Here is a 112393-nt window from a genome sequence, read left to right as displayed (position 1 = left end):
TTATTCTTTTTATTAACTACATTAACTAACGATACAGAGGGAAAGAAAGGGGACGGGGAAGGAAAGAAAAAAAACAGCAACATATAACAACACTACACTACACATAATGCTTTCCCTTCATACTGCCATTATTAAAAAAAATTACAGCTTTGTATGATATTGATGGAGTGGTTGACCTTGCTAAATACAAATTACAATTCAAATTAAGTCTTCCTCCCCCTCCTGGGCCCCGGACGCAATTCTCTCTGAGCGACTGCAGCCGCAGTGCTCGTTTCCTCCCCCCCCCCCCTTCAGACTTCGCCTTTTCTTCTTGCTTGGTGTCTTGCTGAAATTCCGGATTTTTGTCCTCAAAATCCCTTAGTTGATCTTCTGATGTTATCTTGTAAGCTTGATCTTTGAAAAGATGCAACTTTATTGTACCATAAGCATTCGAGAGCCACAGCTCTCTTCATCTGACGATGCATCTGACGAAGAGAGCTGTGGTTCTTGAAAGCTTATGCTACAATAAAGTTGGTTAATCTTAAAGATGCTACTAGACTCTAGTATTTTGCTACTACAGACTAACACGGCTAACTCCTCTGGGTCATCAGACTGTAGGTGGTGAAGAACCACATTTGCAGTGCTCTTCCATGCGCACGCTTCCTGAAAAACAGAATATAAGGGGGAAGTCTAGTGTAGCTGTAGACATGCTGTGTTTGTTTTCCTGGGATGGGATTATTACTATAGGGGAATTCTGAACAATGTAACCTTTACCAGCTGCAAACAGATGGGTGTGGAAGAGTCCATTCCGCCAACGGATTCTGCTGCTTGTGTAGCCTATGTACACTTCAGAATGTGTGAACAGGCTCCATAGAAAAGCATGGTGTTCCAGAAGAGAATGCGCGCTCTGGTCTCTCTGTGACGGCTCCCGCACACACACACTCAATATTTGAGTTTGTGTTCATGAATAGGGTACTAGGAACTGCAAATAAGAAACACTTCAGCTTTGTGTCAACCCCCTACAGCTGACCCTTACCCTTGGAGAAGTCAGATATGCAGCCTGGAGGTACACACATCTGATAGGTCTAAGTGAGCATGTATCTGAAGAAGAAACCTTGGACTGAGCAATCACCTGCCCTCTCTCTAAAGCATAACTCACCTGTGGAGCTTGAACTTTCAGAAAACCCAAAGCACTATTGTGTTTTACTACATACAACTATTGACATCACAACCACAATAAGTAAGAAGTGAAGGACTCGCACTGTCTCATCTCAGGTTGCACTACGTGATCGGGTGGAGCGCAAGTGAACAGAGAGGAATACATGCGAGTCTGTTCACTTGCCATTCAAGTGTAATTCGTCACTTCTAGCCTGGCCCAGAGACAGAGAGAGAGCGATATCAGGGCTATGTACTGGAGCTATGATATGCATGGATTTTTATTGTATTTTAATATGTTTTTAAATTGTATTTTGTATTTTAATATGTTGATATCCACCCTGAGCCCACTTGCGGGGAGGGCGGAATAGAAATTTGAAATAAATAAATGTGGATGGCTACTTTCAGGGACTTCCTTCCTTCCTCCTCCTCTGTGGCTTGCTGTCTTTCCTCTTTCCTCTTCTCCATCTTGCAGCCATGGAGGCAGGGCAAGCTTCCTGCATCCACTGGCATCCTAGTTTGGATTAGACTCTTTTCTCTTTCATAGCCTAACTGGAGTACCTAAAATAAAAGGATTCTTATTTTCCTTACTAAAGTAAATCAGGCTTCGTGCAAGTTTATCATCTTAACAGCACACATTCACACACTTGCAATACAACCCTAAGAACACTTTCCTGGGAGTAAACGCCATCAAATAGACTTGAGTAGGGTTCTGAGTAGACCTGTTTAGGATGGCGCTGTTAACTACACTGACAGTCTCTCTCTCTACACAAGACATCTTTCATGGGGATGCTCAAGACTTTCTGTGTAGTCTTATATTCAAGTGTACTCTGTCTCCCTAGCGGTGCATGTATATCCACTTGTGTAAGATGTCTTCTGTAGGGATTGTAAGATACTCTGCTAACACACTAGTGTGGCCATCTTCAAGTGACCAAAAGAGAGAACAAGACCCCTCAAAAATTAGGAGCAGGACATTTGAATATGCTAACTTACATAGATGCAAATGTACACATAACTACTGTAACAGAAATATGACTCACCACACAGTGCCAGCTTTTCCCACTATCCAGGTACTAACTGTTGAGTGGGAACTTTTCAAGACCCCCCCCCCCTCCACTCTTCCTTCAGATGGCTCACCATCCTTTTTACTGCACCCCCAACAGCTTGGCAAGCCTGAGCAGCCAACTGCACATAGCTGTGGCAACTGCACATAGCTGTGGCAACCTTAGGGTTGCTCCGGAATCCGGCCTCCACAACCAGCTAATTTTACTGGACAAAAGCAGAACCTGGACATTTCCCAGGACTAGGGTTCCCAGGTCCAGGTTGGGAAATACCTGGAGATTTGGGGGATGGGAAGGAAGAGGCCTCAGTGAGGTATAAGGCCATAGAGCCAACCCTCCAAAGCAGCCGTTTTCTCCAGGGGAACTTATCTCTGTCACCTGGAGATCAGTAGTAATTCCAGGAGATCTCCAGCCACCACCTGGAGGCTGGCAACCCTACTCAGGAAAAAACAAAAAAAATCCATCACGCTGCTTCCTGGTTATGGATTTCTTTCTGTTTAGCATACTATATTACTATATGTTCAGGATAAGCATTCACTGCTTATTAATTTTTGGTGCTAACATGGTTTATAAAATTACAAACTATTTAACGAAATGACACATAAAAAAAGGAAGCCAGGGATGGATGGAAATTTGTCAGAGCCCAGTGGATCCAACCGTAAGACACAGAGAAGCCACTGCCTCATGTGGCGCCATTAAAAGACAGCAGTTTGCCAGTTAATTAGTGGCTTATTATTTCCTTTTTTATCACAGGGAAGGGATTTGTGATACCACGGAGAACTTAGCTTTTCTACCCCCGGCACCACAATCTCTTTGGGCAATCCAGGCCTGAGCCAGCATTTCTGGAATCTGTTTGGGGGACCAGGCACACGCAGTCAGCCTGCCTCAGACCTTTTTGACGTGAAGTGAAAGGTCAAAATGACCCCAAATATGTTGTCATTTTAAAAAATAACGCACCGCAATTGAGGCTTAAAGCAGGAAACTTCTGCCATGAGGTATATCACCTTTATGAATACACAACTCTGAGAATGTGTAGTGTGTGTGTCTCTCACCATTCAAAATTCAAGGGGCTCTTCCTTGGTGGCCCTGCCTTCTGAAGTAAGCAGGTAATGACTGGGGCTGGAGCTTTTGCAACAGTTGAGCTACTTTTGTTGCCTGTATATTTATGTTTGTTTCCCTGAATTGTTGCGTTTTCATTCTAGCCTGAGTGTGAAATGGGTCGTTTTCACATATCTTACCGGCTGCACAAAACTCCCAGAACAACAGCGTCTTCCTGGTGCACCACGTACCAAAGACATGACGGGAAATCGTGCCAGGAAGACGCCGTCGTTCTGGGAGTTTTGCGCAATTTTGCGCAACCGGTAAGACGTGTGAAAATGGCCATAGTCTGTGTGTGTGTGCAGGGCCGGATCGACGGGGGGGGCAGGGGGGTAGTCTGCCCCCGGCGCCACCAGGGAGGGGGCGCCAGGAGCAGGGGCCGGCTGCCAGAGGGCGCAGGCAGCAACACGGGCAGCCTTGCAGTCCCCTGCGCTGCCTTTCGCCTGCCCCGCAGGACAGGGGGCGGCTGGCTTGCCGTGCACCCCCTGTCCTGCAGGGCAGGCAAAAGGCAGCGCGGGGGGCTGTGGGGCCGCCCGCGTTGCCTTTTGCCTGCCCCGCAGGGCAGGGGGTGCGTGGCAAGCTGGCTGCCCCATCCTGCAGGGCTGGCGAATGGCACGGGTGGCCTCACAGCCCCCTGCGTTGCTTTTGCCTGCCCTGTAGGGCAGGGGGTGCATGGTAACCCAGTCGACCCCTGCCCTGCGCAGCAGGCAAAAGCAGCATGGAGAGCTGCAAGGCCGCAGGATTCGGTTTCGTTTTCCTGGCCATGTCGGACGCTCCTCTCTGCAGGTCCGAGAGGAAGCGGCCGAGCAGCCTGACCGGGTGGTTGACCTGCAAGGGTTAACCCCCAGGACTCCCAGGTAGGGGGTCAGGGTCCGGAGTGCTGCGGGAAGAGCCCCCTGAAGTCGATGCAGGGGGTAAATTGCCCGTCTGCTCCTATGGAGGCCGGCAGACTTGCGCAGCACATCGCGTGCTGCCGGGTCATGGAGAACAGCAACAAGCAGATTTAAGGTGAAAACCTGTAAGTAAGCGGATCCCTTCTGTTACTCTAAGCGTATGCGAAGGATTGGTGGGAGTTGAAGCTTAAGAAGGCTCGGATATCTTCCCCTTCATTGAGTTTTGGAACTTAGTTGGCGGACTCCCCCCCCCCAAGATGGCGACGAAAAAGCAGAGCCCTGCTGTGGGCAAGTCGGTTTCGACTGCGTTGCAGGGGAAGGGAGAGACTCTTGAAGAGGTGGTTAAACGGTCGGTCGTTGAAGCTATGAAGCCCTTTGTTGATAAGCTAAATGAAATCGGACAAAGGGTTGGCTCAGTTGAAAATGAAGTGAAAACCATTAAAGATGTAGCGCTCAAGGCAGAGAAATCTGCTCGTGAAAATGCAACACTCATGAGAGCTACAAATAAAGAAGTAAAGCTTTTGGAGAATCAATTGATAGGACTACAAGTGGATCATGCTCAGACGGTATTGCGTTTACAGAACGTGAAGGAGGAGGAAAGTGAAAATTGAAAGGACTTGGTGTCGGAACTTTTGGCGTCATTCGCAAAGGCAACTAAAGAAGAGTTAAAAAGCAATATTCTGGAAGTCCGTCGGACATCTTCAAAATATGCAACGAAGTGTCAGCTGCCTCGCGAGATTATTATTGATTTTTCATCTAAGAAGACTCGGGACGCCATTTTATACAACTCGACCAACGTGGACTTGGACTTTCTTGGCAACAAGGTTAAGATATTGAAGGACGTTCCATTTTTAGCTTGGAAAAGAAGATTCAAATACAAAAGGTTTGCAGCTCTTCTGAGAAAGCGTGATATAAAATACAAATGGTTATTTCCAGAAGGCATCTAGTTTAGATATAAAGACCAAGCCTACAAGATAATATCGGAAGTACAGCTGAGGGATTTTGTGCTTAATCATCAAGAGTTCGAGCAAGAAGAAGATCCAGAATCTGAATGGGGGAGTGGGGAGGAGGGAGTGAGCATAGCTATTGTAGCTGTTCAAAGAGAACTGAGACCGAGACGCGGGGGGGGGGGGGGAAGAAGACCTGATCCTGACTGTAGTTTGTATTTTATAAGATCTACCAATCTAATAGCATATTAGAAAGTTTAACTTTAAATAATTGTATTCTGAAGGGAATTCAATACTTGCAGTTGTAGTCTGTGTTCTGATGTTGTTTTTTCCCTCTCCCCTTGTTTCCTTTGTCCTTTTGCTGTTTGTAGTTTTGATGTTAGTAATTAGTAATTAGAATTTTTTAAAAAAAAAATTTAAAAAGAGAGAGCTGCGAGGCCGCCCGCGCCATTCGCCTGCAAGGAGGCGAATGGCGTGGCGGCTTCCCAGCCCCGCACGCTGCCTCTGCTCCACCCCGTGTGATGACATCACCAAAGTGACGTCATCACGCAGTGCGGGAGTACGCGCGCTCTGCGCGCGCACAAAGCACCCCAGCAAAGGTTGCCTTGGGCGTGGGCAACCCTAGATCCGGCGCTGTGTGTGTGCGGTCTTTCTTTTTAAGATGTGAATTGTGCTTTGTGCTTGTTTAATGTTTTTTATGTTAACATTTTTATACTGTTTTGAAAACAAGGAAAAATAGAACGTAAATATTTTAAAATAAATAATGGTACAGCTCTGCTGTGGGAGAGTGATTAACAAATATAACGCTTATTCTGAAAAAATCAACGATTCTCCAGTAAGGTGTGCATAATAACATGGATCAACATGTATAAACCACAATCGCAAAGTATATTAAAAGTCCCCAGGTTCAAAACTCATTTTTGAGAGTTTCCTCAGACTTGATGGTATGTTATTAACAGGGCTTTTTTTCAGCAGGAACACGGGAACGGAGTTCCGGAACCTCTTGAAAATGGTCACATGGCTGGTGGCCCCACCCCCTGATCTCTGTCTGGAGATCAGGGGGCGGGGCCACCAGCCATGTGACCATTTTCTCCGAGGGCAACCCACTGAGTTCCACCGCCCCTTTTCCCAGAAAAAAGCCCTGTTTATTAGTGTCCTTCTCATTTGTTCACAAATTAAGAAACCAGTTGCTTGTACAATGATCCTAATTCTGATGTCAAAATACACAAAGCAGCTGTATCTTCTTCAATACTTATCAAATCTTGAGGGAGGGGGAAAAGAATATCCTAGCTACCCAAAAATGCTTACCCTCTAACTCATAACTCCGGCCCTGGGGGAGAAAACTTCATTTCTGTTATCTGACATAGATACTTATATGTCCTACAGAGTTTCTTTATTTGCCCTTGCTGCAAAGAACATACGCTCCAAGATGGCAAAGCAAAGGGAGGTTACTTCGACAATTGTTCTCATTATTATTCCTATTATAGTGAGTTTGTAGCTCTATTTTAAAGCTGGTTCCCTGTGTATTTGCTGATTCTTAGTTTGTACACAATTTGTATCCCTCAGTGTTGATGGTAATGTATATTTGTAACAGCCAAAGGCTATATACAATAAACTGAACTTGAACGTAACTCCGGCCCTTTTTGGAATAAGTTACCAAAGTTTATGAAAAGTTTATGAAAGCTTATGAAAAAGCATAACCTTCAAGCAGTATTCAGACCCACCAGAAAAATACAACAGATGCTACAATCAGCAAAAGACAGTAGAGACCCCCTCACCTCTGCAGGAGTATACCGCATACCCTGCAGCTGTGGAAAAGTTTACATCGGGACCACAAAGCGTAGCATCCAGACAAGAATAAAAGAACATGAAAGGCACTGCAGACTTGGCCATCCTGAAAAATCAGCAGTGGCTGAACATAGCCTAACTCAAACAGGACACAGTATCCTATTGCAGGACACTAAAATACTTGACAACACTTCCAACTACTTTGTCAGACTGCACAGGGAAGCCATTGAAATTCACAAGCATAAGCAAAACTTCAACAGGAAAGAAGAAACCTTAAGAGTGAATAGAGCACGGTTTCCAGTTCTGAAAAACACCAGGCTAACAAAACACTCTATACCCGACAATAGCCCTACAGAGAAGATTAGCACATCAAGCACCAATCCATGTGCAAAAAGAACCTCCTCAGGATACAGTGAAGCCTCCCTCCATTAGCATTCCACACCCTGGGAAACTCTTACAGGATGACTCAGCTCAACCCCACCCCTCCTGAGTAGATATAAATGACCTGCCAACATCTTTTCCACACTGTGACACTGAGAGATCTCTGTCTTTTGGTGCTACACCTCCACAGCTGCTGGCGAAACGTCAGGAACTACAATGCCAAGACCACAGCTATACAGCCCGGAAAACCCACAACAACCATAGTTACCAAAGTTGTTGAAAAAGTTATTGAAGCTCCATTCATTGTGTACTGCATTCATTTTAGAGCCTTTCCCTTGCTGATTTTCTTATACAGTTTGACTAGAGCACCCACTTATTCTTCTTCTTCTGGCTGCTTGGCAGACATTGGCTTGGAGTCTAACTTCCCTTTCCGTTTATGCTACTTCCTTCACTTGCAGAAGATGGAGAGGCTCCAGAAAATGGGGAGGCTGATTTGCCCCTACTGCTGCAGCCTTCCATGAACCCCCAAACTGTGCCTCAAGGACCATTGAGACCCTGGAATACCATGGAGGTAAAAGTTGAGGGCTGCAACGAGAAGAGGTGCGGGAGAATAATGAAAACAATAGATCCAGAGGAGTTAGCTGTGTGCATCTGACGAAGAGAACTGTGATTCTCAAAAGCTTATGCTACAGTAAAGTTGGTTAGTCTTAAAGGTGCTACTGGACTCTTTTCAATAAAAACAATGCCTTCCATTTTATCTGCAAGTGGAAGTAACCTGTGCAAACAGAAAGATTAGGATCCAAGCCTAAAATTCCTGCAGTAGTTGAAAGGTTCAGTAAGACAGGTCCAAGTGTTATTAATTCATATGATGCTTCCAGACATACAAACTTATTTATCTATGTTCTTACTTTTGCCGTTATTCATACTTTTTCCTCCAAAAACTCCTTGGTGGTTGTTTTCTGAAATACATGTGAACCTATTAACGTCAGAGTAGTGTCCAATCAATATCAGAGAATTCATACAGGATTGTTTGACTTCTGTCTGCAAACAGTTGAGATGACTCAGAGGTTACTTTGAACTAACTTTGTATTCTCTGACCTCTTTTCAAAACATTCAGGTCAGATGTGATCCTTTCTGTCAATTTTTAATAAAGTTCCACATCTGCATACTTGCATAAGGGTGCATATAACACCGACATCTGATTGCATCTGATTTTGGTAATGTTTATTATTTTATTTTATTATTTATTTATGTCATTTATAGTCTGCCTTTCTCACTGAGACTCAAGGAGGATTACACAGTGTAAAATTAGTACAGTCAATATCAGGAACATTTCCATAAACAATACCATAGGGTAAATAGATACAAGTTCACAGAGACATTAGTAGGAATCCAATACAACATAGTGGTGAAGTCTATGGTTCCTAACTCATTAGCAGATTATCTGAGATCCCCTCCCCTACAATACAACCCTCCTATCTGAATAAAAAGCCTTTCTGAATAATTTGGTTTTGCATCCTTTGTGAAAAGCCAGGAGAGTGGGGGCTGTCCTGACCACCTTAGGCAGGTCATTCCACAGGGTGGGGGCCACCACAGAGAAAGCCCGTGTATGGGCTGCTGTCAATTTTGCCCATGTGCAGGGTGGCACCTGCAGGAGACCCTGTTTGGAAGACCAGAGCTGCCATGGAGGAGCATGAGGAGGGAGGAAGTCCCATAGGTATGCTGGACCAAGGCTGTGAAGACTTGACAGAACGTCAATAATAAACCTACAGTGGATCGGTCTAAGGACCAACAATATTACAAACGTACCACTCAGCACCAACAGTTTACACAATTTATACAAGATTACAGTGCCAAGTGCTCAAGAATGTAATCAATGCAAACAAGGCAGACGTCCAGCAGACGAGAAAGTCTAAAGTCTAAATAATTAATCCTTCTTGCTCCTCCCGGTGCAGTCTCCGTCCGAAGTACTGGAGACCTCTTCGCTGACGGGAGAATGTAGTGAAGCTGCTGGACTTGCCACGAGAAGTCGCCGCCCGACGCTCAACAGGGCATCTTAACTCCTGTTTCGGGTCTTTGTAAACAGACAGCAAACATTCCTAATGAAAAAATCAGATGTACAATGCAATCGAAATACAGTCAAAAGGTTACATACCACAGCAAATACAAGTCATAATTACAAAAGCAAGAGAGACTTACAAAACCGCAATACACTTCGCTCCTCTCAGTCCCAGTGGAAATCAGAAACAGGTGTGTGAATGAAAACGACCACTCATTTAAATGCAAATTGGCAGAGGATACTCTCAAGATTTAAAGAGGAACTGTCAAGTAGACATACAAACTGTGACAGCTAGTACGATAACGAGGCTGCAAGCTCTAACAGGTAGTAAAAGAAAAAAACTCATTTGAATGCAAATGTAAGCCAGATGGTGCATTAAGCATTTCTTCGATCTCGTCTGCATTGCAGCTAGCATCTATATCAGAACGTATCTGTGCTATTTTATCAGCAAAAAACTTAGCAAAGGCCTCACAGGCCCTGGGACTGGGACTGTAAAGGTTCCGATTGAGGAGTTTGAATTAGGTGAGGAGTTAGGTGTCTGGATATCTTAAACAATTGGGATGGTTGTGAACCAGCTGATGCGATGATTGCCAAGAATCCCCCCCCTCTTCATTTCCACTTCATAGGACCTCCAGTGGGCTCTGTAGCATGCTTTATCAGTTTCTTCAGCTCAGCCAGCTCCATGGTAAACCTTGGGGTTGGCTTCTGTTCCAGGGGCTGGAGGGGTTGACAAGGAACAATGATGACTATAGCTTCAAGGAGCTTTGCGTTCCACGTTCCTACAGCAAATTCCATGGAGCATGTGTCTGGAATTCTGAAATCCCCCAAGGCATTTTGGAATCTAGAAGGGTCCATGAGCCATTGTGGGCAAATCATTTTAACCGGACTCCATTTTGTGTGGTGTTGGAGCCATATTTACTTTTGCCTTCAGCAGATGATGGTCTGACCATGGTTCAGGCCGAATCTCCAGTGTTGAAACAAGACTTTTCCCTCAAAGGCTCAGTGCAAAATGTTAAGTCCAAGCTGTGGCCTCTTTCTTCCTGCAATATTCCAGCAATGCATGTAACCAGGGCTTTTTTTCTGGGAAAAGAGGTGGTGGAACTCAGTGGGTTGCCCTCAGAGAAAATGGTCACATGGGTGGTGGCCCCGCCCCCTGATCTCCAGACAGAGGGGAGTTGAGATTGCCCTCCGCACCGCTGAGCGGCGCGGAGGGCAATCTCAACTCCCCTCTGTCTGGAGATCAGGGGGCGGGGCCACCACCCATGTGACCATTTTCGAGAGGTGCCGGAACTCCGTTCCACCGTGTTCCAGCTGAAAAAAAGCCCTGCATGTAACCTTGTTCCTAACAGATCTAGAACTGTATACTATTAATGCAGCCGGGGAGGCAGAAATGGCCCCATTGTTGGCAGGTGGAAGGCTAGAGAGGTTAGATAAACAGCGAGTGTTGTTGCTTGATACTGGTTGCCTTTGGTAAATCCTGCCCCCGTATCTACCAGCACCCACCTGCACTCAAATAGTAAATTCACCAGACATTTTGCACCTCATAAGCACGACAGTTAAAGCAAACCACTGAAGAGCTGCGGAAGGTGAAGGTGAACTATCGTTGGGTAAACCTGAGCAAGCTACAAGTTTCCTTCGAGGGCAAAAAACTGTATGCCACAGATCAGGACTCAGGATCGCTTTTATTACAGCAGATGGGAATAGCCTTGCCAATGGAGACTGAAATTACCTCACAAAAGAGATGCAGAGGAGTTAGCCGTGTTAGTCTGTGGTAGCAAAATCAAAAAGAGTCCAGTAGCACCTTTAAGACTAACCAATTTTATTGTAGCATAAGCTTTCGAGAATCAAGTTCTCTTCGTCAGATGCAGGATACATGATACAGAGACTGGTCAAATATAGAAGAGGAGGGAGGAGAAGGGGAGGAGAGAGAAGAGGCAATGGGGGGGGGGTGCAACCAAAACATTCCTTTGCTAGTATATGTAAACATCTCCTTTTGGTGTGTGGATCAGTTGGCTTCAAAGGAGTTTCCCTGTTAGTTTGTAGCAGCCAAACAGCTAGACCATCCAATTCCAATGCAGTATGAGCCTTCGATAACCATAGCTCTCCCTGCCAGATGCATCTGACAAAGAGATCTGTGGTCCCCAAAAGCCCACGCTTTCGGGGACCGAGAATTCAGCCTTTAACACCACAGAAAGGCAGCAAAATTCCCATCCGTGAAAGTTAGCAGTGAAGAATTCTCTAACCTTATTCTTTCAGGAGTGTGATTCTCTCAATGTTTACATTTTGAAATTTAAATATCATAATTGTGGGGTTTTGGGGAGGGGCTGGGAGATTTTAGTTGGACAAATAGCCTTCAGAGGAGACTGTCCTTCAGTTGTATTAATACAGTAACCCTGTCGAGGATATTGTCTCCAGGGTTATAAAGTACAGTTTAGTGTTTTGATTATAAAGGGTTTTTTTCCTAGATATACATATCAGTTCTTTTTAAATCAATTGATAGCAAAGGAAATTAATTTCTATAGGTAAATTAGCTAGGAAATATTTCATTGGTTTAAGGGGCCATAAGGAGCTTATCTGCAATATTTAACTTGTTATAATTAAGAATATAAAAGTATAAAACATTGGAATTTAATAGAATGAATCAATAAAAAGGAAAGAGGAAAGGGAAAGAGGAATAAAAGGGTAATAAGTTTTATACACACACACACACACAGGGGTCATTTTGTAGAAAAAGAGCGGGAGGAACTCAGCATATGCCACGCCCCTTGACATCACCGGAAGAGTGTCATTGGCATAACTGATTTGCATATGCCACACCCCCTGACATCACCTATTCTTGCTGTTTTGGACCCAATCCTGGCCATTCAGGACTGAAATTGGGCCCAAAATGGCAAAAAGGGGCTGAAAATGGCTGAAAAAGGGGCCTAAAATGGTCAGGATAGGACCTCTGATGAGCAGGAGACTGATCCACTACCAGTCAGAGGCCCGATCCAGGCCGTTTCTGCCCCAATCCAGGCAAAAACAGGCCCCAAATGGCTGAGAGACAGGTGGGCGGGGCCACCTGATGTGACCTGTGTGTGTGTGTGTGTGTGTGCGTGTGCGTGTGTGTGTGTGCGTGCGCGCGCGCGCGCGTAAAGTCAAAATTCTTAAATAGTCAGCAAGGTTAAAAAAAAAGTGGAACTTTGATCATTATATTGTACTATAGTGTGTTTGCTCCTTTGTATACTATTGTTGGATAGTGATATTCCTTTCTAGACAAGGGTAGATATTGGGAGGGGAATCAAGAATAATTATATAAGGTGTTTCTTCATTACAAAGCTTCTTAAGAAGGGGGTGGGATTGGGGTGGGACTGGGGAACCATTATATAATGAATTGGTTTATTTAATTATCATTGTTGATAATATACATAGTGGCGGCCATTACTTAGACAAATTGTAGGGCTACATCCATGGTATATTTAAACAGGTAGTATCCAATAGGTGTTGTATCCATCAGTACATAGTTGGAGGAGCTCTTCATTTCTCTTGTGTCCTCCACTGTGTGCAAATGATGTATGCCCCCCCCCAGCTGCATGCCCCAGGCTAAGAGCCACGAGCCCTTGTACTCTCGCCCTTTGGTTGTGCGTCCCTGCCCAGTGCCCCAGTTAAATAGCTAGCCTATACCTGTGAAGAGAAGAGAAAGCGGGGTGGAGGTGGGGCCTGCACCCAAACGGCCCGCAGCTGCAGATCATAGGGGTTTACTGCAGGCATCCATCCAGGCCTCGGAAAGGTCTCCTCACAAGCAAGCATCCACCTGGCCGTTCAGCAAGCTCTCCTCACAAGGATAAGGAAAACGCAGTGTCCCTGTTCAACCACATTATGGCATTGTTCTGACAGCAATCCCTATAAGATTGGAGTACCTAATAACTGACAGACAAAGTGTGGGCAGATGTCAATGTGAACCTACTAAATTTGCAGATACCTGTCAGGATGTTAATTCTGTAGCCAGAGTAACGCCATATTAACTTGTGTTATAATCAGTAGTTGTCTAGTTTTCCTCCCTCCAGGCCGAGGTGTCGTCTAGGCCGCTCATATCCATGGGAGCGAAGAGCCTTATCTATCCAGTTCAGCCAACGACCTTGATGTCCTCGTCTTCTCATGCCTTCGCAGACAGGACTAGGGGGAAGGCTGGGAATGGGTGTTTGAAGTGTTGTAACTTTAGTTTTACGTGCCATTCTCAACAAAGCTTTCGTTCAGCCAAGGGCCTCTACAGCCTTTGGATTATGGACACCTGTATCCTGAGCATAGTCTTTCAACAAACCTTTTGGAACCAAGAAACCTTGTGCTTCTTGCAAGAGGGGGGGAGACGAACTCTAGATAACTGGGATTCCATAGTCTGACATTTTGTTGAGAATCTTGTTACTCCCCCGACCCCTCACCCAGGAAGGATGGATACCGGAGCTACTCCGCTAGACCCGTCTGACCCTGGAACAGAGGGTGTGGGGCCATTAAAGCTGCCTGATGGTGGGACCGCGCAGGTGAGAGCGAGCCGGGAAGGAGCACGACCCTAAGTCAGCGTGGGACGAGGCTTCCTCCCTGTGACATCTGTGCCTACGCCTGGGCAGTGGGGTCCGCGACCCTGGGATAGCCGAGAGAGACGTTGTGGAACGATGTTTTCTCGCTCTATGATTGACTCGAGTTTAGCCCCAGTGTCGGAAAGCCTGGGGACCACTGAAGGTCCGGTTTGGGAAACTGGCTAGACGTCATCCACGTTTTCTGCAGGAGCTGCCAGAATAAGCACCCTTCCCCAGTATCACTGGAATGAGGCCGCAGGTTGCTTAGTGGAGTGTTCCCCGCTGGGCGAGGGGGGTAGTTTCCAGGATTGGACTGCGCCCCGGATGGAGTTAATGAGCTGGGACTATGCCGATGTGGGTTCAGTTGGAACTTGGGATAGTGACGCGGGGGGCCCGGCAGGTGAGGAGCATTGGAGCGCCCTGCAAGACCAGTCCCAGGTGCTGCAATACGAAATGCTCGCTGTGACCAGGATCGTCAAAGGCTGGGTCGCGAGTGCTTTGGAGATGCCTGGTCCGTCCGCATCAGAGACCTCTGTGGCCCCAGGCCCTCAGGTAGCAGGCTTTCCAGAGGAGGAGGTGCAGTGCGTCGGCCGCGCTCAGAGAGCCTGAGAGGAAGGGTTGTTGCTGATGGCTGGAGGGAATGCTGAGGAAGACCTGAACGGCCAAGAAGAGGAAGACCGCTACTGACCTTTGGAAGCACAAATGGAAGCAATGCGAGAGGATCTGGCACAGGCCACCTATCTCATAGGTTTGATGGTCCAGGGGTTGATGGGAGATGCTGCAGGGGCAACTGGCCTTCAGGGTCCTGATGGTGCAACCGGACCGGCACAACCTGCAAGGCTGGCCCCAATGGCCCCCGCCCCGGCAGCCCCTCGCCTGCTCCTAGCCCTACCAGCTCCGCCAGCCCATCCCGCCTCCTGCGCAGCCTGCCCTGAGAGCGCCAATTCCACTGCCACCTCCACCGGCCCTAGCCACTCCCGCCGCACCAGGAGGTCCAGCGCCAGCAGCTCCAGCCGGACCAGTAGCCCCCGTGATTCCGCCTGGAGGCCCAGTGGTGCCGGCGGAGGAAGGTTCGATAGCACCAGAGGCTCCAGCGGGACCGTCACGGAATGAATCCTAAACTTCTAGATCAGGCGCTAATGCAAGATGATCCACCAATGCTCCTGGGCTGTATTCAACTGGCTTGTGAAGTGGAGAACTGCACCCAAGTAGTTCGCCTGGTAGAGCAGCAGCAAGCCACTGGATCTTGTCAGGTCCCTCCAACCCCGGGAAGAGGACGGGGTGCTCCCGTCGCAAGAGGAGCTAGGGAGACGCGATGGAGACAGGGGCTATGTCTACAATGCGGGGGTAGTGGACATTTTGCCGTGCAGTGCCCTCGTCAGGTGCAGAACCCCCAGCTTCCACCGACCCGACCCATCCCTGCACCATGGACTGGAAGAGGTCGAGGACAACCCAAAAGAGGACGTCCCGATACTGGATTAGAGGCTGAGGAGGTGTTAATGGAGTTTGAAGTCCCAACCCAGGACAGCGAAACCAGCATCGGGCAGCCAGGAAACGAGGGGGATCTGTTGTGAGGAGGCCCCAGCGGCAGATCAAGGAGACAACCACCCCGGAGGAGGTGAGAGAAAGAGGGGCCATATTATTAATCCCCGTAAAATTAGTTAATCCAAAGAGGGGGACACATGTGCGAGCACAAGCCTTGATAGACTCTGGGTGCTCACGAGACATTATTGCTCCGGCACTTGCAAATGAGTTAGGGTTGGAAACCCATGCCCTAGAGCCCCCTATAATTTTCGAGCAAATGGACGGCTGTAACATGAACCCAGCCATACTGGAAACAGAGTTAGTACCTACCGGGATGGGCAAGCACTGGGAGAACCGCCCCTATGTGGTCAGTCAAGTAGCCAAGTACCCTCTCATCCTTGGCAGTAGATGGCTGTGGGATCACAACCGCTACATCAACTGGGAAAAGGGGATGATAGTCTTTGACCGAGAATATTGCCAAAAGCATCATTGGAGGTCTCAGTGGGGCGAAGAAGCCCTGGCGAATTTGGAGGTTGCTCTCCTTACGACGGAGGAGCTCAATCTAATTCCACCGGAGTACCGAGATATGGTCCGAGCATTTAGTGAGGAGGAGGTGGATGGATTACCTCCCCATCGCAACACAGACTGTGCCATAGAACTGGTTCCTGCTGTTCCATTCCCTGCTGGTCTTCCAAGCGGCTGACTCTGGAGAGGCTTGGAATATCCCCACTCCTGTCGTCTTCCCTGAGGTCTTCATCCTCTGAGGACTCAGAGCCCACGACACCTGCTCAGTGTGGTGGTGCAGGGTAAGATCTTTTCAAAATTAGATCTCAAAGATGCTTATTTTCATGTCAGAATAAGGGAAGGGGATGAATGGAAAACCACGTTCAACACCCCCTTAGGCCAATATGAATATCTCATAATTCCTTTTGGCTTAAAAGGGGCCCCTGCGGTTTACATGACGATGATCAATGAAGTTTTGCATGCATTTCTCTACAAAGGAGTAATTGTTTACCTTGATGACGTGTTAATTTATTCAGAAAATAAAGAATTTCATGTAAAATTGGTCAGGAAAGTGTTGGCAACCCTTATGCGCCACAAACTGCCAATTAAATTATCTAAATTTGAATTCCATAAGGAAGAATTGGACTATCTGGGCTATCGTGTCTTGGGGCAAGGGCTAAAAATGGATCCCGCTAAGATTAAAGCAGTACAAGATTGGCAGGCGCCCTCAACGCGGAAGCAGTTGCAGTCCTTCCTGGGCTTTGCAAATTTCTACAGGCCGTTCATTGAGGGTTTCGCCCAGATTGCTCTCCCTCTAACTGACCTGCTGAAAACAAAAGGGAAGGGAGATCAAGCCACTAAGCCAAAGGCAAAGCTAAGGTGGGGGCCAGAGTGTCAGCTAGCCTTTGAAAAATTGAAGGACCAATTCACTACAGAGCCGGTCCTACAGCACCCTGATGAGAATCGAGCCTTTATAGTGCAAGTGGATGCCAGTGATTCAGCCATTGCGGGGGTCCTCATGCAAAAGGGGGAAGATAATAAAATACGGCCATGCGCTTATTTATCCAGAAAGTTTACAGAAGCAGAAAGGAATTGGAATGTGTGGGAGAAGGATTTGCAGTAAAAATAGCTCTCACCACTTGGCACCACTGGCTGGAGGGATCCCGCCACCCCTTCCAGGAGTGGACTGATCATAAAAACCTGGAAGCGCTTCGCACTCCCTGGCGCCTTAATGCTAAACAACTTTGGTGGGCCGAATTCTTTTCAAAGTTTGATTTCACTTTAAACTTTCTACCTGGTAAATCCAATTTCCTGGCGGATGCTCTTTTGTGCATGCCCCAACATCAGAGCAAGAGGGAGGAGACTATCAACACTGTATTCTCCCCTAGCCAATTGGGAGGTGTGGTGACTACGCGTAGCCAGGCAACCAAAGAACAAATGAGAAAGCAGGAAAGCCTCGAGGGGTGGAGAGGAAAAGTGAAAAGCAAAGTGGAAAAGGAGGGGGAGGAAGCGCCCACAGAAAAAATGACACAAACGGAAAGCAGAGAGTGGTTTAAAGGAGAAAAACTTTACATCTCGTCTAGCTTAAGAAAAGAAGTCTTACAACAATGCCACGATGCCAAAACTGCAGGCCATTTCATTTACTTAAAAACCCTGCACCTAGTGCAAAGGAAATTCTGGTGGCCCAGTATTAGAAAAGATGTCTCCCAATATGTAGCTTCCTGCCCGACTTGCATAATGGCAAAACCCAGAAAAGGCAAACCCCCAGGACTTCTGCAACCACTGGAAACCCACCTCCCGGCCCTGGGAAGTCATTTCTATGGATTTTATCACAGACCTACCCCCCTCTAAAGGTTGCACATGCATATTGGTGGTGGTAGATCTGTTCTCCAAACAAGCTCACTTTATTCCTTGTACAACAGTGCCTACCGCAAAAAAGCTCACCAGCTTGTTCATGAAACACATTGTAAGGCTGCATTCTTTTTCTTCCAAGGTAATATTGGATTGAGGAGTACAGTTTGTTGCCAACTTCTGGCGGGAGCTTTTACAAGTAGCTGGAATTGAACAAGGATTAAGCTCCAACCATCATCCTGAGAGCGACGGACAATCAGAAAGAATTAATCAAATTTTAGAACAATTCCTCCGCTGTTATATTAATTTTCAACAGGACAATTGGACTCAATTTCCTCATTTTGCCAAGTACGCGTATAACAACTTGATCCACAGCTCCACGGGAGAAAGTCCGTTCAAAATTCTTCATGGATATGAGGGTTTAGCCTTCCCCTTTGAAACTAGCCCAGAATCAAAGAGATCGGAAGATCTAGGAGAGTGGTGGACCTCCCTCACGGAGCAGTGGACTGTAATACAAAAGACTTTAACTAAAGCTAAAGCGGACTACAAAAAATATGCCGACCGCCATCGTGTGGAGCAATGGGAATTGCACCCAGGAGACAAAGTATACGAGTCCACCAAGAACTTCAGAATAGAGCAAGCAAGTAAAAAATTGGGACTGAAGTATCTAGGGCTCTTCCCAATAAAGAAAGTTATCAATAAAGTGACTGTGGAATTGGAATTGCCAAAGAATCTCCGTCAAGTCCACCCTACTGTCCACATTAGTCTCCTTAAAAAGGCACCTCTCCCAGATGACTGGCATCCTGAGAAACCGGTGCCCCACCCGATTCTCATGGAAGGCCAAATACATTATGAAATAGAGGAGATTTTGGACTCAAAACAAAAACATAACAAGGTTTTTTACCAGATCAGGTGGAAGGACTTTGAGGAGGGGTTCAGAGAGTGGGTGGAGGCCTCCCATGTAAAAGCCCCAAAACTGGTTGCTAAGTTTCATAAAAAGTACCCTGAGAAGGTAGGGGCTGGAGGATGAAGGGGGGATCTTAAGGGGGGCAGAATGTCAGGATGTTAATTCTCTAGCCAGAGTAACGCCATATTAACTTGTGTTATAATCAGTAGTTGTCTAGTTTTCCTCCCTCCAGGCCGAGGTGTCGTACAGGCCGCTCATATCCATGGGAGCAAAGAGCCTTATCTATCCAGTCCAGCCAACGACCTTGATGTCCTCGTCTTCTCATGCCTTCGCAGACAGGACTAGGGGGGAGGCTGGGAATGGGTGTTTGAAGTGTTGTAACTTTCCTCTTACATGCCATTCTCAACAAAGCTTTCGTTCACCCAAGGGCCTCACCAGCCTTTGGATTATGGACGCCTGTATCCTGAGCATAGTCTTTCAATAAACCTTTTGGAACCAAGAAACCTTGTGCTTCTTGCAAGAGGGGGGAGACGAACTCTAGATAACTGGGATTCCGTAGTCTGAGAATACCAAATAGTATCAGCGTTAAATAGTACAAACAGAGTCTGGGGGTACAAGTCAGACATGCAAGAAGAATGGAATAGCTGGGAAGACCCAAAACAAAGTACATGAAAAGGAAACAAGTGACAGACAGACCACACAAGAGGAAATGGAGGGAGAGAAATCACTGACTAAGTGGTATTTCGCACTCCAGATTCCTGCTCAAACACCAGTCCTGTCCTTTAAACTTATCCGTCCTGGGATGTTTCATGGTGTCTCACTATAGGAGACACAGCTTCTGCTACCCAATCTGAGGACTTTACAGTTAGTAAAAAGACAGAGGAATTGTGATGCATCTTCCATCAAGTAGGAACACACAAACTGTCAAAGGAGCAAACAAGGGTCTTTTATTTCCTCCTACTATGTCCTTAAACATCAAATATGAACAAAGTTTACAAACATCTAATTTTACTAAAAGTGAGACACATGGTCTAAAAATAAGATAGAGCTCAACCAACTACACCTTCTACTCTGATAGACACAAATCCTGGTCACGAATAGACATGTGCTGGGCGTTAACGTCATTAGTGGCAGACATGAAAGAAATAGATATCCTATCACAAGTGATTGGAGATCATAACCCTCTGACAATGAAGATAAAAGAGGAAAGAAGACAATTCAGATGGAGACTGAACATAGGTCTATTAAAAGATAAAAAAATTTAAAGAGATGGTCTCCAAAGAAATGGACTGGTACACAACCTGAACAAAGAAACTACTGTGGAAATTGTGTGGGATGCAAGTAAAGCTTTTTTTAGAGGACTGGCAATCAGATATGCGGCAAAGAAGAAGAATAGGGAAAGAAATAAAGACTATCAGAAATTGGAAAGGAATTTAAAAGAAGAAGAAAGCAACTTAAAAGACAGCCCTGAAAATAGCACAGCAAAACTGAGGATAAAGATGCTCCAACACAAGTGCAATCTGATGCCAACAGAAGAGATTGTGAAAAAAATTAAATATGCAAAACTGAACTATTTTGAAAATGCAAACAAACCTACAAGATGGTTAGCTTATAAATTAAGAAGAGAAAACCTTAAAAGACAAATAATGTCTCTGAGGGATGAAAAAGGGGAGGAGAAAATGCTTCAGAAGGAAATAAAGAAGGTGGTGGAACTTTTCTATAAGAAGCTTTATGGGAAACTAGCTGTCCAGCCAGAGCAACAAGAAACCTATTTGAAGAAACTGGGCCTGAAGAAATTCAGTGAAGAACAGAGAAAGATTTTAAATGACCCAATTGCTATGAATGAAAGATCACAGGCATTTAAAAAACAAAATAAGGAAAATCTCCAGGACCAGACGATATTCCAGCCGAATTTTATCAGTGTTTTGAAGAGACTTTAATGTTTCTATTTAAGAGTTTGAAGGAAAAAATATGGGACACAGTATCTTTACCAGAATCTTGGAAAGAAGCCATGATCTCCTTAATACCAAAGGAAGGAACTGACCTGAAAGAAGTCAAAAACTACAGACCAATTTCATTGTTGAATGTGGACCATAAAATTTTTGCATCCACTCTTTCATGGAGATTAAGGAAAATAATGCACCATACGATCCATCAAGATCAAGCTGGCTTCTTAACAGGAAGACAAACTAGCATAATATAAGAAAAATATTAAATATCCTGGAATATTATGAGGCCCATCCAGAAAAGCAGCTAGCTTTAATGTTCCTAGATGTGGAAAAAGCTTTTGACAGTCTTAATTGGCAGTTCATGTTCAAACAACTTGGAGAGATGCAATGCGGGGAAAACTTCCTTAAAATAGTTCAAAAAATTTATGATAAATGAAAAACCAAAATTTTAGTTAATGGCCAATTAACAGATCTAGTAGAAATTGAAAAAGGAACTAGACAAGGCTGCCCATTATCCCCTCTTCTGTTTATACTAACGTTGGAAACACTCATGGATAGGATCTGAAAACTAGAAGAAATCAGCGGAGCCAAGATCAAGAAGCAAGAATATAAAGTGCAAGCATTTGCTGATGACCTAGTCTTTATCCTAGAAGACCCTTTAACTTCAATTCAGAAGCTCCTGCAGGAAATCAAGGAATATGGCGCCCTGGCGGGGTTGAAAATAAATATTCAAAAGACAAAGCTGATTACAAAAAATATCCAGAAGCAGCAGATGGGAGAATTAATCCAAAAATCAGAACTGGCAATTGAAAAGAAGATAAAATACCTAGGAATTTGGATGGCTAACAGATGCAGCTTTCTGTATGAAGATAACTATATGGTACTCCTAAAAGCAATTTAAAAAGACTTGGAAAGATGGAAGGATCTGCAGATATTGCTGGGAAGAATTGAAGTGCTAAAAATGAATGTCCTTCCAAGAATTCTATTTTTGTTTCAAAACATACCAATAGGGGTACCTAAAACATTCTTTAAAGAGCTTAACCAGGCTGTGCAATCCTTTATTTGGCAGAACAAAAGACCACAAATTAAACTGAAAGCATTGCAGGATACAAAGGAAAAAGCTGGTTTTGCCCTACCAGATTGGCTTCTATATTATAAGGCTTGTGCATTGACCTGGTTGAGAGACTGGATTACTTTGGAAAACGAAAGGCTTTTAAATTTGGAAGGACATGTTCTACTGATGGGCTGGCATGAATTTCTCTGGTATAAAAATGGGAATACCATAAATATTTTAAAAACTATTGAATAAGGAAGGCATTAGTTTCGGTCTGGGAAAAAGTAAGATATACCTTCTATGAGAAAATTCCTCTATGGGTGTCCCCAATAGAAGCATTTACACCCTAGATATGGAAACGTGGGGTTTGTGGTAGTCTTACCCAGATAAAGTTCTATTTAATACTGCTTTTGCTATAACAACATTTTACTTGTTAATTTAATGTAAGTTAATAACTCATAATATGGTTACAACGAGCTGTTTTAAATATCTGTCAAAGTTTGTTAATGTTATGTTTTCTGAGTTATATGTTGTAAACTAATTCATAATTAATAAAAAAGAAGAAGCATTTACACAACTTACATTGAAAAAGGAGGGGAAGGCCCCTACTTACAAGGAATTATTGAAACTAGGCAGTTTGTTAAAAAATTCAGAAGAAAGGGCAGACCTAGATATTGAACTCGGATGGTGGGGTCAGGCACAATTGGGATCTAGATATAAAAAAGATAAAGTAATGGGTTTCTATGAAAAAGATGAGAATATTGACGTGATAATGTGTGGTACTAATGTTAAAATGATAAAGAAAATATATGGTGTGCTTCTAAACATAAAACTACAGGGGGAAGAAGTTAAAGATACTATGATAAAATGGGCAGAGAATGTGGGGCATACAATTGAGTTAGAGCAATGGTCGCAAATGTGGAAGGGCAACTTAAGAATGACAAAATCGGCTTCTTTGAAAGAAAATGTATACAAAATGTTTTACAGGTGGCACTTAACTCCCATTAGGATTGCTAAAATGTCTTCAAATATGTCAAATAAATGTTGGAAATGTGAAAGTATGCCGGGTTCATATTTCCATATGTGGTGGACATGTAAAAAAGCAGTGGAGTTCTGGAAGATGGTCCACAGAATGATTCAACAGACACTTAAGATTTGCTCACCCTTGAAACCAGAACACTAAACCACATATTGGTTCCAGTTAATAAAAACCAAAAACACCTGATTTGCAATATAATTACAACAGCGAGGATTTTATACGTGGGACTCTGGAAAATGGCAGTTACCCCAACACAAGAAAACCTGATTGAAAAAATACTTGAGACAGCTGAAATGGACAAACTTTCGAGTTTATTGAAAGATGTTGATATTATAACACATAATGACATTTGGGAGCCATTGTATACCTGGATACAGAAGAGGATTGAAGAAACTTAGCTTATAGTCAAGATGAAGACCTTTATGGACAATCACTAAAAATAAATGGAAAAATAGAAAATAATAGCTGAGCCGCAGAACATAAAGAGGTATCTGTAATAAGAATTATGAGTTTGAAACATATTAGACTGAATGGTGCAATGTGTTAAATTTACAAATATATGATTTTTTCTTCCCTCTCCCTTCTATTCTGTATCCCTTATCTGTTATCAAAAAAATAAAAAGTAAAAAGTAAAAAAAAAAATAATAGAAAATAAGATAGAGCCAGCTAGATGACCAGACCAGAGTAGTTGGTGGGGGTAAGGGTAGGATCAAGCTCTTCCTGCTGATTGTAATGTCTGATAGTAGCTTTTACCGCAGGCTTTAGCCCTATAGAAATACCCAGCCCAGCAACACTACTGACTCCGCCTGTCAAAGATGCCAGTAAATCAAAGCCCAGGTCCATAGCACCTTCCAGAGCACGTTCCTTTGCCAGGTCTGAGCAGTTCTGAGTTGCGTAGTAGAGGCTGGTACCCAAGTTGTAATAGGTACTGGCCACAGGTATCCATTCCAAAACTGCATGTACGCGTTGTTCTCTCTCACTAAAACAGTGCTCCGGGGCAGAACGCAGGTTTCTTGCAACCTTGTGACACTGATGTAGCCAGGAACGGGCACCATAATGTGGGAGGAAGTAGCTGCCTTCTCGATCTACCACTTGGAAGAAACCAGTACCGTTGGAGGCCACACCGGCACAAGAGTTTCCCTGCTGGTGACAAGCTGTGGCAGCTGCCAGAAATCCTCTGTAGACACTGTTTACCCGGCCATGCAAGACGGACCCTTGAATGGGAGTCAGTCCCTTACAGCGCCGAGCTTGTGTACGCGCTAGCTGTTCCAGGTTAAACTGCAAGGCAGCACTGCTCCTGCTCTGACCAGAGGAATTAGCTGTTCCCAGAGACCTCGCCATCACAATCAGGAGGGCGTCAGTATCTGCATTTCCCAGCTCCCTGTAGAGATGCAGCACCAAGGTCTCTGCATGCTGAGCACAGCCTGCACCTTGCAAAGCAAGCGCCAGTGCGGCCTGAATGAAGGTCTGGGCCAGCAGAGGCTTGTTAGCAAAATTTTCGAGGGCACCAGGCATCAAGTCGTCACAGGAAACACCACTTTGAGGCAAGCGGGACTGGAAGGGCTTGGAGAGAATGGAACTAAGCAAAGTACTACCGGGAGCATGGGTGGAGACAGAGGGGGGACGGTTGGTTTTGGAAGTGCTCCCCATTGGGGTAGCCAGGGACAGTGAGTGCCCATCCAATCCACGAGGCAGCAGAAGACCCACGAGAAGAAAGGCAATTAGTGGCCCGTGCATGGTAGGAAGCTTCCTTGGCCCTGTTGAAAGAGAGATGTTAACAGAACAAGCTCTGGATCAGGTTTTTTGAGACAGCTGTAGTCTTTTCAACATGGAGCCCAGTTTACCTTCGAAAGCAGTTGGACCAACACCAAAGTAAAACAATCAAATAGTCCACTGAGAATTAAGGATAGGTCTGCCAGCTGTTATTCACAGTGAAGGCTAAGTAGAATCTACCTAGCACACTACCTACCCAGTGACATGGAGAGATCTCCTTCTTTCGGTGCTACACCTCTGAAGATGCCAGTCACAGCTGCTGGTGAAACGTCAGGAACTACAATGCCAAGACCACGGCCATACAGCCCGGAAAATCCACAACAACCATCGTTCTCCGGCCATGAAAGCCTTCGACAATATACCTAGCACGTGTTCCTCTTGCCTTTCCTCCAAGGAGTTCTGGGTAACGTGTGGTTCTGGCTGCCTTCAGTTCATTCCCTCAACACCCCCATAGGTGAGGCTGAGTGTCTGTGACTGGTTCAAGGAGGTGGCACTGGGAACCAGTCAGGTCCAGCCACTACCCCAAACTGGCTATCTGCTCCTCTTTGGCTTATATATACTTTCTCCCTCTCAGCCTGCATCCACATGGAGGTTTTTCTGCAAACCACAGTTCCAAACTACAGTTTTTATTTTATTTTTAGCACCCACACAATGCCATTCACTAACAAGAATGAGTGTTGTATAGTGGTTAGAGCATTCAACTAGGATCAGGGAGACCTCGGTCCAAATCTACACACCGCAATGGCAGCTTTTGGGGTGACCTTGTGACCTCTCTCTCAGCCAGGCTTGTTGAGAGAGTAAAATGGAAGAGAGGAAAATTATGTAAGTAGGTTTGGATCCCCATTAGGGGGGAAAGGCAGAATATAAACAAAGTAAACAAGCACAAATAACCGTCTGCTTTCCAGCCTTTCTCTGGTCCTCAGTACATTCTCTCTCAAACCTAGACATTTCCAGAAAAAAAGCTGTCCAAGTACGTTAGCAAGCCATTTTCCTTGCCTCCATCCTCAGAGCCCCAATTCCCTCAACCTGGCACGACTTGGAGAGCTTTTTCAGGTTTTGAGTTTTTTTGCCGCTGTGCTATAGCACAATTACATTACAATGCTCAATTGCCATTATCCTAATCACTTGCTTTTTGTAATGAAAGTTGAGAATTTAGAGAAGTTTCCTACCCTTTTCATTGCAGATCTCCAAAAGGAAAAGGTCTACAGACCTTTGTATTTTATAATTTTCTGCAAAGCATTTATTCCCTGACAAAGGAATATTATCATTATGTTTGAAAATTAGTGTGGTAGTTGAACTGTTGAATGTTTATTGTGTTATTTTAATATGAAATGTTAAGTGTATAAAGAATGGGGGGGAAACTAAAATAAAAAGTATTTAAAAAAATTGAAAGTGGGAATCCAAAGGAACGAGGAGACTGTGAGAAGAGATCATGACAACATTGTGTTACAGCAGAACATCCATTACCGAATGCCCTCCCCAAGGCCTGCAGTGACACAGGGGCGGCAGTAAGGGGGAATGGCAACAGACTGAGGGAAGCGCACAGGAACCTTGTGTGTGAGTACTCTGTTGCATCTGTGGCAGCAATGGCAGGGAAATGGAGAATCCTTGCCACGGGGATGCCACGTCAATGAGGTCTCTTAAACTACAGGAGCAGGTCTCTATTGAGAAACTGGAGTTAAATTCAAGCAAAAGGCAGGTTACATAAAACCAGGGCTTTTTTTCAGCTGGAACGCGGGGGAACGGAGTTCCGCAACCTCTTGAAAATGGTCACATGGCTGGTGGCCCCGCCCCCTGATCTCCAGACAGAGGGGAGTTGAGATTGCCCTCCGCGCCGCCAAGCAGTGCGGAGGGCAATCTCAACTCCCCTCTGTCTGGAGATCAGGGGGCGGGGCCACCAGCCATGTGACCATCTTCTCCGAGGGCAACCCACTGAGTTCCACCACCACTTTTTCCAGAAAAAAAGCCCTGCATAAAACATCTATTCAACATTGCTGGTAGGGTTGCCAACTCCAGTTTGGGAAATTCGTGCAGATTAGGGGCACTGTCTGTGGAGGGCAGAGTTGGGGAAGCGATACCATAGTGTTAGCCCTCCAAAACTGCCATTTGCTCTAGGGGGATTAATCTTTATAATCTGGGAAACAGTTGTAATTCTAAGATAACTCCAGGCCCCACTTTGAAGTTGGAAAACTTTACCGTTGGTGGTAATGGAAGAAGGAAGGAAGTTGGTTGGAACTAGCAGTGCCAGAGTTCAGAGGAGCTGCACATGGCCGAATCCACACTTCCTTTTTGTTTCCGCGCCTTTTTCGAAAGCGGTGCACTGTTCATGCAGATACTCACATGCTTTCCCATTCCATGTGTTCCCTGCCATCACCGCGCCACAGTTGCGCCTTCCTTCCAAACCACGTGATAGTAGCGGAAGTCCGTTATCTCCCCATTTTTTTTTTTTTTGCACAGTGCAGAAAGGTTGGTATACCAGTAAACCAACTGTAGTGAGCAGTGGTTTGCGTGGGAAAAGAAACGGTCACTGGAGCATGCACATGTCACACGGGGACCGTTTCCCTACTGTGTCCCACCATTTTTAAGAGTGCAAGGAGCCAAGCCGAGCAATCCTGTATTTCCCACAACGATCATCTCCAGTAAATGGCAGGTGCGGAAAACAAATATATTCCTGAAAGCTTAGGACGCAAATTTGCCTGCCATACCAACCAGCCAATTGTTAGAAAGTGGTCTGTGACGAGCAAAAAATGAGCCAATCAAAGATGAGAGGGAGGGTACACTGCCATTTCTTAAAAGTTAGAATATCGGTATACTGGAAAATTGACTTTTTTTAAAAAAAAAAGGGGAAGTGACGTGCGCCTTCAATTCTGACGGCGGAGGATGGAACTGCCCACTGTAACGCTTTACTCAGTGGCGTGTGGAGAAATGATTGCGCCATGAAGACGCACTGGAAGGGTGAATGTGATGATGCACAGCATGGTAGAGGAATGAACCTGATTGCCACGAGTGCGCAAGATAAGTGGATGGTGAGTGAGTGTGGATTTGGCCCAAGTGAGAGACCTGTGCGTCAAGGAAAAATGGAATTAACTCACCCGGTGTATTCCACAAAGGGATGGGCTTCTGTGGTTTCCCTGTTATTTCTATGACCGCATATATAGGGTGTAGCAGCAACAGGGTTTCTGCATGGCAGCTTTCCCCACATTTCCCCTGGTCCCCCAGTACTAGCTATCCCCACAGCACTGGTGGCTTTTCAGGGTTTTTAAAATCAACAATTGAATAGCATTATAGCATTATAACGCTATAACATTATATACGTCTATCAGCTTCCCTGAATTTCTGGCTTTCATTTTTAAAAGTTAAGTTTCCAGCCCCTTTTGTTTTGGAGATAAGGGGAAAGCATCTCTCTGTAACATAGGGGCTAGGTTTTTTTAAAACAAAAGCTAGGAATTCGGAGAACCTGACCGATTGTTATAACGTTGTAATGCTAAGTGAGACTCAATTGCTGGTTCAAAGCAACCAACACAAAAGCCCTCTGGTGGCAAATGGGAACGGCTGCCATGGGAGACTGTGGCAGGGAAAAGTGCGCAGATGTGGGCAGGACTGGGAAGATCTGCTACACTGGCTTTGCTGCGATGTTTCCCAAAACACTGTAGGGAAGCCTTTGGGGAGAAAATTGCAGGACAGAAAGGGAAAGACTGGGAAGTGCACAGAAGAAGGAAAAAGTAACCACTTCCACATAGCACAAAAGCTGAGGCAGACAAGCTGTGTGCAAATGACCCATACGATTTCCTAAAGGCATGTTTGCACCACCTCCCCACAACACAAAGAAGGCTGCTGCAATTCAGACAGGCGGCTTTTTTGTGCTTCACTTGATTGATTGAGGGGGAAAGCAAGATCCGGGCCCAACAGCACCTTAAAGACCAACTAGATTTCCAAGGTAGGAGCTTTTATGATTCCAGTTCCTTTTCCACTCCTTCCTATTTGATGAAGGGAGCATTGACTCTCGGAAGCTCATACCTTGGAAATCTAGTCGGCCTTTAAGGCGCTATGAGCCCCAGATCTTGCTCTTTGATTACAGACCAGCACGGCTACCCACTTGAAACTATCTTGAGGGGAAAGAGGCATGCACGAGCCAGCGGCACAAACAGAAAGGAGAAAGACCAGGGCTCTCCATACCTTAAAGGCAAATTATGGGCACACACAGCCCTCATCACTGCAGGGAGGGGATTTAACCCTTCATCCTCTGCTTGGTTTTACTAATCAAAACCAGCCCCCCCCCTTATTGTTACTAGGGAAGAGAGGGTTAAAGGGGGAGACAGGTTCTGAATCCGTCATTAAAGAGGAATTAACTTTCCTACAATGTTTCATTCAATGCTTGGGCAGACAACATGGGAAGGTCTGAATCTGTCCCAGAATAAGCCAGTGATGGTGCCTGTTGATGAACAGATCTGATGGCCAGGAATAGCTTCCTCCTGCCCCAATGCAGCAGTGCGGCCCCAGGGGCAAATCTGCTAGTCAGCCAGATTACAGCTCACTTTCAAACAGCAGCCTGGAGCCCTTTCTGCTAGGCTAGGTTACTCACAAAAAATTATTTTGAGGCGCTTTGCTAGTGTGAATTGTACATTCACAAAGAGGGGTAAAGAGATAGCATGTGGACAAATAGCGCCTAGTGCAAGGCCTAGATCTGGGAGTAGAAAGGGTGAGGGAAGAGAACCGAGTGAGAAGTGCTGAGAGATCTGTATCATATAACAAAGGTTGCGTGCTGTGTGGGTCAGAGTCCCACAGGGAGCTGACTGTGCTGTTCTAAGAAAATACGGTAAATAGGAAACCAGAAGTTTCAGATGAGGCACGATGCCTTTTTTCTGTTGCCAGTTCTTTGGGACCAAGTGAGGACCCCAGAATCCCCCCTGACCCCTTGTTACAGAGGCAGTTAAAATAGCCTAATCACCCAACAGCCTGTAAAATTGATTATACAAATACCTCTCTGAAGTCTAGCTGAACGTGTGTCTGCATTTGCTAGAAATATACCACACTAACTGTCAAGTGTTGTTTGGTAGGTGGTGAGCCAAACATGTGCGAGTGTCAGAGTGGGGTGGGGGCATTTTCTGCTCTACAACCCCCCCCCCCAAACACTTTGCCTATATCTGCAAGCGCTGCCCTTCCTCCCTTATCCCCTCCAGCCCCCTGTAGAAGAGGGCAGCTTACCTGCTCAGAGAGAAGGGGTAAACACATAAAGCTGCAGGATGAGAATTAAGAAGCTTTTCACTTGGTGCTTGTATATATTCCAGCTAGTCAAACCTTATCAGCAGACCCCATTGCAACATCCAGCTTCACTGGAAAATTCTGGCCTGGATTTTCATGCAACCTTTGCAAGGTTTCCAAAACCTTCTTTCTATAGTTTGTCCTCTATTTTTACTCAACAGCTAAGCTTGTCTAGGACTTCCTGAGAATCGTAAATCCTTTACAGTGAGACAGAACCAAGGTAGAAAAATAAAAAAGAACCATTAGAAACAAGGGAATCCGGAGATACTAAGCCATTGGGGAAAGCCTTTAGGGGGAAAATTATTCATGGCTATGGAGTAGGTTGTCCTCAATATGTTGATGGTGCTCAGCTCCGTATCTCTTTATCCCTATCGCCTGATGACATTGCAAAAGTCCTGAGCCACCGCCTTACAGCTATGGTTAAATGACTAAGAGCGAGCAAGTTGAAAGTGAATCCTGTCAAGACAGACGGTATGTTTGTTGGGAAGGATGTTTGTGCTTCACACTTTTGATTGGGTCCAATTGATACTTGGTGACTCAGGAGCCTAGGAGTTACACTGAATCCGGCTTTACTGCTAGAGAAATAAGTTGATGCAGCTGCAAAAAAAAACATTATTTCTGCTTTGCTTAGAAGATACCCTCCTGCCTTGATTTGGCTGGTCTGGCCACATGGATCCCTGACATGGTTATCTCATGGACTGCTTAAATGCATTCTGCACGCGACTGCCCTTAAAAACTCAGAAACTCCTTTTGGTACAGAACACCGCAGCCCAACCACTGTCAGGCATGCAGTGGAATGTGCAACATACCCATCCTGCAGACATTCCATTGGCAAAAGGATTAGTAATGTGGTATAATGGAACAGCTTTGGAAGTTGCTTCTATAAGGCATAGCTAAGAATATGTGCCCTTATCAAGTAGGATAGCTAGCTATTGTTAGATTATTTTGGTGGTAGAAAGTGCCACCAAGCTGCAGCCGACTTATGGCAAACCCATCGGGTTTTCAAGGCAAGAGACGTTCAAAGATGGCTTGCTATCGTCTAATTATGCAAAGCTGAATTGATTCTTAAAAGGGATTCCTTGCCTGTGACCTATTTATTTTGGGGTAAGGTATTTTTATGCAGGGCTTTTTTTCTGGGAAAAGAGGTGGTGGAACTCAGTGGGTTGCCCTTGGAGAAAACGGTCACATGGCTGGTGGCCCCGCCCCCTGATCTCCAGACAGAGCGGCGCGGAGGGCAATCTCAACTCCCCTCTGTCTGGAGATCAGGGGGCCATGTGACCACCAGCCATGTGACCATTTTCAAGAGGTTGCGGAACTCCGTTCCACTGCGTTCCTGCTGAAAAAAGTCTTGTTTTTATGGACTCATACAATTGCTCTCCTTTAATTATCTGTGTAGCAGTAGTGGATTTGCCACTGAGTTAGTCGATGTTAAAAATGCAAAAGTTATGCTGTAATAATGCATAAAACAGAAGCAAAGAGTCTCTAATAGTATCACTCGTGTACTGTACCCATAACGTTAACAAACCTAAAATACTGAGGTGTACCTCTTGCCAGAATTAAATGATTTGATACCGAAAAACTAACTAGATGCCTAGGATTTCAAAAGTGCACGCCTGTATCTGAATCAGGCCAGACCAGAGTTATCCGGAAGATGCTAAAGCACCAGAAATGGGGAATGGGCTATGAGATACAATGTGAAAGAATCCTGTCTCTAAAGCCTGTCCAAATCCCAGTGAACTATAGCAAGGACTAAGCTGATGCTCAAACCTGCCAATTTTAGGTTAAGCAAAACACGCTATTTATCTTAAGAGATTAAAAACATGATTGGATTAGGGTGGGTGGCTTATATAGAGAGAAGGTGAAGGAGGTCCTAAAAGTCAGTAGTATATATTGCACCCCTTCCTCCAAGCCTCAGTCTCTTTCTTCCAATGTGACTGGCTCTTCTGTAGGAAGGAAGCGCTACTTAAGCGAGTTGAAGGATTCAAACTTTGCTCAGTAGAGTAGTAGGATACATGCCAGTATTCTGCTCCTAACAGAACTAAGAAAATTCTTGAGCTCTTCACCCGTTACACAGATTTCCCCCCTTCCCCTCCCGGAATCCCTTGCTGTTTTGAGCAGTCACGCAGCACGAGATTTGTTTATCATTTCTGTATTTTACGGTGTTTTAAATTTATATTTTTATTGTTCTGAGCCACCCTGAGACTGTTTGCGGGGAGGGTGGGATATAATTCTAAATAAATAAATAAGGTAGGAATATCCTTCAAAACATTTTATTTCTTCAGAGTTGTTCCAAAGTTTCAAACATGTAAATATTAAAAAACATAAAAAACAAAACAAACTAGCAGGAATACTGCCTGACTAACACGAAGAAGGGGAGGGGGTCCCTGAACAGGCAAAAGTGGGAAGCCAGTGGGAGGCTCTCTGTTCTTCTCCAGCATTGCCCCCATCCAAGAGCAGTCCAGACAATGAAGTCAATAGCTGAAAAGGGACAGCAAAGAAACAGCTGGCAGCAGCTGGCAATGGAAGTATCTTGCCAGGGGATGGTTATCTCGGTGCAAAGGGAAGTGTGGGCAATGCTTCTTCCCCACTGAGCTGCAGCTCTTTGGTTGCCCCTTGCCATTTAGCTCTAACTCGGGACACTCAATGGGACTGTGCGGTTCCTGCTCCGGCATCCACATTCAGGGAAGGAGAAGTGGGGGACAGGATAAAATGTAAGTGGCAGAGACAGAAAGGTGTCTGCAAATATCGTAAGGCAAGCAAAGGGACAATGCCAAGAAGTCTTAGCCAGGCAGATCTACAAGTGAAGCCGTCTTAAGATGAAAAGAGCCGACATCCCTCAATTTTGGCCTAGGAACCCCATCTGCAAGGATCACTTTGCACAGACACTCAGTGTTGCCAGTACAGGGGTAGGTTACAAATGGTCAATCTACAAACATAGAACAGTTCAAATCGAGAGACAGCGCTAGATTCACCAGCACAGCATGAGAATAAGCCCAATTCGTATTTTCACGCGTTCTTCTGCCATCCATTTTCAAGCTACTAGGTCCATCCGTCCTCCTCATCCAGAGTCCAATTGCTCTGCATCCCCTCTCAAAATCTTGCCCCCCTCCCAAAGGAGTTTTGTGGGCGGAAAATGTAGGGAATCCGACAACTGCTGATGGTCTGGTCCAGTTAAGGCTTCACCGCCTGAGGCGACGGCTGCAGCTGGAGTTGTATCGGAGCAACTGACTTTCTGGCACCAGGAAAAGCCCTGCCCCATCAGTCTTCCTCGTCTTCCTCAATTCGTAGGCACTTCCTCTTGCCAGCAGGACGTGGGCCATCCTCCTCACTGGAATCTGTAGGGCCAAACAGAAATAAAAATGCCCCTTACGCCAAAGGGTGCAGAGAGCACTTGGCACAGGTAACTAAACTGGGAACACGTGCTGTCGCTATCACCCGTTCCAAGGTTGCAGCCACAAGGGACTGGAAGTTATTTAAACAAACATAAAAAATAGGAAACTTTCAGGTCTAGGGAAAATCTGGAGGTTAGGAGAGAATGTGAAACTGGACAGGCAAACTAGCATTGTGGTCCATCCCTGCCTCTTTATTTTATAAACCATAACGAAGCTTTCTTTCTATAACAGACATCATTTGTTCATTCAATTTCCCCCTGAGAATCCTTTCTAAACCATTGAAATGTCATTTTTAAACCACTGCATTCCAGAATTTCCAAGATGTTTCTTTTTACAAACCTGAATTGTGCTGATTGTTTTACTTAAAATGCAATTACAACGCCAAAAGACTGGCAAAGCAAGTTTTTCTCTGACATCTGCCTCTCCCCTTTGATAGCTGTTTCCGGTTTGTTTTGCCAGAGACTGGCATTTGTGGGTCAGCCATGAATTAGTCAGTTTTTATTCCAGGAAGGAAAGGAGGAAACTTTCATTGCTCTTTACATCCAAAGCAGATGCTTATTAACCTTTATCTTCTACACGGCACAATGGTGCAGTAACAACTCCTCTTTAAAAAGCAACTGCATTTTCTGCAAAGAGCAGCTGACATCCCTTTTTCATGCCTTTGCAGAGAACAGGGATGTATGAAGGTGCAGTTCAGGAATACTGCAGCCACACTGGAGATCCAAATGATTTACCTGCAAGATAAAAGTTGCTTTGAAACAAACGTACAAGGAAGATGCTAAAGCGGCAGTTGCAGGGAGATCTGGGGCCTCTGCTAAATGGGACTTATTTTTGAGTGCAGCAGGATCTTACCTGTGAATTCTTATGGCGAATACAGTGCTATGTTGCCCTCACCTGGATAGCCCAGGCAAGCCTGATCTCGTTTGATCTCAGAAGCTAAGCAGGGTTTGGCTTGGGTTAGTAATTGGATGGGAGACCTCCAGTGAAGACCAGGGCTGCAGAGGCGGGCAAGGGCAAGCCACCTCTGTTAGTCTCCTGCCTTGAAAACCCCACTAGAGGTCGCCATAAGTCAGCTGTGACTTGACGGCACTCTCCCCCACCACACAGTGCTCTGTTACATATTTAGAGTATTTTAAGCCCTCTTTCCTCCCAAGGAGCACAGGGTGGCCTTTGTAGTTCTGCCTCCATTTCCACGCCCCCCCCCCCCCACAACATTCACGTGAGAGTGACTGGCCAAAAGTCACCCAGGGCCAAAACGGATGGGACACGGATGCCATTTTAAAGTCTAAAGTGGTCAATTTAAAAATGCTGCAAGGGCCCAATCCTGACTGGGTCTGCAGAGTGGAGAGGTAAGATTATTTTGTCCCCCACATCCCCCAAACCCTTTCAGGTGCTGACATGGCTGCAAGGGTGGGGAAACAAGTTGCAACTTTTGGCACTTGAAAAGGTATACTGTGGGGGTGGGGGATGGACGCACTGAGTCCACTGTGCTGCAGGCCCGATCAGGATTGGACCCTTGCAGCATTTTAAAACCTTTTAAACAGTGGCAGTGGACACAAGGATGCTGTCGTGCCTCGTTTCGCCTCCAGTAATTTTCACGATGCCCAGATTAGCCCGATCGTAACGTATACTGAAAGCTAAGCAGGGTCAGCCTTGGTTAGTAACTGGAAGGGAAACATCCAAAGAAGTCCAGTGTTATTGTGCAGAGGCAGATAGTGGCAAACAGCGTCTTGCCTGGAACACTCCAGCAGGGGGTGCCGTAAGTTGGCTACAACTTGATGGCACTTTCCACCACTGACAAGCGGGGACTCGAACCTGGGTCTCTTCCCGTCTTAGCTCTAAGCACTGCCAGACCCTGGCTCACGTGTTGTACAGCCTGCTGCTGCTTGAATTCAGCTTCCAGGTGACTGCAGAAAAGCGATGCCGCAGCAGCAGCACAGAAAGATCTCAGCACAGAAGCAACCTTGGATGTCCTAGGCTGGAATTTCTCAAAATAGATGATAGTTTATGACACACTTTTTCCTGAATCAAAACCGGAGACACTTGGCGGTTGAAAGGGTTAACAGCACTTCACACTCGACAAGAGCCCAAGTCTTTTGATTCTTGGCATGCCTCCTGATAGGGAGGAAGCAAGTGACTCTTGCAAAGAAATAACAAGAAGCCTTCAACTGAAAACCCGTAATACTACTGGCATGATGCAGAGATGCAGTAGAATTCTCTAGAGGAGGCTGGCCAGAACGAAGCAAGGCCAGACAGAAAAGCCCATGCAGGGGTATGCCACGGAGCCTGCTTCAGGGTAAAAGTACACACATGAACCACAGGCGCTTAGTTTCTCTCTCACAGCATACTAGCTGTTCTTTCAAGGCACACTAATGTGTCCCGGCACACCACTGCAGCTGCCCCCTCCCCAAACACACGCAAGAGACAAGCATCTGCAGGGCTCCAGAAAGTACAGATACCTCGGCTGTCGCTCTCATCCTCATCGTTGCTGATCAGACGGGCCCTCTTGGGTCCCAGTGTGGGCTCCTCCCTGAAAAGAAGGGTGGCAAGGTAAGAGTATTGGGGATATTTTCACCACTTGTGAACACCAAACATATAGACGGAAGTGAGCCATCTTGACACAGTGCTTAGAGAGTCGGGTTGGGATCTGGGACAACCAGGTTTGAATCCCTGCTTTAGTGTGGAAGGTCGCTGGGTGACATTCAGCCCGTCACAATCTCTCAGCCTATCCTATGTTGCAAGGTTGTGACTGTGAGGATAAAACAGAGGAGGAGGGAATGATGAGATGATCACCACTTTGGGTCCCCGTTCCAGACCAAAGCAGGACATAATTTTTTTTTAAAGAGCCTGGAGACAGGCTGAAGGCAAGAACGCTTGTCGGAAACTGCAGCTTCTAACCCTTATTGCTTCAGACTGATTCTTTTTTTGCCTAAACCCCCAATTGCTCAAACCAAGAGCTCTGATTTTCTCGTCTTCCTCCATTCCCAGAACAAACGAATGTTTATATAAAGGTATAACTTCTGAAAAGAATAGAGATATGCATTGAAAAAGCAAAAAATCTGGAATATTAATATTTCCTTTGAAACTAGTCTTTGTTTTATCCCAAGCAATTTTTTAATCATCCCACCTCCCCACAAGTCCTGGTGCATAGCTATCGTGTGATATTAATGAACTTTATTATTAATTTCCTCCAACAAGCTTAGGCTGACAGGTGCAGCCCTCCCACCCATCCTCAGGCGAGCCCTGCCGGATCAGACCAGCAGTCCACCGAGCCAACAAACGGGGCAGAGAGACCAGATGCCGTTTCCTAGCACCGGAATGCAGAGGTCTGCAGCCTGTATGACTATGGAGGTGCCCTTTAGTCATGACTACTGCTGGAGCTATGCTCCATGAATCTGGCTAATTAAAGCCATCTATCTTCACGGCCACGACATCAACTGGCAGCGAATTCCGCTTAATTTCTCATTTAGTATTTTTTACTAATTCGAGTAATTTTGCCTCCCTGAACCTGTTGCCTATCTACTTCAGCGGGTGTCTACCCCTGCCCCCTCAAGTTCTGGTAGTATGAGAAAGGGTAAGAAAAGCTCTCTGCTTAGTTTCTCCACTCTATGATTTTATAGTCTTCTATCATGCCCCTCTTTAGCTGATGCTTCTAAGCTCCAGACTCCTTAATTTCCTTCTCACCACAACCCTGAGAGGTTAAGAGACAACAAGTGCCTCAGGATCACCTGCTGAGATTTATGGCAGAGTGGGGTTTGAACCCGATTCATTCTAATCTTAATCAGGCAACAGTCACACAAGCTCTCCGTGATATACTGGCTCGTACTGCGGGGCAAGAGCATACGACAAGCCAATCAGACTGCAGACGTATGAAAAGCCACAGTGACACATCAGTGGGATTCCAGCATTGTCAACTAGTTGCTAACTGAATGCAGCTATGCCTGGCGGCGGCAGCTTCTACTACTGGTGTTTTGCTCCTGCTCACCCTACGGCAGCTTTTGACTGATAGACACAGTAAGAGATAAGTCACAGACAGTCCCTGTGCTTCCATCTATGACTCAGCCGTGTAATCTTGAAGACTTTCAAGACTTTTCAAAAAGGAATATTCCAACAATGAAAACAAAATTCTTAAAGGTGTGTGTGTTGTATTTCAGGAAAAGCAAAGACAAGTCCAGACACACATTTGCTGCCAGCTACTACAGTCTCCTTCTGCCACTGCTCTCAGCGTTCCCCAATCAGTCTGTGGCTTCCCCCCAGCTTCAACTCCACCCCCCACCCCACCCCCCACCCCCTTACGCATGCAATCCTTCACTCTCACTTTTCTGGAATGGGGCTCCTTAGCTCCTGTGTGTCAAGAACTTCTTCTTCTGAAACGAAAAGGAGAGAGTACATTCACTGAAGATCCAGAGGAGTTAGCTGTGTTAGTCTGCAGTTGCAAAATAGTAAGAAGTCCAGTAGCACCTTTAAGATTAACCAGCTTTATTGAAGCATAAGCTTTCAAGAACCACAGCTCTCTTTGTCTGACAATGCATCTGACTCTCTGATTCTCGAAAGCTTATGCCTCAATAAAGCTGGTTAGTCTGAAAGGTGCTACTGGACTTGTTACTATCATTCACTGAAGGATGGTTTGCCCAGAACTACAGTGCCATAAAGTGGAGGAAAACAGATGCCTGGATGTAATAATTTAGCCCAGCATTCCACACTAATTCAAATACAGAGATCTCTACCAAAAAAAAAAATGTTAGAGCATCCCAAACCTGCAAGTCTTCCAAGCAGATAACCACAGAGATGAGTAAGCGTGAATATTTTTTCCTCCTTATGCTTGTACATCAACATGCATCAGTCACCAGGCACAGCAATGCCAGCGGAGTCAACAACACCCACGGGCTTTATTCACTCACTGCAGAATTGCGGCCAGCACATCTCAGGAAATGTTGAGTCATCTGTACCCCAAGGAGGCCCCCCAAAAAACACTTTCTACTGAAGGGATCGGCTCAGGCTGGGTTAAGTCACTGATCCAGAATTCAGCGACATCACATCACGGCTCCTCCATCCACAGACAGTGCAAAAGTACGTTTCCGGGCAATTTGACAAGAGGCAGTGCAACAGTTGTGGCCTGTAGGGTGATCGACAGCTCCCCTGCTTTGTTATGCTAAGCCGGCAGCTAAAACAGCAGATTTCTCAAGCCCCCTTCCCTGGGGGGTGAGACATCAGAACACCACATATGCCGAAGGGCAGAGTATGGATTGGCAGGTGATAAATCTGACAATTGTAGAATATGCGATCTGCATGTCCTTCTGTCAGGCATGGAGGAACCCTCCCCTCCCCACGTCAATCCAAACGAGGAAACATAACCTAATTTTAGAAGCCAGTAACCAATTCCACAAATTCACATGTGTGACAAGAAACGAAACTTAGTAATAAATGCTTGTGCCAACTTTGAGGGCATGCCCTCAAGATAATGCTTTTGAACGGCACACTATCAGCCAAGGTTTGTACAACTGTAATCAGGTCATTAAACTGATTAATCCCCACATTCTGAAGGCATTATTTTGGGCTCGATTTTGCAATGAGTAAAGTGTATATGCTTGCATGTTAGTATTTATCTGATTCTGATGGTCATTCCCCCTCTCTACGACCACTCTTCATGCTGGATGCACAGCTGCAAAAATTAACCCAAATCTTGTGTTACACAAACAGGGCAGCACCCATGTTACTGCTGTGCATTATAACCTGCCAGCGTGGCAGCAGCACGTGCAGGTACTAAGGGCAGAGCATCAGAACCTGCCTGACGAATTGGCTTACGTTTGAGCTCTGAAGCCACTTGGTTTTCTTGCTTTGGGGTTCAAACAACCCTAAAGGGCTTGAAAATCAGCAGGATCTAATTTGTACACATGAGTGGCATGTATGTGCTCACACGCATCCTGAAAATGGCTACTGTGCCTCTGCAAGCATTCTTCAGCCACTGGCTGATTTGCTGTGATGCCATGGATGGTTCACCAAAACTCCAGTGTTAAAGGAACACGGTTTCAGGTGGGTAGCTAGCTGGGTTGGTCTGCAGTAGATGAGCAAGGCTGGAGCCCAGTAGCACTTTAGAGACCCATTAAGATTTTCTGTGATACAAGTTTTTGAGAGTCAAGCTCCCTTAGTCAGATACAAGTAGGAATGGAGTTCTGAGTTTTTATCCCAGTTAGAAGCAGGAGTGGTGTTGAAAAGAAGATAGGATGTAGTGGTACAATGTGGAACATAATTGGCTTGATTGGAGCAGAGGAAGAAATGCAGAAAATAAACATCTGTATGTCCCTCCTTAGCTCGGGGGGGGGGGGGGGTTCCACTGTTTTGAATTTGTGAATGAACTCATAGATCCAGAGGAGTTAGCCGTGTTAGTCTGTAGTAGCAAAATCAAAAAGAGTCCAGTAGCACCTTTAAAACTAACCAATTTTATTATAGCATAATTGATTCTCGAAAACTTGATTCTCGAAAGCTTATGCTATAATAAAATTGGTTAGTCTTAAAGGTGCTACTGGACTCTTTTTGAATGAACTCAATTTTAGTAATCTTGTGTTATAATTTTCCTTTCATGTTTCTCTGTTTGAGAACAGCCACTCTTAGGTCAGCAACAGCATGTCCTGCAAGATTGAAGCGTTGTCCCATTAGTTTATGATTTTTGTCAGATTTATGTCCATTTATTTTTTTGCACAGGGGCATACCTGTTTGTCTCATGCAGAGTGGAAGGGCCTTGTGGCACTTGATAGCATATATAATGTTGGAAGACGAACCTGTGAACGGACCTGAGAGCTTATCTTACTTCTTTGCAACACCCTCCCACCTTCTAACTGGGATAAAAAGACTCAGATCCCCATTCCTATCTGATAAAGGTACCTTGATCCTCAAAAGCTTATGCTTTGGCAACTCTTTGTTGATCTTAAGGTGCTACTGGACTCGTATAATGGTATGAAAAAGGTCCAGTGATATAATTTTGACAAACCAAGGTCTAAGTGTAGCAAAAGGCCACTCTGAGCAGAAGCAAACCAGCAAGCAGAATGTCTAGAAAACAAGGGACTGTGGGCTGAAGAAGAAAGGTAATAATAAAATCAAAGTTTAATATGGTATACTAGAATATCTCACTACTAAGATGGCAAAGACAGAAGGTTTAGTCATTAATTTAAACCAATAAAGGATGACAGTGATCCATAAGCGTGTTTTTAACGGCACAAAAGGGAACTTGCAGAATATGCCTTAAAAACTTTGATTGTACTTTTTCTAGAGACTGCCAATAAGACTGATATGGTGTTATACTCAATGGTGCTCCATAAAGTAATTGGGCGTGAGACTTGGCCTTAAAAATCCTAACCGCTGCTGCTACATTCCAGCCCCCGGAAGAACAGTAATATTTCTCAACTGCACCTGTGCTTTCGGACGCCCTTGTTATAACATGGTCCATGTGCGCTTTTCTAGAGCTCTGTATCCCACTATCCAAATCTCTTGGAAGTCTTGGGTCTCTGCCTGACAACTGCGGTCAAATGGCTGAAAATGAACAAATTGAAATGGAACCCCGACAAGACAGAAGAGATCCTGGTTGAGAAGGCCGGCTGAAGGACGGGGTGCTCCCCATTTGTGAAGGGGCTCAAGCTGACCCCTACAGACTCGCTTAAAGAGCTTTTGTTTTCAAACATTTGCAGATTTGCATTTGTATACCCTATTGAATCATTTATTAAATGTTCTTCCTGATGAATGTATTGACTTACACTATGTAATCCTTGAGTGTCAGTGAAAAAGGGGTATAAATAACATAAATCAATAAAAATAAATTTAGTTGAACATATAAAGGATTAATTAGCATATTTATGGAATTTAAGAGATAAATGCCTTAGTTTTCTATAAGCAAATCTGTAAAATTCACCCAATAGAGAGAGCTGAAAACTTCTGTATCCTGTATTTCAGCCACTCGATCGATTGATTGATTGATTGATCGGTAGATCGATCGATAGATATTCTTCTGTTTGCAGGGCTCCCCCAGATTCCCGGTGGAAATACTGGGCCGGGGGGAAATCCTCAGACTTTTCATGCTATATGTTATAAGTGAAACCTTGTCTTTAATATCATTAATTTCAAAGAAAAAAATATTTCATATGAGATTTCCCCCCGTGTTCATCAAAATCTCTCATTTTTTCCACTGAAAAAATAAAGAAAAAGTCTTCATGGAAAAAGGATGTGTTCAAATAAACAAGAACATAGAGGGACATGTTTGTTTTTATGTTTTCGTTTCTTTTTGTGAACTTTAGCTTGTTTGCTGTAATAAAATAAGAATTTTTTTAGAAAAAGGATGTAGCGAGGCCATATTCTTCCATACGCCACCCCTCCGAGCCTTCACATCCCGAGGTCAGCTCCAGCAACAGGGCTTCCATGACAACGCTCCCGCACCCTTCCTAGATGCCTCACCCGCTGGATGCTCTGTGGTCTCATCTGCCCTTTCTTGCAGGGCAATGGAAACAGCCAGTCGCCGCAGCTGTTCCGGGCCGAGTTTGGCTGGGATGCGCCAGAAAGATTCCTGTAGGAAGCAAAAAGAAAAAAACAGGTTTTGTTTTTAAAGTGCTGTCAACTCCAAGCTGCCAAAGGTTATCATTTGCTTCTAGCACCTTCTTGCCTGATTTATATGCAAGCAGGGCTTTTTTTCAGGGGGAATGCGGGGGGAACGGAGTTCTGGCACCTCTTGAAAATGGTCACATGTCTGGTGGCCCCGCCCCCTGATCTCCAGACAGAGGGGAGTTGAGATTGCCCTACGCGCTGCTCAGTGGCGCGGAGGGCAATCTCAACTCCCCTCTGTCTGGAGATCAGGGGGCGGGGCCACCAGACATGTGACCATTTTCTCCGAGGGCAACACACTGAGTTCCACCACCTCTTTTCCCAGAAAAAAAGCCCTGTATGCAAGTCTCTTATTGCAGTTGTGTGCGGGGGGGGGGGGGTTCCCCCCAAACGATAAGACTAGCCCCTTCCCTCTCCCCGTTTCTAGCATTCACTCCCTCTGAGCAAACAGTGCACTAAGCCCAAAGGAGAAAGAATACAGTTCAGCCCTTCAATAAATGAAGAAAGGAAACAGAATAACTGATGGTTGTTTTAAGATGCAAGACTGAGAAACATAAACCAAAGAAATTTTTTGAAACGTAATACAAGTTCAAATATACAAGCCTTATTGCGCCAGAGATGTAGAGGCCTCTGCACCAAAGTAAGCAACAGAGATTTGACTTCATCACATGCTAGAGTGATAACAAGGACTGGAACCAAATACACATTTCCCCCTCCCATTACTGCAACATTAAATTTGACTTAGTGATTTCAGCCTCTGCATAAACCCTCTGCACAAGTGCCCACACTGGACACTTTGACTCAGCATTTCTAGCGGCCTAATGACATGATCAGATTACGCTGCACTGCAAGTTCTGTGCTCGGAATTCAATTCCCAGTGTACGGGGCCCAATTTGGAGCCAGATCACAACACGCAGGAACAGGAGTTAAAGCTTTCCTCCCTGGGCTGTTTTCAACCTGAAATGCCACCCCCCACCCCGAGTCTCCGCTATTCCCTTCTTCCTGCATGCCGCAGTCCCGATCCAAATCGGCTCTCACGCGCATGGGAACTGAATTCCAAGCAAGCAACTCACAGCACTCATCTGACCGCCAGGACCCATGGAGGACTCAAGAAAAGCCCAACGGAATTACTGAGACGTGAAAACACCCCAGGAATGAACTCCGGGACTGGAGAGTCTCAAAGCCTCGGTGAAGGCAGTCCAGTTCAGCCAAATGTTAGTGCACCTCACCTGCCTGCCGGCCAGCGTGACTGTATTCAGCGCTCAAAGGAGGAGGATTGGTGTGGCTGAACCACACCCCCCCCCAAACAGGGAATGGCTAACCTAGCACGTAAACGAAAGGCAGGATGGCCAATAATGCTTTTCAGCAGGAATTCCAGTCAGGCATTTAGAAAGTAGAGACACAGCGCAGCTCTCGGACAATGGGTAACGATGTTGCTTTAAAACAGCCTTTTTGGGGGGGAAGGACCCCAAAGTAGAAAATGATGAAACAGCACCCCCATAAAATCCAGTTCCACACACCTGTCCTCTTTCCTTTTTCTCCAGCAAAAAAAGTTACCTGCTCATTGGCTGGGGCCCGTATCCCCACGTTCCTTAGCAGCTTCTGGAAGCCCTTGTGTTCCATAGCATCCTCGTTCTCTTCAGACAGTGGCACCAATGGTACAGGCTGGGCGCATCCTAAGGAAATAATGAATTCATCAAGGTAAGTTCTGGCCACTGTACCAGGAAAGAGATGCTTGTCTAGAATGTCATAGCGGATCTTCAGTTCTTGCCTTGGGAGGAAAAGGCATTTTGCTCCCTACCCATCGTTTAAAAGAATGGCAGAGGTAGGAATACAATCATGAAGCCACGATTTCTCACCCTTCTAAGCAGCAGGCACAGAACTGGGAAACAGTAGTACCAGGCCCAGCGCCCCCTTTATTTACCTTCCTCTTCTCTGTCATTAGCTGTTCGGTTTAGGCAGCTCTGGAGCCACAGCAGAGGACCAGACAGGCCTGTAGAGATAAAAAGTGGAGATGGGTAGGCCAGGAGTGGGAGAAACCTCTTCCCTCAATGACCTTAGACAGCACATGGGAGTAGGAGGGAGAAGAAGCAGGAAATGACGGCACTATAATGAGACCTAGGGAAGGCCCAGCCTGGGTTCAAGGCCATTTTTTGTGTTATAACTTCAGAAATATGGAGTCTGAGAAATTAAACTAGGGGCTTAGACAAAACTTTGGTCCACAGATGCAAGAATTTAACAGAATGAACAGTAAAGGTCTGGCCTAGAAGCGTTCCCTTGATGTGCTAGTTCTCTGTTTGCAAGGAATATTTTAAATGAGAGAACATTCTGAAGTCTATCCCACACTTGCAAATTCGGAAGTGGTATAGACCATTCTAACACTTCGTTCCATTGCATTTGTAGACTCTGTACATGAGTCTCAAATGCAGAAGCACCAGGCATCTTACAGGTAGTGCCAATATCAACAAGCAAAAAAGGCCAGCGAGCCTGCAATAAGACGTGGACTGTGCCTATAATGTCCAATAAATCATCATCATTACAAATTACAGCTGAGCACATTTCAAACCATGGACTTTCCAAATCAACCATTAGTACTTATTATGGAGAGACGTTTCATTAAGAATGGTGTGCACTATTCACAGAACAAAAGAAACTTCTGTTGCTGCCTACTACTACTCATCTTCCCCCTCAGAGTGCTGCTGCTGTGAGCATGTTCTAGAATTCATGCAGCAAGGACAGAAATGTCCAAGGTATTTGGCTGGTACCTACTCAAACGGCAGCCCTCTGCAGATGACATTATAAACACACTGAAACCAACACATGGAGAAGGGTGTTTTTTTCAAGCATTCCAGCAGAGTGCCTACCTGTGCGTGATTCATGCTCCTGGGCGGGTGTCTGCGCATGTGTGAGGGGATGCCGGCGTACTTTGCCTGTTCCCCTTCTACATGAGCTATTTCTACAAGCATAATGTCATCTGCAGAACGCTCCGTATGTACATGTGATCTTGAAGATATGAAGCTTGGTAACTGCTATCCATTGTCATCATGGCCCTGTGGGAACAGCTGGCGCTGGGGACCACAGCCACGCAGCCACACCGGAGCCTCCTTTCCTGTTACAGGGGCTGCCGCTGCCCTCTCACCTTCTTGCTGCAGACTTCGTACGACCTCCTGGAATCTCCTGTCAGAGGCAACGGTCCCCTTTTTGTTTGTCCGCCCATCTGGAGGGCCATTCTGCAGGGCTCTGTCACCATCCTCCCAGGCCGGCTCCTCCTCTTCCTCGCTGTCCAAATCCTCCTCCTCTTCTTCTTCCTCTTCTTCATCATTAATGTCATTCAGATCAGGCACCCCAAAGTCCTTGGGGAACCCGCCTTTTTTCTGAAAATAATGAAGACAGACAAGAGTACACCACACTGTAGAGTGGTAATTGAACATAAGCTCACCATCTTCCTCCCTCAACACATAAAGGACACGGACTTCCTGTTTGGGATCCATGGAGGTCTAACGCAGCTCCACTTGCGGAGCTGACCGGACTGCCGTTTTAACCGGCCGGCGGGGTGAAAATAGCCCGCGGCCGACTGCTCTCAGGCGGGGAGCAGGCAAAGAACGCTCAAGACCCTAGGGTGAGCTAGATCTCGGACGAGGGGGGGCTCTACACAGCGAGTCTCCCCCCGATCCTTGAGGTCCCACCTTGCGACGGGTCGGCTATAATCTCTGCGGCAGTTTTGGGGCCAATTCGGCTGGCATAAGACCTACATACCCAAGCATCGATTGGGGGAAGAAGCTGAGAGGAGAACTTAAAATCGAAACAGCGATTACAACCCGAGAAAAGTGAAGAGAAGGTAAAGATCATTATCTTCTGAGACGGGACAGATTGATAAAAACAGAGAGGAAAAAAAGTAGATTTTTAAACTGCAACAGACTAGTGAAAAGGAGGGGAAGACTCGGCAGGAATCGAATTTAAAAAGAGACTAAGTTTAAAGAAGTTATTAAAGAAATGGGACTATTGTTTTGAATACCTGTGGCTTTGGAGCTGTGAGAAAAAGACACCATCGCGAGATCTGCTGTGGGAAGACGGGAGACAGGAAGTGCGTAATAACAATAGAGTGGCTGGAGAGAAGCGGCCCTTGCTGGAGGGCAGGAAGTAGGGAATCGCCATTTTTGAAAGGGGAAGGGTCGCGGCTTCAGCGGAAGAGGAAGTAGGCCATCTTGGATTACAAAATCATAGAGAAACCATAGAGAAAAGACGCCCGACATTTTGGACTCTTTAAAACTTAATTTCTATAAGAAGACCGGGACATTTAAAATAGAAAAACGTTAAATTTTACGCCACGGAGTTAAGGAAGAGAGCGGATTCGTGGGAGCGAGCTAAAGCAAGCCCCACGATGTCAAAAAAAGAGTGGCAATCGGCAATAGAAAACCTGGATAAAAACCTGGACAAAAAACTTTTAGATATGATTAAAGAACTTAAGGACACGAAATTGGAGCTGATAAAAGAGGTTAAAGAGGTTACACAGACAGTAAAATCGGAGCTGTCAGAAGTGAAAAAAGGTATGGAAACAATACGAAGTGAACTACAAGGAACGCAGCAGAGAGTTAAAACAGTAGAAGACGCGATGGAGAATTTAGCAGACACGCAACAAACAGAGATGAGATTGGTGAAGGGGAGGATGTCAGTTGCAGAAACTAAACACATGGAGAAGCAGCTTCGTTTTCGTGGTCTGCCAGAGGTGGAAGGGAAGTCAGCGCAAGAACAGATGACTGAGGTGTTGGCTGATTACCTGGGGAAGGAGGAGGAGGAAGTTGTGGCTATCCTAGATGTGGCGTACCGTGTGAACTCGAGAATTGCAACCCAGAGGAAATTACCAAGGGATGTGATTGTGCAGTTTACAACTAGAAACATGAAAGAGAGGATTGTGACAAAACAGTTTCAAGATCCATTGGAGATTGATGGCAAGACGATTATTATAATGAAGGAACTGCCCAGATCAGTGTTATTGGACCGGAAAAAATATAAAGTGCTAATTCAGACTTTGAAGGACATGAATATTAGGTACAGATGGGAGCTACCGGAAGGAGTGTCCTTTGAGTTTGGAGGGGCAAAAAAACGCATCAGATCTGAGCGGGAGATGGAGCGATTTATTAAGGACAATGAAAAAGACTTACCAACAAAACTATGAATATGGAGTGTAAAGTATTATCTTGGAATGTAAATGGACTAAACTCACCGAATAAGAGGAAAAATATTTTTCATTGGCTACTAAAACAAAAATGTGATATTGTTTGTTTGCAGGAGACCCATATTAGAAAACAGGATGTAAAATATTTAAAATCTGGAAAATTGGGCAAAGAATTTGTAGCGGCCTCCAACAAGAAAAAAAGAGGAGTGGTGTTGTACATAAAGGAGGAGCTGCAGCCAAAATTTGTTATGAGAGATGTGGAAGCTAGATTTGTAGCAGTGGAATGTAATTGGAATTTAAAGAGAGTGTTGGTAGTCGGACTTTATGCACCTAATGGTGCAAAGGAAAGCTTCTTTGAGGATTTAAGGAAGCATTTAGACGATCTTGCATATGACCAGATAATTCTTGCTGGAGACTTCAATGGAGTGACAGATTTGGAATTAGACAAAAAGACTACAACAGCACAAAAGAAAAGAGGACTATTGCCAAAGCTTTTTTTTGAGTTGATTCAACAAGAGACTCTCGAAGATGTATGGAGGAGAGAATATCCTAAAACCAGACAGTTTACTTTTTATTCTGCAAGGCATCTTACATTATCAAGAATTGACATGATCTGGGCCTCAAAAGACTTAGCGTTATGGACTAAGGAGGTAGAAATAATGCCGATGGTAGGCTCAGATCACAACCCAATTATATGGAAATTTGGAAAAAGGAGAAAAAGGAAAGCCTGGAGAATAAATGAGGACTTGTTACAGGAAAGAGAGAATATGGAAATATTGAGAAGAGAGACAAAGTTTTTCATACAATACAACGTGAACAAAGAAGTACCAACCAACAAAGTTTGGGATGCATACAAGGCGGTTGTAAGGGGCATACTAATGGACTTAAATGGTAGAGCAAGGAAAAAGAAAGAGGAGAAAAGACAAGAGATTGAGGAGAAAATAAAAGCCAAAGAAGCACAGTTAAAAAAGAGACCAGGAAAAAAGAAAATATACCAGGAAATCAAAATTCTTCAAGAACAGCTAACAGCAATGAGTAATAAAGAATTGGAGTGGAACCTTAAAAGATTGAATCAAAAAGCGTTTGAGGGTGCCAATAAACCTGGGAAATATTTGGCATGGCAATTGAAGAAGAAAAGGGAAAAGAAAACAATAAATAAAATCTGTGAAGAAAATAAAACGTACTTGGAGCAGACTACCATCAGTAGAGCCTTTTATAAATTTTATGCTAAGCTGTATAATAAAAAAGAAGTAAACAAAGAATCAATAGCATCATATCTGGAGAAAACCAAACTTCCAGAAATCTCGGAAGCTTGGAGAAATAAGTTGAACAGTGAAGTAACTGATGAGGAAATAAGTAAGGCAATACAATCCGCAAATCTAGGAAAGGCGCCAGGGCCAGATGGACTTACGGCTAAATTTTATAAGATAATGGCCAATGAACTGGCACCATTCCTAAAAGAGGTGATGAATGGAGTTTTTAGGGATCAAAGGATTCCAGATACTTGGAGTGAAGCGAATATATCATTGATCCCAAAAGAGGGCCAAGACCTGACCAACGTGAAAAATTACAGACCTATATCACTACTTAACAATGACTATAAAATTTTTGCGAAGATATTGGCGGAGAGATTGAAGGGGTGGCTCTCGGAAGTTATAGAGGAGGAACAAGCAGGCTTTTTGCCAGACAGACAAATAAGAGACAATTTAAGGACAGTGATCAATGCTATTGAATATTATGACAAGCGTTGTGACAAAGAGGTTGGTTTCTTCTTTGTAGATGCTGAAAAAGCGTTTGACAATTTAAACTGGGACTTTATGTTTGCCACTATGGAAAAGCTACAACTGGGAGAAAGATTTGTCAAAGCAATTAAGGAAATTTATAGAGACCAGACTGCAGCAATTGTAGTGAATGATGAACTGACCAAGAAATTGACGATTAGTAAAGGAACAAGACAAGGTTGCCCGTTATCTCCATTGTTGTTCATTTTAGTATTGGAGATTCTGATGATACAAATACGACAAGACGAGGAAATACGAGGAATAAAAATAAAGGACTATTCATATAAGGTCAGAGCATTTGCAGATGACATAATGTTAATTGTAGAAGACCCACTGGAGAACATGCCAAAAGTGATAGATAAGATTAAGGAGTTTGGAGACCTGGCAGGTTTCTTCATTAACAAAAAGAAGTCAAAGATACTATGCAAAAACATGACTAAGCAGAAACAACAATTGTTAATGGAAACAACGGATTGTGAAGTAACTAGTAAGGTGAAATATTTGGGAGTTGAGCTGACTGCAAAAAATATAGATTTGTTCAAGAATAATTATGAAAAATTATGGATTCAGATAGAGAGAGACTTGATCAAATGGAATAGATTGAACTTGTCATGGCTGGGCAGGATTGCTGCAGTTAAGATGAATGTGTTACCAAGAGTAATGTTTTTGCTACAGACAATACCAATCATCAGAGACTCTAAACAATTTGAAAAATGGCAGAGGAAAATATCAGATTTTGTTTGGGCAGGCAAGAAGCCTCGAGTGAAAGTAAAAGTTTTACAAGATGCAAAGGAAAGAGGCGGAATGCAACTGCCCAACCTGAGACTTTATCATGATGCAATCTGCCTAGTTTGGCTAAAAGAGTGGATGACATTAAAGAATAAGAAACTATTAGCCCTAGAGGGATATAAAAAAATTTTTGGATGGCACGCATACCTATGGCATGACAAAGTGAAGGTCAACTCGATGTTCCTGCATCATTTTGTAAGGAGAAGTTTATATACAATCTGGAAGAAGTACAGAATTTATCTACAAGAAGGAACCCCCTTGTGGGTGGTTCCATATGAGGTGATAGACCCGAGAGCTGTTGATAATGAACAACAATGCTTAACGTACAAAGAAATAACTAAAATTGAAGTATCTAAACTTAGAATAAAGACGCAAGAGGAACTATCACCTAACTATGATTGGTTCCAGTATAGGCAGATCAGAGACTTATACAATTCGGACTCTGCAAAAGGGGGCATACGAACAGAGAACTCGGAACTAGAGCAGACCCTTCTTAAAGAAGATAAGAAAAGAATATCCAAGGTATACCAAGTACTGCTGAAATGGTATACTGAGGACGAGACAGTTAAAACACAGATGGTGAAATGGGCTATAAATTTTAATAAAGAAATAACAATGGAGGCATGGGAATACTTGTGGAAAACTACAATGAAGATAACGACATGTACTAATATTAAAGAGAACATTTACAAAATGATTTATCGTTGGTACATGACACCAAAGAAGATTGCGCTAGGGAACTTGAATACTTCTAATAAATGCTGGAAATGTAAGAAACATGAGGGCTCCCTCTACCACATGTGGTGGTCGTGTGAGGTAGCTAGGCAGTACTGGGGGGAAATAATAAGAGAAATGAGTGAAATTTTACAGTTTCAAATAAATAAGAACCCAGAACTCCTGCTACTAAACTTGGGAATGGAGGGAATTCCAGCCCATCATAGGACGTTGATATTTTATATGACAGCAGCAGCTAGACTTTTGTATGCGCAAAAATGGAAAGTACAAGAAGTGCCAACTATTGAAGATTGGATCTACAAATTGCTGTATATGGCTGAAATGGACAAGATGACGAGAAAATTGAGAGATCTGGACTCAGGGCAGTTTAACACGGACTGGGAGAAGCTGAAACAACATCTGGAGAAGAAATGGGAGGTGGGAGGAAAACTGTGGCAGTTTGAGAACTACTGAAGTATAATATAAGTATAAAAGAGAGGGGTGACTTTACCGGGGGAGGAAGAGAAAAGTGAACTTATAAGCAGTTAGATTAATAGATTGATATATATACATAGATATGTATAGGTTAATTGATAGAACATTGATAGAGAATAATTAATGATAAGGTTTAAACATGAGGATTGAGTAACTAACAATATTTTCTTTCTTTGATAAGATTTATATGCACCAAACTGAATGTACAGAAGAGTTAAATTGATTGACTATGTGATGAGCTATATAGAATTACCATAAAAAGATGAAATGAGTAACATATAGAGAACAAATCAAATTGTTTGATTTGTTTGATTTAAATGTGGGAAATTTTTATGGTTTATGATATATAGGTTTATGATATATAGAAATATTCAAAATGGGAAAAGGGGATAAATTGTTTATCCAAGGACGTACAGTTTGGGTGTATAGTAAGTAAAGGAGTTAAAGATGTACTGCTTAATATAATGGAGAATGTATATCTGTTTTAGATAGAGGAATTTAATAGAAGTAAGGGAAAAGGGACAGAGGGGGGGAAAGCTGTTGGAAGTCAACAAAAGGGGGGGAAAGGGAGGGGGTTAGAAATGAAAAATTTGGGGAAAATTGAATGTAATGTAAAAATAATAATATTCTAACCCAATAAAAATTTTTCTAAAAAAAAAAAAAAACACATAAAGGACACAAATCCAGTCACTTCTGTTGAAGCCAAAATGTATCAAGCCCTACACATACCTACACAAACATTTCAGCCTAATCTTTACATCTTATAAAACAATGTACATATATAGGAGGGCTTAAGACTGGCTGCCCCCTGTAAGGGAAGTGAAGGGAAGGGTTCACTGATAGTTTTCAAGAAGAGGCTGGATGAATATTTGTCAGAGACGCTTTAGGCTGATCCTGCACTGGGCAGGGGGTTGGACTAGATGGTCTCTATGGACCCTTCCAACTCTATGATTCTGTGAAGGGAAGCACTGCGCTCGTGAAAGGGCACGTCCACAGACTGCAATCATTTGCTTTCTTCCTCATAGCCATTTGGAAAGGGATCAAGGATGCTCAAGACCTGTCAGTTCTAATGAGCATGTACATACACAGGCGTGCATGTCATGGGCATGCACATATGTCATGTACACACACACACACACAAAACAGAGGGTGGGCACCATACCGCACCACAGGAGCCAGGCTTGCGCTTGCGCTTCTTGTAGAGCTCCTTACGGTCAGACACCAGCCCCATGCTGAGAAGCTTCTCAATAATGCGCGCTTTGGAGCGCTTCTCTGTGATGTGCCTCATCACATTGCCTAGGATATCTGCCAAAAGGAAGAGAAACAGGGACAGCGTGTTGGGGTGGGGTATTGCTAAATATGAGTAAGCAGCTTAGTTCAATAATAAATAATAACAGCATTTGATTTATTTACCGCCCTTCAGGACAACTTAACACCCACGCAGAGCGGTTTACAAACTATGTCATTATTATCCCCACAACAAAACACCCTGTGAAATAGGTGGGGTTGAGAGAGCTCCTAGAAGCTGTGACTGACAAAAGGTCACTAGCTGGCTTCAAGCGGAGGAGGAATCAAACCTGGTTCTCCAGATTAGAGACCTGCGCTCTTAACCCCTACACCAAACTGGCTCTCCCCCTGCCAGGAGAAATTATTTTCCCTCTCTTAAGGCACATGTATATAAAGAGGAGGATTATTCGCCTTAGAAAAGGCCACCAAAGTTCTCATTCCTTTCCTAGCAGTGTTTCATATTATTCATTTCATAGTAATCAGACACGCAGATAGAAAGCTAGGGAGGAAAAGAGCAGAACTGAACCAAAAAGGTTAAATAGCCACCCATCAAGAGAAGATGGCAAGTAATCCTGCTAGAAGAGCCAACAAACCCACTGCGCAACATTTGTGCATTTCGCTTTGAAGGTATTTGCCGTTTCCAGACTCTCCCATCAGTGCCCAGCCCTGCCACTCAGATAGTCCCAAGATCTTTCGGCCCCCCAGTCCTACCATCTGTGCCCCGAAATTCCTCAAAAAGCCGCTGAAGCTCTGCCTCTTGATCCTCCGTCCACAGGACGATCCGGACCCCCCTTCTGTCCAAGAAAGCACAGCATAGTAACAGCATTAACATCTCTGGGGCTCACCTCCTCCCACGCTCCAGGGCTGCCAATAAGCAAGGGAGCAGAGGTCTGCAGCACAAGCCTGATACCAGAACTCCGGAGCAGGAGACTCGGCATCCACCCCAAGCTCAGGGAAGAAGGACCTACCGCTCCCGAGGGAAGTCTTGCACGCTGCGCGCCAGCCCCAAGCGCACCAGCCGCTTGGCCACTTGTTTACGAGTCCGGGTGTCGGTGCTCAGGTGTGCCAGGACGCTGCTCAGGACATCTTGATCTAATGTGCGGTGGGGGAGGGGGGAGGCGTGTGATGCCCTAGGAGCAATGAGAGTTTTGACCCCCGCCCCCGCCCCCTTACATATGAAAACAGAAGCAAAAGGTTCTACGCAAAGGACTGGGCGACGTATTCTAGTAGCCCATCTTCTACGTGCACACCTTTATTAGTCACCTGCAGGCCTTTAATGGAGAACCGGCAAAGCTTCCATGCCTGGAGGCAATTCTCCCCCACCCTCTTTGACCACTCAAGAGGCTATTTGTAAGCCTGCACAATTCTTAGATCCGGAAGTCTTGGCTGCCATAGTTCCTCCTCACAAGAACCGCTTCCCTCTTGGAAGTAACACCCAGGAGTCCTGAGCCTCTGTTCCCCGCCCCGTCCCCGCCTATTGCCCCCTGGTCCAGCTCAGAGGGCCACAGAATAAAACGGAGGCGTCTTATGTGGCGTCTAGCGTGCAGCTGCCCACTGTGCCCCTCTGAAGCATGAACTGGTACCTTCCACGTCCTTGTATTTATAGTAGAGTTCCCGCAGCTCCTCCTCCTCCGCCTCAGTCCATTGGCAAGCCTTGCGAGAGTCTGAGCTGTTGGTGGCCAGAAGGACAGTATTCAGAGAGGCTTCTCGACTCCTGACAGTGTTCCAAAGGGTAATGTGGGAAGTAAGGACCGCAACGAGCTCTTCCCTGACCCCGTTCGGCCTTGTTCGGGCTCATCTGTCCTTATCTGATCTCGAAGTGGAGTGCCCACCCATCCCTGGGACATTGTTTCGGAGGGGAAGGACCAACACGATCTCGGACGTGACGTTTCTCCATTATATTTTTATGTTGTTTGCTCCAATAGAAATACACCTGTGATTCGCTTTTTCTTTTGGCCTAGCAGACAAACTAAACAGTACTAATCTTACAGAGAAGCGAGCAAAATACAATGAATTTTGCAAGTAGCTCCTGACGAACCCAGAATTATTTCTGAATGCCTCCAAAGGCAGGCAGATAAAGTGAACAAAGACAGCCACACTTAGGGGGCTGTCAAGAGTCACCGTTGCACCTCTGAATGTTCTGATATTCAATCTGGAAAGGTCAACGTTTGCAAGCTACCGTTCTCACGCGAACTACCGTTCTCACGCGAAATTGCGCCAGGAAGACGCTGCCGTTCCGGGAGTTCGGCGCGATGTTCCGTGGCCGGTAAGCAGCGTGAAAACGGCCCATGATTCTATGAACTCACCCTTCTCCTTCCTGCAACACACTGTAGCTCTCAGTCATCCCCCGTACCACAGCCGTACTTTTCCAGAACAATAATTCCATGTAAGCCTTCTTGTTTGTGGATGCCAGTGCAAAGAATTTGCCCACAATGTATTTGGCAAAGGTCACCAGTTCCTAGGGATATCAGTAGGGAGAGAGGATCTTAAAGTGCGTGTGTATAGAAAAACATACACAGATACAGATATAGCTACTGTGGTGCAGGCGTGCACTTCTCTGTATTCTTCTTCCTCTCCCAATGCAATGTTCTTAGATCATGAGCTGTTATACACGCTATACACACACCCCACCCCGCATAAAACAGTCAGAGAGCCCAGGAAGGCATTTTAAGCCTGTGTAAAGATTCTGTACCATGTTGGGAAAAGCAGACAGGACACAAAGCAGATGCTAGTTTGTACACAGAGCAACCTGCTGGCGGAGGACTTCTGAGGGGGCTTGTGATTAGAAAAGCAAAATAAGCAGTGAATTTTTATGACAGGCTCTGCATATTATTTTTAACATCTTCCCAACAGAAGAAAAACTTTGTAAAAGTCTTCCAGATGCTTCTGAAAGGACCCTCTTTAAACAAGTCTTTACAAAAGAGCTTGTTTTCAAGGCAAAAACACTATGTCCTCCACATTGCTACACGCTATACATTTCAGGCCTGATGAAAAATACACAGGGCTGTTATTTAATGTTAAGTAACAAAACTAGGAGCTCCACTTACAGAAAGCTGGAAAGCAGCCTTATAACAACCCTGAAAGGCATTTGTATTATCCTCATATTGCAGAGAAAAGGTTGAAGCAGAGAGCAGGATCTTGATAAAGCCATTTAAGAGGGGAAATCCTGAACTGGAGGCTTCCTGGTTCCGTCTCTCTTAGCCAGTATACTAACCTCGGTCATGGTTCTATCATCATCATTGCATTCTTTCGGTTAGGGCTTTTTTTCTGGGAAAAGAGGTGGTGGAACTCAGTGGGTTGCCCTCGGAGAAAATGGTCACATGGCCAGTGGCCCCGCCCCCTGATCTCCAGACAGAGGGGAGTTGAGATTGCCCTCCGCGCCAGCACGGAGGGCAATCTAAACTCCCCTGTGTCTGGAGATCAGGGGGCGGGGCCACCGGCCATGTGACCATTTTCAAGAGGTTCCGGCACTCCGTTCCATCGCGTTCCAGCTGAAAAAAAGCCCTGCTTTCGGTATGCAAAGTACATTTCATTTATTGTCGTTGGCTAATATTTTGGAGTCAGTGTTAGTTCCTTTGTACTATTGATGTTTGTTAGACTCAGTGTCCAAACCTACTCCCTTCCCCCCTAAAACAAACCTTAAGTAATCGAAGTCCAACATTACATTTCTCCCTCTAATATTTAAAACCTGGTATTTTAAAATAGACCATATCTTGCAGTGAAGGGCTCGCATGTAAAAACAGCAAAAGAGTTAACAGGGTTTTTTTATTCTCAGATAAAATCACAGATGGCAAGGATGAAATCAATGAGTAAGCAGCCAAAAGCATAGGAAGTATGAAAGCAGCTTTGAAGGAGAGCAAAAAATAAAAATAAAAATAAAAAGGGGGACAATAAGATAAAGAGCTGCTTGATACATGAGTCAGACTGGTTGGCCATCCAATCCACCAATGGCTTCTCCAACTGGCAGCAGCTTTCTGAAGTCCCAGGGAAATGGCAGCGTTCCATGACACACTGAAAGGCCAATTGCTGGCCTCTCCAAATAAAAGAGGAACCTGGGAAACAGGCACTGAGAGACCCTGGAGAACCCTTGCTAAGTTAGTATATCCCATATTGCACTAGATGGACTAATGGCCTAACTCGGTATAAGGCACCTTCATAGGCTGATGTTTGTACATAGGCTTCGAAGAGACATTTTGCCTTCCTGCCCCCATCCCATCATTCCTGACCCTGGGATAACTCTACGCTTAAGGCTGGAGGAGCAGCATAGAACAGCTGCTACCTGGGTCAGGAGGTTATAGAAGAAGGAGGGAAGAGGGCAAGACAACTCCCGTCTGCCTTTTGGGCAAGCGTTTTTACTCCCTTCCCTCTCCCCATTGCAATCTCCATATCCATGATGTAGCTCATGTAAGTTCTCCAACCCTGGGAAGAAACTTCCCAGGGGTTGGAAATGGCCATGGGAGGGAGGAGGGGAGAGCCAGAAAGACTGGGGTTCATATATCCACCTTGAAGGTCCTTGGACTGGCTCCGTGCCACAGTGGGAGAAGGCGATGTGTTTGCAGGGCAAAGAAAGTGGTTTTGAATGTTTATTTGCTGTCTTGTGATATGTAATTGTGCTTTAAAGAAACAGAAACCCATCGCCTTGACATCGGGCACTTTCCCTTGCGGAGCGCAGCACCGGCTCCCAACACGGAATTCTTTCTGGTGCCTCGCCGCTAGGGCCTGTGTGGTCCATTCTTTCAGTGAACTGAATTACTAAGCCTGTGAGCATTTGGGAATCAATATATTGGACACTGAATAGGACTGGTGACGGACGCGGTTCCCATTGTGGATACGTGTTGTTTGTATTTATGTAAATTATACATCTTTATTACCATTTTCAGTGATTAAGAAGATTGTTGGTTTTCTGGTTTATATTTATTAAATGTGATTGAGTATTTGTTACACTTTGTCAGTTCCTTGCTGCTTTCCAGCTTTGCTTTTGCTTTAAAGAAACAGTTAGCAGCTTTGAATGATGGGATGAGGCAAAATATAAGTTTTTAAAATTTAGGCATCCCAGCCTACCTACTGGATATCCTTTTAACTGGAGTTTCTGAACTTAAACCCTTACGTATGAGAAACGTGCCATTTTTGGCATGAGGTGGCAACTCAAAGCCTTGAGATCTGCCATCCCGACGCACTCAGCCCACGCTCTCATACCTCTAGCAGGGGCTCACCTTGTAAGCCCCAGCGGTGGGATCACTGAGAAGCCGGTTGAAAAGGCAGAAGATGGAAAGCTGGAACAGCAAGGCCTCCATCTTGAGGTCACAGGCAATGCGGTGCAGCATCTTCACTATGCAGTGGTTGGTGTGGGCGCTGTTTTGTTGGTAGTTCTTGAAGAGAAGGATGTAAGCCCTGACCACATTAGGGCTAGCAAACCTGCACCCAAGGATACACACACGAGACGTGCTCAGAGTTAAGAACCAGGGCTGCAATTCCATGGAAGTACAGAATGGAATTAGGCACAGGATTCAACTTACTAAGAAATCTCAGATTTCATTTTTAAAAGTAAGTTTCCAGCCCTCATGATTGCAAAGGTGATGGTAATGAACTGGGGAAAGGACATACCAAAGTGGCTGGTATAGAAGGGTAACCTTCTGACATTTTAAACCCTTCAAGCACACAGGACTTGAGAGAATAGAAATATAGGATGTGACACACAAACATCTCAAAACCTGCATACCGCTTCATATAGTCGAGGAAGCTGAACTCCTTCTCTGATACGCGTACAGCTGCCAGCTCCTCCTCAGCAATCTCCTCTTCCTCGGCTGCCTCGTCAAGTTCTTCTGGCTCTGGTGCTGCTTGCCCTGTATACATCAGAAGGGATGTGTGATGAATTAAATAACATGTTTACCAGTACCTTCCACAGTAGTCTTGGCTAAGCAGAAGGAAGCACTTTAGCATTATCCAAAAGTGGGAAAGGGGACAGAGATGCCCTTAAGTTTAATGAACGACTGCTGCCCAGCACTAAGACTATGGAGCCCGTCAACATCAGAGAGGGGAGCCACCTCCTATGCAGCGCTCACACCACTTGGGGCAGTGTTGAGCAGGCCCAGACTACGTTCAGTTACAATGCCTGCCCAAAGAGAGGGATTCCTTGCAACTTGAACATATCTCAGAAGCAACGTAACGAGCAATTATCAGTTAAATATTGGGAAGTAAACTCGGCCTTTTCTAGAAACCAGAAGCCTGCTACCATTCTGACCCCTCTTTTCATCCACACAAGCCGATTCAGTAGCAATCTTTATTCAAAATGTTAAACTGCCACCTCTCCTCCTTTACTCGAAAGCCGCTTACAAACAAAGCATTTAAGAGCACACACAGTGAAAATGAAAACAGTAGCAAATGAACATACACACACAACCTCCGAGTGAACAAAGCAGAACTAACAACCAGACACTCAGCCCTCTGGCCCTCCCCGCCCCCCGGGGCAGATGAAATAAAAGTTCTCTCAGCCTTTCATCATCCTAGACTGGAGGAAGGAATATCCTGTACCCTCCAGAACTGTGCGGCCACTACTGTAAGGGCACTCCTTTAATGCTAGATGTTGCCACCTCTCACAGGGAGGATGTTAAAAGCAGGGCCTGATCTGAAAATGTAACAGGTGCGGGTGCTGAGACTGACTCTGATGCCTGCGAGTATCAAGACCTGAAGGGTTTTGAAGGTCCCAAATGGCACTGTGAACGAGATCTGGAGGCACAGCTGCAGCCAGTCTTCTTTTCTCCTTTCCACGCTGCCAAAGAACACTGTGCGCTTTGGATGAGGTAAAGCCAAGCAGCAGGATCCTTCACCTTGCTACATTTACATTTTGAAGAGCCCTTATCTTGTTAAAAATATCAAGGTGGTGCGATGGTGCACCTCTGCAAGGGACTGCCCACCGTTTTTGGGAAAGGAAAGGCAGATTGGGCAGGAAAGCCAGCGGAGGAGTCCCAAAGACCGCCTTACTGTGGAGCCGCCCTGTCCATGCACAAACAGGCCGGCCTGGGAAACCATGAAGGCCAGCCACAATTTACTTCCATCTGCACCCCACATTTCTCCCCAACTGGGACTCCAAGTAGCTTACAACATTCTCCATTTTATCCTCACAACAACTCTGTGAGGTAGGGTAGGCAGAGTGTGTATTACTGGCTCAAGACCACCTAGCAAGTTTCCGTGGCAGAATGAGGAATCAAACCTGGGTCTCTGAGATCCTAATCCGACCCTCTGGATCTCAAAGGGCAGCACTAGAGAGCAGCCAGTAGATACTTAGGGATCCCTGGTGGCTATGCCTGACTTTGCTTATCCACGTTCTACTCTACTGATATAAGGACTATGGTTACTCACGAGGGAGGTTGGCAAAAAAGATTTGCTTCAGCAGCTCCACCTCTTCATCTGGCGCAAGGCTGGGAGATCCGAAAACATCCCCTTCAGGCCACACCTCCCTTAGGGGACGGAACAGACACGGGAGGATCAGATGATTGCAGCAAGGAAAATAGGGATAGTTATTTCCCTAACCCATAAGTCAAAAGCACTGAAAAAGAGCACGTTATAAATACAAGAGACATTTTTAGACAGCATAGATTTGTGAAAATAGAGAGTCCAGCAAATATCATTACTCATGTTACTTAGCCGCCTTAGTGGCCTTGTCAGAGGCAGAAAGGCGGGCTTACAGTTTGTAAATAAAGAATAGCATTTACAGACCAACAGACTTCCAACTTTGATCTTCGTAAATGTTTTCAGAAATGCAATTTGTTCTTCTGGCTAAGATGCCTGATATATTAGTAATGAAATACGTCTGTCTGAAGCTGGTGGTCTTTCTTTACTGGAGGGAAATCATGCTTGTCTCTTGACAAGGTTTTTGGAACTTGTTCTGCTGATACACATTAATGCGTATTTCAAAAAGATGACTAAAATATCTTTTCAATTTCATTTCTGATGCTTTCCCTACTTTTAAGGTTTTGACAAGTGCAATATATAAGAAACCCCCATAATGGTTGTTGTGGGTTTTCCGGGCTGTATTGCTGTGGTCTTGGCATTGTAGTTCCTGACGTTTCGCCAGCAGCTGTGGCTGGCATCTTCAGAGGTGTAGCACCAGAGGTGTAGCACCAGCAGCTTCAGAGGTGTAGCACCAGCAGCTGTGGCTGGCATCTTCAGAAGATGCCAGCCACAGCTGTTGGCGAAACATCAGGAACTACAATGCCAAGACCACGGCAATACAGCCCGGAAAACCCACAACAACCATCGTTCTCCGGCTGTGAAAGCCTTCGACAATACATCGAACCCCCATAATGTATCTATTTTGGGGTCCTTCTGAACTCTATTCCCCAGTTCATTTTCCTGTACACACTCGAATAGATTGCCCTGTCAAGACCAGCCTTTAAAATCCTATTTGGCTAACCTGTTTGCGTGACTTTGGTTCAGGAGTGTAAGTTTCCATTGGCCTAAGTTCAGCCTGGTCTTGGAGAATGAATGCAGGCCTCCCTAATGAGTTGTCCCTGGAGCCTGTTTGCTCCCAAAGGAAACCTCCTGAGGCAGCAGAGAGAATCAGCCTCCGCCCACCCTCCCTAGTTTCTCATACTAGCACCGCTAATTATCTAAGTGTGCTTGACTGGCTAACAGTTCTTGGAAAGATGGCTGCTCACAGCAGTGTGGATCCTCCAAATTCAGAACCAATCTATCAGCATGTAAGAGAGGCTCTTTGCGCCATGCCAGATACCGAGATGTCCAGGACTGCCTGGCGTGGTTTTGGACTTCCTTTTCTAAGTCTGTGAGTATCAGCAAGACACCTGGAAGCCACACCAGAGATGCAGGTTAGCAAGCCTTTTCATGTCTAGTTAGGTAGCTTTAGGTGTTATTATTTTCTCTGCCTACTGCTTGTTCTACAATAGAGTGGTTCCTGCCCTGCATACACTCTCCCTAATCCGAATTACTTAATAAAGCAACATGTGTTTTACTTCTGGTGTCTTGAGTTACTGACTAAATGTGTGCCTATACTCTCAGAAACGAACCCAGATTCTGAAAGGTGTCAAACTAAGGGCCAGACCCCTGTAAGGCTGCTCAAGGTTTCAAGTGGCCGTCAGTTCAGCACTTGGGAATGGTAGCAGGGGCTCTATAGGTCAAGACATGCCCCCCTTCACACTAGACAACCTGCCTGTCCCTAGGCTTGGAACATTCACTGGGTGTGTGTGTGTGTGTGTGTGTGTGTGTGTGTGTGTGTGTGTGTGTGTGTGTGTGTGTGTGTGTGTGTGTGTGTGTGAGAGAGAGAGAGAGAGAGAGAGAGAGAGAGAGAGAGAGAGAGAGAGAGAGAGAGAGAGAGAGAGAGCGTTAAATACTTTGAGCAGTTAGAATGTGCATGAATACCGTAACACCTCAGAAGCAGGAGCAACGGTGAGGTCTGCTTTCAATAAACAGAAGCCATAGTTTTAAACAGCCAACTAAGGAGGTTTCAAATACTTCAACCCATGTTTACCTCAGACTTCTTTCAAGTTTTTCTGACCAGAACGAAAGCTGCAAAACCAGTATTTTTCTATAAACTTAATGCAGTTTAGTCCTATTGGTGTCTTCGGACTACAGTCTAACAGAAGTCTTGACTAATGCACCTTTCCCACATTCCCCTCTCCCCAGCAGCTCCTTCTGTTGCTGGGAAAGTTTATTCCCAGGAACACAAGTACTGTAGGGTCTAACAGCTGCATGGGTCAGGTAGGTTCAGTGGGGAAAAGAATGTAATTGGCCTCTCTTCTTGCCTTGGGAGAGGGAAAGTGGGAAAAACCTGAGACCATCAGTACCTGACAAATAGCAGGATCCAACCCACTGTTGTAATAATATAGATTAAAGCACATTATACTAATCAAGACTAAGCTAATACATAGTAACGGCTTGTATTCTCGGTGAACTTTTAAACTTTTCATGAACTGTCTGTGCATTTTTTAGTGTTAGGTAACTAAAACAGGTGCACTTTAATCTTTTGACAGCTAATTAAAAATAGTGGACTCCATCTAGATTAATGTTTCTTTATCAGAGACTGAACCAATAGTGATCTACTATCTTAACTCTTCCTATCATTTCTCACGGATTTATGGCTGTTTTGTGCAAGTTAGCTATAATGTCATTTTTGGCTAATTAGAAGGTTATACAATAGAAATTATGAATATTCAACGAAGCATTAAACCAATCATAGTTTGCTTATGCCATTATGTGAAAAGTTCTTGGATATTTGCATATGATAACCTATAAAACATGCTAATCTAGATAATGAGTTAGAGTTCTGATTGGAAGAGATCTCATGAAGATTAGGTGAGATTCTTATCTTTGCAATGTAGGCTATGAAAATCTTAAGAACTTTGATTATTTTAAACTTAAGAGTTAGTTAGGAAATGTTAACAAATTTAATTCTGATTGCCTTTCTGTGTTCTATTTTTGTAGGACATATTAATAATCATATATTTTTTAACTACTTGCTTCATTAAAAAAACAGTGTATTTTCAATAAAAGAAAAAATCTAACAGGTGTCTGAGTGCTTTGATTAGAAGTGACAAAGCAATAAAGAACCTTTTACAAATAAATGTACTGATAAGCAAACGGTTCAAAGAACAATTTTGCTTGACAGGTCTTGAACTAATTGCTGAACACTATCCAAAAGAAAAGATAAATCTTTCCTTTGGAGTAGTGGAAGCTTAGTTCAGACACAGGCAAGAGATCCCGTTACACCACCATCTGGGCTGTGCTGGGATAAAACCTTTTCACTTTTAAGTTCTCCCTAAGACTGAGAACTTCGAGGGACAAGAGAAGCCAGTTTGGTGTAGTGGTTAAGAGTGCAGGACTCTAATCTGAAGAATAGGGTTTGATTCCCCACTCCTCCACTTGAAGCCAGCTGGGTGACCTGGGGTCAGTCACAGCTCTCTCAGAGCTCTCTCAGCCCCACCCACCTCACAAGGTGTTTTGTTGTGGGGATAATAATAACATACTTTGTAAACCACTCTGAGTGGGCATTAAGTTGTCCTGAAGGGCAGTATATAAATCAAATGTTACTACTACTTATTATTACTACTTCTCCTTCTCCTCCCACCCACAAGGAAGGTCTTGTGGGGGGGCGGGTCGCAGAGGGAAGAGTTGCCTTCTCAGTTACTATCTTGTTTTCGACCAGGAAGCAGGGCTGCCTCAGCCCTCTGAGGCTCACAGTCCCCCTTAGAACTAAATTTTGGACACTGATAGAAGCATAAAGGCCTATGGGCTTCCCACCTCTGAGCTTTAAGAGCACCGATGCACCTCCAAGCTGCTTTCTTACCTGGCTGAATGCAACAGGGACAGTGCTTCAGGTGCCCGGCCAGCCAGTAGGCTGTCCTGGATCCGTACCATGGCATCAGCTCGCTGCTCCTCCAGGGGAACTTCTGAGGCTGCATCGAAGGGGGCCATATCCTCTGGAAGAGGCTCAGAACCCTTGTGGAGGAAGAGATGCTGCATGAATCTCCAGAAGAACAAAGACGCTTCACGAGGAGACGAATGAAATGCTGATTCACACCCCCACATTTCTGCCCCACCTCCACAGTCCACAATGACTTTTCCTCAGATGACTCCATCAGTGTTTATCCAGTCATATGAATGCTTGAATGCAAGTCCAGGTTGCAGGTCTGCCCACCCCAAATTTGTGAAGTCTTCTAAAAGATGGCTGCCCTCATACCTCAACAATTTACATGGGGTTGTTCAATTGTTTAAGAATCTAACTGGGTTAGGGGCAGGAGAGAGAGGGACAGAGAGAAGAAAAATGCTTGGAAATTTTTGTTATAAAGCAAACTCATGGAACTACTCTCAAGCCAAGATATTGTATGAATGCTGAAGCTATACTATAACTGTCAACTACTAGATCTCTTTACAGAAAGAGGAGAAGAGGAGAAGGAAAACTAAAAGACACACATTACAGGGCTTTTTTTCAGCAGGAACACGGTGGAACAGAGTTCCGGAACCTCCTGAAAATGGTCACATGACTGGTGGCCCCGCCCCCTGATCTCCAGACAGAGGGGAGATCGCCCTCTGAGCTGGTGATCTAAACTCCCCTCTGTCTGGAGATCAGGGGGCGGGGCCACCAGCGATGAGACCATTTTCACCAAGGGCGATTTAAACTTTTAAAAACTCCCCCCTTGTTCCAGCTGACGTGATGTCATTGTGTGTTCCTGGGAGCATGCACACACTTTGCACACGTGCATGTGGTACCAGGGGCACCACCACCCGCCAAGAGTTGCCCCCTGTGCTGGCAACCCACTGAGTTCCACCACCTCTTTTCCCAGAAAAAAAGCCCTGACAAATTCCATTTGTGAACAGTGCCCAGGTAAGTCTCAGAACAGATACCATCCTAGGAATCACATAATTAGGTAATACTATCAAACCAAAATTAAGCTGTCATGCAGCATTTTGCAAAAATGACACTTCCCTTTGCTATTGTGGACTTAAAATTGTATGCAACTGAAGACTAAAGATTCCAAGATGAAAAGAACAATTTTATTGTCCATACAGTATGTGCACAGCACATTTCAGTAAGATCAAAATCTGTCTTTGTGCAAAGTTAGCCTCACCAAATAATCATTCTTTTAAGGATATTCTCACTGACATCTATCTGCAAACACTCTTTGTGACAGAAACTCTTACAACAATGAAGGGTTTATTTAATTTTGCTCTGAAGAGCTTCACTGCTGGAAAAGGTGTACATGACTGAGATGCTTGCATACAGGGCTTTTTTCTGGGAAAAGAGGTGGTGGAACTCAGGACGACACAATGATGTCACTTTGGGTCAGCTGGAACAAGGGGGTAGTTTTTTAAAGTTTAAATCACCCTTGGCGAAAATGGTCACATGGCCGGTGGCCCCACCCCCTGATCTCCAGACAGAGGGGAGTTTAGACTGCCCTCCACGCCGCTGGCGTGGAGGGCAGTCTAAACTCCCCTCTGTCTGGAAATCAGGGGGCGGGGCCACTGGCCATGTGACCATTTTCAAGAGGTGCTGGAACTCCGTTCCACCCCGTTCCCGCTGAAAAAAAGTCCTGCTTGCATATCTCAAAACAAAGCAAAGCTCTGCTGACAGCTGAAAAGGCACTCCGGGATTTTGTTTCTGCTCTTTTCAAAGTCTTGGTTCCTGCATCAAGTCTAAGCTCTCTTTCCACCTTTATCCTCCTCCTCCTACCTGTGTGCATTTACTGAGATGCTCAGCCAGCTTTGGCCACATTTCCTCCAGTTGCTCGGGAGTCTGGGGATGCATACTGCAAGTGGCAGAATGAGCCTGGGGCTTTTTTTTCCTCTTGATCTTCTTGCTCTGCAACAAAACAGATAATTTTATATTTAGGCACAGCTTTTGAGAGAAAGAGAACATTGGCAGAAACGTAGAATCCCCAGAATGCTTTACCCAAAAATAGTGTCCGCCAGGTAGGTGAAGTTAGGAAGTAAGAGAAACCAGGGAGTTCATAGTAATGGTCCCAAAGATGCCCAGTTCAGACTGATGTATTATGCAAAAAGACCTGACATCAGATAGGGTTTTTTTATTGCTGCAGTTACTTCTAATTGTGTTAACATAGACGGAACTGTACTGCTTAATTTTCAAATGTTTTATACCATTATATTTTTAATTTTCTAAATGTAACACATATTGAGGAACACCAAAGTAGAAATGCAGATTATAAAATGGGATTATAAATCAATACATTTTTCTGAAGAGTGCAGTATCTTCAGTTTAGAAAATTTTTAACAAGGGAAAACATTGTCACTATTCTTGCAGATTCGAATATTTGAACAGATTCTGATTGTTTATTTTGCCTCTTTTGTAGGTCAGTGGTTTCTCATTGCAATCTTTTAACAGCCAATGCCAAGGAGTGGGGAATTAAGTTAGTAATAAATCAGAGGTGAATCTGTGAGTTGACTTAGGATCATACATGGAGAAAGCAGTTTTGTCAGTCCAATCCCTGCTTCCCAGTCTTTGAGCGTGGCCACTTTATAGCCACCTAGTGGCACGATATCAGCCAACACAGCAGAAAACTGCCTACGAAAATGAACTAGGATCAGGGCCTTTCCTGAGAGGTGCCTGCCTGTCAAAATGGGGAGGACATAGAAAGTGCTCCCAAATACCTGGACTATTACGTTGTTCCTCCCTTTGCAAAATCTCTCCAGCATCTTCAAGAAAAGGTGAGTGGTCTCCACCAGGTCTTTGATGAATGACCTGGGCTGCTTTTTCTCATCAAGCTTACGGAAGAGGGTGAGGAAAAGCTCGCGATACTCCATCAGGTAGAAAATGTTATCTGGGGTGGGGTGGGGAGGAGGGTAAGAAGTTATCATTAATTTTATCCAAGCACAATGTAAGCTGAAAAAGAAAGAAGAAAGACTGCCGAGGGGGTTCCTGAGCACTGCCTCCTCCCATCCTGTCCAGTCCACTATTAAAGATACTCCTTCTCAAGCGCTGCTCTCGCTGCTCCTGCCTGTAGAGGGGACGTGGTGGCAACCAGAGACAAGGCTTTCTCTGTGGTGGCACCTTGCCTTTGGAAGGTCCTGATCCTTGAAGCTGATCTGGCTCCTAACCTTACTGTGACAAACCAAAGCATTTATTTTTGTTCAAGCTTGTCACCGAGAGGTTCGTCTGTTTTTATGGTCTCCTTCGAGCCTAGTTTATGAATACGTTTTAGGCAACTGAGTGGTTTTCTGCTGGTTTTTATGTCCCCAGCTAGTTTTTAACTGACTTGTTTTATTATTCATAATTTTGTACATTATGATTACAAGACTTTAATTGTACTTCTTTTACTTTGTAAAACGTACACATTTTCTAAATAAAACAATACAGTAGCCAGAACAGGCGTTCCTTTCCAGTTCTCTTCCTACGTGCTTATGCCCTGCACTGCAAGGCACATTTGATTTTATTTATTCGTAACTAAAAAAAGCCTCACTCTTTATGATATGGCTGCTGTTGCGCACAGCTTCTTCTTGTGAATGGTCCATTTCGTGCACAGTCATCAGCAGCTCCTGGTAGGCCTTCAGAGCCAGATGCATCCTGGGAGATGAAAAAAGGGGAGCTACAAGGCAAGTCGTCTCTTTGGCTTGGTACAGAGATGTGACAGGACAGGCCTCATTCAAAGCCATCGAGTGGGAACGACAACAGGTAACCCACCGGTCCATTCTGAAGAACAGCTAAACGTGCCCTCTTACCTTCGAGACCAAGATGTGGCCTCCTTCTTATTTATAAGCATCATTTCGTAGTAGTTGGTCAGATTCTGCTCAATGAAGTGAAAAGTCCGGACGCCAACAGTCTCGGAAACCAGCTGAGGATGGGAGGAGGAGGCCCGGTTGAAGGCCATGAAAAAGGCCATGGCCCACAGGTAGTAAGTCTCATCGTGCTGCTGGGCCTTCTCCCTGACCAGGTAGTCCTGGGAAAGGAGAGAGAGAGAGAACCTGTGGAAGGGCTGCAGCCAGTTCAACAGCACTCGTCTCTTTGGGGTCCGTTATGGCACCGTTCGCAGCACAGCAAGAAGTATTCAGGTTTGGTACAGTTCTATCCTAATTATTATACCAAGGAAATACCAGAGATTCAAAATTTGTGTTTTTTGTACAATTTAGGCCATTTTGTGGAAGGAGGCATTTTTGACAAGGACTAGAGAAACAAAAAAAAAAGTAGAGGGGTCAGAGAATGTCCTCAGTTCTGAGCTTACTTGAGGCTCAACAATGGTGCCCCCCACCCAAACCCCACTAAAATATGATAAAATACTTGGCATTTTTCCAGTTTAGGGCAATCAGAGTCTGCCACCTAAAGATAAGCTGTACAGGCAGATGTTCAGGCACAATAAAATTCAGGGACGGACAACAGACATTGCACAATACATCAAATGTATTTATAACCAGTTATATAGCACCAAACACCTCAAGAAGCCCCTCTAAGTCAGAAGATTTCGCTCAAGTTACCTACACGTTGCTAGGCTTAGAAACCGCATTTGGGGAATGAAAGCAAAGGATACTGAGATGACAGATTCTTGAACAGATATCAAATTGTTACTTTCTTCCAAGGAGCTTCTGCATCTACAAATTCAAAAAGGCTTTAACAATCCCCCTTCCCATTGCTGTCTTCTCCTGGAGACAGATCTTGAAGGCCTTTGACTTGGCAGACTGCCTCAACTCTCTCTGCAACCTCATGCAAGTTATAAACATAACTAGCAGCCATGGTCTGGGTCTCAACCTCTAGCTTGTAAGCACAAACAATGATTCGCAGAAGTCGTCATTCTTCCTGATCAAGATGCCATAGTAAGCAATGGTTTCCATGAATGTGGAAGTGAAACAGTGTCATATATGCAAGCATCCATGCCATTGTTGTGTTCTGCATCTTATACTGATAGTGATATAAGCATCTGTGCCATCACTGTGTTCTGCATCTTAAACACATACTGATATAATGCCAAAGTTAAATACTGTACCTTATACATTTTATATAAGTCACCTGAGGGTGTCTAGACTGCTAATACTAATTTCCAGAGGAGCCAGTGGCCTCCTTGTTATCTCTAAGAAATATGTGCTTTCACTTCTGAGTGTCCTTGGACCGGAGCTGCAGCTGTGTACTGAAATGTATCTTTTTCATAGGAGGGAATGATTCCACTCTGTGCTTTGTCTAGACTAAACTACTCTGTTCCCATGTAACTTTTTGGGTTTTTGTGCCTGAATGCAAACGAGTCAGAGGGCGGGAGAATGTCCCCTGTAATCAGTAGTTCTATTATTTGAATAATCACTTCTGCCAATTTCTACCTACGAGTGCACACCTGAACTAAATAGATCTCTAAATAAAGTTTCTTCAACCAAGGCACCTGTGTGTTTGCTGTGAGGGGCTTGGGGATCTAACTGCCAGGGACTGCCACCCTAGGTCTGACAAACAGAGAACCTGAACACTGAGGAGGGGAGAGGAGAGGAGAGTGAGAAACTGTAAGGCATTGCCCCTCCACAATGCCTGAGACAGCCAACAGAACTAACACAAAAGTTAAAGCCTTGCTAGGCCCAGCTGCAGCCAAAAGCACATCTGTGTTCAGGAACAAATATCCAGAGGCATCCCAGAACCTTTGGGTATCACCCAGTGCTCTTCCCTTCCTCAAGACCATTCGTTTTCAGGACACTCCACTTTTAATAAACCCTAAGCACAACATTGGATTTAGACCTCGCCCTCACCTTGACCAGATACATGAGGCGGTTGTAGCAATTCTCCAAGAAGTCAATGCAGAACTCCTTGAGGAAGACGCGCACATTGAGGGCAGAGCGACGAGGGGCGCCCTCAGTATCATGGGCCCGCTGCTGTCTCTTTGGCACTCGCCGCACCTCCTTCCCCAGATCATGGGTATAGTTCTTCACCTGGCCAGGAATGAAAGACAGAAGAGGAAAAATATGAGAAATAACACTGGTATTGCTTTTCCTGCCTCGGTCCTCTTTTTGCCCCATCCCCTACTGTCCTTGCTTGCCTAACTTAATCTTCTTTGTTGCAACAGCTCTGGACAGAAGGAGTGAAGGAATCCAGGGAGGAGTGCAAAAGAAAATACAAGACTTTTAAAAGAGAGGCACAAGACAGTTCTCTGGGCTGCAACCTGGGAAGTCAAGCTGATGGTTGCTGAGTTAAGGCCTTATCCAGCCAAAGCCTCACCCTCCTCGTCTCTCTAGCTGTCACTGAGAGTCCAGTGGTTGGCAGAGCAATATCACTCTCATCATAGGAAGCCCAGTTCTGGGAGAATGAAAACAGCCGTCCCTAATGAGCAGGAGGTATTTCCAAAGGTGGCTAACAAAAGTGGCTTCGGGGTCCTCCCTGAAGCGGCGACACCAAAAGGGATCTTACCCTTTGGGCCCCCACTTCAGAGAGCGACAAAATCCTGGGCACCTCAAGCCCTGAATACAGTGGGCTTTAAGCGACTTACGTTGTGTAGTCCCTTGTGCAAGACAACATCTCTGTCTCCAATAGACTTCAAGCCCTGGATGATGTAGCAGCCACCAAAGCGGGAGTGCCTAGAGAATCAGAGAGAGAGAGAGAGGGAAATAAACAGGGATCAGGATGGGAATACCCATGAGGAGAACAACGTATTTGGAATGACAGCTTTAAAAAAGAGAGGTAACATATGGAAAGGAGGCTTGGAAGCCCTCGCCCCTTAAAATCAGATTTTTTTTTGTTGAAACCCCACAGTCCTTCTGAGCACAGTCCTGGCTTTTTCTTAGATCCTTGGGGACCGTACTACACTACCCTCGAGGTCACCACACGTTTGGATCAGATATGCCCTCACTTGGAACTTAATTCCAAGGCACGTGCAGACCCAATTTAGATCGGAACACGGCACACGGAGAGAGGAGGCTGAAGCCTCCCCTCTGTCCCAGGCACTGTTTCCCCATCCTGAAATGGCCCCAGAAAGCTGCTATGTGATCTGCTGGTGAAACCTGCATGTACTGATGGCTACACACAAGGTTTCCCTACAGGGTCATTTCAGGTCAGGAAATGGAATGGCGGAATAAGGCTTAAGCTCCTTCTCCCACCCTCCTGATCTGAATGGGGCCCATGGGTACGGGGGATTGATTTCTAAGAACAGATCACCTGTGTCACCATTACTTTTTCAGAACCAAAGTACTGTAATTCCATAAAAGGAAATAAAAATAAACTCCCGTCCCAGATATTTGTGTTAAATCCAAGAATATGAACGTATTCAATATATGCTATTCACTGATGCAAAGGAAATCTATTACGCCACACTCAAAAACACATGATGCAAAGTACTTTTGCACATACTGACTTCAGCAGAAGCTTCAGGGTTTCAAAGAATTGGTTAATGGGGAACGCAGAAAGCAAGGCATGATCCCAATGGTGAAAGGGTCAGGTATAGTGCCTTGGCTGGCAATTCAGGCCACAGACCAATATGAATAGTAGTAGGTAGAGGGTCACTTCTGCTCACTCCAAGTCTCTGAAATCTGTTGGCATGAGAATTTGCCAAACCATTAACACTCATCCCATCTCAACAGAGAGAAGGCGGACACCTGGGCGGGGCGGGGAGATGAGCCAGTGCATCCCAGAATTCTCTGCGCTGCAGCAGAGGACTTTGGATCACACTATCCAGTTGCCCGGGCGCACTGAGCAGTACTGGAAGTGGTGCACAGCTAGAGGCAACTGCAGAGAGTTCAGATGGCCCCAAAACCAACTCTCACTTTTCACCCACCAAGGGCATATACAGAACACAGTGGACAGGTGATAGGAGTCCCTACTACTCCTTGGCGCACTGGACCAAAAGCTCAATAAGGTCTAACCAAAACCTGCATTGATTTGGCACAGGAGGCCAATCCAGATTCAGTCACAGGCTGGAGTCGGAAATGATGGGGCTTGGAACGAGGTTGGGTTACCAAGGTTACTGAACACGTTGGAATTTTCTAGTTAAAACTGTTTCAGACACGGGTTCCCCATACTCTGGATCAAACTCCATTCGTCTGCTTGGCCATCCATGGCCAGGAATTTGGGAGAGGGACAGGGAGCACATGGAGAAAGGGCAAGGAGTATACCAAGCCCATGAAATCCCTTTCTCTGCAACCTTCTCACTCAGTCCTCTTGGCAAACCTTCTCCAGATGAACGCATACATACTTCTGGCAAAACCCAAGATCTAAAAAGGTGCTTTAAGCAACAGCAACAGCACAACAAAAAATAAGTCTTTAGATGTCAGCATCACTTTACTAAGTAACTGCACTGGTAAATCCAGCGATGGGCCATGTTGGCATGAGCAGTCTGAACTGAAAAGTCCAGATTGAGCCCCCGCAGCAAGCTATACAAGCCCCCTTCTCTTGCGTCACCTGCTGCTCCGTTGGAGTATGCGGCTCTTCTTCTCGGCCAGCTCCTTCTGCCTCAGGACCTCCAGCTCTGCCATGTCTGTCCCCCGTTCCCTAGCTGAACGGGTCTGCCCTGTAGCTGCCAGCTGCTCAGGGTTCTGTTGGAGACAAGAGTTTTCAGTGCCTTATCATCTAAAACCAGCTCATCCAAACTCCAGGAACCACACATCCCAGCAGATCAGGGGTATTCAACTGTTCCAGGCCAGGGACCAACTGTACTGCAAACACGAGAGGAAGTCACATGACAGAGTCATTAGGAAGAGGTGGAGTCACCGGAGCCAATGCCAAAACCAAAGACGTTGGGAACCAGGACTGTATAGTACTGAGGAACAAGGCAAGGGCCACAGCTATGGAGCCTTCTTCTCCAGCATGGGACCCCGCCTCGCTGTCCTGCTGCTCTGTTCGGCGTGCTTGCGGAGAGGCAGGAAGGCCTGGCACCTGCACTCTCTATGCAGCAGGTCCTTTCAAAAGGCCCTCCAAAATGGCAGCTCTATGGAAGCTCTCAACCCTACAAGAAGGGTTGGACCCACCTGAAAGCCCAGGCCCACGTGGGGAAGGGAACTGTAAATGGAGTGCTGGCTTAATACTTTTGAGAAAGCTTGTCTTAACTGAGAAGTATTAGGTATAAGAATAGCCACACAACAACTCACTCAAAGCCTTGTCAACAGTGGCCAGTCAAAGGCCTCGGACTCAAAGGCCAGGCATGCGAGAGACATCCATTCCCTGATGTTTCGGAATACAAATATTGCATTCTTGATTATCATGGCCAATATGGCCAGTGATTGATTCTTTAATAATTTATCTAAACTTTGTTCCTGTTCTCCCTCTAAGACAATGATGTCAGGAACCATCATTTTCTACTCTACAGATACCCATCCTATTCCCCTCTCTAGACCATTAATACATTTGCAGATGAAACCCCTTCTGCATCCACGCCCATCCTCCCCATTCTACAGCCCGGGTTGCATCCAGACACAGCTGGTGATACAGAGTTCGTTTTCAACTGGATTATCCGCACAGGAAAATCCAGTTGCAAGTGACTGGAGCCAATTACAGGTTTGAGTGCAACACAGATTTTGTGGATTTATTTCCATTTATCACACAGGGATTGAACCCATCCCCCCCTTCCAGCAGTAGATTCTGCCACTCCGACCGCCTCAGTTTCTCAACCTCAACTCCTTAGTAGGCTCACCTGGTCTCGGAACATCAGGGAGATGATCTCCAGCACATGCAGGCTCCACTGCTGCTCGCTCTGGGAGCAGGCCAGGAATTTGAGCAGGTCATCCATGCCACTTAGGTGCATGGCCCACAGCACACGGTCGTGGACGCCGGCATCATCATCAATGATCTGCAGGAGAAAGCAGACGGGCCTTAAGCACGAGGGCTCTCGCGCCAAAGACGTTTCTCTGAAGCACTGATATCAAAGGGGGGATAATACGCCATTTAGTTTCCTAGGGTGGTGCAGCTGTTAAGGAAAGGCGATACTCCCTATTGTTGATTTTCAAGTTATCTTCCTACAAACCCTTGAGTTTTGTCAGAGATTTACTTGGGAATATAATGGAGAAAGACTGTAATGGCAGAAAAGCTACCCACCCTTAATAAGAAGATTTGGAATGCAAAGCAGCTTCTATGGCATTACAAATTTTACAAGAGGTGTGGGGTACAAAAAAGGAATTGGAAAAAAACCTTCCCTCCCTGTGAGCCATCCTCTTCCTGCCACCATCTTCTCTTCCTCTCACTGCTGCCACTTCCTGGCGTTGTAGCATCCTTTCCAAAGAGCACCACTGCCTTCTCTTCCTCATCCCACCAAAAGTCCAGATTGAGCCCCCCAAAATCACTGCAGCCCCCCCCCCCCGCCCTGTCCCCTTCCCTCTCTACACCGAAGTCCCCTGACCCAAGTGGCGATTAGACCACATGGGATTCACAATCCAGAAAATCAACTTCCTTGTAGCCAGATGGGACTGCTGCAGGTAAGACAACACAGGAAAAGATCCATGACACTCAGTTTCTTCTGCTGACATATCACTGGATGCAACCCAATACAGTTTGAACACTGCAAGAATGCTACAGAAATCCTAAGTAATATTATTTGGCAAAAATCTTCAGGAAAGTCACAAAAAGCTTGAAAAGAAATAATGGAATTGAGGAGGCAGAGGAAACTGAAGAAGCAGGACGAGAGACCTTGATGATGTTGAAGTGGAAGTGTTCACTTAAATAGTGGAAGTTGTGACATAACAAAAACAATGGTGGAAAGAATAAAAAGAATAACCTGGCTGCTTAAGATGTATCACTGCCATGAGCAACTCTAGCTCAGTATCTGCCTAATCTTACCAGATGACCAGCCGTCTCATAAATACCTTCTCTTCATCAGGGTCAGCAGGGACATGCAACACATTGCGCAACAAAAGCAAGATACGTTCAATTAACAGGTTGTCCTCCTCTTGACGCTGTTCCCAGTCCTGGGTTGTAAGAAGGAAGGGAAGAAGGGAAGGATCATCATATAAAATGCCACTGGGTGAGCAAAACCAGGCAGGCTTTTGCTTCTCATCGGCCTCTGCCATAACCCAGCTCTTCCCAATGACTCCATCACACCCACTCCGAGCCCTCCGTTTCGGCTCTTTCTGATCCCCTCCTTGGAGGTAGATTCTGCTAGCCGTCTGGCACAGCACTCACCAGCTGCAGCAGGTCATACAGCTTTTCACTCAGCACCCCGAAAACCTTCTCACTAGCAAATGCCTGCGAGGAAGGGAGTAAGCGCATTAGCGTCTCAACAGAGAGGTGGGACACGTTGTCAGTGCAAAAATCACAACCCACGTCTTCCTATCGTAGCCTGCCCTACTTTGGTCTCACCCTTACAAATTGTCCATGATCCTCAGATCAACCCTCGACCTTGCCCTGCTGATGGCCCCCTGCCCTTTTGATACTCTTCAGTTTGCATGCAGAAAAGCCTGGCTTCAGGAAAGCTGAGTGTGCCTGGGGCACTTCCACCACTCAGACATGGAGGCACTTCCGTATGTCTTTGGCCCCAGAATGGACTGCAGCAAGTGAAGGGGCAGCACTAACCACTCACTTCTTTGTAGGCCTGCAGATAAGAGACGATTTGCAGGAAGTGATGGCGGAAGCTGGCATCCTGGGGCAGTTTGCCAAAGCAAAGCAGAGCAGGCTGGGTTAGATTCACCATCAGCCTAGGAAAAAAACAACGCTTGGTTAGGACTGAAGTTATTTTCCATAATGAAATGGCACCGAAGACTCTATTGATGTGATTTATGAATGTCTGAATGTATAATAATTTAGAAAACATATAATGAATGTAACAATTGTTTATAGAGATCTATCCTTGTAAAAGTTATTTGTATTGTTGAGATTTTGAAAACAATAAACAGAATTTGGGAGGGGGGAAGACTTTACTGGATGGCTTGTTCTCTTGAAGAATGACGATTGTGGAGAAGAACGAAAAAATGACCAGCAGGATTTGAGTCCAGTAGCACCGTAGAAACCAACAAAGTTTTCAGGGCAGACATTTCTGAGAGTCAGAGCTCCCTTCTTCAGATACCAAAAAATGAGTAAATGCTAGCTGAAATATTACTTCAGCACACTGATCATAATTTAAAGAAAACAAAAAGAACCTGTCTAGATGTCAAGAATTAAAGATATAACTCTCTTGAATCAAAGGTATACAAAAGGTTAATAAAAGGAGACAAAAAGCAAACCTTGAGAGCACTGGTTTAATATATGGATTGTTTTCAATATTTAATAAAAAGAGAAACCTCCATTTTTTTTAATTATACGGTTTTTGCTTAAATTAGATTAATTACATGTTTAAGAGTGTAGAAACAAAATCAGGGAGGGTGGACCATTTGTGACTCTAATGAAATCCTGTATCCAGAAATTTTCCAGCTCAATACCTCTGTAATTTTGGACAAGTCCACCAGATATAGTAACAATGACCTTCTCATCCACTCCAACAGAGACCTCATTTGGTTCATGTGCACTGTTATGGTTTATCTAATGAGTGCCATTTATATATTAATTTGTAGCTGTTTTCTCTACTGCTCTAGATGTAAAGAGTAGAAATTTACCATAGAACCATGGTTGCTAAGGGAATCAAATTTTTAAAACCTGCAGAATACAATGAAAAAAAACATGCTATGAATAGTATCACAACTGTTTTTGAGGCTATTTGCATATTATTATTTTCAGAGTACCCTTATATGAGGATACAAAAACTTGCCAGACCCAATATTCATATCAAAATTTAATTCATTCATTGAATGTTCATATAGCAATATCACCACTTGTTCTTCATAATTAAGGCTTTATATTGAAGTATTGAAAAAGGCTGTATGACTGGCCTCCAACTAAGGAACTAGAAGGAAATATTGCACGTAATTAGATAACATAGTATCTGGGTTATGCTAAAGCTATTATAATAGGCAAACAACATACTATGGTTGTTGTGGGTTTTCCGGGCTGTATTGCCGTGGTCTTGGCATTGTAGTTCCTGACGTTTCGCCAGCAGCTGTGGCTGGCATCTTCAGAGGTGTAGCACCAGAAGTGTCACAGTGACACTGAGAGATCTCTGTCTTTCAGTGCTACACCTCTGAAGATGCCAGCCACAGCTGCTGGCGAAACGTCAGGAACTACAATGCCAAGACCACGGCAATACAGCCCGGAAAACCCACAACAACCATCGTTCTCCGGCCGTGAAAGCCTTTGACAATACAAACAAAACAGGGTTAACATACCTGTAACTTATGTTCATCGAGTTCTTCTGTGCTGACACACATGGGGACTGCGCAGGCGCAGGCCAGCCGCCGGAGAATTTTCTAGAGCTTCCATGGCTCCGAAAGGGCCGTTTGTCGCGCGCCTCAGCGACCGTTTCCCGCCCAAACGGTCACGTGATCCTCCAGCGACCAACGGCCCCTTCCCTCAGTTCTCCCTTGCCGCCGCTTGACCAACACACTTCAGCCATAACACCTTAAAAACACCAATTTCCGTTACAGCCATTACATTATCGTGCATTGGAGTTCACAGCGGGGTAGGAGGGAGGGTTGTGTGTCAGCACAGAAGAACTCGATGAACATAAGTTACAGGTATGTTAACCCTGTTTTCATCTTCGTTCTTCTGTGCCTCCACACATGGGAGTGTACCAAGCTTCACACAATAAGGAAGGCGGGGGTGAAGTCCAACACAATTTTATTGAACAAACAAGCATAAACAAATAGATATGCATATATACATCTATGTAAAAAACTGTGTAAGGACACATAAATACTCAATATTTACATATATACACCCCAAGGTACATATATATACTCTTTCACTCAAGGGTACCCAGCAGGTACGCCAAGAAAGTCATCCCAAAACTCCTTCAGGAAAAAAGGGAGTGTAGGACAGCCCTAGCCACAGATACATCCTGCTCCGCATTGACATCAATGGCGTAATGCTTGACAAAGGTGTCTGCAGAGGACCATGTGGCTGCTTTACAAATGTTAACCAGGGGCACCCCCCTGAGGAGCGCCGAAGAGGACGCTTGGGACCGCGTGGAGTGGACCCTGACACGAAGCGGGCAAGCCACCCCTGCCAGGGAATAGGCCTTGCCAATGGCCGTCACAATCCACCTAGACAGGGTCTGTGAGGAAGCCCTGTTACCCTTGTCCTTGGCCCCAAAACACACAAACAGGTGAGGACTGGTGCGGAATCCCTTTGTCCTATCCAGGTAATAGGCTAGGGCCCTTTTCAAGTCTAGGGAATGAAGGGCCTTTTCCCCCTTAGAGGAGGGTTGAGGAAAGAACGCAGGTAGTGAGATATCCTGCGAGAGGTGGAAGGCGGACACCACCTTGGGCAGGAACCCGAGGCAGGGACGCAGGACCACCTTGTTGGGATGAAACACAAGAAAGGGAGGGTCAGACCGCAGTGCAGACAGCTCACTGACCCTTCTGGCCGATGTGACGGCCACCAAGAACACCACCTTGTAGGACAGCATATCCAAGGGGCAGGAAGCCATTGGTTCAAATGGAGGCAACATGAGACGTGAGAGCACTAAGGACAGTGACCACTGAGGCACTGGCGCCGACACAGGTGGGTAAAGATTGTACATGCCCTTAAGAAACTGGCGGGATTGTGGGTGAGAAAACACCGTAGCACCCTCAACTCGGGTGTGAGCAGCTGATATCGCTGCCAGGTGGACCTTGAGGGAGGACACCTTCAAGCCCTGGCCACGCAAGTGGCACAAATACTCGAACACAACCCCCAAGGGACTGCTGTCAGGCACCACTCCTCTGGCAAGCGCCCAGAGCTCAAACCTGCGCCACTTGGCCGCATAAGCGCGCCTAGTGGATGGCCGACGAGCATTCAGGAGGACCCTCTGTACCTCGTCAGTAAAGCCTATCGGGGAGGAACGATCCGCCAAGCCGTTAGGTGCAGCTTCCTGGGATCGTGGTGGACTAGGCTCCCGTTTAGGAGAAGGTCTTGCCGAGGGGGCAGACTCACATACGTCCGTTGGGACATCCGCAGGAGCTTCGGGAACCAAACCTGCCGTGGCCAGAAGGGGGCCACCAGGATGCAGTCCGTACCGTCCTCCTCTATCTTGCACAGGACCCTGGGAATCAAGGGGAACGGAGGAAACATGTAGTGCAAGCCCTGCGTCCACGTAAACTGGAAGGCATCCCCAATAGAGAGGGGGTCGCTCCCTGCCCTGGAACAGAACGTGTGGGCCTTGGTGGTCGCCGCAGTGGCGAACACGTCTATCACTGGATGACCCCACATCTGGAAGATCGGCCCAACGCACTCTACGTTCAGTTCCCACTCGTGGTCCAGCAAAGGGACCCTGCTGAGGGCATCTGCCCGGGCATTGTCTGACCCAGCCACGTGTATAGCACGGAGCGACACGCCGTTCCTGATAGCCCACTGCCAAGTGAGCGTGGCTTCCCGGCACAGGGCCATAGACACTGTGCCCCCCTGCTGATTCACGTAGTACATGGCAGTCGTGTTGTCCGTCTGCACCAAGACCTGACGATTTCTCAGCACTGCTGTAAGAGACACAAGTGCGAAACGAATGGCCCTTAGTTCAAGCACATTGATATGGAGGGTCTTTTCCCTCTCAGACCAGACATCCTGCACAGATACATCACCACAGTAAGCCCCCCATCCCAGCAGAGAGGCATCAGTGGTAACCGTGACGTCATGGTGCTGATACCCAAAGGGGGTCCCTCTAAACAAGTTGTCATCAGACAGCCACCAGTCCAAGGAGGAGAGGATGACCCTCGGGATAGAGAATTTGAGGGACGGAGGGTGCAGCAGAGCATCGTACCTCCGCAGAAACCAATTCTGGAGCGGGCGCATACGCAGCCTAGCGAAAGGCACCACAGAGGTGGCCGCTGCCATATGCCCTAGTAAGCACTGGATAGTGCGCACAGACTGGAATCGGTTCCTTTTAAACACGGACACTAGACCCTTTAGGGACCGAGCCCTCTCCAAGGGAAGCAGAGCCTTACCCTCCTCAGAGTCTAACAGTGCACCAATGTAGGACACTTTGCAGTTGAGCACCAGCTTGGATTTCTCCAAGTTCACCAGGAGCCCCAGGCGTTGGCAGGTGCTAAGTACCAAGCCAATGTCCTGCACCAGCCTAGACTCCGATTCAGCCACGATGAGCCAGTCATCGAGGTACGGAAAGATGGTACAGCCTTCTTCCCGTAGGAAGGAAACCACAGGGGCCACACATTTAGTGAACACTCGTGGGGCAGTGGACAGGCCAAAGGGGAGCACCTTATACCGGAAAACCCTTTGCCGGTAAACAAAGCTCAGGTATTTCCTGTGCTCCTTCCGTATGCCCACGTGAAAGTATGCGTCTTTTAAGTCAAGAACCGCAAACCAATCTCCCTGTTTCAGCAAGGCGATCACAGCCGCCAACGTAACCATTTTGAATTTGGTCACCTTGAGGAAGGCATTAAGGCCCCTCAGATCTAAAATGGGACGTAAGCCCCCATCCTTCTTGGGGACCAAGAAGAACCTAGAGAAGAATCCCTTTACAGAGTCCTCATAGGGCAATTCTTCCACAGCACCCTTGGCCAAGAGCGACACGATCTCCGCATCCAGCTCGGCCATAGTGTTATTGACAGCTGTCAGGGGTGAACTGCATCTAGGCAGCTCAACAAACTCCAGCCCGTATCCCAGTTCAACAATAGTTAAGACCCATGAGTCAGATGTTATTGACTCCCACTCAGAGAGGAGTGGACTCAGTCTGTCCGAAAAGTTCGGGGATACGGCTGGCGTGACCCGTCAGTACTGCCTCCCGGCGCCCTGCTGATCTTTCTGCTGGGCCGGTTGTTGTGCCGGACGAGGCTTGAAGGGCCGACGCCTCCTCTGCTGTTGTGCGGGAGGGTAAGGCCGCTGTTGGTAGGCAGGATACTGGTGGTAGCCCGGCCGCTGTTGTTGGTATCTGCCCTGGTAATGGTAAGGGCCGGACCGGGGGGCGTACCGTGACCTGGAGGAGGGCTTGTCCGCTGGAGCCAGACCCAAGGACCGCGCCGTCTGCCTGTCCTCCTTTTTCTTCTTCAGGGTCTCGTCGGTGGACTTGGAGAACAGCGAGTCCCCTTCAAAGGGCATGCTCTCCACCCTGGAACGCACCTCTTGGGACAGGGCCGTCGACCGTAACCAAGAGTGGCGCCTGAGGACCACCGCCGAAGCCATCCCTCTAGCAGCAGTGTCAGCAGCGTGGCTCCCAGCATTCATTTGCTGTTTAGACAGCCGGACAGCCTCTGTTTGCAGCAGGGACACCACAGCCTTCTGCTCAGGTGGGAGGTCTCGGGTATAGGACGCCAACTTCTCCCAGAGGTACAGTTGGTACCCTGCCATGATGGTCTGGTAGTTGGCAATCCTCAGACCCAGCGAAGCTACAATGTACTGGCGCCTGCCCATGGCATCAAGCTTCTTGCCCTCTTTATCCGCAGGCACCGAGGAGTGACCCGACCGTCGGGGGTTGAACTCCTCTGTGACCAAGGAGGAAGGTGGAGGGTGCTTCACCAACGCCGGCCAGGTGCCCTGCTTGATCTTGTAAAGCTGCTCGATGCGCTTGGATGTTGGAGGCTGATCACAGGGCACCTGCCACACCTTCTCCACAATCTCCTCAATACCCTCGAGCATGGGGAAGCCAACGGACGCCGGATTATCCCCATAGATACGCTTGAGGAGCTTGTCCTTGGTCTGGGGGACTGCTGAAGAGATATCCATCTCGAGAGCCTTGGCCATCCTTGCCATCTGGTCGGCGTAGATGCGGAGGTCCTCGAATGGCGAGTCCGCAGATGGCACTAGCTCCTCAGCCGGCGACGGTTCGGACCAGGACTCCGACTGGTAGCCGCCAAAGCTCTCCACATCCTCCTCATCGGAACCGAGCTGGGATTCCGGAACCTGGAGTGGAGGGGGAGCCCACGCCGGCCTCGACGTCGATGGCCCCGGTTCCGACATGGAGAAGCCGGCAGGTGCCCCTTCCCACTGGCAACGGTATGGCGAGGGGAGGTAGGAGGCCTGTCGATGTTGGGACGCAGTGGACCGGGCCGATCGGACACTGTCCCCAGACCGACGTCGCTCACGACCGGCAGCAGGTGGAGATGGACGGGCAGGGGAAGGACGGCTCCGACGAGGAGACGGGCTCGGTTCCAGCCTCGGCGACCGAAGAGCAGGCGATGGTCGGCTCCGACAGCGCGGGCTCGGCTCCGGCCCCGACGAGAACTCTGCGGGCACCGTCTCGAAGGCCATCGGATCCGGCACCGGCACGGAGAGTTCCTCTGGTTCGGGGGAACCCAGATGAGGGGAAGGCGTGTGAGGAAGCACGATGACCTCCTCCTGGGGAGCGGGATGCGGCGACCGATGATGTTTGGTCTTCTTCTTCTTCTTTGCCGGTTCCGAAGAAGACCTCGGAACCGACGCGCTCCTCGCCTTCGAAGGGGACCTCGGCTTCGACCTCTTAGACTTCATCGGAATCGATCCGGTCGTCGGTTCCGATCGGGGACTCGGTACCCGGATCCTCGGTTCCGATGTCGGTCTCGGATCCGACCTGGTGGAAGATGCGCTACGGGGCGGCCGCACCGGTCCCTGCGCTGGAGAGGCCGCTCTCGACGCCGAGGCACTCGGGGGACGCGGTTTCGACCCCGACCTCGCGGAGGCCACTGAGCCAGCTCTTGATTGCCGTTCGGCAGAGGGGCTAGGGCCGGCCTTGGGGGAAGGTAACGGGGCGCCTCCGGACATGACCTTCTGCCACAGGGAGGAGTTCAGTCGGGCCTTGCGCTCCTGCCGGGCCTTGCTGGTGAAGCCCTGGCAAATCCTACAGGCCGACACATTGTGGGTCTCCCCCAAACAAAAAAGGCACAGTTCATGGCCATCGGTCTTGGCCATTTTCGTGTGGCATTGTAAGCAATGCTTAAAGAGAGCCTTTGAGGCCATCTTCAGGGGCACGCTAGAGAGAGGTCAAACAATCCGGGTCGTATTTACCGAGTCCAGTCAAAGTCCAAATCAGTAAGCCGAAGATTAGTCGAGGTCCGAAGTCCAAAGTCAAAAGCCAAAGATCAATCAGAAGTCAGAAAAAGCACAAAGCACAGAGCAACGAAGCTCACGTTCTCTCCAAGCGGCGGCAAGAAGAGAACTGAGGGAAGGGGCCGTTGGTCGCTGGAGGATCACGTGACCGTTTGGGCGGGAAACGGTCGCTGAGGCGCGCGACAAATGGCCCCTTCGGAGCCATGGAAGCTCTAGAAAATTCTCCGGCGGCTGGCCTGCGCCTGCGCAGTCCCCATGTGTGGAGGCACAGAAGAACGAAGATGAACATACTACTTCTCTCGCCATCACAGTTACCTGATAACAGCATCAAAGAGTTGTTTATCTTCAGGATATTGGACAATGATTGGCACCAGGTCATTTTGTAGAATCTGAGCTGCCCCCAGCTGCTGCCGGATATCCCGAGTCTCATCTTCATGTCGCAGGTAGCGGATCAAGTCTTTCACACTCTCTGTAGGGGCACAAGACATGTGAGAAGGAAAAAGAAAGTGAACTGGAAGCAAAGGACCACCGACTCCCTTACCTGACCACTGCAATCGTTTTTGGAGGCCCAACTTGGGATGACCCTGTGTTCTAAGGTAAGGTTGGTGGAAGATGGCCTTCTCAGCTGTGACATCAAAAATCTGGAATTCTCTCCCTAGGGAGTCTCGTCTGTTCCCTTCTGCCAGCGGGTGAAGATTGTTTTGTTTTGTTCGGCATTCAATCAGTAATCCCTCCTTCAAGCCCAATCGTTTTAATTTTTGTTTTTATGCCTCTGTATGTTTTTAGCTCTACTTTTAATTGTGTTGTTGCTGCTGCTATTGTTGTTTCAATGGTTTTTAAAATGTGATTTTATTATGTATGTTTTAATTTGTTGGGTGGGTGGGATAGAGAGACAGAATTCTCATCCTGTAATGTTCAACAGAAAAAGGTTAACAGGTGTGAAGGTGTCTTATACCAAGTTGATCAACTGGTTCATTCACCTCAGTAATGTTCAGATGGGAAACGGCTCTCCAGAGGTGCAGGAAGAGAAAGAGGTTTTCCAAAACCTGAGATCCTTTAAATGGAGATGCCAAAGACCGGAAAGTACTTATTATTTATTTAAAACATTTCTTAGCCCTCTTTCCACCAAAAAAGCTCAAGGCAGCTTACAATGGAAAATACAAACAACATAAACTATATCAAAAACTGATAGTTAAAAACACAGATTAAATATATTTAAAAAGCTGTCCTAAAGCTCACTGTAGAACCTCTCCATGAAAAGCCTCACCAAACCACGTCCCCAATACTGGAGTAAGACTGTTTATCTAACCCACTATATTATCTACCTTAACTGGCAGCAGCTCCCTAGGAACTCAATCTGTCCCACCTCGATAACTAAAAAAATTTCTACTTAGATATATACAAAGCATGTGTTTTACCATGCCGTAGAAGACAGGTATGGAGGAAGGCAGCTGTGAACGTATTTTACGAGTATGCTTTCCTAAAGAAGTGATGGTAGTTGCTAGTGGGATAGGAGCAAAGATCTCTGAAACGGCCCAGATCGGGTTAGAGTCGGGAGGGGGAACCCTCCCCTGCCTGGCACTGACCTGGTCCAGGCAGTTTTGGCCCTGACCCAGGCCTAAAAGGGCCCAAAATGGCCCTTTTGGGCCTGGACTGGGGCCAAAACGACCAGGGCTGGGTCACTTCCAGGCAGGGGAGACTTCCCCCACCCAACACGACTCGATCTGGGCCCAAAATGTCCATTTTGGGCCGGTTTCGGCCCGGATTAGGACCGAAATGGCCAAGGCCGGGTTGGTGCCAAGTGGGGGAGGGAGCCCCCAAATGGCACTGACCCGATCCAGGCCGTTTTGGCCCAGATCCAGGCCTCTTCAGCCCCAAAATGGGTCCAAAATAGCAGAAAATGGCCATTTGGGGCCCGTTTCGGCCCGGATCAGAGCCGAAATAGCCACAACCAAGTTGGTGCCCACCAGGGGAGGCTTCCCCTGCCCCGCACCAACCCAATCCGGGCCTTTACGGCCCGGATCCGGGCCATGCTGGCCCTTATCCAGGCCGAAACGGGCCCAAAATGGCCATTTGGTGCCAGGTGGGAGAAGGTTCCCCAAACGGCACCGACCTGATCCAGGCCATTTTGGCCCAGATCCGGATTGGGGCCAAAACAGCTGGGACCGGGTTGTTGCTGGGCGGGGGAGGCTTGCCCCATTCAGCACTGACCCGATCCGGGCTGTTCCGGCCCCGATCTGGGCAGTTTTGGCCCCCAAACAGGACCAAAATGGCAGAAAATGTCAGTTTGGGGCCTATTTTGGCCCCAACGTGGGCCTTTTCGGCCCCGATCCAGGTCAATGTGGGCCTTTTCGGCCCTGATCCAGGCCGGTAGAAAATGGCAGTTTGGGGCCCATTTCAGCCGGGATTGGGGCCGAAAAGGCCAGGAGCAGGTTGGTGCCCAGTGGGGAGGCTTCCCCTGCCCGGCACCAACCCGATCCGTGCCGTTTCAGCCCCAATCCAGGCCGAAACGGGCCCAAAATAGCTATTTTTGGCCTGGATTGGGGCCGAAACGGCTGGGACGAGGTTGGTGCTGGGCGGGGGAGGTTTCCCCCGCCCAGCATCAACCCAATCCGGGCCTTTTCTGCCCCAAACCGAGCTGTTTCTGCCCTTATCCAGGCTGAAACGGGCCCAAAATGGTCATTTTGGGCCTGTTTCGGCCCGGATCGGGGACGAAACACCCAGGATCAGGTTGGTCCGAGCTGTTTTGGCCCAGATTTGGGCCATTTTGGTCCTAATCAAGACCCAAACAGCCCTAAAGTCAGGTGGGCAGGGCCACCTGACTTTGGGGAACTGCCGGAACGCCGTTCCGGTGCGTTCCCCCTCAAAATGAGCCCTGACCCCACCTCAGTTCTGTTTCTTAGTCACACAAGAGAAACAATATGGCAGTAACTGGTTTTTACATAAAAATAAAAACTGTGAATTGTTACACATCTGCCATGCAAAGGAGAACAGCTAGTAGAAAGTTCCTGTTGTCAATAATTTCCTTAAGCTGCATTCTCATAACACCGTCATTTTACTAATTAGCTGGCCCTACTACAGCTTGTGACTCATGCAACCCTCATTGCAACCTCCAGCCAGGCCTCCCGCACCCGGGGTCTCTCACCTAAGCAATCCGGCTCTTTGTGGTATGTGTTCCCCTCCAAGAATCCAAGAGCGCTACATGTGGCCAAAAGTTCACAATTCATCATGTACAAGTCCATAAATCTCAGTCTAGACAAAAGAGGGAAGCCTGTGGGAAACAGAAGCAGAGGCAAACCATATAAAGTATACCGGCTGGGGGTTTTTTTCCTTCATAAAATGAGGGATCAAATTGCGAAACAAAAAATCATGTGTTCAGGCCTGCAAAATATGTACTAGCACATTTTATGCTAATAACCCAGGAACTTAAACGTATTACACAGATGTGTATGTGGCTGGTGTTTCATAGTCTGACGCTGGCTTCTCAGAACTACAGCTGGCCTAGGAATCTGAAATACTGTTCTGCTCCTGCTTCTGCCTCTGCTAATTTGGGAACGATCCCCCTGCCCACATTTGATGCAATTTTATAAATGCCTCAACAATTGCTCACCAGCATTTTCCTCATGGAAACTGCCTAAATGTGGGAATGACTTAACAGTTATAGAACAGGCCCTGCCCATTCTTTGGGCCATTGTGTTACGAGTGTTTTCTGACTAAAGCGGTGCACTGCTTCACCACCACCACCACCATCTACACACAACTATACCTATTACATGAGAATCACACAACACAAATAAGGCCAAAGGCCACTTGTACTAGCCCAAGAGGGCTCCATCATTACGTTAACCTGATATTTAAAAAAGAACGTATGCAACAGGCCAAATAGCAGAAGATGCTGTTATATATAATTTGTCCCTTACTTTTTTGTTTTACAAATCACACCTTTTAGAGCTGAAAGGCAATATGCCTTTGAACCCTTTCCCCATCATAAATAAATGTCACCCTCCAAGATAGTAAAGAGTCCAGTAGCACCTTTAAGACTAACCAACTTAATTGTAGCCTAAGCTTTCGAGAATCACAGTTCTCTTCATCACGCATCTGACAACGAGGTTCTCGAAAGCTTATACTACAATTAAGTTGGTTAGTCTTAAAGGTGCTACTGGACTCTTTACTATTTTGTAACTACAGACTAACATGGCTAACTTCTCTGGATCTATCACCCTCCAAGATAGTAACCTATCTCACATGGTTCTTATAAGGATAAAATTAAGGAGATGAGATAAATGTAAGCTGCTCTGGGTCCCCTCTGGGGATAAAAATGGGATATACATGAAATAAAACAAATATATAAATGTTATTGGGGGAAATTATATAGTCACTCAGCTTTACCTTTTTAGGGCAAAAAAGTGCATTGGGGATTTTAACCGGGAACAAATAGCCCAAGAGGAAAGGATTAAAAAAGGATCCAGAGGCTGGATGAATATTTGTCAGGGATGCTTCAGGCTGATCCTGCACTGGGCAGGGGGCTGGACTAGACGGTCTCTATGGCCCCTTCCAACTCTGTGCTTCTATGATTAGAAAACATTACACCAAGTTCCAGTTTCCACTCTACTTTGCATCCTCTGTGTCGGCATTTTGAAAAGAAAAGCAAAACGGCAGGGCACACGTAGCATGAGTCTGGATATTATCATTTATATCCTTGCCCCAGAAAGTCTTTTTACCAAATTCTGTTAACCCCTTTTCCCCAGAGTGTGCACTCCTTCCTTCCTCTCCGAACCTCTGTTAATCCTCCGCTATCTCCCTTTGCTTTGTGACACTCCTTCTCTGTACCCCACCTCACAGTTTTTCTGCTCCCCCCCCCCCATCAGAGTCTCTTTGGCAGTGGTGGAAAATGTTGTCAACTCATAGCTGACTTATGGGGACCTCTGCTGGCGTTTTCAGGCAAGACGTGGTTTTGCCATTGTCTGCCCCTGCGTAGCAACCCTGGTCTTCTTTGGAGGTTTCCCATCCAATTACTAATCAAGCTGACCCCTGTTTAGCTTTCAAAATCTGATATGATCAGGCTAGCCTGGGCTATCCGATTCAGGGTCAGTTTCTCTTTACTCCTCCCCATTCTGCGTTGGTTAGCAGCAGTGTACACGGTTTTTGCTCTGCCAGTGCTGGCTGGCTGCCCAAGGCTGAAAAAAAACATGCATCAATTCCATCCTACACCCATAAACCCACAGAATGGAAAAACAGCACAAAACATAGATTCAAATAGCCTCCAAGTCCCTCACCCCTGCTGTTTACAGGTCTATATGGGCATCAGATGTTTCTGCAAATGGGTGGGAAGCGGATGTAAGCGGTGGATATTTGGTATTTCCGAAATGGCTGCAAAGGCCAAAAGGCCCATACACAGCCAACAGTCCACAACTCTTTGTGTTATGCAGGCCTGCTGTACACCTTATTAATCAATCCTGCATCGTTCTCACCTTCCTGTCCATACACACAAATCTCTAATGTGGGCTACAGGCCCCACTTTAAGCATGACCACAGACTGAAGGGGAAAACCCCCACCCCTCACCAGTCCAATACCGAGCAGAACAGAAATGTTAGGGTGACCGAGAACTTACATAAAGTGATCGTGTGGACCTTGCCCACTTCTGACAGAAATACTGACTTGCATTATTAGAAGCAACTAGATCCCAAAATACGGCAGCATTAATCATTTTCTTCCATTCCTCAATTATCAAACTTGCAACAGTAGAACATCTCATTACTCACACAATTCACAAATAACAAGATGTGTGTGTGTGTGACTGTGCATGAAAGAGTGCCAATTCACACATCATTCCACTCATCCAGCGAGAGGCATTTTAGTCTAGCAGACTGCAGGCATCTGAAGACCTGGGGATCCTGCTCAGTAATGAAGCTCATGCAGTTTTATCTCTTTGGGCCAATTGTTATTCGTTTGTTAAACCTACCTCATAGAGTTGTCATGAGGGGGAAATGGGATAAACCAGAGAGCCAGTGGGGTGTAGTGGGGTGTCAGACTAGGATCTGGGAGACCGAGGTTCTAATCCCCATTCTGCCATGAAAACTCACTGGGTGACATTGTTAGCCAAACAGGTGGTCTCCTTAATTGACTGGGCGAATTAGCATTAGAGACAGCGAGAGTGTCAGGATCCGTCATATTCAGGGTTCTTAACCTGGCTCTGGCTAACTGGGATGCCACAGCCTGACAGAGAGGGGGTAACTGGGCGTAACCACCTATGTATACCACGATTATTCCCTTAGTGAAGCCTCAAATAAACAGGCAGGAAATGGGAAAACAATTTTGGGGAAAGGGTGAAAATTATGAGTTTCAGAGAAGAGAAGGTCCATACAGGAGCAGCAAAATGACCAGCGTTTCATGGACAGAAGAAGCCCAAATGGAGTGGGGTGTGTGAGCAGGTACCAAGACACACACACTGAGTACCTGGCTGGACGGCCCAGTTATAGCGCAAAATGTGCTGTAGTGATGTCAGACTAGGATCTGGGAGATCCAGGCTCAAATCTCTACCCTGCCATGGAAGATCACTGGGTGACTTTCAGGTAGTCACAAATACTCTGCCTAACCTACCTTACAGGATTCTTGTAATATTAAAATGGAGAAGGGGGGAATATTGTAAGCCACTCTGGGTTCCTCTTGGGGAAAGAAGTGGGGTGGGGTATAAATAAAATAAATAAATAAATATAAATAAAAAGTAACCTTGTGGTACCTTAAAAACACCCAGCCTTTATATTATAGCATGATTGTTTGAAGAAACAATCAATGAGCAACAGCTTGGAGACTTTGGATACATTTACAGGGGAGAAAAGTCAGAGCAGAATGAAAACAGGCCGATTTGGGAAGCCACAAAACCAAGTTGTGTGGTATCACAGACGCTTTGTGATTGTGTAAATTCAGCGGCAACACAATGCCCAATTTTATTATTAGACAAACATGACCAAGCCCCTTTTTTAAAAATGGAGGAGAGGAGAATCATGTAAGCCACTTTGGGTCCCTTTGGGGAAAAGGTGGAGTATAAATGAAGTAAATTAAAATAAAATAACCATAAATTATCTGATGCTTAGGGCCACAGGAGTTAGCCATGTTAGTCTGTAGTAGCAAAATAGTAGAGTCCAGTAGCACCTTTAAGACTAACCAACTTTATTGTAGCATAAGCTTTCGAGAACCACAGATGCATCTGACGAAGAGAGCTGCGGCTCTCGAAAGCTTATGCTACAATAAAGTTGGTTAGTCTTAAAGGTGCTACTGGACTCATTACTATCTGATGCTTGAGTCACATAATGTACGTTCTCCCACTGTATGGTGAGTTTTGTTCTCCTTTTAATCCCATGAATGAGCTCTTACAAAATAACCCAACATACATTCTTACAAAATAGCCCAACATACATTCAAGCTCCCCAGTATCCAGGTTTTGATAAACTACAGATGGTTTACCAGTGCTAACTAGAAATTTAATTCTGTTGCTCAGCAGGGAAAGCCTCCGATAAACTCCTCCACAGAAAGCTGAATTTGCCACTTTCAAAAAGGTGCCTGGCTACCTTTTGTGCTGGAATGCAGTATGAAAGTCACAAACCAAAAGATGAGGGGGTTGCTATGAACTCTCACCACACCCTACACTAGTCCCTATATAAAACTTCTTCACCAAGTAACATGGGGAAAAGGGATCACACTTGCTTTGCCTTTGTGGAGTAGGAAGCAAGAAAGCTGACCCTGCTGGCTATAACAACTAGGACTGACATCTAAACCCAGAAGTCAGGCTTGCTGATCAAACTGCTGAACCTTCACAATATCTTGGCTCACATGGTTCTCCCCAGAGGCAAAGTGTGTGTCCCAACAACCGAAGGGAGCCAAATAAATGCAGATCAGTGGATTTCTTGGTGTGAAGAACAGGGACTGTTAGAACATCTCCAGATAATCTGCTAACCAGCACTAACAAGCACCATAAACTTAAATTCTTCTAGCAGCAACTCAACACAATAATCACATTCAAGGAGACTACAGAACCCCATTCGTTCACAAAAGGATCCCAGCACATCAAGGATCAATAACTCCTTCAGGTTACAGACTAGAAAGCAGAGAATTTTCACCCTACCGGTTAGTGCAATCCTGCATGGTTTTTTTTTTTAACCAGCAAATCCTTCTGGCTCCAATGACCTTCATGCACATACAAACTTTCCGGATACATGTGCAACTGGAATTCTTTTAAAAAGCAAAAAAGAAGAGACTGCAAGAGAAGATGAGGAAAAAGGCTGCTGAAAACTGCCAGTCGGTTGACAACTTGTGAAACACTTGATGCCTTTTTTTTTTTAATAAAGTGTTTTCCCATTCACTTCTTGGAAGCCCCTTCCACTTACTACTTCAGTCCCTCAGATTCTTAAAAGATGGTACATCATATAACCTGGTTTATGTAATTGGTCCACTTACCCAGAGTGCTGCAGGATTCTAACCTACTTTCGTGCCTCTGGGAGGTCACTGGGTAGCAGGGGAGGGAAAGATGTACAGAAAGCTTCAACTTTCTTGGCAGTTACAATGCTTGAAGGTACATCCTTCAGTCTAAGTTGCTATTAATGTAATATCTGATGGCTCAATCACATTTTCCCCATGGAACTAACATACTGAATGCAGCCTTGTATGAACTTCTCTATAGCACTGAGTTAGAATATGTTTAGAATATACCCTCGTTTTCTACACATTATGGGAGCATGAAATGGGGGGGGGGGCTTCATCCTACCCCGTGAGCCATTTTCCAGCACCAAAACAGCCATGTCCTGCAGACATTTTGGCACAGGAAAATGGGGGAGGGGGGTGGATAGGACACGTGACTCATGTAATGTCTAGTTTGGGCCTCAGTTCAAATATCTGAAGGATTCTAAGGGGAAATATCTGTTACTATTAGTGGGATTTCTTAAGGGACTTCAGCATACCCTTAAGTTGTCACTAGATTTCACCTGAAAGGAAATTCAAGTCACATTTGGAGGTTCCTTCTCAGGCAAACCTTCTGAAGATTTTGTGAAAAGCCAAGAGAGTTTCAGTAGCTTCAGTAAGATGGGCAAAGCTTTCAGAGGCAAGATGCACACCTGGGCTGTACATTCAATGGAAGTAGTTGCTGAACCCACCAACTTCCCTATCATGCCAGAGAAAAATTACACAATAGTTGTGCCAAGTACTTTTTAGAACAGAAGCAAGCGTTTTCAGAAATCACTACGAGAGACTACGTCTAGTTCAGACTGATAAACTCCCTGGAACCCACCTTCCCTCACTCACAGCTTGTTTGAGAAAGATTCTTCCACTCCCTTTTCTTCCCCTCGCCTTCCTGAGAAAAAACCAATAGTTCAGTTCCTTGGCTATAGGATATTTCAAAAATCAATACTATAGAATTAATAATATTTGATTTATATACTGCCCTTCAGGACAACTTAACACCCACTCAGAGCGGTTTACAAAGTATGTTATTATTATCCCAACAACAATAAACAGGCTGTGAGGTGGGTGGGGCTGAGAGAGCTCTGAGAGAGCTGTCACTGACCCCAGGTCACCCAGCTGGCTTCAAGTGGAGGAGTGGGGAATTAAACCCGGCTCTCCAGATTAGAGTCCTGCTGCTCTTAACCGCTACACCAAACTAGTTATAGTGTGTACATCAGTACAATACAAGGCAAACGCTTTCTAAGCACCTTTTAAAGCACCTGTTTCCCATACTTGGCAACATCCAAGCCAGATAGGGCCATCTTTCGAAAATATCAGCAGGTCCAGCCACACTTTGGCCAGGATTCACCACAGAGCATAAATTTCTCCACTGGAGAAAAGACAAGTGACAAGTGTGACAAAAATGGATTGGGTCTTTCAAGCTATCTGGAATCTATTCCACAAACCACCGTTACCCTGGGACAGGACGGTGGCCAGACTAGAAAACCTGAAAAAAAAACCCGCTTGCAGCAATCACTGCCTTCAATGCCTACAACGCCACTGCACTGATCCACATCTCCTCTGAGCGTGTCTGGAACCCAGTTCCATTCACACTCTTGAGGAAACTCAGTTCTGGTCAGCGAGATACAAATGAGCACCAATTAGAAGCAGAATAAATGTGTTATATAAGGCCTCATTGTCATCCATCCTCTTCTTTCTACTGCTGCATGCTAATAAAGCCAGGGAGTGTAAAAAACTGGGTCAAGGAAGGACACCCTGTAACCTGGAGTTCTGCGTCACATGCAAGACACCTCATCCTCACAAGGGGGGCTGGGTGAGGTCACCTAGAAGAGCCCTTCCTTATGTGGCCTCCTGTGGCAGGCTCATAGGGCATGGCCGACACAACCGCTCTTCTCAGATCTCTCCAACTGTAAAGCATTTATGCAACTTTTGCAGCTATAACCCCTACCTATTTCCCACTATCACTGGAAGTCCTCTTCACTCATCGTAACTGTAAGCCTGTACTGGAAAAAGGGTTTGAAGCCTAGGCCCTAGGCCTGAGTAATAGACTGCAGATACATAGACCAGACTAACAGATAACTGAGCTGTCCCAAGGGTTGTTTAATTTGCATGTTTAGCAAAGGCCCATGGGGCATGTATATAAAAAAGAGGTCACCATGACTAGGAGGAGTGATGTTATACAGGCCTCGGCTAGCTGGAAATACTAAAGTAGAGAAGAGCTGCTGCTGCTGCTTGGAAGGCAAAGCTTCTTTCCAAGCTTTGGCGCTAAGATCATCACAGAGCTGAAACTACTGGCTGGAAGAGCTGCAGTAGCTGGGAAGAGCTGAAGAAGCGAGAGCAGGAATTGCTGGCAGCTGAACTCATTGACTGCTTGAGACCAGCGCCCTAGCACAGAGCTGCCCCACTTCGTCTTGCTAGGAGAATAAGGGGAACTGCTCCTAGGGCAACAAGCAAGCCCCAGGATTCAGACAGCATCTGCACAAGAAGAGTCCTGCTGTGGCAAGGCCTGCTAGGTATTTGGGACGCTGTTCCAGGCAAAGCCTCTGGCCAAATCTACAGAACTGTCTGCACACTTTACCAGGGGGTTGTGAGTAGGACTGTACTCTGGGGTCACTGGTTACTGATCCAGTATTAATAACTTTGGGAATGTTTTAATAGTTGTGTTTAAATAAATTACATTTATATTTGAATGGGTAAACATATTGAACCTGGTCCTTGGGACTCTGGGGGTTACATAACCTCTGGCAAATTTCTGTTTTACAAATGAATCCCTTGGGAATGCCATTTTTAAAACCTCTATCTCAATCCTTTCTGTATTCACAGGGCAATCGGGAGCCTGGAGGGAAGAAGCATAACTCAGAGGCTCAGGAATCCACCCAGAACGCTCAGTCTCACCTATACGTACCCTGCCCTTCAACGCCTCCAAGAGGTTAAGCAAGACAAGACTGTTAATCTCTCCAGCGCATGACTGGGCAGACTGGCCATCTCACAACAGGGATCTGTATTCAGCTGTCAGGGTGCTCAGGCCAAAGTGCCCGCAGTTCTAGTGTACAAAACCCAGCATTTGTTCCCATTCCTGGAACAAGTGCTGAGCACCTGTAGCACAGCTCAGTTACAACTCTACTTATCAGAGGGCAAAGAAATGGCACTAGGTGTCTATTAATTGCCACCTCCAGCATGCATCCTGAATAACTCACCTTATCTTTCTATATTTCCATCATGCAATGACTTAATCTGCCCAAGCAGGACCTAGTGCAATTCAGGTTATTGCTGTGATCCATCTATTAGTCACAGAGGCACCTTTTCAAGGAAGATTTAACTACCACTAACACAATATCCTCTCCCACGCAGAGCAATTAGCAAGGCAAGTCAAAAAAACCTTAACTGAAAAATAATGAGCCAATCACAGCTTGAGATGGAAATGACCTCATGCAGTCATAGAAATGGTAAAAATCAACACGGCAGGAAGGATTCCAAGGGCAGATGAACAAGCATCTTCCCAGGGGGCAGCACGGCCAAGTGCTCTGAAATGACAACTGCAGAGCATGCAGCTAATGCACCTGCAGGGTATGAAGTAACAGGACTCCTTTAGAGCTTCCAAATCCTCCTGTCACTCAAATTGCTTATTTCCTTTATTTACCGTGCATATAATGATAGGGAGACTTACAGGTATTTGAACTCAGGAATTGCATCGGGGGGGGGGGGATGTTATTTTCTTCCTCCCCTACATTTCGGGGGGAGGAACTAACTCACAAAACCTACTAATGGTGAGGAAGTACATTTGCTGTCTCCACTTTCAAATGGTTTTGCAAGGTAGTAAAGGATAGTGGGTATGTTACTGCTGAATGGGGCAACAATCTGAAGCCCACACTTACCCCTCAAAATCTCCCCAACCACGACACCTCCAGAAGCATGCCACTTATACCAAATCCATTACTATTTCTGCAAACCTGATTTCACACTTGTTCCTGAAACCATGAGTACTAGAAACCTGAAAATGAAAACTGTGCATAGGGCTAAACTAGCAGCTGTCCAAGGGTAAGCAGCTAGGTGGCAAACTCCACTGCTGTTCTTCTACCTCATTGTATTGCTCCTACACCCAGCGATGTTGTAGCCCTGGAAAACGTATGCAGCTCTATTGTGGTATATGAAGACTTGTCATCCAACTCCGAAAGCTGGCAGAAAAGACATCTGACTTGCAAGGTGTATCACCTCATTCTTTTTTTTTAAATTTTTTAAATTAATTTTCCATTTTTTAAATCTAACAATAAAAACATATAACAAATAGCAAGTAACAATAAAGAATCTACAATTACAACTTGTAACATTTAAAGCTTTGATAAAATTCCATACATTGGCATTTTGATAAACTACAACTTGCATTATGTTGTTTGGCTTCTTAATGAGTTACCATAAGCCTGACATTTCCAAATTGCAAACTGCTTGTTGAGGAAGTTTTGTGACTAAAAATTCATTTCTAGAGAGAAATTCCAAAAAGGGTTCCCATTTGGTGTAAAATTCTGTTGTATCACCTCATTCTTAAACACCATACCCAGCTCAGTCCAATTTTCACACTCTTGGGGAGGGACATGGGTCACAAAGGAATGATGGTGCATCTTCAACGTAACAGTAAAACGTAACAGTCATGCTTGACTGAAGATTCAAAAATAAAGCAAGGCACACTATGACATGACCACAGAAATTTATTAAGCAAGCGTGAAACAACTAGGCAGAGAAGATACAGAGAAACCATTCTAGCGTTGATTATCACACGTCAACTCTTTGATTTCATCTTAAACGCTTCTTTCAAGTGCACTGTTATGTCACCCTTCCTCCAAGGAACTCAAGAGCAGCCTACACATTTCCCCTATTTTATCTTCACAACAGCCATCTGAAATAGCTTAGAGAGCTTGACTGACTCGAGGTCACCATGCAAGCCTGATGGCAGTGTGAGGATTTGAACCTGGGTCTCCCAGATCTTCATATCACACTCTAATGCCTACGCCACATGGGCTCAATTATAGGAAGTTGTTAAATGACCAAGTCTATCAAATGTCTTGTTCAGATAGCTTTTATTCTCTCTTCTTAATCCAACCAGCCTCAGTTAACTCTGAGCTACAAGGTGGAAGACAAAACAAGAATAAGAGAGTAATTAGAACAAGCAGTTCACACCCTCACTGACTGTACCACCCATTCTAATTCTGTTATTGGAGAAGTAGAGGGTTACATGTGGAGAAGAAGGGTAGAATAGCCACATCCACAGGGTGGGTTTTTGGTGTCAGGCACACTAAGGGATATTCCACACAGCAACAATTCCGTGTTATTTCCCATTGCAGTTGCCAACGTAAGGGCACCTTTTCCCTGCCTAGTTCTGCCACAGCTGCCATTCCCCTGCACCTTTGCAACACGGGTGGCACGGGTGTTCTAAACCACCCAACACGGGTTCTAAAATTATAACAATCTGTTCTCTGGATTCGCAGCTTTCATTAAAATCTCTGGCCCTTTTTGCCATAGAGACAGAGGGGGAAAGGTGTGTCTTGGCCTAAAAAGTGCTGGAGACTTGCTTTTTTTAAAAAAGCCCGGAAATTCACAGAAAGTAAATGATAGACCATTAAAACATTACAATACTATAGTGATCTAACTATTGCCAATAGTTTTTAAAAGGCCCCCCATCAGGTAGCACAGGGGAGTGTTGTGGAAAATGGTGCCAATGTAGGTGGCACCTTTTGAAGTACAGCATATTTTCCACACAGAAGGCAAACATGCTTCAGCTGCATACCACCAGGAAATAGTGGATCAAAGAAGGTTTGAGAAACCACAGAAAAACATATGGATAATGATGCTGCGTAGCAACTCAGAATCAGTACACTGCAGTTGGGGGCCCAAGCTGGAGCATCAGCCTTTCTAAAGTTTCCATGCCCAATACACAGGAACAACCACAACTAGAGTGTTGGTTTCGTCCATCCCACTAGCCACAGCTCAGAGCCACATGTAGCTTCAGGCAAGCTGCTCACATGGCTGAAGCAACAGACTCAAAGGCTGCTCCCAAGAGCTCTAAGACACCACCACGTGAGGCAACCACCAACTCCCTCCTCCCCAAAGCCAGCAACAGCAGTGAACGAATGAGTCCCAATCACAGAGGGCCAGAAGACAGGGCTAGTTGTTCTTTGTGCACAAAAGCAGCCATCAGACCCACGTGTACTGCTCAGAGAAGCAATGTGACTGGAATGAGATACCATCATCTTTCTGTTTACACCCCAAACAATAAGGTGCGGGGGCAGAGTGGAAGTCGAGGGACCGGTCTCCACAGCGCCGTAACTGTTAAAACTGGCTCAGCTTGGGAAGGGAGAAAACAGCAGAACTGGGAATTAGCAACCGTTTTCTATGCAATGAAAATACATACTATCAAGCACCTGGCTGGGTTCCTCCAGATGCTTTACCGGTAGCATGATATGTCAGAGTCCGAGAGAAAAAGTCACTCAGGGTCACTTTCCTTTATAACAAATGAAAGACACAAAATGATCTACAAAACAGGTAAACTATCTGAAAAATAATCATTTAATGTATGAAAGCACCTATGCCATGGGCTTGTATTTAGCATAAAACAACATCAAAAACTGCTCCTAGAGGCAAGAAATGCTTTGTTTAATAAGAAAATTAAGTCTTTGATGAGATAATTATAGGTCCTTGTCACAGCAGCCGGGGACCAGGGAAGCTTTCTGTGGGCTGCCACTAGGGTTGCCAGCTCCAAGTTGGGAAATTCCTGGAGATCTGGGGGGTGAAACCTGGAGAAAGTGGGGTTTGGGGAGGGAAAGGACCTCAGCATGGCATAATTCCATAGAGTCCATCCCCCAAAGTAGCCATTTTCTCCAGGTGAACTGATCTCTGTGGCCTGGAGACCACTTGTAATTCCGGGAGATCTCCAGCCACTACCTGGAGGCTGGCAACCCTAGCTGCCGTCACTCTGGTACAGGTTTCCTTGGAAGGGCCCAGAACACCCAACCAGGGTAATAAACAACTTTATTTAAGAGGTTAACTGGTGTTCAAAACTTTGTAGGATAAGGAGAACAGTAAAGGTAGGCAAACAAAGAAAACACCCTAATGCGTCTCTCTAGACTGTTCCTAGCTGTCTCCTGGTGATTGGCTTCAAGCTGATTCGTCCCTTCTGGGTGAGGGATCCCTCTGTCCACAGAAGCCTCTCCTCAGCTCTGCTCCCTAGCAGTGAACATCCTCCCCCTGTGGTGAGGCCTTTTATCTTTTCTCGCAGGCACCATCTCCTTACTTTCCTGTTGGTTCAATTTTCCCTCCAAATCCCCTCTTAACCAATCACAGAGTCCAAGGGGGACCTGGGAAATGTAGGCCCTGTAGTTACTTTAGTACAGGCTTCCTCAGAGCCACTAGGCCTCACTAGCCCCAGGCTCATAACACACACACACCGCCTCCCCACTAGACCAAATCATGGGGTCTGGCTACCTGGATCCCCATCGATAAGGTCTACAACTAAGCTGCGGGTTGTTCTTTTGACAATCTAAAACTTAATACACAAGCTCTGTAACTCATTAAGATAGATCCAAGTGGAAAATATGGATAAACACTATAGTGGTGAAACAATAGAGAATATCTATGTACAGCAAGGTAACTAACTAATCATCACAGGCTCTGTGGGACAGAGCATCAGCTTCTTTATTCTCAGATCCTGCAATGTGCTCAATCTCGAAATCGAAGTCTTGCACGGCTAGGCTCCATTGCAGAAGCTGAGGGTTGGTAAGCTTGGCAGTCTGGAGCCACTGGAGAGGGGAATGATTGGTTTGAGCAGTTAACGTTGACCCCGCAGGTAGGGCTGGAATTTTCCCAATAGCATAACATTCCTTTCCAGGAATTCCCCAACCCACTTCCCGCTCAGTAAGTTTCTTGCTAAGGAAAGCAACCAGGTGTTGATCCTGATCTGGCCCATCCTGAGATAACACTGCCCCCATGCCACCGTCAGAAGAGTCAGTGGGGAGGACGAAGGGTCTATTGAATTGAAGTCTGGAGCCCTTAGACCTGGACAGATGATGAGGGAGTTTTTTAGCTCATTGAAAGCCTGCTGACATTGTCATACATTTTTCTTATCTACTCAAAACCATGTAGCCATGGAAGACAGAAGCACTTACAGAAGCCAGTTCAAGGAGTGCTGCCCCATTTCCTGCATCCATCCATCCTGTAATATGCTAAGCCTATTCCTTTTCATCTACTGAGGTCCTTTCTGTCCCCTCCTGTCAATATTCTTTCTGTGGCTCTGCCAGAGGGCCAGGCAACCAAAACAGCATTGGAAGGAACATCAGGAGCTGTCTAGTCAAACCGCTAGAATGGCAGCATTGGCTGAGTTTAAACCATAACTGAAACAAACACACACACACACACACACACACACACACACAGAAGCCTTTCTGGATTTTTAAAGTGATGCTTTTTCTTTAATCCTCCTAATCTGCATAAGTATGGATACACCTTATTTGTTTGTAAAGGACAATGAAGAGAACAGGCTTATTGGGAGAATGTAGAAAAGCCAAGCCAGTGGCAGTTGCACCTTTAAAAGAGAGCCAGTTCGGTGTAGTGGTTAGGAGCACGGGAGTCTAATCTGGAGAGCCGGGTTTGATTCCCCACTCCTCCACTTAAAGCCAGCTGGGGGACCTTGGGTCAGTCACAGCTCTCTCAGAGCTCTCTCGGCCCCACCCACCTCACAGGGTGTTTTGTTGTGGGGATAATAATGACGTACTTTGTAAACTGCTCTGAGCGGGCATTAAGTTGTCCTGAAGGGTGGTATATAAATAGAATGTTATTATTATTATATCATAAAAATAATCATAGAAACATCCAACATTGAAGGGTGGCACAGCACTCCCAAAACTAAATATTTTTAGAAAGATTTAAAGCAGTCACATACCGGAAGGGTGTTGTTATTCAGCGGGTGGGGAATAGAACAGTGAGATATACCTTGCTAGCATTTTATATAGGGTTGCCAACAATCCGGAAGAAAAATGTCCTGTCCCTTAAATTGAGATTTAATGTGTGGAAATGGGCAGCTGAATCTTTTCAGGCTGCAGAGATAAACATCCCATTAAGCCTTGAGTAAAGGAAATTGGCACTTTTTCCCCAGGCAGCTGGCAAATTTATTTTTACATGCAAGTAGCACAGCAGGGGAACACTAACCTTGTAAAGAGTACAACAAAAATGTCTAGTTTTCAAAAAAGTACAGACATAGGCAAGTGTGATTTTTAAAAGATTTTTATCCCATTTTCAGCGCAAAGATAATCAAAAGCAGCTTAAAATAAACACATAAAATATAAAAATATTGATGCAATACCCATCACCAGTTGCATTATGCTGCAACCACATTCCACACAGCACTGCTGACTGCAATGGACACACCAGTGTTGTATCTCTTGTCTGTGCCCAGACAAGAAGTATTGCGTTTTGAAGGCTAGGAAATTGCAGTTCCCCCACAACAGAATACCCTGGGGCAGGACACCTGGGCCATTTTCGCACTGCTTACTGGCCATGGAACATCGCACCAAACTCCCGGAACGACAGCATCAAATCATGGCAGGAAGATGCTGTCGTTCTGCGAGCTTAGCATGATGTTCCATGGCCGGTAAGCAGCGTGAAAACTGCCCTGGATTCCTCCCAAACAAACAAGCAACCGTTGTGAAAAGAATGACACTGAATTCATGTTGGGATGCATTAATTTGTACCAAAGATACAAATAAGCATCTACCTTTAGAAATTAACTGTACAGTGTGTGTGTGGTGTGTATACACATGCACGCAAGGAGATTCTCCTTGGGCAGTTTATGCCCTGCCATGTTAAATCAGAGTATGTACAGCTGCTTTTTGAGTACAGCACATGCAACACAACAAAGAACAATGTACTATCCTTACCTTGAACAACCTTGGGAATCTTTAATAGGCAGCAGACAGGCTTCTATATTTAGATTTATTTTTTAAGAGAGGACTACCCCCGTTGCTATATCCAAGGCTCGCCACTGCTTTACAGAATAAAAGCACAAACTGATGTTTCAAAACTGACAGGTTGTCACAGAAACAGACAGAGCAACAGCCAATGAAAGGCCACAGAAGGTCAACTGGATTTATCTGCTACCCAGAGGCTTCCCTCCTGTACAAATTATACTTTAACTGGAACACATCCATTAATGAATGATGCCACCGCTGGGAAGTTTAAACCACTGGTCACTCAAGAAATAATAAGAAAAGGATATGTTCCATGCACATCTGAAGTGAGCAGTGACTCACAAAATCTCATACAGAAATAAATGTTGTTATTCTCTAAGGTGCCACCGGACTTTTATTTTGCTACAACACACTAACATGGCTACCCCATTGCAACCTCAAGAAAAGGAGGCGACTACTTCCACTGGAAAATCAGCAAACATTTTTACTAAAAGAAGCCAACCCAAGCCACTACTGGCTAAACGCTATGCCGTTGCTACAATGCAATTCTTAACTAGTTGGGACGTTAAGTTGCATGCCTGAATGTTCAATTATTGCATTTTTATTTAGCACCTCTTTACCTTGCCCTTTCTTTAAGGAACTCAGGGTGGCATACATGGTCTGTATGTTTAAAACATTTACATGCCTTCTCTTCTGAGATCTGTTCCCATCCTTGATTTTGTCCTCACAACCACCACACAAGGTAGGTCAGAGTGAACTCAGTAAGGTCACAAAACAAATTTTACAATGAGCAAGGATTGGAACCCGAGTCTCCCCAGGCCTAGTCTAACACTCTAACCGTTACAACACAATGGCCCAGCCAGTAAAGCTGCCTCCCTATGCTGCAGTAGATCCTATCATATTCATTCTTTACCCCCACTGCTTAGGAATCCCCAGATACCCAGCTCCCACTATGCAAATAAGAAGAGCCCCATTGGGCCAGTCTAAAAATTCATCTAGTTCAGCAGCTTGTTTCCCACAGTGACCCACCAATAGTGCTGCCACCTCTGGCTTGGGAAATGCCTGGAAATTTGGAGATGGTGCCTGGATAAGAACTCCAGGCACACCATACAGTACACCCTCCAAGCAGCCATTTCCCCCATTTTCTTTGTAGTCTGCAGATCAGTTGTAATTTGAGAACTCCAGGCCCTACCTGGAAGTTGGTAACGCTACCAGCCAGTTACCCCAGAAGGCCCACTACAGTAAAAGCAGAGGAGTTAGCCCTGTTAGTCTGTAGTAGCAGAAACAGAAAAGAGTCCAGGTATCACAGTTCACAGCATCTGAAGAAGAAAACTGTGATTCGCGAAAGCTTATGCTACAGTAAAGTTGGTTAGTCTTAAAGGTGCTACTGGACTCTTTTCTACAGTAACAGCAGAGAGGCTAGACTTCCCCATATTGTTGCTCTCCCCCCTCAATGGTGTTTAGAAGAACCTGGAGTTTTCATTTTCGCTTACTCTCCAATAACCCTCCGTTTCCTCTTAAAGCTCCAATCTTTTTGCATAAATACTTTGGCGATCGATGCCGACAGGGCTGGTTTCCGACAAAGCAGAGACAGGCCAGGGCCCTAAAGCAGCTTGCAGAGAAGTTAAGCCTCACCGAGCGCAGGAGTGGGGCGCTTGGCCCGTGGCTGCAGCCCTCCTCAGTCACTGCGCGCCAGAGCGTCCGCACAGGGAAAAATCCATCTGGGAAGGATCGCTATAACGCGGCATCCAGCCATGGGCGGAGGCAGCCGGAGCGGCTACGCGCCTCCACCGAACCCCCCCCCCATTACCACCCCCCCCGCCTCCTCCCAAACAGGGACGCTTCCTTCGCGGCTACCAACTAGAGTTGCCAGCTCCAAGTTGGGAAATTCCTGGAGATCTGGGGGGTGAAAGCTGGAGAAAGTGGGGTTTGGGGAGGGACAGGATCTCGGCATGGCATAATTCCATAGAGTCCACCCCCGAAAGTAGCCATTTTCTCCAGGGGAACTGATCTCTGTGGCCTGGAGACCAGTTGTAATTCTGGGAAATCTCCAGCCACTACCTGGAGGCTGGCAACCCTACTACCTACACAGCTCGATTTCACAAAGCGCCCCTAAAGCATGACATTAAGCCCGGCTGACTTGTCCCTTCTTAACCGGATTGCAGCCGTGCAGCCCAGTCCTACGAGCAGTTGCTTAGAAGCCGCTGCTACTAAATTCTACGGGCCTTCCTCCTGGGGAGGACCCACGCGTGCAATGCCGCTTCCCCCAAGCCACACGCCCGTACGAACCTTTCCAGCTACTCGGGACTCGGCTCCGTTCTCATCTTGAACCGGGCGGAGTAACGCGGGGCTTCAGCCGGGCGCCCAAACTTCCAAGCGCCGCCTCCTCTCCGAAAGGCGCGCAAAACCTCCACAGCGCCTTAAAGGGGCAACAGCCGGCGGCCCGATCTTCTCCATGTTTCCTCGGAAGTAAATCCAGGACGAGCCAGACCGTTTCCTTGCGAGTAAATGCCTTCCAGCATGAGGCTAACCTGGGAGACAGTCCCAAGGAGTTCACTAGGGCTTCCTAAATGTGCGCAGTCTGCAGCTGTGAGCCAATTTTACCCCATGTGCAAACTCTGTGCGTGCGCGCGCGTGCATGTGACGGCAATAAAAAAATAACACGGAGGCTACAATGTCACAACAAGGCTATAATAATAAAACACACAACAGCATCTTTCTCGAGCGCGTCTGTAAAAGTACGTCTCAAATTCATTACTTGGAACGCGCTTCCATTTCTACGCCCGCGCGCCTTCCCGAATTCGCGTTGCGCTCCCGACCAGCTCCGGGTCGCTCGCTCTGGTCACGGACCAGCCACCCCGTCTGAGCCGCCTGCTGTTGCTCTTTTAAGCACCGCCAGAGCTTTGCTCTTCTTCGCCAGGCAGTTGTTGGACCTGCAATTTTGCAACCCGATGGAGAGAAGCAGGACTCTGGCTAACCCAGGCAGCCGTCGTATCCCTCCCCGCTCAGCAGTTACTATCCGCAGTTATTATATTGCGACTATGATCGTTATTACAGATCCGTGGTAGTTGCTCTGCTGATGGGTGGCCCTTTTCAAAGCGCCAAACCATTCTAAAGCACGAACATCCTCAATGATAATACTAAATAATCAATATAGTTTGTCTCTTCAGTATGGGACATTTTTGTAGGAAGTTGCAAAAACGTTCTCAATATTAGACTTCGCATCAGATCTCCGCCGGTTGGAATCCCAGGACTGCCATGAGCCCACCAGGCGGCCTTGGGTGAGCCCCTCCTCTCAGCCCAGCTCCCCAGCTGTATTAGGGTTTGCAGCCTCCAGGTGGTAGCTGGAGATCTCCCGGAATTACAACTGATCTCCAGGCAACACAGACCAATTCCCCTGGAGAAAATGACTGCTCTGAAGGATGCACTCTATGGCATTATACCCCACTGAGGCCCCTCCCCAAACCCCGCCTTCTTCAGTCTCCACCCCCAAAATCTCCAGGAATTTCCCAGCCTGGACCTGGCAACCCTAGGCTGTATTGTGCAGAGAATAATAACACTGGTTTTGTTCACTGCTGTCTAGAAGAGCGATATATAAGCATAGTAGTAGTTATGTGAAAACATGGCCGAGGTACAAGTATGAAAATGTTTTGACTAGCTTTTGTTTTTTCTCCCAGTTTTTTGCAAGTTGTATTGGATGGGAGACCTCCAATAAAAAATAAATCAGGGTCACTATTTATTTCATTTCATGACATTTCTATTCCACCCTCCTCGCAAATGGGCTCAGGGCGGATTACGTCAGTTAAAATATAATCACAGTACAGCAAAAATTTATAAAGTCAGAAAAGCATGTTAAAATCACAGTTTACATATAAATAGTTAAAAAGGTATCAAGAGGGCAGCAACCACAATATAACTTATCTTCGCTCAATAAGACAGAATTCTAAAACAGAATGGTGGTAATGCATCTGGTGGGGGGGATTTAAGCATTCATCAACTCCTTCCCCCTATATGGCCAGCGAAGGTAGGGTTGCCAGCCTCCAGGTGGTGGCTGGAGATCTCCCAGAATTACAACTGATCTCCAGACCATAGAGATCAGTTCCCCTGGAGAAAATGGCTGCTTTGGAGGGTGGACTTCATGGCATTATACCCTGCGGTGGTCCCTCTCTTTCCCAAATCCTGTCTTCTCCATGCTCCACCCCTCACATCTCCAGGAGGCCAGGCCCAACCTCAACCATACGCCTGGCAGAACATCTCTGTCTTACAGGCCCAGCAGAAGGACAACAGATCCTGCCAGGCTCTGGTTTCGAGAGACAGAGAGCGGAACTACAAGTGACAAAAGGCACAGGTTGGACACTTGTCAGCTTCCCTCAAGTTTTGATGGGAAATGTAGGCAGCTTGGCGGAATGTTGGACAAGTGACAGTTGAAAAGTCCATTGGACAGCAGTCAGAGAGCCAAGCTGCAAGACCAGGACGCCTACATTTCCCATCAAAACTTGAGGGAAGCTGACAAGTGTCCAACCTGTGTCAGGCGTCACTTGTAGTTCCGCTCAGAGAATTCCACCAGGCTGGAGCCAGGACCAAAAAGGCCCTGGCTCTGGTCGAGGCCAGATGGGCCTCCTTGGGGCCAGGGACCACCAACAGCTGTTTGTCTGATGATCGAAGTGTCCTCTGGGGCGCATATAGGGAGAGGCGGTCCTGCAGAGATGCAGGTCCCAGCCCGCTTAGGGCTTTATAGGTTATAGCAGAGGCAGGCAGTGGGCAACCACCTCTGTTAGGACCAAACTAGACCTGCAGGTTTTTAAAGACTTGGGCCTGGGTTCTACAGCCATACAGCAATTAAAAAATAAATGGCAGTTTAAAATAAAAGAGAGCCCAACTGACCTCAGAATGCCCGCCCCCCCCCGGAAAGGAGAGCCCCCCCCCAGCCATTTCCCCATGTCACAGCAGCACGGGAGGAGTCCCCCCCCCCCCATTTTTACTGCTCCACATACACAGAATATTCCACATGGAGCAGAAAAACCTCCCTCCCCTGCTATTTTGACAGGTAGAAATGTCTTAGGGGTCAGGAGGAGCCCCCCCTCCCCCCCACAGAGGTATTCTGAGGCCATTTAGGGTCTCTTTTAATTTTAACACCTACCCAACTCTTTAAAAACCTGCACATCAGGCTTGGCCCCAAGGCCTTGAAAACCCCAGCAGGGGCCACTATAAGGTGGTTACACAACCTGACTGCACTTTCCACCACCACAATGTATATTAAAGCTTTTGTATGGGATTTCAAAAATCCAGGTATGCCAATGGGTGTATTTTTCATTGGTCATGAAAAAGAAGAAAACTAATGGGCAAAATGTTGTATGGCTGCAAAAGCTACTGCCTTCCCCCCTACCAAATAAAAACAGAGCAAGGAGATGTTCAGGAATGCTGGAGTCAGTGTGAAGATGCTACTGGACTCTTTTCAATTTAAATCGATTTTTTAAAAAGTCTTCTGAGGGAAACAAAACTAGTGGGATTAAATGGAGTGGCCCCTTAAATTTATTTCAGCATAAAACTTTGTTGGTTGGAGCATCAGAATCAGATGTAAGAGAAAGGGGTGGACAAGAGAAGGCTCCCTCCATCCCCAAAGGTACAGCTCCAAAATGGGACAAATACCCACCCCGTTACAGCTAGGGAAAGGCTGTGGGGTGAGGCAGGAGCCTGTCCTCTCCCAATACCATGGTCCTGGGCCAAATTGGGCCCCAGTGGGCCTTTAACATGCAATTTGGATATGGGGGGAAAGGAGCCCTGACCAAACTTGTTACAGAGGTAAACGGTGCGCAGTTTCCTTCCTTTCCAGCCCAAGGCTATGTGACGGAAGAAGGGAGTTTGGGCAAAGGGATACCCTATTGAAGACAGATGTCCAGGGAGACAGAAAGAGCAGCAGTTTTTCAGTGACTATAATGTGGTTAGGAAAGCCAATATGCTGCCCTTCCAAATAACTCTTTTGTTGGAATAAGTTTGTTGAATTGAACAGGACTTAACTGAAGATAAGGAGGTCTGGCTCTAAATTGCTTGCATAAGAGACCATAGGTTTGAGCAACATTGAAAGATGAGGAGAGTGGATTCGGTTTCGTTTTCTCACCCATGTCGGACGCTCCTCTCCGCGGGTCCGGGAGGAAGCGCCCGAGCACCCTGACCGGGCGGCTGATCTGCAAGGATTAGCCCCCAGGACTCCCAGTTAGGGAGGCAGGGTCCGGGACGCTGCGGGAAGAACCCCCCGAAATCTATGCGGGGGGGGGGGAATTGCCCGTTTGTCCCTATGGAGGCCGGCAGACGTGCGCGGCGCCTTGAGTGCCGCCGGGCAACGAGAAACGGCAAATAAAAGAAACAGGCGGAAGCCTGCAAACAAGCGAATCCCTTCTGTTCTACAAGCGTTTGTGAAGGAGAGGTTGATCTGAAGAAGACTCGCTCTTCCCCTTCGGTGAGTTCCAGAATTCGGCTGGCGCCCCCCCCCCCTAAAATGGCTGCAAAGAAGCAAAGTCCCGCTCTGGGTAAGTCAATCTCGGCTACCTTGCAGAAGGGAGACTCGCTCGAAGAATTGGTGCGCAGGGCGGTGGTGGAAGCCATAAAACCCTTTGTTGACAAGCTGAACGAAACTGATCAAAGGGTGGGCTTAATTGAAAGCGAAGTGAAAACCATTAAGGAAGCAGCGGGGGGGGCAGAGAAGTCTGCTCTGGAAAGTGCGTCACTTGTGAAGGCTACGAAAAAAGAGCTGAAGTTGGTGGAGAACCAGCTGATCGGGCTACAGGTGGAACGAACGCAGACAATTTTGCGCCTCCAAAATGTGAAAGAGGAGGAAAATGAGGATCTGTGGGGTTTGGTCTCGGAACTACTGGCGACACCCGCAAGGACAACTAAAGAAGAGGTCAAAAGCGCCATTTTGGAGGTCCGTCGGGTTTCTTCAAAATATGCAATAAAGCGACAGCTGCCTCTCGAGATCATCATTGACTTTTCATTTAAAAAGATTCGGGACACTATCCTATATAACTCATACAATGCGGATTTGGACTTTATGGGCAATAAAGTCAAGATTCTGAAGGACGTTCCATTTCTAGTCTGGAAAAGACGTTTTAAGTACAAAAAGTTCGCAGCTCTTCTGAGGGACCGTGGAATAAAGTACAAATGGTTACTTCCGGAAGGAATATGGTTTGGACATAAAGATCAAGCCTATAAGATATTATCAGAAGATCAACTAAGGGATTTTGAGGAGAAAAACCCGGAATTCCAGTGCACCAAGCAGGAAGAAAGGGAGAAGTCTGAGGGGGGGGGGAGGAGACGAGCACCGCAGTGGCGGCTGCTCAGAGAGAATTGCGTCCGGGACCCAGAAGGGGGAGGAAAGTTTAATTAGAATTTGGAATGTGTATTCTGTATGATTAACCACTCCATCATTATTTTATTGAGCTATTTTTTTATTATGGCAGTATGAAGGGAAAACATTGAAGTGTAGTGTTGATTGTAGGTTATCCTCCCTTTTTTTCCCTATTCTCCCCGCCCCTTTCCCTTTTCTCCATCTTTTCCCTTCACTTGTGATAGTCTTGTGAAAAAAAAAAAGAAAGAAGAGGAGAGTGGAAAAGTAATACAGCTCCCTCTTTTGCTGTGACTGCCTGTGGCTCTCAAGGGTATCAGGAAAAGAAAGGTATTTCTTAGAATCTACATCATGAGATCCTTTAGACTGAACTGGGATCTTCAGCGATCTACCGATTAGTCACAAACTCATTTCAACGTCATGTAGGACTGGAAAAATGGAGAATGCCTGGCTTTGTCTGTCTGATTGCCTCTGAATATAGACAAAAAACGGATGTCCCCCCCCAGAATAAGCCCAAGGCCAATTAACAGTTAAAACCTATGCATTCTTTCTTGGATTATAGAACTTGCAAATAAAGATGCATAAAATAGTCTGTAAATGCCATGCAAAAAAGTGAAGAGATTACTACAGTAAAAAGCTTGCTAGCCAGGATCCGTGGGGAGTGAGGGCTGCTGGGTTAACCAAAAACGCCAGCTTTTAGCTGGTGTCAAGAGTGCAGCGGCCTCAAGCAAGCACCAGTCATGCTGGGACTTGGCCAAGAACTGCTGTTCAATCCAATGCTGCCTGCTTGGCACTGCTGCCCTGCTGGTACACTGCCAACCTGCCGTGAGTGCCTTGGGCCTGCAAGTGTTTCAGCCTGCAAGGGTGCAAGTCACTCATCGGCTCCCATGTGATTCAATCAGCTGGCAGGCGGCAGCAATCTTAGCGCTTCTGGGGCTGTTGGCAGAAGTCAAGGATGCCCCCCCCCATTCTTCTCTGCTTTTTTTGGTTTTGTACCCCGTTTGAATAATTTTGTTTAATTGCTTCTGATTAACTTTGCCTAGGTAGGCTATAACAAAACTGGCTACACTGATGACATGTGTGTGACATTTTTGAAAAAAACAAAACATTCCAAGTGACGAGGTGTGCCCGCCAGATCAGTCCTACGTGGGTAAGGAGGGAGCGCCAGTGGCAGCCAGAGGGAGCCAAGCTGACTATGCTCCAGCTGTTGTGGCTCGGGGCCTCCACTTGTTCCTGGGTAGCAGAGAGGTGAGTCAGAGGTGCTGCCTGGCCAGCTGGCTGGCGGAGGAGGGGTGCCATCCAGTGCAATCTCCAGTCCCACCACGAGCAGCCAGTACCAAGAGTACCAAGCTGCTCCGAGCGGGCCGACTGCAAAAGTAAATCGCCAGCTTTGCTCTCCTCCATCCTGGGCAGGAGGAGCCCCTGCAAGATGTGGCTGCTGGGGCTGCTCTGCAAGGCTCTCTGCGGCGGCCAGAGGGAGCCAAGCAGACTATGTTCCGGCCCTCAGTCCTACAGTTTTGAAAACTGACATCCGAGAGAGAGTTCTAGTCCGCCCGCAAATGTCTTTAAAGGAAATCAGAATAGACCTAGCCGAGCTCAATATAACCCAGAAGCTGCTGCAGTGCGCCCCCTATCTAGAGGCCAGCAGCAAAGGTTGGAACGCATGGCTACAGCTATGGATCGATTCCCCTTCCTCTCTCTCGCGTGCCAGACGAAGCATCGCTGACTGGACTGCTCCTGCAGCTGGAGGCTTAGCAATCATGAATTCGGTCAATATTGAAACTCTTGCCAATAAATTCGCCCATGTCACAACCAGCATCTCTGACCTAGGCAAACCGGTGGTGCAGTCTCTAAATTATATTTCAAACGGGCAACATGAGATCAGCTCCATACTAGTTAATTAGGAAAGCCAAATTGAAAGAGACTTTTCTCTGCTGCTCAAGGGAACGCAGTCCTTTAAACGCAACGTGTCAATAGCCGTGGCATGACTGCAAGCCCAACAATTAAATCAGGCTGTGGCCATGGGGGTAATTCGGCAAGCCCCTGACGGGCACCTGCCCCTGGAAATTAAAAGATTGATCATGTCCAAATTGTCACCCCTTGAACTGGAGCTCGAATCCTGGTGGTCCCTTGTAAACTCCTCATTCTCATCGACCACCCAGGAGCTTAAATTATTTTTATTAATGGCCAGCGCACACGAGTCATTCCATGTATATCCAGTGGTGCTTCTGGGACTCCAAGTCAGCGACGCCGAAGTCCTCTACGCCTGACACCCCGACCATTGGGCCTGCTTCACTCCGACCGGATGGCAGCTCGTCAGCCTGCAAGGGTGCCAGCACCAGGACCAGACCGGCTTCATCTGCCAAGACCAAGCCTTCGCGCCGCATCACCCTTGTGTAGCCCCGCAAGTCGACACCCTCAACGAGTGCCCCTTTGAGGTAGCCCGCGAGAACAGCTCTGCCGTGGTCTATCTTGGGAAGGGATGTGCCTGCGTGTGAACAACCTGTGACTTCATGATCCTGAACTCGTTCCAGCTCAAGCCTGTGATCCCGGGAGTCAACCGCTGCTTCTGCAACCTGTCTTCGGTGGCAGCCTGTGATTTCTCCTACACGGTACTGGTCTGGACCCAAGAAGAGATCCTGGTAGCGCCCTCCATCTACTGGCACGTGAAGCCCATCTCCCTTGGCATCGGTCTGGAGCTAATCCATGAGCTCTTGCCCCACCCGCAGCTTCATCGCACCCTCCAGAGCATCCAGAGGGACGGAGATACTACTGCCTTGGTCGTGTCCCACAACAGCAAGGAGATCCTGGACCTGGCCCAGCAGATCAAGACCACCGGGGAACATTCGTGGTGGGAGACCCTCTTCGGTTGGAGCCCCACCGCCACTGGAATATTTAATTTAGCCCTACACCCGATTGTCATTATTCCAGCCTTTCAACTCCTTTTATGTGCCACTTTGATCTATCTGGGATGTTGGAGCCGCCGACAGCTCCAGCAACTCCGGATGTCCCACTACCTGGATCGCTACCACCCTGAACTCCTCCTGCCTTAACTGTTGTTCTTGGCGCTCTATTTATCCCTTCACCTATTCTGTTGCCTATTTTGATATGGACTGTGCTCATGTATCTATGCCTATATGTGTATGGACTCTGAACTGGCCCCATGGACGGTTTGCTTGCCGGACACTGCTCTGAGGCCCTCTTGTGGACTAGGGGGGGACGTATTCCTCTGCCTCCCAACCCATGGCTCGCCTCCAGATGGCCACCAGCGGCTCCACCTCCATGAGGACTAGGAACTGTGTGCCTGGAACCCTTCCTGCCGCCCACCAACCCTGCGCTGCAGATTAACGCGGACAGCAAGGGGGGGCTGGAAGTGTGTTTTGGGACACATGGACTAAGCTTGCTTGTTCTTGTAAATATGCAACCCAGTCTTATAGCTATACTATGAACTGAGCCATCTGTGATCTTTACAGTTCCTCTCTAGACCTTGCTCTTCTATGTTCCTCATGAATTGCTTGTTATGAATGTCACCCCTATGAATTGAGCCCCCCCTAACTAGTCCCTCAATCTATCTGTTGCAAGTGCACCTATGATACCCCCATGAACTGGGCTTTTTAATCACCCCCTATCAATTTCTTCTCATGAACCTTTTTAACTCTATGAATTGTTCTTTTGGGGGATTGCATTTTATTACTCCTTCTGCTGCATTGCTTCTTAAATTATTTATCTCTTATGAAATATCGGATGAATTGGATTTTAATCGGGCCTTTTAACCACCTCCCATGAATTGCCCCCCATGAATTATTTCTTTGAAAAGTTATGTAATTGTCTTCTATGAATTAGGTTTTAACTGGACCATATGAATTGTTCTTTTAATTATGAATTCCATTTTATTACCCCCCCCCCATGAACCCTTCCGGCGTCTCCCTTCATGAATTATTTCCCACACTTGCTTTTATCTCTGTCACTGCTTTTATCTATTGATGATTATGAACTACGCTTTGCTTTTATTCCATACCTATGAATTGCCCCATGAATTGCTTGCGCTTTTAATCTCATATGAATTGCTTTTAATCAGATATGAACTGCTCTTTGCTGTTAGTCTCATATTCATGAATTGTTCCATGAATTGCTTGCGCTTTTGGTCTTATGAATTGCTTTCCGTTTTTATTCCTATGTCTATGGATTGATCTATGTACATGAATTGCTTATTGCCAAATTGTATATGAACGGTTGCACTTAAGCACACCTCCTGGTGCGGACT

The 112393-nt window shown here is 46.1% G+C and overlaps 2 protein-coding genes across 3 annotated transcripts; both read right to left on the bottom strand.

The window, feature by feature from the left end:
- Positions 1–23031: 23031 nt before the first annotated feature.
- APOF (apolipoprotein F) lies at positions 23032–29807 on the bottom strand. Its single transcript, XM_054978198.1, has 2 exons — positions 29721–29807; positions 23032–24499 (listed from the first exon to the last, which is right to left on the bottom strand). The coding sequence occupies exon 2, from the start codon at positions 24477–24479 to the stop codon at positions 23409–23411; it is 1071 nt and encodes a 356-aa protein (XP_054834173.1). The 5' UTR covers positions 24480–24499; positions 29721–29807; the 3' UTR covers positions 23032–23408.
- Positions 29808–32041: 2234 nt separating this feature from the next.
- On the bottom strand, positions 32042–103149 carry TIMELESS (timeless circadian regulator). Of its 2 annotated transcripts, XM_054977046.1 has the most exons (30): positions 103077–103141; positions 85528–85653; positions 82698–82851; positions 74923–75037; positions 74526–74588; positions 74210–74311; positions 73045–73200; positions 71817–71950; positions 69913–70000; positions 69179–69358; positions 67184–67401; positions 66925–67028; positions 66116–66285; positions 65181–65309; positions 63297–63448; positions 59357–59454; positions 57717–57840; positions 57211–57412; positions 54304–54455; positions 53581–53666; positions 52966–53089; positions 52709–52791; positions 51873–52015; positions 44895–45129; positions 43680–43748; positions 43313–43431; positions 41612–41720; positions 37488–37536; positions 35629–35699; positions 32042–33112 (listed from the first exon to the last, which is right to left on the bottom strand). In XM_054977046.1, exons 2-30 carry the CDS (start codon positions 85622–85624, stop codon positions 33036–33038), a joined length of 3603 nt encoding a protein of 1200 aa, XP_054833021.1. In that variant the 5' UTR covers positions 85625–85653; positions 103077–103141; the 3' UTR covers positions 32042–33035. The 2 variants fall into 2 exon arrangements, with proteins under 2 accessions (XP_054833021.1, XP_054833022.1); XM_054977047.1 differs by lacking the exon at positions 85528–85653 and having other exon boundaries at positions 103077–103149.
- Between the last annotated feature and the right edge of the window lie 9244 nt (positions 103150–112393).

The sequence above is a fragment of the Eublepharis macularius genome, chromosome 4 (assembly GCF_028583425.1).
Source record: "Eublepharis macularius isolate TG4126 chromosome 4, MPM_Emac_v1.0, whole genome shotgun sequence".
Classification (NCBI taxonomy): Eukaryota; Metazoa; Chordata; class Lepidosauria; order Squamata; family Eublepharidae; genus Eublepharis; species Eublepharis macularius.
The sequence above is the reverse complement of the archived record's forward strand: the minus strand, read 5'-3'. Positions and strand labels throughout refer to the sequence as shown.

Excerpts from the sequence above, each read along its gene's own strand:
- TIMELESS (XM_054977046.1), bottom strand. The coding sequence starts at position 85,624 with ATGGACTTGTACATGATGAATTGTGAACTTTTGGCCACATGTAGCGCT. Across the intron at positions 73,201-74,209 it reads CTGACCCTGATGAAGAGAAG|ATCATTGATGATGATGCCGG; the intron begins GTATTTATGAGA and ends TTTCTCCTGCAG. Across the intron at positions 53,667-54,303 it reads GTGTTGCAGGAAGGAGAAGG|CTCAGACTCTCGCAAGGCTT; the intron begins GTGAGTTCATAG and ends GGCCACCAACAG.
- APOF (XM_054978198.1), bottom strand. The coding sequence starts at position 24,479 with ATGCACGGGCCACTAATTGCCTTTCTTCTCGTGGGTCTTCTGCTGCCT.